Source organism: Cupressus sempervirens, chromosome 11 (assembly GCF_028749045.1).
Source record: "Cupressus sempervirens isolate cs-2001-9-10 chromosome 11, ASM2874904v1, whole genome shotgun sequence".
NCBI lineage: Eukaryota > Viridiplantae > Streptophyta > Pinopsida > Cupressales > Cupressaceae > Cupressus > Cupressus sempervirens.
In genome coordinates, this window is record NC_143128.1 from 231,075,731 (window position 1) to 231,219,909 (window position 144,179).

A 144,179-nucleotide genomic window follows, 5' to 3' on the forward strand; every position below is an offset into this window, starting at 1 on the left:
GAAGCACTAAGACTTCCCGAGAGGTCACCCATCCTAATACTACTTCAACTTAAGTGCACTTAACTACAAAGTTTCCTCCATGGTTAAACCCAAAGCTTCCAACCCCATTTGAAAAACCTTCACCAAGTGTTGTGCCTTATGAATCATTCATTAGAAAGCCCCTTAAGCTCATCAATTGATAAGTAGGAGATAATTTCCATAGTAAGTCAAATTGTGACATTGCTATTAGGATTTAACTGTGTGATTTTTAGTCAAACTCATTGACCCATGTTTCGTGAGCAGTGATTAAACATGAATCCATCTCTCATGAGAATAAATGGAACACCTAGCACTCATTGGATCTAAGTGATTCTCATAGGGGTGAAGCATCGGGACTTCTCAGGAGGTCAACCTTCACCAAGTGGGGTTGCAAGGTTTTGCAAATGAGGTTGCAAGGTTGACCTCCCAGGAAGTCTCAGTGCTATTAGAGTATTTTTCGTTTATGCTTACTAATTAAATCATATTGGTTTAATTATATAAGTTTCTATTACTCTAGTTACTTAAGCTTCATTTAGGTATATTATTAATTAATAATGTGCAACCTAGTTTTTTAGTTTAGGGTTTCTATCTCACCTTTATAAGGTTGAGCCTTGTACTTTTTTCATTATCTCTTATGCATTTTTCATTTAAGAGCAACTTTTATTCTATCTCCTTTTTTTAGCAAAACCCTTGCCTCTTCTCGTCTTTTTCTTCTGTGACAGGTTTTTGCATGTAGGGATTCAAAGGCTTTGTGGATTTGATTGGCTTATTTTCTCAAATCCTACATGGTATCAAAGCCAGATCTGTTGTAGCTTGTTCGTTATTTGGAGAAAAAGGAGAACGAGGGTTTGGCAGAACAGATCTAGAATTTTTTGGGTTTTTTTAAAGAAAACTAGGGGGTCACTATTTTTTAGAGCATTTTGAGGTCAAATGGACATCACAGATGGATCCAGAAGGCATCAAAACCCCTGTTTCCATATAAAATTTGTCCGATTTGGACAACATTGCTCTAGGAGGCAAAAGCAAATTGCCCAGCAGGGCCATACAGCATCTTGCATGTAGACCGAGGCATTTTTTTATTTAAAAAATCAAAAAATAGGGCGACCACCGGCACTCCGCCCAGCGACCACCCCACTCAGCCAAGCAAGCTCTGCAGCTGCCACGCAGTCGCGGCACTGCTCTTCCATAGCCACCACCAACACGTCGCCCTATGGCTACTAGAGCTTAGCTCCGCCAATCGAGCCACTGACAACGCCACCTCCTAAGCACCACCTCAGTAGCGGCACCACTGCCTAAAAACCCTGCAGCCTAACATCAGCATTCTGATAGCTAATATTAGCAAATTGACTGCTGACATCACCTTTAAGGGACACATCACCATTTTTTCTCAGATGATGTCATCCACTTTAGGGTTGTGCTGACATCATTTCACAACCCATGACATCATTTCCAAAGAGCTCCTTTTTTGGACTTGCAGTTAGTCTTTTGGCCATAACTTGGGCATATGGAGGTCTTTTTTCGATCCGAAACAAGTGTCGAAAAGTTGTTTAAAGACGAAGACAATGATTCTAGTTTTGTTTGATTTTGAATTTGTTTGAGTTTCCAATTTTGGTATTGAATTAGAGGCTTCTAATTCTCTCCTCTCTACATCCGAAATCTATGTTCCTTTCTCAGTTTTTATGCTTTCTATAGTTGTTCACTTTGGTATTTGAGGGATATAATTATCTGTTGTGGGGGGGGAGCATTTTCATTTTTGTACTTTAAATTCAGAATAAGACCCTTATACTTCCATCTTCTTCTCTCAATGGCAAACTCTTATGTCGCCTACCTTACACCACACAACTACCATACTTGGAAAGGACAGATGACCACATTGCTTATGGCAAAGGGTTTATGGTCATGTCTCGATGTGGCTCAGCCAGTTCTACAGAGGCCTTATGAGCTTCTTATGCAGCACAATAAAATGGATGAGGCAATGGGCCTCATTGCAATGAATATTTCAGATGGGCTACTATTTCATCTAGATGGTTTGAATACACCTAGGGCTATGTGGGACAAGTTCTCAACCTTATTTAACACAATGAATCAATTCAAGGTTCTATAGATTGATGTAGAGTTTACCTCCTTGATTCCTGAATCCTTCACCAGCATTAAGGATTTCTTGATGAAATTCAAGTCTCTTCGATCTATGTTACAGGTTGTTGGAAAGAAAAAATTTGATAATGAGTGTATCTTCCTAATACTATCCAAGCTTCGAGAACCTTATGAGATTTTCACTTCTACCTTCTACTCCACTATGGATGCTCTAGGTGCATGACATGTTATGCCCTCTTCGGATACCTTTTATGACTGGTTGACTTGTGAGCAATCAAAGCTCACTTGAATGGAATCTCTTACAAGTTCACAGTCATAGGCATTGATTTCCAAGCCACCTCAGAATACACAGAAGTCAAAGAAAATATCAGATTCCTCTTCTCAGCACTCTATTGGTCCACCATCTTCTTCTAAGAAGGAGAAACAAAAGACTGAGAGACCTACATGTTCCTATTGTCAGAAGGGAACACATGATGAGTCACTTTGCTATCAGAAGAAGTTTTATGGTTATGAGAAATAGATAGAAAATTTGCAAGCTCTTCTTTAGAAGAGAAATCTTTCCTCTCCATCCTCTTCTGGCTCACAGGGGTCTGCTTATCAGTCTTCTTCTATCAATCCTATTGCTGGACAAGATCTTGGAAAGGGTCATGCATTACGGGCTTCTTTCACATCCCCTTCACAAGTCCCTTGGATACTAGATTCAGGTGCTTCTAACCATATGGCATCTTCTTGAGAGATCTTCTCTTCTTTTTAGGCTTCTCCTATTCGCCATATTATCATTGGGAATAACACTGTTATGACAATTTAAGGGAAAGGCACTGTATGCATTCAGGATGGCACATTCAATGATGTGTTGTATGTTCCATCTCTATCTGCAAACCTTCTCTCAGTTTATCAAATTTCTCACAATGGGTCTAGGAAGACAGTTGAGTTCACTCCAGATTCAGTTTTCATCTGGGATAGTATGACAAGAGGTATTGTTGCTATAGGGACAGTTGATCTTTCCACCTGTCTCTACTCCTTTTCACACTTTGGTTCACCTTTGCTAGAGCACGACTCTCCTCCTTTGAGAGAGCATCATGTGGTACAATCAGGTTTCTTAAACCTCTATGTGCTTCCTGAGACTACTGTTGTGATTGCCTTGCCACCTCCTCTTGAGCTCTTTTCTATTCAGCATAATTCTTCTTCAACACTACTTGATCCTCTAGCTCCATTCATTGAGCCACCAAGTGCAGTTGTTGAGGATTCTATAGAGGACACTCATATCCTCTTTGATGACAATGTCAGCACACCTGTCATACCACTTACATTGGGGATTCCCTTTCAGGATCCTTGTGTCTACTCCTTTGAGCATCAGCTCGGCCTTCTAGTGACACTTTAACTTTTGAGGTTCCCTCTACAGTGTCCACTGAATTTCACTCCTCTCCATTGGAGTCACAATGGTTTGTTCATTGATCTAGGGGTTCTTCCATTTTAGGGGAGCTTTAGAGCCTCAACCCTCTCTCATGGGGGGGGGGGTTTGGGGTTTGAAGTCACGCTTTGTACTTATGGCTTTAAGAGAGTCTCTTGAAGTCATTACATCTCTTTTTGGAGAGGGGTTTTTCCCACTAGGTTTTCTCCTTTACTCCAGTTTATAGAGATTTCCTTGTATTGGGTACCTGATCAAGCCTTGTTGTCGGGACCCATTTGTTTTTTTTTTCTTTCATAGCTTTGCTAGGTAAGCTTACTCCTTGCTTTTAGCTTAAGGGGGGAGTATTAGAGCATTTTTCATTTATGCTTATTAATTAAATCATATTGATTTAATTATATAAGTTTCTATTACTCTAGTTACTTAAGCTTCATTTAGGTACATTATTAATTAATAATGTGCAACCTAGTTTTTTAGTTTAGGGTTTCTATCTCACCTTTATAAGGTTGAGCCTTATACTTTTTTCATTATCTCTTATGAATTTTTCATTTGAGAGTAACTTTTCTTCTATCTCCATTTTTTAGCAAAACCCTTGCCTTTTCTCATCTTTTTCTTTTGTGATAGGTTTTTGCATGCAGGGATTCGAAGGCTTTATGGATTTGGTTGGCTTATTTGCTCAAATCCTACAAGTGCTTCACCCATGTGAGCATCACCTAGATCCAATGAGTGTTAAGTGTTCCATTGATTCTAATGAGAGATGGATTCATGTTGAATCACTACTCATGAAACATGAGTCAATGAGTTTGACTCAAAATTACATAGTTAAATCCTGATAGCAATATCACAATTTGACTTGCTGTGGAAATTATCTCCTACTTATCAATTGATGAGCTTAAGGCGATTTCTAATTAATGGTTCATAAGGAACAACACTTGGTGAAGGTTTTACAAATGGAGTTGCAAGCTTTAGGTTTAGTCATGGAGGAAACTCCATAGTTAAGCATGCTTAGGCTGGAATAGTACTGGGATGGGTGACCTCCCAGGAAGTCTTGATGCTTCACCCCTATGAGCATCACCTAGATCTAATGAGTGCTAAGTGTTTCATTTATTCTCATGAGAGATGGATTCATGTTGAATCACTACTCATGAAACATGGGTCAATGAGTTTGACTCAAAATCACACAGTTAAATCTTGATAGCAATATCACAATAAAGTGTTATATTAAATATTAATATCATTATCATTCTTAGAGTATTACTTTAACTTCTACATAAGTCCAATTTTAATATTCAATGTCCATTAAACTCATAGTTCTATTCTAAATGGCTCAACTTGAATTATAATTATAATTAAATTATAGTTACAATTAAATTAAATTATAATTGCAATTAAATTAAATATAATTCTACCCATTATATCTACTCACCATAAATAAATTATTATCTAGTTAACTTCACTTAAAATATAACTAAACATTAATTAAATATTTACTAACTTATAACCACATATTCATTTATAAACATCTAATAAGATTATATTCCACCAAGAGTTAACTAAACTTAGTTGTATAAATAAAAACATTATTATTATTTATTTATTTTTACAACTCCCATTTAAAAATAATAATCTAATACAAAAAATTACTTTTATAAGAAAAAATGGCAAACCATGCAAAAAAGAAGTTTATCTGTGAAAAGAAAATTCAAACCCTAACTCTTGCTTGTGAATGAATATTCCAGATCATGGAATGTGCCCTAAATGAATTCAGAAGCCTGGAGTGGGAAGACCAGGGATTATCAACAATGTGAAACTACATAATCGATACAATGTGTTAGATCCTAAACTAGAAGCACACAAATTCTTAGCAAAAATGAGCAGTTTTGAAGCTCTGGTTCATCTTCATAATAGCCAAAATGCAACCATTGTCATCAAGAAAACAAAAAAAGAAATGCAAAGTGGAGGTAAATGATAGCAAGTCACGAATCAAAGAAACAAAAGATTAGGCCCTGCAACACTCACTTCATCTCCAAGTAACAATAAAGAAGTAGAAGATGAGTGGTTGAAAAGATAGGAAGTCTTCTTCAAAAGGACCAAGTATAAAAAATCAAAATAAATCAAGGAAATAAAAAGACAATAGAGAGGGTAATTTCAAATCCTTATTTACACAGATCATCTCTAGACCTACAAAGGTTTTGGTTACTAATAGTATTGAACTTGGCAGTAAGAAACCATTGTCTCCTCTGCTCAAAAAGCCAACTAATAGATCGATTAAGACTGCAACAATGGCCTCCAAGCCATTCCCTTGCATAAGAAGAAACAACTTGTCATAAACAATCAAATCAAATATATTAATCCTCATCCTAGAGAAACAAACTATGTTGAAAATAGTGAAATGATCATAATTAGCAATAGATACAGCAAAGAAAAATGGCAAGAAATGCTCTAATCTAGGAGTATATGCGATCTAGAATGGCCCGAAAAGATACAAAGCTAAACTGAAAAAGAACCTAAGAAAGATCTGTAGTGCAAAGGTAAGTAACATCACCCATTTTGACAATCACTCTTGGTATTTGCAATTTCTAGATTATAGAACTAGGAATGAACTAGTAGAAATATCAAATTGTTACTATAAAGGGCATCCAATCAAATTTATAACATGGCAACCTAATTTTAATGAAAATAGTAATCAAAAGTTACAAATAATAAAATGTATGGAATGTGCAAATATTCCTCTAGAACTAAATGGCATTAACATTATAAAAGGAATAGGGCAATCTTTAGGAGATCTTATAGGTTTTGAAGTAAACCATTATAAATCAAGTAAGATAAGATTCTTAGTTTTGATGAAAGCAAAACAAAGTGAGCCTATAATGAAAAAAAATCATAATGAAAAGATCAATATATAAATTAATCTTCACTAAATATGAAGGAGAAATCAATGAAATAATTGGAGCAAATTTTAGAAAGAAAAAAATAAAGAATAATTCAAAAGAAGCCTTAAGGAATATTAGAAAAAGGGAGAAGAAGGTAGAAGACAACAAGGAAAAAAGAAAATCAGTTGACAAAGAGAGTACAAACAGTCAAGTCTTGGGGGGAAAAAAGGCAAAGCGAGAAGAACAGAGGGAAAACATAAGGATGATAGAAGACCCAGAGATAGAAAGGAAGAAAAACATGGATTATTAACTCATAATGGATAAATACAAAAACTGTAAACAATATAGACAAGATAAGGAAACCCTAGAAGAAATAGAGCTTAATATGAAAAAATTGAACATGCTTTCTCATGAGGTTTGCTCCTACAAAATGATTTGGAAGATCATTTAATCTAGTAGACTGTAATGATAAGGAGCATAAAGGCAAGTCAATCATGAGTTCAGAATTAGAAAAGAGCACATAAAGAGTATGCCATGTAGTGACGAAAGAATAAGAAGAGGAGATAGACATAGAATAGGGTGCATTGGAAAGCAAGATAGAGTCAGCAATAGACAAGAGCAAAATTAAGGGAATAGATAAACATATAAATCAAGAACAAAGCCTACCAGACAAGGAAGAAGTAATAATTGAAAAACAAGAATAGAGTCCTAGCATACCGGTTGCAAATTCAACTCAATGGAGTAATGTGACCATCAAGGAAAATCAAAGAAAAAAAGTTATAAGTTATGGCAGACACCCATCAGTGGGATGGATATGTTTGATCTGGATAAGGAAGAGGAAGTCAGGGTAGAGGACAAGACTTCTACAGAGCCCCTAATACTAGTGGAGATAGAAACTCTAATTAGAGAAGCAAAACATATAACAATTAATCAAGTAAACAAAAAGAAGATTAGGAAAATCAGCAAGGAGGAAATATGAGTTGGGAAGAATTTGAAATTCTAGGGGAAAAAACATCCAGGGAAGAAGGAGTAAAAAAATTTAGAATTAAGGGGGAAGGAAAGAATGTAGAAGAAGAAGAAACTCCAATAAATGATCAAATGATTAAAGAGCTTTTAACAAAGGGAGAACATGAAGTAGAAGAGTTAGAAGTCTCAGTGGTCAGACCTCATTCAAATTCAAAATTTTTGGGAATATCCATTAACCAAGAAGGTCTGAAAACACCTAATTGTGGAAAAAAAAAACTAAAAAGAGGATGGAAATTATTGAAAGAGCTAAGGGAGGTAGCAGGACAAACAAAGGAACAAACTAAGATTAGTGAATTACTACAAGTTGGGAAGGGGAAGAGCCTTTCCAAGGACCAATGAGAATAACAACATGGAATGCTAGGGGCCTAAATGCCCCTAGAAAGAAATGTTTGCTTAAGCATAACCTCACATTATTTGAAACAAAAAAATTTATTAGTTCAAGAAACAAAATTAAATAAAGAACAAAGAACAAAGTTAGGACTATGGAAAACTAAATTTAAAGAATCAAATGGAGCTTTAGGTGGATTGGGAATACCATGGAACAATCATAAGATTGATCTAAAAATAATAGCTACTAATCCTAATAGGATGGGATGTAGAGTTTCAATTCTTAAAAATAATCTCCAGATCATAGTGATAAATGTTTATGGGCCTACGCAAACAACAGATAAATTAGCAGTATGGAATGAGATAAGTACCTTTTTAATTAATCAACAGAATGAGAACTTTATCATTGGAGGAGATTTTAATGCAATACTAATAAGGGAAGAAAAATATGGGGGTATCTAGACAATTCCATGAGCAACAGTAGACTTCAGAGAATGGGCAGAGAATAACTCACTTATAGATATTCCAACCATGAATGGAACATATACATGGAATAACAGAAGAAAAGAATTCATCTATATAGCAGAAAGGTTGAACATATTCCTTTTTAAAGGAGACTTAAGCAACTTAGATAGAAAAATCAAGGCAGAAATATTACCACTGGCATTTTCAAATCACTTTCCTATAAAAGTAGATATCATAGAACCATCTAAACCTACTAGAAATTTGTTTAAATGTGAGAAAATGTGGTTCCTAGACAAAAAATTCATGGATAACATTAAAAAATGGTGGCAAGAAGGACAAGTCCAAGGATAAAAATGTTTTGCTTTGTATCTAAACTAAATATGGTAAAGGAAATTTTTTTAATGGAATAAATTACAATTCAACAACATATTTAAAGAAAAATGGGATATAGAAGATAAGTTGGAAAAATTAAACAAAGAAATTATCAAAAAGGGAATGAATGATGAAACATGTCGCAAGAAAAAGAACTCCTATCAAAACAAGAAGAAATATTAGCTAAAGAAGAGGTGTTATGGAAAAAAAATCTAGGGAGAAATGGTTGGTAGAAGGAGATCGTAATACAAAATACTTTCATGCTAGCACCTTACAACATAGAGCTACTAATAATATATCAAAAAAAAAGCATATAGAAGCAAATTTAGTAAACAATCTGGCTAAAATCGTAGAGATTTTTGTAGATTGCTATAAAGATATCCTTAATAATTATGAATCCTCTAATCGAGTAGCACAAGAGGAAATGGTGAAAGCAATTCCTAAGGTCATCACAAAAGAAGATGATAAAGCTCTCAATAAACCTTTCTCTCTGCAAGAGATTAAAACAACTCTCTTTAATATTAATATGAATAAATCGCTAGGACCAGATGGGTTTCAAACTTTCTTCTTCCTAAAATGTTGGGAAATCATAGGAGTAGATTTGTGGAAAGCAATTGAAGCATCAAGAAATAGGGAGAAACTATTAGCAAAAATTAATCACAACTCTAATTCCAAAAAAGAGTAAGGCTGAAGAACCAGGAGACTTCAGACCTATTTCTCTCCGTGACATGATTTATAAATTTTTATCTAAAGCTTTAGCAAATTGACTAAAAGAATATCTCACTAAATCAATATTAGAAGAATAGACTAGTTTTGTACCTGGGAGATTTATTCTAGATGGCATCTCAATCATACAAGAAACCATCCATTCAGTATCAAAGAATAAAGAGACATGCATGTTACTAAAACTAGATATTCAAAAAGCATATGATAAAGTGGACTAGAGATTCCTTTGTAAAACATTAGAAGTATTTAGATTCTCACATGAATGGATTAACATCATTTTTCAATGTATATCTACCCCAAAAATATTGCTCCTTATAAGCAGAACCCCAAAAGGTTTCTTCAGTATTTCTAGGGGGATTCATCAAGGTGTCCCTATTTCTCCCTTCCTCTTCATCATTATGGATGAAACCTTTAGGAGAACAATTAAGATAACACAAATTTAAAAGAAAATTAAAGGAATTAAGGTTATAAAGAATGTTGCTAATACCACACATTAGTAATTCACAGATTACACAATGCCAGCTAGAGTAAGTACTAAAAGAGAAACAAAAAACTTTAAAAGAATCCTAAACAACTACAAAAAAACATCAAGGCCAAAAATTAATGCAGAAAAAATAGATTTTTTCCCTTAATACACCACTAGAAAGAGAAGGATATATTTTCAATGAATTAGGATACAAGAAAGGAACCTTCCCTTGCAAGTATCTAGGAATATACCTGGATAAAAGGGGTTTAAAAGTATCAAGGATGGGAGAAAATATTGGAAAGAATAGATAATCATACGAAAGCATGGAAAGGAAAATGGTTAACTAAAGTTAAGAAAGCAACAAAAATCAAATCAATTCTATCAACAATACCCATATATCAACTATCATGTCTACAATTACCAAAGAATATCAATCAAAGAATAGAAACGAAACTGAGAGATTTCTTTTGGAAAGGCATAAAGGATAAAAAGAAAGCAGTTGTAATAAGATGGGAAAAATTTTGCAGGCCTAAAGAAGCAAAGGGGTTAGGAATTAAAAATCTAGAATGGAAGAATGAAGTATTAGGTGCAAAACAAGTATGGAGAATGTATCAAGAAAGAGATAGAAAATGGGCAATAACTTTGTATAATAATATTTGAATGCAACATACAACACATCATTATTAAGAACTAGGAATCCCTCTAAAGGTTTTGCAGCATGGAATTTTATGCTAAAATGTCACCCCTTGATTTTGAAATATGTAACATGGGATATAGGTAGAGGTGAAAAAGCCCTATTCTAGGAAGATTATTGGAATGGGCGCCCCCCACTAGATAAATCTGATATAACTAACAATGAAAAAATTTTATTAATATTAGTATGGGGAACCAAGGTTGCACATTATATCCAACATGATCTCTCAAATGAAGAAGTCCCATGGATATGGAAATCCTTAGAAAATAGAGGTCTTAACCCTACAGACTAGGAGAAATTAGAATCTATTCTTAGAAAGTGTCCAATCAACTATTACAATAGGGAGGACAAGCTCATCTGGGTAGTTGCCAAAGACAGATTTTACAAGGTAAAGGAAGGTTATAATCAAATAATTAATTGACAAAGGTGGGAAGCAATTAATATTCCTGTAAATCTATATTGGGACCCCCATAGGACTACCTGTTGTTCAAATAAATAGTATTGACAAATGAGTGTCAACATACTTAACCATTTTCACTATGTATGTTGAGTACACAATAGATGCCGAGCCAGAATTTTAATAGGTGCCAAGTCACAGTTAGTGCCAAGCCTATTATAGTATAGTATGTGTCGAGTGATCCAAGAATTATTCATGTGCCGAGTAACAAAATCATTCAGATGTTGAGTGATATGGGTTAAAACAGGTGCCGAGCAAACCAGGAAACATAGTTGATGTCGAGCAATCTAGAAACAGTATGTGTCGAGCATTAGTAATATTTCATGTGCCGAGCAACACAGGATCATCATAAGAGTTTGTACTTGCACAAACTAAGATGTAAACCATTTTTGGAGCTGACTTAGAGAAATGTTGAAGGAGAAAAAGGATAAGGACGATTCATTTGTATTCCCTATGAAATCTGCATGCAACCAATCAGAAAAATGGTGAAGGCACGCAACCAATGAGAAAAATGCAAAATATGAGTAGGAATTTGAGATTCAATTTGGATCGTAGATCCATACCTAGCCCTAAGTCTCCACATTCTTTATAAGGACGAATGCATCATTGTATTAGAGGGAAGAAAAAAATAGAAAAAGGGGAGATTAAAGTGAAACTTCAGTGTGAATAGGAAAAGACTTAGTGGAAGGGATATCATTTATCTAGTTGATCAGAACAAAATAGAAGACATATTCAAAAAGATCAGATCAAGCAACGATTAGAAGAGAAAGAGTAGATCAAGTGCCTGAATCCAACAATTTAAGATTGCATCAAATCAGGTCCAATTTTCTAATACTCTTTCACAATTGTATTAGAAGTTGAAATCCTATGGTGATAGGTTAGCTTAACAACTAGGTAGGAGAGCCTTTGGAGAAGGACAAGAAAATCCTATGTATTAGGTAGGTTTAACAACCTTCATGTAAATCCTTTAATAGGGTGACGCTTCATGTAAAGTGTTTGTAAATCCTTTCAATAGGTCACATTTAACAGTGTGTTATAGCCTTTAATAGGGCAAACCATTAGAAGTAGTTGAATTCTTTGCTGCAATAATTTTTGTGGGTGTCATCCCCACCCCAGTTTTACCTTCTTATTCTTGGAGGGTTTATGGGTGACCAAAATCTCTTGTGTTATGTGTTGATGCATGCTCTCATTTTATGCTTATTTACTTTGATACATGTTAATTTCAGTTATATGTTATTAAGGGTTTGAAAGTATAACAATTAGTACTTCTGATTCACCCACCCCCCCCCCCCCCCACCTCTTAGAAGTACTCTTCCCATTTGAATATTCCAATAATTGGTATCAGAACTCTAGTTATCATAAGGAGAAGCTTAACAAATTGGAGAAAAAAAAGGTTAGAAGATGGAAGTCTTCAAACTTGAAAAGATCATTGACAATTAGGTGATTGATGTGCAACTAGCTCTACACAAAGTAGAGGAAGCCAGGGAGGAACTGAGGAAATCTTTGAAAAGAAGAAAGGAGATAGCCATAGCTGAAAATGACATACATTACAAAGAGATTGACACCACACATGTATTTGCCAATGAAGACTCTAAGGAATTTGATGTAGCAATAGCAGAATTAATGGAGAAAAACATAGCACAAGCTAAAGAAATAAGATTACTCAAGCTTGAACAAGAAACACAAGCTATATTGCTTTGTGAAGTAACTGAACAAAAGAAAAGAGTTATTGAAGACAAGGCAATGATAGAAGATGACAAGAGAAATCTCACCAATAGACTGGAAGAGAAGACAATTGAATTTGAAAAGATTTCAAACATGCAGTTAGACACCTTGAGCCAAATGATGAATGCTCATCATGAGCTAAATATGAAGGATATTGAGATCTCCACCTTGAAGATACAGAATGAGCAATTGTAGAATGAATTGAAGAGAGAAAATGAAATAGCAAAAAATTAAAATAAACCCAATGAGGCCATCAAGTATTTTGAGCAATTGCTAAAATCACCAAGGGTAAGTAATGACACTATAGGACTTGGATATATCAGCACTGAACAAGGAGAATTTTCAAAAACTATAGAACAAAGAAGCAACAAAGGTAAGAACATTAAACCTACTTGTCATTTTTGTGGTAAAAAGGAACATACCTCTAATGTATGCATAAGCAAGAATAGTCATCAGCATGATAAGCCTAAAAATGCAAACTTCTATCATAAATGCAAAAAACAAGGACATTTAGCACAAGACTGCAAAACCAAGACCGACAACTACAAAAAATATGGACATAGAGCATTTGAATGTAGATCAAAGCCTATGTGGACACCTAATCAACCTTTAAGAGGAATTAATCATGTACATCACTACAATTGGGATTACAACATTAGGTATAGCTGTCACTATTGCCAAGAGTATGGACACACTCTTGAAAAGTGCATAAGGACACATTTTAAGAGAAATTACAATAGATGGTTAAATCAAACTACTTGTTTTAGTTGCTTGAAGATTGGTCATATTAGCAAGAACTGTGCAACAAAGGCCAAGGCACCCAAGATTGAAGTTAATAAGGGCAAAGAAAAAGTTAATGTGGAACACATCAGGGAAGATATGAAGAAGACATGGCAGAAGAAAGGTGAATGCAGCACATTGAGTGGAGAGATCACTTCACTCAAGAGGTCAAGTGATCACACCTCATCAAATTAAGCATTGGAAAGGCACATGTGGCTGACACATATAAAGATATATCATACATCAGCCCAAAAGAACATAGGAACACTACAAAGAAGAAATCAGCATAAGTTAAGATGCTAGAATAAAAATTAGAAGATGATGTCAAGCTACTTTTGGTTGCCGAGTAAAACTCCAGCACATGTTGAGTTGAAAATTCGAGTGGATGCCGAGTAAAGAGATGATAGTAGTTGCTGAGTGAGTGAAATGCAGTTGATGCCAAGCTAGAAAATCCTTTGGAAGTCGAGTGTACAGCTATAAAGCATGAATGCAATAAATGCTAGGTTTAAAGCCTAATAAAAGTGAAAGTTGTTTATTTTTCATTCATTTGAACAAAGAGCAAAGACAAGCAGAACAATTAAGCAATTTCCCAGCGATCAAAAGGTGATTTACAGCAATTCAACAGCTACCTAACTTCATTTCATCGATTTATCAAGTATTTTATTCAAGTGTCGAGTTACGCAGTTTGAAAAATTTGTAAACAATAAACCCTAGTTAGGTTAAAGATGGCATTTGGTTCTAAATCTGTAAAAGAAAAGGAAGGGTTGGAAATTCAATTGGTTAGCAATGAAGTTAGACAACCAAAGTTTAGACCCATCCTTGAAGTTGCTTACAAAAATGATCCCGTTGGTGCCCTATCCATAATTCTTGATAAAGTAGTTATGGTTTAGGATGTACGCAAATGCTACAACTACAAGATAGGAGCCATAGGAGATTTGGAGATTTTCAATGTATTTGATAAGCTCTATGAAAATGGAAAACTTAAGGATGAATTCTCCATAGTCGAAAAGAAGGGACTGGCTAAAACCCTAGTTTTTCCTATTGTTTTAAAAATAGAATGGATACGCATTGTGCTGAGCAGAATCCATGATGGAGCTTTTTGGCTAGAAAATAGGCCAGTAAAGTTCACAAAGAAAATTGTACATAGGGTTACTAGTATCCCAACCTATTTTGATGCCTATTTTGATTCATATGACATTGTCATATTTTGATTCATATCCAAACTACAAAGCACTTTGGAACATATGACATTGTCAAATCAAGAGTGGTTATAGACCTCAAGAAAGCAACATCAGTCAAGAAAAAGGATAAGCTTGTAAAGAAGATTAAAAGGAAATTAGGTGTTGAAGAGACAAGTACTGTAGAAGAAGCAGAAGAAATAAGTGATGATAAAGAAGAAGATGACAATGAGGACGAGCTAGAGCAAGGGCCACTTCAATTAACACAAGGACTAGGTGAAGATGAGGATGAAAGTGACAAGGAAGGTCAAGCCAAGGAATCATCCACTCAAACCATGATCACCAAGAGAAAGACAAAAGCACCACTTGCTCCTCAGTCCAAGACAAAGAAAGTGGCAAAGCCTACATCTAAGAAGCCTACTACTAGAGCTACTACAAGGGCTACTACACAAAAGGAAAAGGAAGAGGTAGCTAAGAGGAAGGAACTCACTAAGAAGATTGAAGAAGAGCCAAAGAAAAGAAGAAAATTTGTGGCTCAACCTGATTCAGATGAAGAAAGGACAGAATTAGAAGACCACAGTCAGTTTAAAGTGGTAAGTCATTCACCAAAGTTTTCTATTGATAAATTATGTGCTAAGATTAGGGATGGAGACTTAAATGATTTGAAGAATGTAAATTTTAATAAGCTCACAAAAGATGAGAAAAATAAAATACAGATATCTGTCTATAATATGATGGCAGAATATAAACATACACCTCTTGAACTGGATAGTGATTGTAGAGGAGAAATGGCATTTTTGTCTGCAAACTGAGAAAGAAATAAGGGAATCTACCTTAGCAAGGATGTTGCCTGATTTGACTAAAAGTCAAATAACAAATGCAGTGAAAAGGCACAATAGTAGATTTACTCCCAAATACAGGGCATTTAATATTATACAAAATAAAATTGAAGAGGTTGTGGGCAAAACCACAAAAGTATGGAAAAATATTTACAAGAAAATTGATGATGTATTTGATGAAGAATACAAGGTAGAAGCAAGTGCCAAAGCAAAGGAAATAAAAGAAGCAAGAAGAAAGAAGGTAGAAGAGAAGAAAGTGGAGGAAGAAAAGAAGGATGAAGAAGAAAAGAAGAATGAAATTAGTAAAGAAGAAGAAAAGGGGATAGGTGAGCAACAAGAACAGAGTGTACGAGACACATAACTGCCACCTCTGAGCCCTCCTCATTCTACCATCACACTTGCAGAGACAATCAAGATAAATGATGTCATTGACACTTCTGGTCAAAACATCAATCCATCAACTACAGAGGATCTAGAAAAAATCCTTGACCAATCAACATAAGTAACTAGGCTATGTTCAAGCCCAATATTGGTCAGTGTTGACGAACTCCAGAAGGCAGTAGCAAAATTAAAGGAAATCAAGGTGCAAACACAAGAACCATCTATGATCACACAATCTACTGGACTTCTACTTCTTCCACCACCATCTCTACCAAAAGTAGTCACAGTTGCACTTCAGGAGCTGAGTGCCATAGGAGGGAGTGATAAAGTCAAATCAGTACAGTCATCAAGTACACCCCCAACCAGAATGACAGAAAAAGAGAAACAAACTAAAGAGAAAGAAGAGACAAAAGATAAGGAGGAATCTGCAATACAAACTTTGGTTGAACTACCCAAAAAAGGTACTCCTACAAAAACTCTTCAGAAGACGAGCACTGGAATATTAGAATTGCAAATTAGAACACCAGGCTCGAGCTCCACTAGGGTAGCCAGGACAATTCATTATGGAATTCCTGAGCTTGATGAAGAAATAAAGATACCCTATTATGAATCCAGTACTCTCACTGAGGAGAAGATGAATGAAATTTAGAGTGCATTGGATAGAAGAAGGAGACAAGAGGCACTTAGAAAGGACTACAAATATAGGCAAGCATTGAATGAAATCAAGGACATATTCATGGATGCCTTCAGCCCACAATCTCCAGATGAATCAAGACCAATAATAGAACAACTGTCAGATATAATTGACCAAGTAAAAAATGAGGACCATGACACCAATGCCAAACTAATGGAATGGTTAGAGAAGAAATTCCAAGATAAGGTCAATGAGAAGATAGCAAATACTATCATTTTGGGACAAGTTGACCTAGCTACAAAAATAGAGAGTCAAAATTGTACTAGGGAATATATTCTCCCTTTACAATAAACTATGTGATTTTCCAAACTTCACACATGAGACTAGCCATAAAATAATGAGCTTGGAGAGAAATCTAAAGATTTATAGTACGCAACTCCCAACCAATCCAGCTCAAAGTGAGAAGCATTTTGCTTAGATGCTTCATTCTCAAAGAGAACTAGCTATATTATCAACAGAGGAGGCTAATATAAAAGCTAAGTTAATGCAAATTCAATCCTCCATCACCCCTCACTTGGAGATACTTCACAAGGAGAAAATGTATGCAGAGACAATCCTGAAGAAAGATCCCAATCTTTCTACACATGAAGGACTTGTAGACCTAGCAGTAGAGCTTGCAATCCAACACAATTCATTGGATACTGCATTAAACAATTGGGATGTAGCTCTGAAGATACTCCTCGAGGTTAATAGCTTATTTTTGGCTAAACATGGAATTACTCCATAGAACCCTTTGACATCAGTGTCAAAAAGGGGGAGATAATATATATTATAGAGGGAGACATGGGTGATCACCAAAATTTTGACAAATTTTGATCATTCATTCATTTTGAAAATAAAGTGGAATGATTGTATATAGCCAAAAAAAAGGGAGAGACAAAGAATAAAGAAGTAAAATTTTAAACAGGTCAAAGGACATAAAGGATCAAGCATATTGGCACAAAATTTCAAATTCAAAGGCACAATCAACTCAGGGGGAGTCATAAATATTGCTACTCACAAATTTTTGAAATTTTGCATGCAAGTTGAGTGAGTAAAGACTGTACTCAATAAGGTTAAGATCATCAATGCTTAGTTAAGTGTTTTTGACACTCATGTCAAAGGGGGAGATTGTTGGTCAAATAAATAGTATTGACAAATGAGTGTCAACACACTTAACCATTTTTACTATGTATGTCGAGTACACAATAGATGTCAAGCCAAAATTTTAATAGGTGCCAAGTCATAGTTAGTGCCAAGTAGATTACAATATAGAATGTGCTGAGTGATCCAGGAATTATTCATGTGCTGAGTAACAGAATCATTCAAATGCTGAGTGATATAGGTTACAACAGCTATCGAGCAAACTAGGAAATGTAGTTGATGTCGAGCAATCTAGAAATAGTATGTGCCGAGCATCAGTAATACTTCATGTGTCGAGCAACGCAGGATCAACATAAGAGTTTGTACTTGCACAAACTAAGATGTAAACCATTTTTGGAGCCGACTTAGAGAAATTTTGAAGGAGAAAAAGGATAAGGACGAGTCATTTGTATTCCCTATGAAATCTTCATGCAACCAATCAAAAAAATGGTGAAGGCATGCAACCAATGAGAAAAATGCAAAATATGAGTGGAAATTTGAGATTCAATTTGGATAATAGATCCATACCTATCCCTAAGTCTCCGCATTCTTTATAAGGAAGAATGCACCATTGTATTAGAGGGAAGAAAAAAATGGAAAAAGGGGAGATTATAGTGAAACTTTAGTCTGAACAGGAAAAGACTTAGTGGAAGGGATAGCATTTATCCAATTAATCAGAATAGAACAGAAGACATATTCAGAAGATCATATCAAGCAAGGATTAGAAGAGAAAGAGTAGATCAAGTGCCTGAATCCAGCAATTCAAGATTGCATTAAATCAGGTCAAATGTTATAATACTCTCTCACAATTGTATTAGAAGTTGAAATCCTATGGTGATAGGTTAGCTTAACAGCTAGGTAGGAGAGCCTTTGGAGAAGGACAAGAAAATCCTATGTATTAAGTAGGTTTAACAACCTTCATGTAAATCTTTTAACAGGGTGACGCTTCATGTAAAGTGTTTGTAAATCCTTTCAACAGGTCACATTTAATAGTGTATTGTAGCCTTTAACAGGGTAGGCCTTTAACAGGGCAAACCATTAGAAGTGGTTGAATTCATTGCTATAGCAATTTTTGTGGGTGTCATCCCCACCCCATTTTTACCTTCTTATTCCTGGAGGGTTTCTGGGTGACCAAAATCTCTTGTGTTATGTGTTGATGCATGCTCTCATTTTATGCTTATTTACTTTGATACATGTTAATTTCAGTTATATGTTATTAAGGGTTTGAAAGGATAACAATTGGTACTTCTGATTCACCCCCCGCCCCCCCCCCCCCCCCCCCTCAGAAGTACTCTTCCCATTTGAATATTCCAACACTACCCAAAGTAGGTATCTTTCTTTGGGTAGACTCTCAAAACTAAATTCTAGGAGCAGATAGAATCAAGAAAATGAGATTTAAAGGCCCTTCGAGATGCACCCTCTGCAAAGAAAAGTTATAAAATATTGAGCATCTTTTGTACCAATGTAAATATGTTAAGGAATGTTGGGATTGGTTAAAACTTAGACTGAACTGGTTAGCCCCACTCCTGGGAAAGTGGCAAGACCACCTAGTAGGGTGGCCTAAAAAATAAATAAGAAAGTATATGGAAAACTATGGAATATCACCCCGACTATCCTAGCATGGGAGTTATGGAAGGAAAGAAAAAAACAAATTTTCAATGACAAAGAACTCAAAACTACATCTCTCCTTAACAAGATTGAAGTAAACATTATAGAAGTTATAAATTGCAATCTTAGAAAAACTACAAAAGAAGAAGGTTCCTTCTCAGATTGGGATGCAGAAATGAAAAATAATTGGCAACATCTAATTAATCCACCTCTCATTTATAAAAATAAGAATAATATAGCTAGAAAAAATGCAAATGGGAACCCCCACCTAAAGAATGGAAGAAACTTAATTTTGATGGAGTCTTAAGAGGTAACTCGGGGGAAGCAAGAATAGGGTGTATAATTAGGGAGGAATCTAGAATTGGATCATGAAACAAGCTAAGCCCTTGGGAATAGTCATAAATAATATTGTAAAATTAGAAGCAGTACATGAAGGGCTAAAATAGAGTATAAAACTAAAAATCAAGAAGATTATAATCGAAGGAGACTCTCAGATCATCCTTAATGTGCTTAGAAAAGGGAAAACCCCTAATTGGATATTAAATTCAAGACTAGAAAAATCTATCAACCTTTTGGATAAAATTAAAGAAGTAAGGTTTATACATATATACAGAGAAGGTGATATAGAGGCAAACCTATTGGATAACAAAGGAACAGATGGAGAGAATGTTCATTTGGTTAATCAAATTTAGTTCTCTGAGGTAATCGTGAATCTTAAACCTTCCAAGCATTCTCCTTTGACATTAGGTTATATGATTATCTCATTACGTGCAAATTTTGCTCCCTAATTTTATCTCTTGCAGTTTTCATCACTTAGATAACTTGTGACCTCAAGCACTCTTTTTAATCAATCTATTGTGTAGCTTGAATCATTACCCGTATGTATTTTGATTATGTCATTGATTGATTCTTTCTAGATCTTTCCCAACTTTGTAGAAAGCTTCAATAAATCAGTGTTGGGTCATTTTCTATGTGTTTTATCTAAGGAGTCTAGTTATTAGCTCGGGTAGGTGTTAGCATGGATACTAATATTAGTTTGTGCCATGCTATAGAAGTCTGTACTATAGCTTTTTGAGGTAATGTGAAGCTTGAGAGATGGACTTGTTTGCTCAGTCCCATAGACGATATGAGCAGGGTAGCCATTGCAGGGTTTTAGGTGAAGGTGTCTTTATTATGATTTTTCATGGCAAACTAACAACGACATTATAGGTGCTTGGATTGGATGCCTAGTTAGGGCCAAAGTCAGGAAATGGGATATTACCTAGCTCTGCTATAACATCTTTGATCCTGTCTAGATGGTAGGTCTAGAACAAGTGGTCTTCAACATTGATGAAAAGCTCAAAATCCCTTTACTGAAAGCTTACATGGCACAGTAGTTGGGGAGTTTTGAGCTTGCAATTGTACCTAGATGCCCCTCATTGGTCATCTGGGATAATATACTCTTTTTTTGTGAATGGCCTATAATGGAATCCAATGCTCAATTCCTTCTATTGTGGAGAGGTATTGTGGAGGATTCTGCTAAGGATTGGCTCTTGAGTTACCTACATGCCTTTGATGCTTACATTCATCCTACAATGGATTTTTTAGACTTGGAAGTCATGGAGTTCTACCTTCCAAATTTAGACAAGTCGACCAGAGCCAGAAATACCTTTGAATTTCCTCCTAGATCTTGGGCCAAAGATATTAGGGAAGCTTCTGAAATTGTCATGGTTTTTTGGAAGAAGGATTTTGGTGCGTAGATAGGGTCGTTGGTTTGGTTTTGACAATTTTTTGGTGTTCCTGATGCTCTTGTGGTCATCGTGGCTCTTTCTCCTTGATTATGGTCTGGCTTTAGGTTTGTGTTTTCTATTAGCTTTTCAGCTTATATCCTACTAGGGTTCTTTAGTTAGGGCAATAGTGCTCTTATATTCTATATATTTTTAGATTCTAGGTTTTGTGTATTTTGTCTTGGATTGTTTTTTTGGTTGCTCTTTAGTAGTGGGTAGCTCTTTTGCTCATCTAGTTATTGTATGTTTCTTTGGGTTTGATGTATAACTATCATATCATGAATATAAATCTTATATTATCTCTATCTTTATCTTTTCATGGGGTTATCTATGTTTTCTTGGTGTACTCAAGCTTGACCCCTTTTGGTGGCTTGTCTTTTCGCTTTAATCCTATAATTCTTAGCTCTTCAAATTCATCTATGATCATTCATATTTGAACTGATATGGTCCTATTTTTTTTTTCTCAATGATGGTTTGTTTATCAGTGATCTCAAGTTGATACTCCTTTGTTTTAGCAACATCACTTACTGGAAACTATTTAATTATCGAATTCACTCACCAAGTGTTTAGAAATTTGTTCGGCATTAATATTAATCTACTCTTAACTCTGGCTTTATGTTGTCCTAATCAATCTAAAGATACCTTTATTATTTTAACTAATCATATATGGTATTCAAGGTTACTTTCTTGACTTCTTTACTAATTGCACTTATATCACTCTTTAGTTGATTTTCTTAGTAGTAGGAGATCATGGTATTATTTTTAGTACTAGAAAGATTATAGAGTCTTTGCAAGTTATCATGGTCTTGGACGTTTCTCTTTTCCCCTATCTCTGCACTTTTGATGTTTTCACAGTTCAGTCTTGTGCCCATTTTTTTGATCCTTTATCTTTGTGGATCATGTTTTTATTCTACATTGAAAATTTTGGCACTCTCATTTTGAAATTGTATGCAAAAAATCAAAAGGATAGTTGTAAACTAGGGTATGCCCCTTTCAAACATGTAATATCGTAGGACTCTGGTCCTAGGCTAGACTAGAGGTTTTCTTCTCCATTCTTCCTTACTAGTGCTCGTTTGAACGAAGTTACTTAGATTTTTTTAATTATTTAATTAATATAATCAAAAGGCTTTGAATGTTTATCGATCAATATTTTTTAAAATAATAATTTAATTACTTTTTTAATTTTCCAAAATAAATAAATTATATATATATATATATATATATTAAAATAGGAAATTAATTTTCTATTTGAAACATTAGATCGCTTTGCAACTCATTCTACTCTGGCGTATGACCTCTTCAATTCTCTCAAGGAGGTCATCCAAAAGGTAGAGGGTCAGACTCCTTGCTACCCTAGTCATTTAATGTTGTCTTCCTCCACTCATGCCTATGAGTTTGTCTTCACCAGGTGGTATTTTGCAAGAAATACCCAAAGTTTATCTACATAATTCAATTGTGTAGGATCCAAACAACTCAAAGACCTTTGCCGAGGCATTGAGGAATGAAAGAATTGTGCCAGAAGGAGCAAAGTTTGAATGCACGGGGCAAAGAAATGTCTTTGATGAGAAACAAGGAGGAGATTGAGGTAAGAATCCTTCCTCCTCTTCATATGCCCTCATTCCTAATGTGCAAATGAACAAAGTGATTGTGCATGAAATTGATAGGCTCAGAGACACATCCATATTCCTTGTCATCCAAGACCTTAAGAAAGTTCCAACAAGATCTTACCTTAATGATTGGCTTCATAACAAGTGGTCCAAAAAAGTTAGGGTTTCTGTTTTCCTTCCTCTGGATGATCCAACATGGCCTTTTCCTAGTTTTTTTAGGACCCTAAATCCCAAACATGTTATTGACCATACTTAGAAAATTTTTGTAAAGGAAAGATATATCCTAGAAAACCTCATGATCTGCTAGGAGGCAATTGACTTGGCAAAGAGTTCAAGGCATTAATCAACTATGTTTCTCATAGATTATGAAAAAGCATATGATGCTAGAGTGTTTGGGATTCTTGGAAGGTTTCATAAAAATGATACTTGTTCTTATGGAAAATGTTTTTGCAATAGTGGAGGTAAATAGTTCCAGATTAGTCCATCAAGCAATGGTGCCCTTTGGCCCCTTTCCATTTCGTTATTCATGCAGATAGCTTGTATTATATATTGAGAGATGAATCCCTAACTCCTAGAGTTAGAGATATCATCTTGCCTAACTCAAAAGAAATATGTAATGCTCAATTTGCTAATGACACTTCCCTTCTCATTGAACTATCAGAAGAAAACATCTCCACACTTAACACTAAACTTGATATCTTCTGCAAAGCATCAAGAAGAAAAATCTCAATTACTAAATCTATTATGTTAGACTGGGATGAAAACCCCTCAAATTGGTATAGTAATTTTGGTTTTTCTTGGGGAGGCCCCACTCACCTAGTCAAGGATTTGGGCATACCCTTCTATATTGTGCCCAATCTGAATGCCATGTGGGATTGGATCAAAGAAAAAATTAAAATCAAGCTAGGAAAGTGGAATAAAAATTATCTTTCCCTAGTTGGTAGAGTCCAAGAGTGTCAAAAAATATTATTGGCCTATACTATGTATTACTCCTTAGCTTGGATTTTCACCTAGACTCAGATAGGCTATGTTCAAAAGATCATTAGAGACTTCTTATGGTCAGATGGTAGAGGGATTAGAAGGAAACATGTAGTCAAGTAGAACTAGTGTGCAATGAGGAAGGAATTAGGTGGACTTGGACTTAAGGATCTAAGATGGCAAGGTATAGCCCCTGCTACCAAATGGATTGTTAGATCCACCAATGGTAACAAACCTTGGGAGATTCTTATAAGGAACAATATTGCTCATGGAGTCTCATCTAAGGCAAAGTATTGGAAAAACTTACACATTCATGACCTCCTTTCAAGAAGGTTGAAAATCAAGGTAGAATGATTAGTAATACCTAAAGCCATTTGGAAAGCTTGGGAGAACCCAAGGCACTAGGTGTTAGGGGCTAGAACCTTGGATAATCAATCCATAATTTATGGAGAGAAGTCCCCTTGGTGGAGCCTAGAAAGAAATAGAAAACCCCTTGCACTCCTACAAGGATTCTCGACCAAGAATTGGAACAAGTTGGGCATTAGTAAGTTCAGTGACCTTGTTGGTGGAGGGGAACTTTGTAAATGAGAAGATATTGCTTCTAGATTCAGCCTCCCCCCTTTTCACAAAAGGACCTATTCAATGCTTAAGCATGTCTAGCAGAATGCCAACATCCCAAGGGTTTGTGTAGATGAAGTCGATAGGCTTCCTCTCTTGTGTTGGCCTGATGGATCTCCTCTTTTTGCAACTAAAGCCAAATACATGTACAACAAGCTGATAGATAGTAATGAAGTTTCTTATTCTCTTAATTGCAAATGGTCCTGCCACCTTAATCCGAAATGCTAGTCTATGCCTTTCTCTTCCATTTGGCATCGCAATGTTGAGCATAAGATTTAGTGTTTCCTTTGGCAAGCCCTCCTACATCAGCTACCTTTAGTCAAACTAGATGGTGATCCATACCTATGCACCTTTTTCTCCCAACTTGAGTCTATTGTCCCCCTGTTCTATGAATATAGCTTTTCCAAAGAGGTCTGGGACTGGTTTGGTATCATTTTTAACCATGACTTCCACACTCTCGAAGCATTCTCTTGTAGCATTCATGGCCTTTTTAAAGAGCTTAACTTTTTCTGGGCCATTTTTTCATCTTACTTGCTTTGGTTTTTTTTATTAGCTAGGAATGATGATCTATTTAAAGGTAGGACTAAGATCCTTATTGAGTCTCTATGGAGACTCACTATGCAAATAAATTCCATGTAGGTTACAATTAGCTACAAAGTCAAGGAAAATTAGATGATGAGGATCACCGCACCTGTACCAGTATTCTCAAGGAAGAGAATGTCTAGTACGAGGTCATAACTAGCGATAAAAAACCTTTAACTTTGACATAACATTCAAAGATATGTTCGATCAGATCAAATTGAGGAAAGAACTTGATGAACTAAATAACCAACAAGAGATACCTCAACCAAGAAGCAACACAAGCAAACTGGTTATTAGTAGGTCAAGGATGAACCACTTTATACATAAATTGGTAAACAACATTGAAACGCTAAACTTAGCAATGGTGACTAAGAATGTTGCTGATCTCAATGTTGGTAGACCCCCGCAGCTGATGGTCAGTGCCATCCCTACTGCTCCAGTCTTGCCATGGAAAGAGTTGATCAGAGATCCTACTATTGTTGTCAAAGATGGAGCCATAAGGCTTAGATGGGTGGATGGTCCCTTACCATGAGTTGCATGGATGATAGAATAAACTACTAGTTAGTGTCTTCATTTTGTTTGTCAGTTTTTAATCATAAGTTATTTCTTGTGAATGGTCTGATGTTATAATGGATGATCTGAACAAACCATAGGTCAAGTATTACTGATGCTACCTATTTACTCTTCTTGATATTTATCATTGTTATCTCATTTCAAACTTTATTATATTTATTAGGAAAAATCCTAAAATTAATGATTAAAATAATTATATATATATAAAAGCATGCATGCATAATTTTCACAAGCTTATTTTTACTTTTAAGCAAGCATGATTATTATATCAAATTTTCTAATGTGCATTTATTCAATTTCACGTGCATAAATATATCCATTTGTATATATTCCTTTACATGCATAACTACATTAATTTGCATGTATATCTTTATTCATATATTTTTAAACATAACTCTTTTCACAATAAATATATTCTATTTTATTTATAAAACATGTAAATATATTTTGACATATAACTTTCTCAATCTTATTTTATTTCAGTATTATATTTAACTTTTAATTTGAATGACAATGTCTAGTTTATCTTTGACTTTCAATTTCTTTTAATTTTATAAATTATCTACAAAGACTCTTAATCAAACTCTAAAGTGGATGAATATTCATATTTTCTAATTATTTTGCATGTAATTTTTCTCAAGAAGAACCTACGGTTTTGATAGGTTTCATGCAACTTGGTTTTGCTAAATTTAAAACAAAGGTTTCTAGATTTAGGTTTTATGAGAATTTTCAACACAAGAATATTAAATTTTCTTCTTTCTAATTTCTCACAAATAATGTAACCCAAAATTCATTTCTCTTTTAAATTTCACAAATAAAAACTATTAATAAATTTTAAAAATCACTACAACACAACTTGGTAGGCACAAAGAAGACAATCTTTGTAAAGGAAAGATTTGAAAGGTTCTCAAACCCTAGCTCAAATCTGCCAACATAATTTCCAAGATAGTACAAGCTCAAAGCACATGATCCAAAATACTCCTAAACTTTGAATTTACTCTTCAACTTCAATGTCAAAAGCATCATAAACATTTGCTTAAACCTATTAATTATATTTCTTTGTCTAATTGCTCTCCCAAGACCTATCTATCTCTAAAATGACCAAAAAGCCTCTAAAAGAGTCTTAACCCTAACTAAGGTTTCCTAATTTTTTATTTAATAAAATCCCACTTACTTTTAATTAAATATTAAATAATTTAATTTAATAAATCTTTTCATGCACATTCTAAGCACTTTAAATTTAAAAATATAAAATTTTATTCTCTTTCTTTTCTTCACTTTATTTATTTTAAATTTAACTAATAATAATATTTAAAGCCCATTATTTAAATGCAACTCTAATTTAGTTATTAGTAATTAAATAATTATAATAAATTAATATTAAATCTTTAATATATAAATCCTCTTTTTTCATTAATATTCCAAGTTAGACTCTTAAATTAAGTTAAAGCATATATTTAAATATTTTTTAATTAATTAAATGTCATAATATTTTAATAATTTGAATATCATAAGATTAATCCAAATATCACAATTAAACCATTTATCAAGCAAATCACATAGTCAAACCCACATAAAAGCAACAATTTCTTTTACCATAGTCAAAGTCAAACAACACATAAAGAATAAATCGAGGGTTATAAAAGGGTAGGCAGTTAGATAAATGTCCTCCTTCTCAAGACAAGTAATTAGGCTTTCAATGGGATTGGACCTGAACATTATCTCCTCATTCTTACCATTGAGTTATTGCAATAAAGCATCCTCATCCTGGCAGTTTAGGGAAGTCGATGCCCAGTACCTGCAACCTACATAAAAGACAAGCATGTACACGTGCATATATATATAAGCTAAACATGTAATGATGAGGAGTGATACATCATGTAGATCCTGACTCGCATGTGACTACGACTCCCTTCCTTAACCACATCAAATAGAAATGTAAAGCATATAGATACACCATACACATAAGTATGAGGTAAGTACAATTAATAAAGCATGACTATAAATATAATCATATTCTAACATAAGAAACTCATCATCATGAAGATATGATAAACATCATTCGAAGGCACATCATATGACATTATTATGAAGGTAGTTACATTCACTAATTAAGAGCAATTAGAGCATCATCATTGCAAGTAAGTAACCATTGTTATGTGATATAATCAATTACCTTACATAAAAAAGTATTGTATTTCAAATATCAGTTAAGGGCTAACATGTCCATAGAAGAGTCACATAGAACTTTAACAATGGAGTCTAGAATGAAAGTAGGGGTATTACGTAATGCACTAGCATGAGGCTTATTGCACTTCTTTGGAAAATTGAGTAAAATGGTTTCCACCTCTTCCAAGTGTGGCAAAATAGGAAGAGTTGGGGTTTTGTCATAGATTTTATGGTTGGGGATCCTTTTTTGATCTTATTAAGGACAACTTGTTCAACATTTATTGTCTTATGCTTGAGATTTGTCGAAGGCCTCCTTAGGCTAGGAGAGTCCATGTTGGGCTTTAGGATTTCCCATGGAAGCTTCTAGAAATATGAAGGAGAGGGAGCATGAACAAGAGCTTTAAAATCTGATTGAGGGGTATCAAGGGAAGGAGACAACTTCTTTGAGATGGGTTCATGAACTATGTTGAGAGAAGGAATAAAAGAGCGTTTGGTGGGGGGTGGTGGTTCCTTGACGACTTCATTCTGTTGAATATGACTAGAAGAGCCTTTGGGGGGAACATGATTCTTATTATATAGAGTTGGTATTTGCTTCTTGACATAATGCAAGAGCATATTGGCTTTGCTCGACAACTACTTTGGAGGAGTGCTCAGTAGTTACTTTAGAGGCAATTTGTGTGTTTATTGAGTTTGCTTGGTTAAGCTTTGGTTCATGCTCAATCAGTGAAGAGACGGTACTCGACCATTATTGGGTGGTTTGTGGTTGTTGTGTTAATTGAGTGACTTGGTTAATGAAGGTGTTTGACGATGCTTGGGGCACTCGACAAACATTGTGGCTCGATTTACACTAGGAACTCGACAATAGTGTTGTCTGAGTTAGCTCGGTCAATGAAGGGAGCTCAATTATGCTTGGTGAGTTGCTAATACTTGGTGGAGGTTTCTGACACTCAGTCATGTCTTGGTTTTTGTGTTTCCCTAGTTATATGTGAGCTGACCTTTTAGCATTTAATTTGGGTTATAGATATTTAATGAGTGTTGCAACCGACTTGTGGCTTATGTATATATTTAATGTAAGGATTTATTTTAATTTGTATTGGGCTAGGCTGTCTTGCAGCTTATTTGGGTAGGTAAGGGGGTCATATGGAGTCTTTATTCATTTATTCAGAGGAGTGAGTCAGATTTCATTCAGGGAGAGTGGCTTCTGAGTTTAGCATGGAGCAGCTAAAGAGCGAAGTTTTGCTAAGTGTTTGGACAAAGCATCGAATGTGAGGCAGTTTACAATTGGATCTTAGGTGAAGTTTGAGAAGGTCTAGTAGCTAAGGCTTGGGAAACAAGGAGATTACTTGGTGGGCTTGCAAGTACATGTTTAGATTTTCCTTGAAGGTTTCTACCAATGTGGATCTAGACTAGCTAGTGTTGGGATTGGATCTTGAGGGATCTTGCAGAACTATTTTTGTAATTGCTATTGTATTTGGCCAAAACTTGTAGAGCTAATTTTGTAATTGCTATTTTATTTGGCCAAAACCTGGAAGGCCTTATAGCTGGGCACATTGCATATAAATAATTATTTTATGATTAAAGAGTTGCAGTTGTATCAGATTGTGTATCTTGTGTTGTGTTTCCAATGTATGGTTATTTGTAGGGATCTAGATGACCTCCAATAGGGGTGCCCTTAGAATATCTCTATGCCATGACAAGAGTGAAATCTTTTCTCAAGTGTCATTCCTTCTACAAAGGAAACATGTGTTTATTCCTCCCAAGAAGGAGAGTTGACACATATAGTTCTAACCTTTAATATCAAAGTCAATATCTTTAGGGATGCCCTTGTTGGGATTGCTGATAATAAGGACTCTAATATTAGTGTGAGGAAGTAGAGTTGAATTTTTGTCAACTTGAATGACCTTACCAAGGAGTTCAAGGGCTTGCAGTATAAGGCTCTAGAGAAATGAAGGTAGGTTGTTAATAATTATCCATTGCAGGGAAGAGAGGGGAAGAATCTTTGCATTATTAGCATCTGGCAACCACGAGATGTCTTGAAGTTTGCAAAACCAATTCTCCAATATTGTTTCTCAAGGACATATTTCTCTAAGAATTAGGGTCTTCAGGAAAACAAGGAAGAGACCCTTCTTAACCATCTTAAGGAAAGAGAAATGAAGTCCTAATTTCTTGCTCCAATAATTGTAGAGCCATTCATTAAATAGGTTATGGATGGAATTTTGTTGATGTCTTGTGTGGCAAGAAACAAAACAATGCTTCTAAGTCTATTAATCTCACCTTCAATGGATTTGGCCATCTATATGTTAGGAGCAAGATCTCAAGCAGGGTTATAGGGATTCTTACCCGAATGTCACTCACTGCAACTACCTCGTACATTTCCCCTTGCACAAAATTTGAATTTGGCTCCATTTGGTAAAGTTGTCTTGTTTCTAAGTGTATGGATGAAAGACTTGGGGTTTTTTGTTATCTCCATGGGTTTGGTTGGTTTATTTACCAGTATTTTGTGAGCAATATCGATTAAGTGTTCATCTCATAAAAATATAGGGCTTTACGACTCTTGCATTAAATGTGTCAGGGCAAGTGGAGGATGGCCCTCCATCTTAGGAAGGCATCCTGGAGTTACTTCAAAAATATGTACTAGTTATCAGATGAATGAAGTTGCAAACATTTTCCCAATAAATCAATTTTGACATTGTACATACATTTTTTATATCACATCCCCGAGAATTCATATTTGACTATATGTCATATTGCCAAGTATATTTGCCTTCATTCATATTTGGATTTCCATATTCTTAAACATATGATTATTAGTCCCTACCTTGCATAAGACATGGAACTAATGTTTTCAGTGGCGGCACTTAATTATTAATTTTCATTAGCTCAAATGATCATTTTCTAAGGTTTAGACATGTATTATTTAAAAAACCAATTTTTGTGACCTAATTCTCAATTTTCTATTGGTGGATGGGCATTTTGCCAAAGGTAATTTTTTTTTTTAAATTGTGAAAAATGGAAAAGGGAACAATAGATTGGTAAGCTTGTTATAATTATTATGACATAAACTATCCCCCAATTTTTTTTAATTGTTGTAGTCAAAGGCATTAAATTTTATTTAAAAAATAAAACTGTCAAATCTTCCTCTATGTTCTAGTATTCTCCATTGCAAGCAATGTCTAGAACCTTCTGCAATACTCAGGAATTTTCTTCACCATAAATTTTCTGCAACTCTCAGTAATGTTTTTTAAAAAAAAAGGCTTAACAAAATGGAAAGATTGTGCCACACTTTCATTGCCATCAACGACGACAATGGCATCTGGATCCACACTTATTTTCCTCATGCGACATTGGATAAGCAAGTGCATGATAAATTGGATTGTTCCATTACTGGTGTATATGCTTGTAGACGTAGATAAATAATAATGTCAACTACTTGTAACTATTTTTCTCTTGACATGGAAACCTATTCATCAAGCTCCTCTATGTTGTAGACAAGGCATTCCAGATCAATGTCATTCTGGAGCTCAAGTTTCTTTGATCGCTCTTCATTTTGGTGCTAAGATTTTGAGCTCTTTGACATAGTCCCAAGGGTCATTTCCTTTATCATAATGCTTACAGGGGAAACATGTCCTTGCAGCCCACCAATTTATGGAAAGTGACAAACAGATACACCGCCTTTCTCCAATGTTTTTGTTTCCATGGTGTAAATATCTCTACCAAGTGTACACCATGTGGTAAGGGCCAGTTTGGTTGCAGGTATAGGAATTGAAGATTAGAATTGAAAATAGGAATGGGTATGGGAATGAAGAATGGGAATCGAAAATATGTATCCTAATTTTGTTTGGTTCACTTGGAATTTGTTTGAGAATATGTTAATCTCTTGTTTGGTTGTTCAAAATTAGAATCCATATTGCAAGAGTTAAAAAACCCCAGAAAAAAATATTTTGTTACATTTTATCATTTCATAAATTAGAGGAATCGAGAATGGCATTTCAAACACTGCATATTTATCCACATCAATATCATGAATATCCAACTTCTCTCTTTTACTAATCTTTGAACTTTCTCCAAATCTCTTTGTCATTTTCCTATTTATTTTAGATGGAGAAGTAGCAAGGGTTTGAGCCTCTAGATCTGTAAATCCTGTCAAAATGTTGTAATAAATGACTTCACATCTCTGTCAATTCCATCTTTATCATAAATTTCACTTGTAATCACGATTATATGGTTACAATTATCTTGCAAATATTACCAATTACAAACAAAAATTGAAGAATTGCTTAAATCTGGGTGGGAAAGAATGTTGGAATGGAAGAAATTGTGAGAATTTTATAGGAAGGAAAATGGACGTGAATGCCAAATACATGCAAAACCCCCACTCTGTAATTGTTCGCTGCTCGCTGCTCACACGGATCTCGTGAAATGGTGGAGTATTAGCGAGAGTTTTTTTTTATTAGGTAAAAGGCTCCCACGGACTCGACGATTTATACATTTTGCCAAATATTGGGAAAGTGAGATTGGGAATGGGATTGGCCCATTTTAATTACAATTTTTTTTTGGGAACGGATAAAATCCCATTTTGGGCTAAAATAGGAATTTGTAATCCTATTCTCCATTGCCATTTCGTAAACCAAACAAAGAATTAAAAATGTATTCTAAATTTCTAATCCTATTCACATTGTATTCCAGCAACCAAACGGGCCTTAGAGAACTCATCAACCCTATGATTTTGTTTGCCCTTTTTTTTTCATTCCAAGCAGATCATTAAGTAGTTTCATTCATACAATTTCTTTTATTTATTCTTTAAAAAAGAGAGAGTAATACAAATGTCAATGTTTTAATATAGCCTATTCAAAATGATATTCATGAATCTAAGAATATTTTTGTTTGTTCAATTTGTTAAGATTTAGTTGTTTACATTTTATTTTGTATCTAGTACATATAATTTTTATAGTTTACTCTTAAAATTTTCACTAAGATAAGTGATCTTATGTCTAACTGATTTAAGTTTGTATTCATATGTACAATGCACAAAACAAGTATACAACCTAGGGTATGGAGGTAGTCTCATTACAATATTTTTATATTTGTTCTACATTTATTTCAATTTTACTATTCTTGAACCATTTAATGTCTAATTCAACTGAGTTATATATATTTTTCTTATTTTAAGATCGATAGTTCACATCATTCTTGTTTCAATATTAACTGCTGTTCTTTTATAAACATTTTCAAAATATTTTCTGAAATCTATTTTATCTATGTATGTCTTTCCTTAACAATAGAGAGGGACTCTAGCTCCACTAGAGCTCTTGTGCATTTTCTTTTGGTGCAAACCCTAATTTTTAATTTCATTCCTTCCTCCCTATATCAAACAACTTGTTTAAAATAATTTTATTTGGAGCATAAGAATGTTCTATATATATCTTCCAACGTGACCATTGAACCTAAGACTCGTAGACCAGTTATTTTTTATTAAATATATATAATCCCAAAATAAATTTTAATTTCTCGATGACTATATTTATCCCTGTAACCTCGTCCTTAATTTGCTGATCTTGTCACTCATGGGGTGATTTTTAATATTAGTTATCTACCTAGTTTTGCAGATTTTCTCTTAATTCACTCTGGAAAGCAGAAAGCAGTAACATTGACCCCACCCCTGAAGTCCACATCGTACGATTCTGTCCGCATAATCAATATTTTCTTTTAAAAACAAATCAATCTCCGTGATCGGGATGAAAAAAGCTTCTGGAATGCCCCCTCTCCTATGAACTATAATTGCACAAACACATTTTTCAATCAGACTAGTCTCCAAATGATTTACTATAATTACCAATAGTAGACTGAAATTATGTGTCAGGTCATGTTGCCAGCACAAAATCTGTTGGGTACAAGAGAAACCAGTTTGTTTTCCATTATATGTCAGTACAAAGCTTAAGTGTGACATTCATGGTGAGGTTGGCCAAAAATGGCCCACCTTATTAAATTTAGTGGTCTTACTTTGCTGTTTGTAGTAATGGCTGAATAGTAAGACCTCTAGCTTGCAGTAGTAAATTTTCATCTATGGTGGTTTGTTTCGTTTGAAGTGGGTCTAAAAATGAGGATTCTGCACATTAGTTGTTGTAGTCATTTAATCCAATGCTCTGAAAAAATGAGCCTGCCTTGTTGAACTTATTGAACTTAGAGCCTAGCTGTATAAAATAATATCTGATTTTGTGTTCAGTAAAGTACTAATCTGTATAGGTATCCAGCTAATTTGTTCGTTCATGTATAGTGGTGGAAGAAACTTTTTGCATAGAAATAGGAAACAACTGAACCATGCTTTTATTTGGAAATTCAAGTAGTGACAATCAGAATAGTAGATTAGCTGGTGGAATTTCAGATGTTTGATTGTTCTGAGCTAGAGCTTGCGCAGTTTTATATCTAGCGGTGTATAAGGGGAAATATGCTCTGGTTTTTCTGTGCACATGGATGAACTTGCCGAGGGAAGTTTTTTTCAATGAGATTAAGATTGTGAGAAAATTTCAATTATGATACGTGTCACAAAATTTCTTGTAGCGGGGTGAGAAACCCAAATCTGGTTTTCGAACTTATGAAAAATTGAGGATGAATTTGGTGGGGAACCGACCCTTGGTTTAGGTTATCCAAGGAGAAGGTATTAAGTTGAGGAATAAGTTTGTCTATATGTGTTTCAGAGTCCCCTGTTGTTTGGAAAACCCATGCTGAATACACTGAAAAAGCATAAAACTGGGTTAACAATCTGAAAAGGAAATTTGCTGTTTTGGTCGTTTCGACAACCCTGATCCTAAATGTTTTTGTAATCTTTGATGGGTTTCATGTATTCCCAATTCTGCTACCATCGGAATGGAAGCCTATTATTCTAATATAAGGCTGTATTCCGATTTAAGGCTGAGCTTGTTAATCTAATTTGGTTCTTGGACATCCAGTAAAAGTACCGTTTCATCTTTCATCCGGATTCTTACACGACCATACTACTAAGGTTTCCTCTATTGCTATGTCTTTCTTCTTTCTAGTTTTCCATTGTGCAAACTATCATAGGCATATTATTTCTTCCAATGTACTGTCAAAATACATCTATTTTGGCCTTTTGACTTCTTCCAATTGAAATTAATGACAATAATCTGCAAGTTATCAAGACACAAGAATTTGATTTATCCTCTGAAACAGCCGCCTACTGTAATGTCAATGAATCATTTTCAGCTTCCCCGAATTATCATTCATCCAGTTTTTGTTTTAGCTGTTGCATCCCTTGTGTGCTGCTTTGCTCCAGCATACAGTTATTTTTCTGCCCCTCTTGATTGCTCTGATACTACTAGTGTGTGCGAGTCCCTTATTGCTTACAAGTTGCAGTCCGCCGATACATTGTCAAAAGTTCAGTCCCTTTTTGATGTTACTTTGGCAGAACTTACATTTGATCAAAACTCGGCTGTTAAAGCTCAGTATGTGTTTGTAAACAAGAGTTGTAGCTGCTTACAAACTAAGAAACAATATCTGACTACAACTACATATACTGTCACAAATAATGATGGGTATTTGGCACCAATGGTGGAGAGGGCTTATGAAGGTCTTGCAGAGTTGCCTAATGCTTCAAGAATTGCACATATGGGAGCTGTGGTGACAGTGTATCTCCTTTGTGGCTGTTCGAGGGATGCCTCAAACTATCTCATGAGTTATGTGCTACAAGATATGGATACCCTTTCATCAATTGCCAGTAGATTTGGAGTCAGCATGCAAGATATCGAAACGGTGAACAATATCACAGACCCAAATGTCCTTTCAACTGGGAAGGTTTATTACATACCGCTGAATTCAGGTAAGGAAGTATGCTATTTAAAATCCTTCATTTTTTTGTGAGTTTTTTTGTGGGTTTTCTAAACTTTTTTTCAGATGCCTTTGCACGTTCCTTAATTAATCATTTTCTCAACTGTTTTTTTGAAGAATTTCATCATCTTATTCACTGAATGTCTGTAGTGACACCTGAAACTGTTCCGATTTTGTGAGATTGTAACCATTAGATCACCTTTCTCTGGATAATTTAAAGTTAAAAGCAATGTTTTTTTTTTAAAATAACGAAATTACATTCAGGATCAAGCATGTATAGGAGTTTTCGCAACATATTCAACTAAAATAAAACGATCTTAAAATTATTTCTTTTAGACTCGATCAATTACGTTAGAAAATTTTATAATTTGGAGAACGAAGACCATGTCTCTTTTTGGAGAATTCTCTGACAATGCTTCATCTCCGAGCCATGAAAATTATTCCGATGCACATATATTGTTCCTTATATAAGTCATTCTATATAGACCCTGTTGCCCTAAAATGTGATCAATTTGATGCCCACAAGTTGACTTCAACTCTGATATAGGTGACAAATCAGCTGTGCAACTAAGGCTTATGTAAGTAGTTTTCAGTTAGTCATAAGAAGCTTCTTCTGTAAAGTTTCCAGAAAATATGCAACAAATTTCAGCAGCCAAAGAATACTAAGGTGAAGACTAATATAGAGAATGAAAAGGGTTTCCTTATTCTTTCTAAACGAGATTTAGGCATTTTTAAGAATTCTATTTTGGATGCTGTTGGTATAGTTATGCATTTGCTACACCATAGGTTAAGCCTAATTATTCCATTTGCTTGAGTTTAGTTGTGCTTGTCCTTTTTTGAGTGTGAGGTGTCATCCTCTTCCTTTTCCGAAGAGTGAGGTGTTATTTCATTCCTTGGGAGTTACAATTCTTGGAGGGTGAGTTGTCATCCTCTTCTACTTAACTTTTTTATAAATGCAACTCAATTTCATTTATTCTACACGCGTTTATGTATGAAATAGCTGGATTTTGTTCATCGCATTGTGCAATTATTTCTTTTGCATACATGTCATTTCTTTGACAAAATAGGTTACTGTAAATAGCTTTAGGCATTTGTTCCTCAGGCAGAAATTTCATGCTATTATCTGAAATCTTACAGAGACCGTTGGGCCCCATTAATGACATGTAGATTAATTTTGAGACAAAGATGGCTCTAAGTGGGGCATGATTATTCTTGTGATGCCTAAGGAGAGTTTTTACGGCTGAGATTATCATTTAATTTTTTATTCCAAAATAAAATTTCCAATAATGGTCTGAGAAATTTGTGCTATCTGTAATGCAGCACCCATGCCAAAATTATAACAGTTTGGGAGAAAATTTTGTACTACTTTAATCCAGTAATACATTGTTAACTTAGTTTTCTGGATGCGATTGGAATATATATCCAAGTTATGTTATAAAATAATTTATAGTAGTTGTGTTCTGTAGATACTATTGCTTTTTTGAAAATACAAAAAATCCATAGTCTACCTCTGGCAATATTGAAAGACTCCCTCAAATTCATATAGGCTAGCATTTACTAAGCTCAAATGTAGAAGATTGACATTTAGTTCATTGTTCTTAATGATTCCAAATGAGACTAAGCTTTGTAGGATTTACTAAGCCCAAATATACGACATTTAGTTGACAGTTTCTGTTAAATCCAAATGGTAACTATGACTTCATAAACAAAGAGATGTCTTAGTCTTTGATATTTCTCTTGTGTTGATTTAATAGTAGAGCTTGGGTGATGATTCACCGACTGCGAGACTGTGTAAATTCATTTATAGCAGTACAAACAGAATTCTGATCCTTTGCCATCTGATACCTCAATAGATTCTTTTCATCTTGAAAATGTAAATATTAAATTGTTCTAGGTTCCATGTCAGCTATCGGCAATTATGCTTTCTTTTATATCTCTTTTATTTCTTTTGTTTGCAATTGACCTGATGTCATCACACATATGTGATTTTCTTAAATCTAGTCAATCTTTTAACCTCTTTGAACACAATGAAGATTATTAGCTCTATAGCTTATGTTATCTCTACCAGAGATTGGAGGTCAATCTAAGTGCTCAATTCTACTATTGTGCTATGAGCTGAAAATTTTCAGCCTTTAGACATGGTGTTTATTGGCTATTGCATATTGCTGATTCTCTGTTGATTATGCTAACGGTGAGATGACAGTCCTTGCAAGCATTTTGTCCTTCAAATTTGCCAACTTCACATCTTAGTAGTTATTATCATAATTCTAATGTAGTGCATTTCCTTCTCTCTGGGAAAAGAAGACTTGCAGTGGTCTAAGTAGATTCTCCAAAGGCGATTTTCCAGTGACTCTACTAAACCCATTTCCATGGTCTGTAGTGATTACAAACACTTACTTGAGGCTTGCAGCATCTCCAAGGTCATCAATTTATACCCATTGGTTGCTGCACACTCTTTTTTATATGCATTAGACAATCTGGGTAGATTGCATGCTGCACCATCAAAGCACACACTGAACATTATGCAGTCTTCATCAATACTTTGTTAAGATTTAAACACATACAATGGAAACCAATACGGTCCACTTTCAATCTGTGGTACCTTTGAGTGCTGAATGTGTTGCAGCCTTCATCTTTAAAACGGCAGCTTCATTTGTTAAATCCGACATGGTTTGTCTCAATCTTTAGAAGGTGAAGAGTTTTGTGGAAGAAATTGTTTAAAGTAATGTGTCTTTATCATTCCTAGTTTTCGCAATATTGTGTATATGCTTGTATTATCAGATTTCATAGCTCAGTCATAGCATAGGTGAATCTTGGAGGAAGTAGACAGCCATATACCTCTTCAGAGGATGTACCATGTACATAACACTTCATTCTGTTGCAGTTCTATTGTCTTTCCTGCAAGTCATTCTTTGATTGGTATTCAACATCTCTGAACCATCGTTAGTGTTTCTTCTACACATATGACAAATCTAGGTCCACATAGTTTTAGAGTGTTGTGAGTAGTCACCTTGGATACTACGTGGGATCCAGATCATATGGTGTTTGAGACCGGCTAATTAGGTTTATTACCATGTTCCCTTGCTAGATTTTTCAGTCTAAATCAGAGATGCCTCTACCATCGGGTAGTACTGACTAACCATGAAATGCCTTCAACATCCGTGAGTTTCTGGATGTATTTATAAATGTAATTAGGCATCTGTCATACCTCAATATTTGTTGTGCTTGCATCCATAATTCTTAAATTGCAAGTCTGATAATAATTGTCGTTATTCCTCAATGGATATGCATGCTTCCAAGACATAAGTATATTAATAAAAAATATCGTTGTCAAGTATTTGTGGCATATTCCCTATTACCTCGTTCTTCTGCAAATTATTTCATTACATAATTGGTGTTTCTGTAGGATGATCAGGAGATCATATTATGTCTCATGTTTTCTCAAACTTGAATTTGATTTATCTTGAAGGGAAACATGAACTAAGTACACGATGTTCCCCTAAAGTTTCTCTATGCAATTGATATTTGTGCTCCCCAAGGTCATATAGCCAAAGCCTCTTAGGTTAGGATACTATACAAGAGCATCGTTATATCTTGTACTAGTATCTTCATAGTGATCAGGAAGGGTGTTGCCTCCTCATATAATGCTATAGATTAGACCTAGCTCTTACGTTCTAGCTGTTAGAATCCTTGAACCTATACTATTTGGGGAGGAGTCTTCTCTCTTAGATAGATTTCTTGCTTATAGAATTATTTATTGTCATCTTGTTGGTCTCGTGAGGTTCCTCTTTGAACAAACTAGGATTTCTGTACTCTATGTTAATCTCTCTTTTTTGTTAAGAAGAATGGTTTTTTGTATTTGTTTTACTTATACTTATCTTCAAGATTGTAGCTCCTTTGGAGCCTTTTTTGAATCCCCTCTTTCTATTATCTCTATTGGTATCTTCGAATCCCATTTACTTATCTTGGACACTAGTGGACATTAATTGATTTTCTTTCCTTCCTTCCTTACAAGAACTTACCTCAAGGCTTCTTCAATCAAATTCTAACGTCTTTAGGGATTTTACCTTCCTTGTCTAAGCTTCAGTTCTCTTCAGAACTCCACCATAAACCCTTGGAATGATTCTTTAACAAATCTACGAGAAGTGTGAAACTGAAGATTCTTAGTTAACCTACTCAATCACTTGTAATTCTTTGGGACGAATGTTCAAAACCTAATTATTGTTGGTTGTGAAAATCTATTTAGCTTGGGGGACAGGATTAGCTTTGTTAACCTTCGTATAGACTCTTCTGCATGCACACAATAAAGAATGTCCCCCCATTAGAATAGTAGGGCGGATGGAATAGTAGGGCACTCACTCTATTGTAGGGGGGGTGGGGATATGCTCATCCCTTAAAATAGTGATAGATTTTTCCTTCTATTAGAAAGAACAGAACATGGAACTCATTACTCCATCAGAAAAAAAAATGACTGACAATAATCTGTTTGGGGGTAGCATCGATCCATATATGTAGATAATAATGTTCTCTTTGGAACATTACATATGTTCCAATTTCTTCTGGCAAGAGATTTACAAAATCATGGAAGAAGATAATAAAATCGTACCAATAGAGCGAATTTTGATGGTAATTCTCTTCTAAATTGAACATGGTATATCCATGGCCGTAAGTATATTCCCATAAAATGCAGTCTCCATGAAGAATCTCCTCTCTTAATTGTAAATTTTTTGAAGGTTGTGTGAAAAGTGCCTTTTCCTTCATAGAAGATCTCTAGCCTTGGACATGTATTTTACATTAAACTCTTTCTTGAAGTCTTGCACACCTTTCCACGCTCCTAGACATTTACCTATATGTGTATGGCAAATAGATCTTGAGTGTGCTTTCCAACAACAGGGACCTCTTTGAATGTTTTTATTATAAATCTCCAATCAAAATCTGATGTCCTATTTTTATCATAACATCCCCATCTTATGTGTAATGTACACAAAAATATAAAGTAACAAAATAAACAAATTTAGTATTAAAATTCTAAAAGGCAAGGTACCTGCATTTTCATTAAGGAGTGACTAAGCTCTAATAAACTAAAATTAAATTAAAGTTTAATATTATCAAAAGTCAAGGGCCATTATGAAGAGTTGTGTCTACGAGGAAAATAAGGAATATAAGAGAAATCAGAAGGGAGAAGGATTGCCTTTGTGAATACAATTTTTATATTTGAATTATTACTTCTTGTGGAGTGTGGACATGGTTCAATAACCTGAGGATGAAACCTACAAGGTCCTAAATCCGAGGACGAAACCCCGCTGATTTCTAATCCTGACTTAGTGGACAGAAATCCCTGATTCAGGCGGATTTGGAGACAATTCAAAGACATTTTAGTGAAGATAGGTCACTGCAGAATTCGGATAATTCAGAGCAGTCACAACGGATAAGTACTGTTTTTTTGTAACATATTCTAGATATATGTAAATTAATACAAACTGCGAAAACCACAGTTTCTGAAGCTGATATCATATTTATAATTATTGGGCTGTTATAATTGTGAGTTGGATTTTATTATTTAAAGAAAATAGCTAAGGTTTAAAAGGGGATATCATATTGTGGAGATGTGTCTTTCTTGATCTCATTCCTTTCCTTGTGTGCTACTTCCCCTTGATCTTCTTGCTGTTAGGGTTTCAATCCTTGACTTCTTTCCCCAAGTCTTCCACAAATATGTTGAAATTAATTTTGGCTAGATTAACTGTTTTCTCTAGATCATCCACTTTCTTCCACCATAATCTATTTCCATGTCGTCTTTGTTTGACAATATTAAAGTGCCTGGTAAACTTTTTAACATAACCGGTGACACTAGCACGACATGCCCTCCGACTCCACGTGAAACTCGTTTGACTTGGAGCTATGAACTAGTGAGGCCACAACTGGGGGACCTCATCCCCTTGTTACAAAGTTTGGGCCACAAATATGTTGAAATTATTTTTGGCTGGATTAACTGTTTTCTCTAGATCATCCACTTTCTTCCACCATAATCTATTGACATATCATCATTGTTTCACAATGGTCCAACGGGGATTTGAACCTGGGTGGGGATAACACCACCTCCACCACTTAACCAACGTACTAAGTGGTGAACCCCATTTCCATATCATCTTTGATCATGTATGTTGTCTTGAATTTTATCTCTTTCTTGAGTCTATTCTCCAATCACGTTCCTTCTCTGCTCTACCCTCCTTGCATATTCACTGAATTAGTTATTTTACAATATTAATCTCTCTCAAAAAAATTAAGCTAAGTCAATTATTTATATAATATAATTTATAAATCTTGTATATTGATAAGTATCATTAGTATTTGAGTATGCTAGTAAGGAATTACTTATGCTTTTGAAAAATTCTGCCAATATGCACATTGAGTTCTCACAAAATTGCTTAGCTATGCAGAACGTGGAATTTGCTTGGCCTTGTTGCAAAAGGTGTGAACTAAGCTGATTATTGTATTTTCTTCTTGCTAGATGGTTTATTTGCCTGTATGCATTTGTAGTCTATTTACTAGCCTTGTTTTCTTATGATGTAGATTTGTTACTATTTGAAACAATTCGTTTTCTATTTTGTGGTTTTATTTTGTTAATCCTTTCCAAGAGGCAATCAGCACATCACCAGCGAGCATTTTTCTTGGGTTTACTCATCCTAAAAGTCTAACTCAATCTTAATAGCAGTAGTTGTATTCAAATGGTTGCAATCCCATGTTGTGGGCTTCGGGATTTAAAATCATGGAAAGACGAGTCTAATGAAATGAAACATATGCTATAGGATCAATGGGAATCTTATCCTAGAAAACTGGAGCCCCTACATTTCTTCCCTAGACTTTCATGGCTGCATGTGGGGTGGGGCTAGAAATTTTACCCTCTAGCTTAGGGGTTTTGTGATCCACATGACATAATTAGAAGGCATCTGAATTTTTTAGACTCTAGGCAGTGGATTTTAGGGCAAAGCTTTTCTTTCCGGTATTGCAACCTTTAACCAAATTATGTGACCACTTGTTTCCTAAATATTCTCAGCAGAAATTTTAAACATTAGCTGTTTCTATTAAAACCACGAAACTCTGACTGTTTAAAGGATTCAAATTTTCACAGCAGCACTTGCTAAAAGGTTTTTTGGTAGTCCCTCTCCATGTAACCATGGCATAATTGGACTATCTTGAGTATTGGAGATACCATTTTTTGAGATAATGTCAACTAAATTTGTATACTCTTTGGGTGGTTGCAAAATTAGGAGGTATTTATAGGTTGTTGTGATTAAAGTTGTCATCGGATCGCTAATGTTTAATTTGCTCTTTATCCGCAGTTCCTGGAGTACCATATCATAAAGAAGAAGAAATTTCTCCGTCACCTTCTCCAGTTGCATCTCCATTGAAAGGTTTGGTTTATTATTTCTGAATTCTATTATTTCAAAAGTACAATTTAGAAATTTACTTTTTTTTAAATAGAAAGACTTTGGAGTGAAAATGTTACTGAATCGATTAATACCATATTGCTCCCTATGGGCTATGCCTAGAAGAATCATCTTTGCCTAGGTGAGAGAAAGCCTTAGTTGTCGACTATTTCTAGAGTTTATGTTTCTAGTTATAGGTTCATTCAATGTGGAAATATCTAATAGCTTGGAGGAAACCAAACTATAAGTAAGCTGAAAGGATGCAAATCTCATAGTTGTGTAGAGAGTATTTTGTAGCTGTATATTTGATATCTAAATATATATTTGAGTTACAATAATAAAATTTAATGTAATAAGGTAAAGGAGAAATCAAGTACCCACTTAAGTCAAATTTAGTAACAAGACCCAAATAGTCACTTGGAAAACACAAGGGAAGCGAAGGCTTATACATATGCAAGACACAATGTAAACACATTAATAGTGGTCATTGACACTAAGGAGAACCAATGCATTACTATCTCAATGAGTCACTCCTCAAAACTATACAAGGTGTTAGATTCTAGAGTGCAAGCAAGAGAGTGTCATTGTATGTGGTTGAGAAGAAGCACCATACGAGATCGATCATTCTCTCATAGGATTGAGAATGGTAATTGTGCAAGAACCGATGTCACATGAGTGGGCATGTCTCTTTGGACAAGTTTCTACATGCTCCATGTGCAGACATGCCTTCCTAGGACACCCATAGCCTCATACTAGTGCTCATGGCATGCTTCTGGAACCAGTTGTCTTATTAGTGACTGCCCCATTAATTTTGTTATGTTCTCACTTGTTGAGGAGACAGCCCACATCATGATCATACCTACAAGCCACTTGGGGCTGGGGATACTTTGGAGGCCACTCCCTAATCTGGTAGGGCCTAAACCTAGGCTCATGCCAAAATCAAATACAACATCTCATAAACATCAACTATCCCATTTCACAATGCCATTTCCAACATACACATGGCACACTCAGCTGGTCGCAAAACCAAGAGAATGGATCCAAAATAATTGTATAATGAAATTACTATTTATAATCTCAATATTCTACATCATAATATCATGTTCAAAACACCATATTGCACTATTTTATGAAATACCAAATTTGGGCCAAAACCAGTCATGGAGGCCATCCACCATTGGTAGACTTCCAAAGAGTTTAAAAATTCGAACTTAACAAATAAAAAATTCCAGGAAAAAGCCATAGGTTCCCTATTACATGACCCAAGAAAGTATTCAAATCCACAATTCACCCACACATAAAAATTTGGGCAGCATATAAATGCACATTTTTCAGATTACAAACATAGAAAACCAAATCTTCTTCAAATTAAATTCCACAAATGGAAAATATGTTTTAAATCATGCTGCAGAATCATTTGCAACAAACAAAATCTATTTCAAACAAGAAACAATTGAGAATTCAAGATTTTCTTCCTCAAACTTGGAGTAAACCTATGTTTCTCCAAGTTTCTGGGACGACAGAATGGGGGGATGGGGAAACGGGTTTCCGGGACTTTTTTTGGCCGGAGCAGGGGACGGTTATATATATGTGTGTGTATGTATGTATCTAAATTTTCAAATATATTCATGAATTTCACATTGATCATAGCAGCATAATTCAATATTGTCAATTCCATTCATCAAATACTCATAGAACATAGCAATTAGCATCAAATCAAATCATCATAGACATAGCACAATTGAATTACCTAAGACTATAAAAGTCTAAGAATAGGAAGATAGAATGAAATCAAATGAGAGAATGGGAAGCATCATAAATTCATATCATAAGGCTGCAACTTTGAAATTTTCAAGTTTCAAGTTTCAAACTTTCAACAAAATGAAAACATTGAAAAAGTTAAGACTTAAACTTTTAAAGTATCAATTATAGTCTATCAACTAATAGTATGACTGTATAATTATTAAGTAAACTGTGAAAAAAACAGTCTTAAAAACATTTATAATAATTTATAAATAGGGGTGAAATAAGCCTAACACTGCTCCTGCAGTTTAAATAACGCCGTCCTTGCTGTTGAAAAAACCCTGCTACTTGCAAAATAACACTGCCTACAACCTAAGAAATAACCCTCGCATTGTCCGTCCGCATGTGATAGGAAAAAGAGGAAGTTTCTAGCATATGTTAAACCCAAAGTAACATATGTCATTTTATTGTTAATATTTTCATGTCTTCCAACGTGTGGGTGTTAGGATAAACCACGGACAGAAATAAAAACTAGATGCAAATATAACCAATAACAAAAATAATAGAACACACAGAAATGAACACAAGGCACCAAGATTTAACGTGGTTCACCCAATCCCTGGGCTACGTCCACCAAACAGCAAGTCCGATCTTTATTACAATCCAGTGATTACAACCTGATTACAATCCGTAATCCCTTACAGCTCAATACCGCCGCAAGAACCAATTTCGTATCACCACATCTCAAAAATACCCAACCCTAAGCCCTTTTTATACAAGTATTAAACCGCTTTAGGGTTATAACATGTCGGCCATATGTCGGCCATAATATGTCGGCTACCATGTCGATGTCGGCTACTTCCAAAAAATTTTTTTTTCGGGGCGATGCCCCGAACCCCACTATTTATGAAGTATGTACAGTACTTTCCTAATCAGTCACCACAATCTAACAATCTCCCACTTGGGGACTGATCAGGCTCCACACTAAACAACAATCTCCCACTTGGAGACTGATCCTGTAGCAATACAACTACCGCATGGGGCTCCCACTGGATCAAACCACCCTGAACTCTGCTGTTCTTTTATTCACATTTAGTCTAAAAGACCAACTGAAGCTGAAGAGGAGTTCAGCTTCTCCCTTGTGACAACCTTTGTCAACATATCTGCTGGATTTTCATTGGTATGTATCTTCTCCAGCTTTAACTGTCCATCCTCCAAAACTGACCGAATGAAATGGTACCGCAACTGTATGTGTTTGGTCTTAGAATGCAGAGCTGAATTCTTAGCAAGATGAATGGCACTCTGACTATCTGTGAACAAAAAATTATCCTTCTGAGGATGTCCCAATTCTTCCAAGAAGAACTGAAGCCATATCATCTCTTTGGCGGCCTCTGTAGCAGCAACATACTCTGCCTCTGTAGTGGAGAGAGCATTAATCTTCTGTAGCCTAGAAACCCAGCTCACGGCTGCCCCACCAACAGTAAAGACATAACCTGTAGTACTCCGCCTGGTATCAATATCCCCAGCCAAATCTGAGTCAACATAGCCCTGTAAATCAGTAGTAGAGCCCCCAAAGTGTAAACACTTATTGGATGTTCCTCTCAAATATCTGAGAATCCACTTGACAGCATTCCAATGCTCAAAACCTGGATGACTCATATACCCGCTAACGACTCCCACTGCATGTGCAATATCTGGCCTAGTGCATACCATAGCATACATCAAACTTCCTACAGCTGAAGCATAGGGTACCTTGGACATCTTATCCTCCTCTTCCTGTGTCTTGGGACACATCTCCTTAGTCAATTTCAAATGACCAGGTAAAGGTGTGCTGACAGCTTTAGCATTCTCCATAGAGAAACGTTGCAACACCTTCTCAACATAATCAGCTTGAGATAGCGTCAATGTTCTGTTCTTCCTATCTCTGCAAATCTTCATACCAAGGATTTGTTTTGCTGCCCCCAAATCCTTCATAGCAAACGCATGTGCTAATTGGCGTTTCAGCCCCTTAATATGATCCATGTTAGACCCAGCTATAAGCATATCATCAACATATAAACATAAAATAATGTAGCTATCATCATCCAACCTCTTAAAATAAACACAGTAATCTGAATGACACCTATTATATCCATGCTCATGCATAAAACTGTCAAATTTCAGATACCATTGCCGAGGTGCTTGCTTCAGGCCATATAAACTTTTCTTCAATTTGCACACTAAGTTCTCCTTACCTTTGACCTCAAAACCCTGTGGCTGAGCCATATATATTTCTTCATCCAAATCACCATGAAGAAAGGCTGTTTTAACATCCATCTGCTCTAAATGCAAATCTTCAGTAGCCACAAGACTTAAAACAGTACGAATAGAAGTCATTTTAACAACAGGAGAAAATATTTCATCAAAATCAATTCCTTTTTTCTGTGCAAATCCTTTTACAACTAACCTGGCCTTAAATCTTTTTTTACCTCCTTCCTCTTCTTTCAACCTGTAAACCCATTTATTCTGTAAAACCTTTTTACCTGCAGGCAACTTGCACAAATCCCATGTCTTATTTTTCAGCAAAGAGTCCATTTCATCTTTCATTGCAGACTCCCACTGAATCTTAGTATCCACCTGCACAGCTTCATCATAACTTTCAGGTTCACCAGCATCAGTAAGTAAAATAGAATACAAAGAGGGAGAAAACCTTTGTGGAGGTCTAATTGGCCTTGTTGACCGTCTAACATTCACTGGTGTATGTGGTATTTGTTGTTGCGGTTGTTGCACATCATGAGGAATGGCTGGAACATCAGCTTTTGGAGTATCATCCAGCACTACATAATCATCTTTTTTCTTCTCATGTTGCTGCAACAGATCTTTGTACAACACTTTTTCATTGAATATGACATCCCGGCTTCTTATAATTTTATGATTTTCAAAATCCCAAAGCCTATAACCAAATTCATTAATGCCATATCCAACAAAAACACATTTTTTTGATTTAGCTTCTAGCTTGGTTCTATTTTCAGAGTCTATATGAGCAAAAGCTTCACAACCGAAGGTCTTGAGAAAAGAATAACTCACCTTCTTACCAGTCCATGCTTCCTCTGGAATACCACAGCCCAAAGGAGTAGAGGGACCTCTATTAATCAATTATACTGCAGTATTGACAGCCTCCGCCCACATGTGTAAGGGCAACCCAGCATGCAACCTCATGCTCCTTGCGCGCTCCATTATAGTCCTGTTCATGCGTTCAGCCACTCCATTTTCCTGTGGAGTCCTTGGAACAGTTTTTTGTCTACGAATACCATTAGTGGAGCAATAATCTTCAAATTCATGACTGCAATACTCACCACCATTATCAGATCTGAGACATTTTAATTTCTTACCAGTCTCATTTTCAACCAAGCATTTCCATTTCTTAAAAGTTTGAAATACATCAGATTTCTGTTTAAGGAAATAAACCCATACTTTTCTTGTTGCGTCATCAATAAATGTAACATAATAATGAGAGCCACCAAGGGAAGATACCTGAGCCGGTCCCCATACATCTGTATGCACAAGTTCTAATTTCTCCTTTTTGTTTTCCTTCCCTGTCTTTACAAAACTCACTCTCTTTTGTTTTCCATACACACAACTTTCACAGAAATCCATATTCACACATTTTAGACCTGGTAAAACTTTCCTTGAATGAAGTACTTTCATACCTTTCTCACTCATGTGCCCAAGTCTATTGTGCCACAGCGCTGTATCAGAATCCACAGCAGCTATTTGTTCTCTCTGCTCATCTGCAGTAATTGTTCCTGAATATTCATTTTTCTCTGAAACAATCAAAGTAGAAGGAACAATATGACTTGTACAAAGATATAAGGTGCCTACTTTCACACCTTTTGCTACTACAAGGGAACCTTTTGAAACCTTCCAATTTTTATCATTAAAAGTAACTACACAACCCTCATCACCGAGTTGCCCTACTGAAATTAAATTTCTACTTAGTTTTGGAACATGTCTTACCTCATGTAGTAGCCAATGATTCCCATTTTGCAACTTAATCTTAATTTTTCCCTTTCCAACAATCTGACAGGGTTCATTATCCCCCAAATAAACAAGCCCAAAATCCCCTTGGACATAATCAATGAAATAACCTCTATGAGGTGTAGCATGAAAAGAAGCACCAGAATCTAAAACCCATGAATCATCAACACTCTCTAAAGACAGAAGCAAAGCATCCTCTTCGGATTTGTTACTTACCACATTTGCCTCTTTGTCTCCATCTGATTTATCTCCTTCATTTTTCTTTCGAGTCCAGCAATCTTTCTTTTTGTGCCCTGGTTTCCCACAGTACCAGCAATCATTTGGTCCTCTCGATTGAGACCTCCTCCCCTTTGACTTTCCTCTTGATTTCCCATGATTTCCAGAGTTACTTCCTCTTTCAGTCGTTCTGCCCCTGCTTTGTGCATTTAAAGCACTTCCTGATGTAGATCCACCTGAGGATTTTCTACGAGTTTCCTCACTTAAAATAACACCGATCACATCATCATATTTTAGGGTACTAGATCCAGGAACAGAATTACTCACCGCCATTACCAAGCCATTCCAGCTTTCAGGCAAAGAACACAAAATCAAGAGAGCCCTAATTTCTTCATCAAAATTGATACCCACAGAAGATAATTGACTAGTAATAGTATTAAACTCATTTAAATGATCTGCAACAGATCCACCTTCTGCCATTTTCATATTAAATAAACGCTTCATGAGAAATACCTTATTTGAAGCGGAGGGCTTTTCATACAGTGTCGCTAGGGTTTTCATCAAATCTTCTGTCGTCTTTGCTTTTGTAATATTAAATGCCACCGATGGTGCCAAGCATAACCGAATGCTTCCAAGTGCCTTTCTGTCCAAAAGATCCCATTCAGCCTCTGACATAGTTCCCTGATTCTTGGCTTTTCCTTCCAACGGCTTCCACAAATCCTTCTGATATAAATAGTCTTCCATTTGCATCTTCCATAACTGGAAGTTCTGCCCATTAAACCTATCAACCCTCAGCTTACCATTATCTGCCATTGCTCCCACTCAACCGTGAGACTCCCACTTAACCGTGAGACTTTCCTGCAGAGGATAACTGAGAAACAACTAGGCTCTGATACCACTTGTTAGGATAAACCACAGACAGAAATAAAAACTAGATGCAAATATAACCAATAACAAAAATAATAGAACACACAGAAATGAACACAAGGCACCAAGATTTAACGTGGTTCACCCAATCCCTGGGCTACGTCCACCAAACAACAAGTCCGATCTTTATTACAATCCAGTGATTACAACCTGATTACAATCCGTAATCCCTTACAGCTCAATACCGCCACAAGAACCAATTTCGTATCACCACATCTCAAAAATACCCAACCCTAAGCCCTTTTTATACAAGTATTAAACCGCTTTAGGGTTATAACATGTCGGCCATATGTTGGCCATAATATGTCGGCTACCATGTCGATGTCGGCTACTTCCAAAATTTTTTTTTTCCGCGAACCCCACTATTTATGAAGTATGTACAGTACTTTCCTAATCAGTCACCACAATCTAACAATCTCCCACTTGGGGACTGATCAGGCTCCACACTAAACAACAGTGGGGGCCTGCATGGGAAAAAAAACAGTTTTTAAATGTTTTCTTTTGTTTAATTTTTTATTTTAAAATCGGAAACTTTTTGCAGTCCCTAGGACAGACGGGAAACGTTAATGCAGTCCCCAAGACAGTCGACACAAGCTGGAAACATGTTGACTGAATGTGTTGACCATTTCCAAATTTTCAGGGACGTGTTTCCATTTTTTTGCCTAGGTGGGGATGGCTTGGAAACATTTCCGGCCGTCCTCAAGTCCCTGATATGGGTACAGTTTCGGAAACTTGGGGCTTCGCCCGGGGAACACGTCCTCAGGTAACATAGGAGAAAGCTTCAAATTAAAAGAGAAACCCGCACACACAAGAGAAGATGCCAAATCCAAACACTCAATGGAAACTCCCAAAAAAATTCTTTCTAAACAATACCCACAAAATTCTTTCCATTGAATCTCCCAATCTTACCAAATAAAACTTTAAACATGGAGGGTTTTTGGAACAAAAATGAGAAGAGAAAACATGTCTAATAGACGAGTCCTTATTTTAGATTAAAAGGGCACTTTTTGAAAGCCAAAAAAATAGTATTAGAAAGCCACTAAAGATCGATTTATAAAATATAATTCCAAAAATCCCCAAATAATAAGTCATCCAATTCTCATTAAATCAAATACACACAAGGCATATTTGCCAAATAAATATTAAATCGCCATTATAATAATTAAATATAATTATCTTAATGATGACAATTCATGAGCTACCAACTACGCACGAACACTTGTTACTGTTCTTTCACAATTATGTACGAGGGTGATTGGGCATTATACCTTAATGGTATCTAAATGTATAATATGTATGAAAAATGGGAATATTATCCAAACTAGAAATGATGACTAGTTTGGGTGATATGAATGGCCAATGTGTTAACACCTGTAACCATTGTTAAGGATAAGGTTATGCTTAGACTTGTGGAGCTAGGTAGAGTTGATGCCCAATACCTACATCATTGAACAAACATTACGAGTCCCATGTACGTATAAAATAACCATAGCTCATAAATATAAATATTCCCTCAATTGGGGTCACAAAACATGGTTAACAACATAATCTCTCATTGAATCAATATAACATCATTAGGTAGCTGTTGTCACAGAAGTTTTCACCCTTGCCTGAAGTTTGACCTAAAGGCAACCTTGTGAAACATGGAAACAATCTCCAAGTTGTCGGACTCGAACAATGAGATTAAGTCTTCGGAGAAGGCCAACTTCCTTACTATTAGGATGCACCTAACTACTTTCTTTGAAGGAAAAGGGAGAAGGAAATGCACGAAATCAAACTTCCTATTCTAATCTAGAGGGGTGATACACCAAATAGTATGTTCATTCTTATCGCTGCCTAGAACTGTATAGTTCATCAATATAATCTCGAAGTACACAGGTTCAATCTTTGCTTTAGCTCAACAATCACATGTAGATCAGAGACCAATGGAATGTTATAAGGAAGGAACTTCACTCTATATCATTCAAAGGCAAAATGGATACAACATACAACTTGAAGAACGAAAGCAATACATTAATAGAAGGCAAGAAGGTTTTGCACATGTATTAATGGAAGAAAGAGGTACAACAAAGAAATATATTCACTCAGAGGCAAAGGAAATTATAGTATAGTATGTAATATAGCTAATACAGAATCAGAGAAGAGACCGATTGTTGAAAAGGTTACAAAATTCGCCTTTATAGCTTAGGCATAACTGAGAAGATTTCAACTGAAACCCTAAAACTCAACCATTGTCTTCAAGTTGCAGAGAACAATAACTACGAACTTGAGGAAGATTTGATCGGATGTACGTCCATATGTAGAAAATCTGATTTTTACGTGCAACTCAAGCCTTGAAGAGACAGAAACAACGGCCATAATTGCTTTGACCAGTAGATGGATTACCATGGTGGTGGAGGAATGTCTTTTGCATTTATCAGGCCTTGAGAACATCGAAGGGTGGCTGCAGGTGATCAAAAGATTTGTTCGCCATCAATGAGCCACTTTGATGGTGTTCTACAACAGCGCCAGGTTGGCTATGTCATTGAGTCAATTGAATTCAATAGTCAACCTCGCCACGTGGCCTTATATCTTTGAAGCGTTGTAACATACACTTTTTTTGGGTCTTAACTAACAACTAACATATCAAACAAATACAGTTATTACTTCATTTTCATAGGAAGACAATTATATCAGTTACCTTCATGTGAATGAAATTAACAGTTACATCAGTTAAACGAAATTCCATACTAACAATTGAAAAACACCATCAATGAATTTACTACAGAATTTAAAATCTACATACCATGGAATTCGAAACTGAAATCAATCTAGGGATGCTTTTGCAAACACCCAGGTTAGTCCATAAATACCACTTAGGATCAAATGACAATTAACATCCAATACCACTATATCAAAATCAAATGACGATTACCATTAAATACCACTATATCAATTAGGACATCTATTATCATTGGATCATTTAGGGCATCACATACCATTGTGTTCATTAGGGCATCAATTACCATTGAATCATTTAGGGCGTCAGATACTACTGTATCATTTGGGGCGTCAGATACCACTATATCATTTAGGGCATCAGATACCATTATATCATTTGGGACATCAGATACCATTGTATCATTTGGGGCGTCAGATACCTTTGTTTCATTCCTTTTCTTCTTATTGCTAACTGTGCCAATAACATAAGATTAGAAGATATGCTCATAATCATTATTCATATAAATGAAAGATTGAAATAATAATCCTATAGATATATTCCATATTCAATTGGAGGGTCAACCGATCTAACTGGTTACCAATTACATTGATGAGAAAGGTTGCTAACATCAAAGGAGATAACTGAATTCAATGATATAAATTAATCCATCATATCTTCTACTTGTATAAATATCATAAAAGTAAAAATACCTGTTACCAATAAAATGTTTGAATGCTCAACTTATCTTTATCTGATGCATGTCCTGTCATCTTTTGGAGAGGGGAAACATTATTAGGGGCTTAACCTCCCAACCACGGACCTTAAACTTATCCCCACACTTTCATTAACTAGAAAGATCCTCTCTACTCGGAATATAAATGGAACACCTTGTCAGCCACTGAGCATCCTGGTATCTAATCACACCACTCGACTCGATAGCAAGAGAATACAATAAACATGATTATGCATGAGCTATTAAATGGTTTTTTTTAAAAATGATAAACATTGTTATGTCACATCTGATTCTATTTCATGTTATTGCAGATTCCTTTCTCTCACCTCTTCACCCTTTTCCTTGGCTATACAGTCGGGTGAGTCCTAGGTGTTTGAATCTTAGAGCAAACAACTCTTTTTGTTGATCCTCAACTGATATAAGAATATTATATGTTTCTAGCTTATTACATTTCTGTGATCTGTTTAAGACTTGTAGAATAAATACCATTTGATTCTGACATTCATTGGCATAATAAAGATATGCTATCATGTCATGCATACTTGGTTTTGACTCATCATAAGAAGTTCTGTTTTAAAGAGGAACTAACCGATGATATTTGAACAAAGATGACTTACAACGTATTTTGGAACTGTATCTTACTGCTGTAATTTCAGTATGTAGTAGTATCTGAAAATAAAAACATATTACAATCACTGGGATATGGGGGCAACCACATAATGTTGTGAGGTTTTCACACATCGCCCCAAATCTTGGGGACCCCCCTCTTTTTAATCGCCTCGGCAAATTTTTGGATTGCCCAATATTTTTGAGTTTTGAAAATTTCACGCCTTGGCACCTTTAGGACAAATATGGGGAGGCTTAGCTTATTTTCAACCCGTTTCAACTTGATTTTCCAGAGCTATCAATTTTATCCCCAGGCCCAATAATTTTCTAAGTTAATTTCAACTTGGTAGGATAAAATTGTGAATTTTGTACTTAGACGTTTTCTTTTAAAAATTTGGTTTTAATTTTGTAAATTTGGATGATTTTCAAAAGGGAAATTTTAATTAGACTTGAGTCTTTGGAAAATCTCAAATTTTTCTCTGGTGAAAATTTTAATATTGTCGAAATGAGGAAAATTGCAAAAAATCGATTTTTGGCTCTAGATGCAATTTTATTTTATTTTATTTATTTAGCTTGGCAAAATTGATTTGGTAGAAAATTGCAAAAAATTGACTTTAATTGGATTAATTTGCCTTGAAAACTTTTAGTTTTTAATAAATTTAGTAATTTAATATTGAAAAAATGGCTTTTGGTTAGCCAAAATCCAAATTTAATGACGTATTAATTACTAAACCCTCATTAAATGGAAATATTTAACACCTTCAAGGCTATTTAATTTCATTTTGCAATTTGGAGCTAATTGGCAAATTTAAAAGTGCAATTTTCTTTTGGCAAAATTAATTTTTTTGAGCTAAGTATTTAATTGAGGGCCTTAACTTGGATTTAATTTTTGTTTTTTGTTTTCTCCTAGACCAGGTCAGCCAGCTTTGAGGAGAAGGGAATTGGCTATAAAGGGAGTCTACTCCCCATTTCATTTTCACAAATCATTTTTCTCCTCTCCATGTTGGGCGAATTTCCTTGAAGGCAGATTTTTCCAGACTTAGGTGAATTTCCTAGAAGGCAGTTTGTTTGCATGCTTGGGCGATCTTTGCTTACATTTCTCCATTTTCATGCTTGGCGATTTCTCAAGGGGCAGACCTTTTGCAGATTTTGGTGGTTTTCTCCTCCATTTGTGGGCTGTGATTTGTGCTTTTGGTGGCATTTTGGGCAGATTTCAGACTTCATGCTTGGGCGAATTTGAGACGGGCAAAATTTTCCATTCTTGGCATTTTATTGAGGCAGATCTGATTCTGATTTTTGGATAATTCATGGTGAAGGTCTGATTTTTTCCTATTTAGGACTACATTTTTTTACCTGAATTTGGCAATTTTGTTGGGAGAAGAGATACATATGAAAGTTTGATTTTTGCATAGAAGACAACTGTTGGATAGTTTTAGAAGTGTAAATTTCTAATTTGCGAAGGGATTTGAACTTCTTGAAAGTCATATCCTAGGTTCAGAAAAGTCGCTGTAAGATTATTAGTTAAGGTGAATTTTCATCATCTAGAGTTGCAAGGAGTGCTTAAGCTGACATCCATCTTTTGTTCTAGTCTAAGGATTGCTCCGCTTGGTTCTTCTTGCCTTTTGGTCCACCACTCTACCATCCTGTAATAGGGCGACGAGCATGGAGGATGATAGTGCAAGTAAGAATCCCAAGCGGGCGAACACTAAGAAAGACAAAGAGGATATGATGCCCAAAACTTCCTTCTTCTCGAAAATGAAGAGAATAACCGACACCAATATTGGTACAGTGGACATGATACAAATGAGGGACAGACTGAAGGAAGGACAATCCCCCTTAGCGAAAAGGATTTACAAGAGCGGAATTGTACATGCAGCGACTTTTCCTCCCATATTGCCCTCTCTAGAATTGATTATGGAATGTGCATCCAGATTTGATCTAAACAGTAATTTCATCATTTTTGATGAAGGGAAGAGAGTGTTGGCCAGCATTGGCGAACAAGCAATCGAAGAAATATTCAACATTCCCCAGTACAAGGGCATGACGATTGTGATGGTGGATCAAGCAACTAAGTCATTTCAAGATAACCAAGAGGCCTATTACACGCATCTAAAGCAGAATTGGATATGCGAGGGAAGGAAAGGAGTTAACAGATCATCGAGGCTCATAATGGCAGATTTCAAACCAGAATATGGTGATCTCGTTGTTCTACTCCGTCGAATCATGGGCCTAGCTCGAGGGATGAGATTTGAAAACTGGATGTACTTCTTCATTGATGAGATTGAGAGAGGGAAAAGAAGGTTTGATTGGGCCAAGATCATAAGCGAGAACTCCTATCTGTTCTACCTAATTGCTAGATTGTACAAGATTCCGGGACTTAAGGCCTTAGGAGAAGTTGGTAGCGGACCGAGACAATATTTGGTACATGAATGCTATCCGCAACTCCATTTGCACAATAACAAAGATTACAAGATATTTTGCGATGCCTCTGCCATGAAGACAGTAAGGGTATTACAAGGGACACTTGCTAAGAGACTTTCATTGGAAGCAGAAGCAAGAATTAAGAAGTTTGGGAGTTGGTTCATCCAATTTCCACAGTTTACATACATTAGAGTGGTAGGAAGTACAGTTTGTCCCAAGAGGCTTCCAAGGTACCCACCCGACAAGGTAGTTTTGTTAGAATTGGCTAGGCAACTTGAGCACTATGATAGAATAATGAGAAACGAAGAGAAAACATGCATTTCATTCTCAATCATAATTGGCAATGATAGTTGCCCAAATCAGGCCTCCTTTGAAGCCGCAGAAAAGGAATTAGAATGGTATCATCTAGGATGGTACAGAGCAAGGCAAGGGTTTGACCCTAATGGTCTTATTAGAATTGGCTAGGCAACTTGAGCACTATGATAGAATAATGAGAAATGAAGAGAAAACATGCATTTCATTCTCAATCATAATTGGCAATGATAGTTGCCCAAATCGGGCCTCCTTTGAAGCCGCAGAAAAGGAATTGGAATGGTATCATCTAGGATGGTACAGAGCAAGGCAAGGGTTTGACCCTAATGGTCTTATCAAGGCATCTCATGGAAACGAATTTGGGCATGTTCCCAACATAGAAGACTTTTGGGCCAATGCCAAAGATGACTTTCATGTGAGAAAGCTAGCTTTCTCAAGGTTGACAGTGAACATGATGAGGGCTATTAGATGGAGATGCCACGATATTCCGGATCAACTGGAGGATGATGGAAATGTGTTGAGAGAAGACTATGATACAGTAGAAGGAACAAAATTGAATCCAGTGGATTGGGATGACCATCAGGATCCTTCCTTGGAAGCGATCACAAGGGTAGTGAATTTACATACCGAGTCGTGGTATAATGAAGCACTAAGGAAGCTACAAAGACAAAGGATTCCCCTTACCTATGAGATGATGAAACCAAAAGAGAGACGAGCAGAATCAGATGGACAAAGGAATGAAGGAAATAGCCGGCAACAAGAAATAATTAGAAATAGCAAGAAGAAAGTTTTGGAGGTAGAGAAGCGCAAAGAACATTCAGAGCCTCCAGCCAAGAGACAGCATGCAATGCCATCAAGAGAGTATAGTTGAGGCTAGAAGCCAAGAGGTCAATTCAAATGATGAAGGGGCTGCGGTGGAGGTGAGCTTTGATATGGAATCAAGAGGCTATAGTGAAAGCACCGAATACTCCCCTCTCTCGGAGAACCAGCAAGGAAATGATATGGAAGAAACTAGTAGAGAAGAAGATGGACCAATCGACATCGAGGCAATAAGTCAGGAACACAAGGCCGTTGGTGATGCTTTGTTAGTCAAACTAAATCCAGATTTGGGGAGATGCACTGCACCACTATGGTTAAGACAAATGCTTATGCCAAGAGACGTGGTGGTAACGACCCATACAGCTGAGGACATCCAAGGGTTAATGGAAAAGGGTGATAGCGAGAACCAAAAACAAATGGCAAAAACGGTGGCAAGGGTAATCAGGAGCGACAATGATGATCACCGAAAGGTTCAGATTGCTATTCCAACAGTCAACAAGGCAGTGAATGAGATTGTGGCCCAAGAATACGAGATAGTAGAACATAACTTGGGAAGGAATACAGATGATATGGAGTGTGAGGAGGTCCAGGAAGGTATAGCATCGATCAGAGAAAGGTTAAGGAAGGCAAACGAAAGGATAGTAAAGTTGGAGGCCGAGAACAAATATTGGAGAGATAGCCAGCCCATCCAACAGCTGCACCAGGCAACCCTTCCTCAAGACAGCGGGAGCAATTCAGGAGAGATATCAACTTAGCTACATGAAGTCAGGGATTAGATGCATGATACAATCGAAGATGGGCGAAATTTCTTGCCTTCCTTCATCTCGACATTCCAGTCATTAATGGCCATTAGAGACAAGTTCAGGTTATTCGAAGAAGAGTGGAAAGGTTTCCTTCCCATCAGAGATTTGGCTATTCCTAGGATACGAGCGTTCATTGGGCTACCAGAGGCATATTTGCAAAGGGCCAAATTGGTTGATGAGAGAGGATTGAGTATAGTTGAATCTTGGTTTGTTGCATTGACTACCAGATTTAGAACACTTGAAGAGATACATAATGAGATTGCACGACACAGTCCAAGCGTTGACACTTCTATTTCAACCATGATGAGCGACGTTGGAGTGGCACTTGATTTTGAGGATATTAGAGAAGAAGATATCAATGAGACAGATTTTGGATCAAGACTAGATGAGTTAGGAAAGGTTGCCATTAAGAAAAAACATTTGGGCACTCTTTCCTCTCTTAACACTTTTATTGGATTTGCAAAGGAATATGAGAAGGATCGCGAAAAGATACTACAAGTAGCAAACAGCGTGGCGAAGTCAGCGAAACTCAAGGCAAAGCACACACCTTGTCCTTCTATGGAAGAAGTTAACGAAAGGCTAGCTAAGTTCATTGCCTTAGCTAAGAAAATGAAAGAAAAGGGAAGATTTATAGTAGAAGATCATTTCATGTAAGCCCAAGTGACAAATTTCCCCTTTCTTCTAGAATAGGACAAGTGTCTATTTCTGATTGGCCACCATTTTGGTGCCTTCTCATTGGTTGCCACTTTTTGTGCTTTTTCCATCGGTCCATTGATGAGGTGGTAGCTTCTCATTGGCCGATGGGGTGGCAACCCTAATTAGGGTTTTGAGGATCCAATTTGGATCGTTGATCTTGTTTTTATCTCCACCGTCTGTTGTATTTCTGGCCCCAATAAAAGGCCATTTGCTCTCATTTGTAAAGGGTTGGAGAAATTGTTGCGAAGATAATACCAAAATTGCTCTCTTCTTCATTGTTGCGAGTGGCATGTTGATTAAGAACATTGGGTGTTATTGCATGTTTTCTACTTCCACCTAGTTAGATTTTATTTCAAGTTGTTGAAGCTAATTGCATTTGAAGTTGTTTAAGTGAAGTTAAAGTAGATAGATAGTTGTATGGTAGCATTGGTAAATGTTTGATAGGGATCAATACTAGGCCACTAGCATCCTAGCGGTTGGTTGGGAAGCTTTGTGTGGTAAACTAGTTTATTATTCCTTCGAATCATTGCACCTGTGGAAGTGAGGCCGCTGGTCAGCTCTCATTAGGTTCGATCCCCGTCCATTTGCTAACCTTCCATTCATAGGAGTAGGAGTAGAATAGTGAATAGCTGGGTAGTTGAAGTTTAGAGAGGAGAAAGTTAGAGTAGATCAAGGATCAGAACGCATCCACTCACCTTCCACCACCATCGCCACCATCAACATTTTTTGCTTCTACACATTTCAAAAACCGAGCCACCATCCCCTTCATCCCATCAAAGTCCAAGTCATCCTCAACAATTTATGTAAGGCCGCCTACGTGATTATCAGCGAATCACATCGATAATACTGAGCGAGTATCTAACGGTGTAAGGAACATTGGAGTTATACTCATGTCTCATGAGCATTAACTTTTCAAGAGAGGAGTTGCATGTTTGATATCTCGTATCGAATATTCAAATCCTAATATGTTATGTAAGTGGTACAAAACTTGCATCAACATTATCTGGCGCTAGGAGGGCGAGAAATTTTTTATTTTGAGGATTTGTTGGCATTTAATCATGAAGAAGAATGGTGCTCCCTAGATCAAATCAGCCTAGAGCAACTTGGAGAACGCTTCAAGATCACATTGTAGCAAGTTTGTGCTCAATTGCTTGGGAGGAAAGTGAGAACACTAGAGAGTACCTGGACACCGTTGACGTGTTAAATCAAGAGGAAAGAAAAGCAAGAGCTATTGAAAGGAGAATTCAAAGGAGGTTAGAACGTCAAAGAGAATTGGAAAGGAAGCTTGAGAGAGAAAGGAAAGCACAAAGACAAGCTCAAGCTATTGTTGAAAAGAACTCGAATTAGAAACAATTAGGTTGGGAGCATTTTCAAGCTGGATAGAAAGATTGGGTCTTTTTCCCCTGAAAGATTTGAGAGACTGATATCTAATAAGAGGCAGAGGATATTGAGAAATACAACACACCAAGAGGAAGACAGACTTGTGTTAGAATCTCCCAAGGAATCGTCGGGTGGCTGATACTTCAAACCTAGCTAGCCCCTCAAGTAGTCTACCAGTCCAAGCTCCAAGCAGTCCACCAGTTCAAGCTCCAAGCAGTCCACCGGTTTAAGCTCAAGTTAACCCACCAATTCAAACCCTAGTCAATCAGCCAGTTCAAGCTCAGATCAATCAACCAACAATGGCTCAACCACCATGGATCCAAAACAATGCCTCACCACTCTTATTCCAACAATACCATGATCTACCAAAGAATCTGGCGGTATTCTACACCAAGTTTTTTGTCAATGATCCTAATCGTACAGCGGACGAGCATATCAAGGTATTCCAAGAGGCATTGTGCAATAGAAGAATTCAAGAGGAAGATGTTGCGTGTAGGCTTTTTCCTTATTCACTAAGTGAAGAACCTTATTATTGGTTCAACTTACTAGCATCATCAATAACAGGATGGGTTCAACTCAAGGAAGCCTTTCTTGCAAAGTTTGGTATGCCCATCACACCAGTGGAGTTACATAGAAGGTTTGTGGACATAAGGAGACATGATAGGGAGATGATAAGTTCCTTCAATGATCGCTTCCACGAGGCTTACACGAGATTGCAAGCCCCTTACACAATGACAGAGGCTGGTGCATTGGAAGCATACTACAGTGCCTTAGACAAGCAGACGACTATGTTCACGAGAATGGCGAATCTTGCTCCCACAACATTAACTGAGGCCTACACTAAAGGAATTGAGATAGGAAGGCAATTAGGTCAACAAGGAATGGAACCCCAAGGTGCAAGATACCCAAACAATCCTGTTCCACATCTTGCATACCAGGCGCTTGCAAATCAGTTAGTAGTACACCCGGGGCCTCCATTACCTCAAGCACCGCCATCAGTACCAGTTTATCTACAAGGAGCAAGTTCCTCCACGAGGACGCAAGAAGAAAAGGATGAGATGAAAGAATTGATTGACCAAGTCAAGAAGCTGTCTACGGAAGTCACCCATTTGAGAAACCAAAACAACCAACTCCAAAGTTCCCAAAGAAATAATCAAGGGAATAATTACCCGAATCAAGGTGGAGGTTATCAAGGAGGCTATCAAAGAAATTATCAAGACAGAGATTACCAAAGGAATAACCAAGGTGGTAGCTATCAAAGGAACTACCAAAACAATAACTATCAAGGTAATAACCAGTCACAAGACCAAGGGTACAACAATCAGTCCAACCAGAGAAGAACTTGGAATACGGGTCCAAACAATGGAAATGTGGTGTCGCCACTTGATAATCAAGCTTCGACAGATAATAGACCAATGGACCGAATATTCTTGGCTGAGTCTGACATGTCCTAGTATTGCAGATTCCATGAGACGGATCAACATTCAGAGTTAGGGTGTGCAAAATTCAAGAGAGCATCTAACCTGTTCCAAAACATAATAGATGAATCAAGTAACCAGCAAGATGTTAATGTTATAGGGTATGAGATTGTCCCTTCCCCGGGATATGATCAATTTCTGACTTTCGAGGAGTTTTCATTCCCACCAGAATTTGAGGCTTACGAAGAACCCCAAGGGAGATTTCCTCTTGAGTCAGCAAACAGACCAATTAATGAGGTAGTAGATCAGAAAGGATATGACAATGGGTCGGATTTTTCTTTCCCACCTTTGGAAGATACTATTTTAGTTCAAGGAACAGGATGGAACCAAACATTTCAACAACCGATTAGCAATGCTAGGTTTTATCAGAGGAACAACAGGAGAAATGATGGATCTTTCACATCCTCCATACCCCCAAACAATTTCAATACGTCTCCACACCCAGATGCGAGTAATATACCGAATCCTTCGAGGGATGCACTTGAATATAGACAAGGCAACCTTGGCAGTGGGAATGGACAACCAAACTTTCAACAAAACACACAGAACAATGAAGGTACTCAAAGAATGCAAAATGTCCAGTCGACACAAGAAGCAAGTAAAGGAAGGACGAGAAGCAATGCCATGAACAATGAAGAGTTGAAGAGATTAGGACAAAGTCTGACAGAAGAGATGAAGAAGATTAAAATCAATCTCCCTTTGTTTGAATTATTGAAGGTAGCGGAGATTAGAGACACGTTCCTTGATAGTTTGAAAGATAATAAATCACAAGGATTCCGCACTCAAGGTGCAACAACACAGACTCAAGGAAGGTCTCCTCCTAATCCAGTGCATGTAATCCAGGACGCTCCAGGGGAGAATATGACAAATTCGTCTCAAGACATTCCATCTGGAGAAATAGGAAGTTCTACACAGGAAATTGCATATGGTGACATCAATGAATTCAACAGACAGTCGGGACCTCAACCAGTTTACGTGGCTCAAGGATCAACACATATAGAACAACAAACTCAAAGGTATCAAGACTCGATAAACAATAAAGGAAAAGTGAAGAAAGAAGAGGCTGCTCAACCAACAGATTTCGGAGTGAAGCCAAAGCAAGTACATAAGACACCCGTAGTGTATTACCAAGGAAAAGATGAGCCAACCCCATTTTTGCTATTAGTAAGGATGTTCGGGAAATTGCTTCACAATTGCTTAATAGATTCAAGAGCATCAAGTAACGTTATGCCTTTAAACATTTGCAGAAGATTAGGAGTTACGCCTTTGGGCTCCAACAGAAGAGTTACTCAATTGGATAAAACAGAAGTACCAGTAGTGGGTGAGCTACACAACATACATATGCAGTTGGCATCTGATCCAAGAATGGAACACATGGTAGACATTTCCGTGGTAGATGTGGCCGATACCTATGGATTGATCCTAGGTAGAGATTGGGCTAGAAGATTGAATAGATATATGGCAATGGACTTCTCTCACATGTGGCTCCCATGGAAGGGACCGGCCAATCAAATTAGAATTGACAGCACCCCGAGGTTGAGATTGACGATCACAGAAAAGGACGAACCAAATGAAATATTGTTCGTGGAAACAAATATGAGCACCTACAGACCAAAGAAAGTAGAAGTATTGACTCTGAACATCATGAGCGAAGGAAAGGATTCCACCGAGATCCTGATTGAGTCAGATCCAGATGCTTCGTCTGATGAGGATGAAGGCATGTTTGAAAACTTCAAGAATTTCGTGACTAGAACTGTGCAACAAGGAATGGAGTTGGGTAACTGAATATCAGTAGAGAACTTATTATTACCCAATTGGTGCAGAATTCACAACGCATTTCACTCGGAATTATCTTGCTCTTTGTGTATAGTGGCCTTAGAACAAGTGGAAAAGAGGATCCCAGGGGCCCTAAAACATGAGAATCAACACGGCAAACAGAAAGTTGAGATTCAACAAGTTGAGGAAGCTGAAAGTAACGTGATGGGAGAAACGAAGAACCAAATTACACCACCAGATGAAGAAATGAAAGAAGATGATGAATCAGATAAGTCGAAGAATTTACAAGAGGAAATGGAGTATTTAGAAAGAAATGGAGTATGGACTCTAAGGTTCGATGGCTCCAAAACCAAGCAAGGAGCCGGAGCCGGGTTCAAGCTAGTCAGCCCAACAGGGGCAACATATTTGGAGGCACACAGATTGCAATTCCCATGCACCAACAACATGGCAGAATATGAAGCATTGATTCTAGGCTTGTTGTGTGCTATTAAGAAAGGTGCCAAAATACTTCATGTATTAGGGGACTCATATCTAATAATTGAACAGATAAAGCAAAAATTCGCTTGCCATGACAGAAGGTTGAAAAATTATAGAAACCGAGTTTGGGATTTGATAGAAAGCTTTGATGCCTTCAACATCAAGTTCAGCTATAGAGCATACAATCAGGTGGCAAATGCCCTCGTACAAACCGCAAGCTCGCTAGCACCAATAAAGTTGGATGGCTTGAAGAAGTTTAGAGTGGAATTGGCATCGGTCCCATCAGTACTAGACAACGTCAAGAATTTCCAAGTGTTCGAAGATGATAGGCATATTCTTAAATTCTTGACCAATTCAGATATCTTCACAACACAAATCATAGATGGGGAAGTGGATGAAGAAGCGGAGATTGACACAGAAGGAATTATGAGCCTAAAGACCAACACTATTCCAAAAGGAATGATTGAACTAGAAAGAATATTTGACATGGACCAATTCCACAAAAAGCAGTATCAACCTATAGGAGGTGATGAGTGTGAAAAGGTTAATTTGGGAATAGAGGATTGTCCCAAGATTGTCCATGTTGGAAAAGTTTGTACACCCAAGGAGAAGATGGACGTATTGAATTTGATGAGGGAATTCCCTAACGTGATTGCTTGGGGATATGAGGATTTGAAGACATATGACACCACCATCGCCACCATCAACATTTTCTGCTTCCGCACATTTCACAAACCGAGCCACCATCACCTTCATACCATCAAAGTCCAAGTCATCCTCAACAATTTACGTAAGGCCGCCTACGTGATTATCAGCAAATCACATCGATAAAACTAAGCGAGTATCCAACGGTGTAAGGAACATTGGAGCTATTGCCTATGTCTTCATGAGTAATGGCTGGATGCTATCAATTAGTCCCCGTCATAGAAGAACTTTGGTTGCACACTTAGTGTGGTTTTAACCACTTGCTTCAACAAGGAGAATATAAATGAAATGGTAAATCGTTGCAAGGAGAAACATAGAGAATTATCAGGTGTTGTATTGCAGAGATATCGGGTGTTGTATTGCAGCGATATTGGGTAGAAATATGCAGAGATATCGGATAGAAAAATATATATTGTCCATGGTCTCTCACGGCTTCATATTATAAAGAAGGTATCGAAGTCTCTTTGGCTTCCAAGAAGCCGTAACTCATAAAGAAGAGACTTGACTCTTGATCACCAATAAAATATGCTAAATGTTCATTTCGGTTTTTAGCAAGAATAAATAAGGAAAAAAATTTGAAAGGTTACAAATCAAAAGAATAATATAAACATAATATGCATGTAAATATAGTTTATTAAGATGGCACATATTAAATGTTTTTCCAAGGTCAAACCTTTTAATTATGTATATCTAATTACATGTTTCATCTTGGAAGATTTATTTTATCTTCTTGTACATGCATTTAAATGTATGTATTAAATAGATAAAAATCTTGTATAAAAATAATACTATGATGTCACCTTTAATAAATAATGATGTGGTGGAAAAGTCAACCAAAAGCCATTTGAGGTACTCATTAATTAAGTTAAAAAGATTACTATTTATTTAATAGCTCATGCGTGCCCATTAATTGTATCTTGTTATGCTGTCACTAGGTCCTCAACTATGGTGATTCACGATTCATACCCATTTCCCCAATGATGGTGATGCTCTTGTGCCCAATTCTTTTCTGACAATGCTTCCACCCCTTTGATGTGCTCGCTACAAGAAAATTCTCTGCAGTTAAATCATATTATCATAACAAGTGATTTAATTATAAATAATTATAACAGCTAACCACCTTTTCAATTCTATGAATTCGTGATAAATAATTAACTAGCATGTTATCTTCACATGAAATTATAACGACTAACCATCTTACCATTTTGCAGGATTATAACAAATTTAACTGTCAACTAATTTCATGTGAACCTCAATGGCTATATGAACATTTTAAATTAGGTCAAAAATTGGGATGTAACAAGCATTTTGCCAAATCATCTTGTTTTCAGCTCAGAAAAAGGGAAAAAGTGTTTTCATGTCTTAACTTTAGGGCTTGCGAACTTACGATCGAATTTAGATTTCAAACCCTTTGTATCATCTCAGGGAAGGAAAATGCTCCCTATGATCTTATGATCACTTATCACATGATCAAGGGTTCCCTTCAAATCTTCTCCAATCTCACGACAACAATTTGTCGTAAGATCAGGGCATCAGTTAGAATCACGATCTCAAGCTTAGCATTTTATTACCTTTTCGTAGCATCGGGCTTTACCTTTTCTTTCCTTATGATCTCTCGATCGCAGCCAACTAATCTTGTCATGACCTTGGAAGCTTTCCCTTTACCACTGTCTCTGACTCTCAATCGTAGGTTGGTTGTTTTCTCTCCTTTGTCGTAACTTCGGAAACTCTTGGATTTACTTTATGTTACCCCTAACGAACATACGCTCGCTTGTATTTTGTGGCATCGGAAACCTTCATTGCTTGCTCCTGCGATCTTACGATCTATAGTTTGTCGTATCTTCGGAAGGTTCAATTGCCTTGTGGAATCATTCTTTACGTTAATGCGCCTGGCCCCACCATTCCACGTGTCGCTATGTCACTTTCTCGCTTTAGCTAAAATTCATGCATCTCTATAAAGCGAGAAAGCGATAACCATTGATCTAATAAGATTGGATGGTAGAGATTCCATTTCGGGGCCTCACTGTACCTTTTCTTTCGATGCTTCAAAAACTCCTGAAATGTCAACGCGTGGTCACTGCTACATCGCCACCACCCGGACTTAACTATTGCCGTTGTCTTTGACTCTTACGACCATATGTTGGCTGTTATCTTCCCTTTGTCGTGGCTTCAGAAGCTATCCTTAGGAACATTGTGCTTACACGACCTTCCCCGTATTGTAAGATGGTAACCCTTCATAACCTCAACAACTTTCTATCTTACGATCTCTTTGCTCTAGTATGGTCGAGAGTCCCCCCTTGAGCCTTTACGATCACACAATCCTTAGCTTGCCGTAACATCATATCACTTGCCATCTACACTTACGATGACACAATATGGGATGATCGTAAGATCGCAGTCTTCAAAACACACAACCGCGATGCTTCGATAAATGGGATATTGTGAGACCGGGAGAATCAACATTGACTATTTACGATCCCCTACTAGCGTTCACTTTGTAACATCGGAAGAGACAACATTCAAGGCTTACGACTAGAAGTTAAAAACCTCGATCGTAACTCTTGATTGAAAATATGAAAATGGCATACGATCTCCTACTTAAATAGCACGATCATAACATTGAAGGGGATAACTAGAGTTTTAGTTAGGTTTTAGCCACATGCTTGGCACACTATGCAATCTTGACACCATGAACATATATCTCTGATTGGATTTCAATGATGGCGACAAGGAAATAAAGGTGGGGGGCTAAAATGGCTAACGATAACCACATCAAAATTCAATAGAACCAAAGTATCCTCAAAATATAATCTAGACATTATCATAGAGCATTCTGTGACATCATTGTAGAGTTATCATGCACATATGATCATCATTGAACTAAAAGTATAACCTATTATCCACATCACTGTGGATATCAACACGAATACGAAAGAATAATATACAAATGGTCACAAATATTGCATATACAGAGTCTAGATTGGATCAAAATTACCAATGACAAAATACAAACACGAGAGGCATTCTAAGTTTTTGTTTGCTTTATACTAGTAGTGTTATTTTCTTAGTTCATCTAATTTTCCTCGTCTTTCCATCCAAGATAATTTGTCAAGTTTCAAAATTCTTCTCCATACATTTGCATCAATACCTTCTAGTCTAATTCAATTGTGCACTTATCCATGTTATCCCAAGTTTTTGTTATGGAGACCATAGGGGATGAGGGAATGTGATTCAGAGTCCATGATGTTTTGAGCTATTTTTGGACATGACAAAGGGCATAGCTATATAAAAAATAGGAAAACTTAAAACATATAGGGAAATTTTAAATATTTGTATGATATTTTTGATAAATAAGTCGTATATACATTATAGAAACTTAATACATAACATTTGTGTTAATTGAGAGTTCACATGAGACTCATAGTTGAATAAATTAGCAAAACTCAAACCTTAATTCAAATATTTAGAATTCGTCATCAATATGCATGTAATATTGAAAAAAAGCGTAAAAGTTATAACAAAAAGCCCGAAGGCTACAATTTTCACTTTCAATTACATTATGAAAATACAAAAAAGAAAGTACACTACTACCCCTAATTTGCATCTTTCAAAATTCTATCAAAACAAGAGTCCTTTGAGTCATTGCCACTATGAGGGTTCACTTTATCCAATGGAATTCCGATTGATCCCTTTGGTGCCGCCTCCTCATCAACCTAGGCAGTACCTTTGAGATCAACATCCCATCATAAATCTTGAGTTTGCCAATAGGTTGGAGTTTGACAATCCATAAGTCAAATAGAACTATGCACAACCACTAGCTTCTTTTCTTGTCTAGAGGTAAGTTTTTCCCTATTGATGGAGTGGATAAATGCATATGTGGATTAATTCCTCTTTGTAGCGCAAAAGCTGGCACCTTGCAAAAAGAGGCAAATGGAAAACATCTTTTAAGTGTGGTTTATCCTTCTTGCGTCATGTTCATCATTTTGTAGGGTCAATTTGAGGTAATGTAGCTGTCTCTATCTTCACCCCTGGTTTATTGACTGTTGGACCATGAATATTTGTGATGGCAAGTCGTTGTGTGCAAACTTGCAAAGTATTGAAGACTCCTTTTTTGAATAAATCTTTTGAAAGCTCTTCAATAGCCCTTCTTGTACCTCCTCATCACAACATGGAGGCAACCTTCCAGCCTTTGGTGCATACCTTTTGTGGTTTAGAGGAAAGGCTTCCATATGAATTGAGGTGTTCGTTATTTTCCACCTGCTTATCACAATGGGCTTATAATTTCAAAGTAGGATCCTTGGCCAAAAATGTTTTTTTATGATTTTTATCTTTTCAATTTGTCTCATATATACTTCAAAGACTAAGAGAGTCCATTATTAGTATATCTAATGACATCTACAATAGGTGAGATGAAAGAGAAATCATATTTGCGACATGTAAACAAAATTTCCAAAAAAAATAATTGACAAGTTAGACACTTCGAAAGTTGAAATATTGAAGAAGACAATTAAAATATTAAAATGAGAAAATATGAAATTCAGCTATTTATTAGTTTTATAATTAATTATAAAAGCAGCAATGTCTTACCTCACAAAAGGTCACCAATTGTCATCAAGGATCCTTTGTTTGATGACTCTTTCATTAGTAGAGTTCGAAGTAGGCTTTCTACTCCACTTTGAATACATCTCATAAACTGTAGAGGTGTATTCCCCTCAAGCATCCTCTCTAATAAATTAAATTAATTAGCGTATCTTGTCTCAACAGTTTTGAGGAACTCCTTTGAAAACATCTTGAAGAGAGCAAGTGATGTGTGGTGGTTGCCATTTGAAGATCTCTAGCATTTCTTGCAACTTCCTTCACCCAATCTAATCCTATCTTTCAGTGCATGAACACATTATGGAGTCCATAAGATGTTCTTGTAAGCACCCGCCACCATCATTCCAGCTAGGTTGCATGCACATGTTGAAACAGTGACTACCTATAAAACATTTGAGGCCCCAACCTCCTCTATGGCCTCTTTCAAGATGCTAAAATGGAAGTTTGTATCCTTCCTTGAACAATCCTCAACTCTCTTAAAATAAGAACCAGTTGGGCATGTGACTATAATAAGATGAGTGGCTGATGTGTAATATAGGTCCACCCATCCATTACAATAGAATAATTTGTTCCCTCGTATCCTCCATTAGGAAATTAGCCTTAGAATGTTTAATAGTTAGGAGAGTAATGCATAGTTTATGTTCACTAGGGAGTACAAAAGAGGGACTGATAGAGGCTGCATTTTTTTGATCAATTGACGAAATAAGAGGAACGAACCACATTAAATGGGACAACATGGGTATAAATGAAAAAGTCTGTTGCATCCCATTTCTGCACATTGAACATACTTGCAACTGTCTCTTGCTTCTCACCATTACTAATCTTACTCTTTCCCCTTGTGGCATTAGGCATAGATGATTCTCCACTTGCTAAAAGGTGTGTTAGCATTGTCATACCTTGAGATCTCATTTCCACCGCCAAGTGCAATTTATGAGCCTCTATAGTCTTTTCATTCTTCAATATCTGGGCAAACTAAAACTCCACAATATGTAGCACCCATGAAATGAGATTGTACCCTTGTGTAGCTCCCTCAGCTAGTTGTCTTTCAAAGGTGACAACCACACTCTACTCCCCTCTGATTTTTTTACTTTCGGTATCTACAGCTGTCACAAGTTGGAGAAGAGGTTTCTAATTTGTTAAAGGGTCCTCTGAATATTTTTTCAAGAATTTTGATGGGTTACTCAAATAAATTTGGTGGCTGTCCACCCCTGGCCCCAACACTTCAACACTCCGATGAGGCTGAAACTCTTGCATTTGTTTGAGTTTGTTCTTCTTCATTATCACTTCTATCATTTTCACTGCTGCTCATGTTGGTTTGTGACATATAGTGAAACTTCAAACTAAAAAATTAGAGAGGGAAAATAAAACATTTCTTATTTCAAACTTCGAAAAAAACTTGAAAAACCAAATAAAAGGATAGAATGACTTATTTTTGTCAAGGAATTGTTTCTGGTGTAATATAGTTTGAACAATAGATCAACATAAAATGAACTCAAACGCATTGAAAAGGGGCTGTTTTACCCACTTAGGGTGACCTAAGGTAGGCCCACTATTTTTTTATTTTCTAAGCATTTCAGGGTTTTGTTTTTATTTGGAAAAGGTGACCAGAAAAGGGGGTTGGAAGGCCATTCCCCGGACAGTTGGGGAACATCCCAGACATCCCCAGCTATTCCCTCTGCAAATTGCCACTGACCTCGCATCTCTGGGGTCTTTCCTAGTGTTTGGGCGAATTCAGAGGTGGCTAGGGGATATCACGGAAATGGGAACCTGCCCCCCAGTAACACTAGTACCTATCCATAGATCATCCGTGATTTTTTATTGTGGAACATTTAATTCATGTCATTATCACTCACTTCAATATAGGCCATTTTGTGCACAGCATCAATTATATTATTTTTGGGTTGGGCTGAACTAGATTCTTTGCTTTTCTTCAACTAGAAAATTCTTTTCCATATTGTCTTTGTCTCACCACAACCTTATGATCCAAACAAATGCTAAACTGCCTAAGCTGGAAGATATATGTCTTAAATACACCCTAAATATTTCTTTTCCTATTTAGATTCTTAGATGTTGTTTAAGCCACATCTGGAACCTGTATGGATGCAGCATGGTGATGGGTGGCATATCTGAAGCAACATTATAATCTGTTCTGTATGCTTGTGAAAGCTCTGCAGAATTTTCCAATTGAAATGATACATTCTCATTGAATTGTTCTCTTGTATTTGTGCATGCATTATCTGCAAGTCTAAACTAAGCACCCTTGCTTTTATGGTGCATCTCTTGGTTTCATAGCCACCTTATTTTTGATAGTCTCTTCTCTGTTTGTCTGTTTCATTTCTACTATGTGTACTTCATCTGAACAACTCGCAGGTATTTACAAATGGAAGTAATGGTTTCTGATAATCCAGTTCAAACTTCAAATCAATGTGCCATTGTTGTACAAGAATATGCTATAATTGAAAACAAATTTAAGTCATGAAAAACAATTAGAACTGAGCATGGCATCAAAATAAGCATTTTCTCAATGATTGGTAATAATTGAGAAAATCATTTAAAGAAATGAGCTTTAAACTATGCAAATGTGTTTGGCTTGGACTAATTTAATCTTAATTTATATTATATTTTACGTCAGAAGTAATATCAATTTTATTGTTTGTTTATAGAATTTCATGTATGACATGATTTCCATGCAATATTATAAGATCATTCATTTGATCAAGACTATGCAATATAGTAGCCATCTTGCTGCAGTTTAAGATAACTCATTTGATTCGGACTGCAATGTAATAGACTAATAGTTACCTTGGAATAGTGAAAGATGACTCTTTTGATTAGGACTCTGCAAATTTAAATTTTCATTGCTTTCTATGTATATATTTGCAGAATTTTCAAAAAAACACAAGAGCCGGCTTTTTTGGGGATGCCTATTGGGGTTGATAGGAATTGCACTAGTTTTGATTCTCACAGCATCAATGGTCTATGCCTTAAGGCACAAGTTTGTCTGCTTTCAACAAGAAAAGACCAGTACAATTAACAGTGCAGAACATGATGTTGAAAAAGCTCACTTCCTCTGTACTATCAAACCTCAGTTGTTTATTAGAAGTTGTATTTGTTGCCACGGAGTGAAGAATGGTCCCACCAACTTGAATGATGAAGAACCCACTGTGACAAAAGGTATTGCATTTCTTATAGATTAAAGTTTGAGAATTTAGCCAATTTTTAATGTTTCTTGTTCAATTATATTCTGCTAGTTAACCTAATATAATTCATGTACACCCTTTGTGTTTCAAACAAATACTATTTCTTTTTAACGATGTTATTTTTATTCATGTTTAATATACATTGACAACTTTGTAAACTGAAATCTTGTTTTGCAAATTCTTATTTTTCGTTTTTCCATGAGTATTAAAACAATCAATAATACAGCCCAGGCCATCAGGCCATCAGTCTAAAACATAGAACTTAATAATAGTTCTTTAGACAATTAACCTAGGTGAATTCTGAGATAAGTACTTTGGAATTGTTAAGACTCAATATCTATATGGTGTATACTTCATTTCATACTGTGTCGTTTGGCAGATCTAATGACTAGGAACTTCAATGCGGACAAACCAATAATGTTTACCTATAAAGAAGTTCTGGCTGCAACTAGTCATTTCAAGGATTCAGAACTTCTTGGAAAAGGTGCATTTGGTTCAGTTTATTATGGAATGTTACGAGATCAGGTGATTGAAGTTATCCATTTACCTATCATTTTGAAGAAGTTTTGACTTAACTTTCTAAGAAGAATGGAATGAATTTAATGTTTTTGTATGAAAATAGTACATCTGTCATCATGTGGGACCTTTTCCTCTTTATAAATGCAGGAAGTTGCTATTAAGAGGATGAAGGCTACTAAAACTAAAGAATTTCAAGTCGAAATGAAAATTCTTTGCAAAGTTCATCACACCAACTTGGTAAGATTGCAGATCTTTCTGTTGGTGATTTTATATTGCGTTATTCAGTATCATAGAATTATAGATTCTCTTTGATGCAAATAGCTTTCATATTCATGTCGAGTCTAAGATATTTTTTCTATTACAAGGTAGAGCTGATTGGCTTTGCAGCAAGCGATGATGAGCTCTTTCTTGTCTATGAATATGCACATAACAGCTCAGTCTGTACTCGGCTTCATGATCCTCTTAGCAAGGGTAGGGCTTGCCTTTATCTTTAATGACTACAATATAAATTGGAAATAAATTTTCAATACTGGAAATAGTTAGGGGAAAAAATTCTTTCCAAAACAAGTTAATGGTTGTATGAACTAAATAAGATACATTGTTATGCTTTTCAAAGTACATATAAGTCAATCTACTGTGAGTCCTTTTGGTTGAATATTATGCATTATTTTAGACTTGAAAATAATGTGTTGCTACCACTATTTTGTATCAATCTTTACATTCTAGAGTAGTACAAGTTATTCCAAAACTTGAGAAAATATTTTTTACTCTCTGTGGTAGTCCCATGCATTTGGTCTCAAAACACTGCTCCACTTCATAGAACCAAATCTCATTCATGAAGCTAAGGTTACCGTCATGCAAGTGAGATCAGCTCATCAATAGAATGTGGAGGTCTAATGGACAATGCTTTGAGAATGGATTAGATCTCCTATACTTCAAGCTCGGCTTAGACTCAAGAGGGTATCCCCAAGGGTATGCCTTAACAGGCATTAAACTCATTCCAAATATACAATCAATAAACATTTATAACCAAACAAAACTTGATGTCTTGGCCACAAAGAATGTCAGTGAACAACAAAGAACTGGTTGCACATAACTTCTATATGGCTGATATGAATGGACACATACAATCCACATGACTGAATCAATTAAGACCTCGCTGAAGATTTTTTCCCTTGATCATATCAGTGGGTTACAAATTCTCAAAAAGGCACTCCCACTACTGATTTATGTTCTGATTTGAAGCTGAGATTGGTGGGGGTTCCAAACCAGTACCCATTCATGGGTGACAGAGTCACAACAATTAGAAGAGGAAAAAAAGGAAAAGAAAAGCATGTCTCTATGCATTTACATATACCGTCCAATGTGAAACCTTGCCACATAACATACTAAGTAACCTAAACACAATTTCATGTATTCGTACATAGAATAAGAAAGATCATTACAAGCTTTGAAATGCTTTTGAAATGTTGCCACATTCATCTAACTCAACATTTCACTCATACCAGAAAAGGTGGTGAAGGAAAATCCCTATCAACTGACTAGAAGTCTTCTTGGATACATACAAAATACTATAGAGATATTCTACAACAGAAGGTCATTACAATACAACTCTTATCCTTTCCCACATGTCTGCAACCTTCATTGAATTGGACTATGGCATTAACAAAATGATACCAAAAATGCATTACATGTACCACAGAGGTAAAACCCTAAATCCTGGCATTGTAGCTCGGTCAAAATTTACAGCCAAGGTTGAATCCACCCAAAAATGGTTGTCCCAGATAGAAGGAGAGAATCTGCAAGTAATTTCTGATGGTTGAGAGGAGGGTTGTCATTATTATGAGTGGGTGGAACGAGTAGAGGGAAGAACACAACAAGAGTTGAATAGGTACATTATTGGGCTTAAAAGAACATTAAAATGTCATGCCAATATCACCTCAGAGTGGAAGAAGGGAAGGCATTAAATTCACAGTTGCCCAACAAGAGAAATTTTCAGGCTCAGGCCATTGGCCTACATCGTGCCTTTGTCACTTGTTGACCTCTTGTCCAGGGTTCCATGGGAACTGAGAACCAATGGCTCTTGGTTCCTAAAGAACCTCTGATGTCCTCTTTAGGAAATTTTTGAATTTTGATTGATGAGTTGATTGAAGATACAAAGAGAGGAAAATGCAACCAAGGGAAAACGTTGACACGATGGCCCCTATTAAAAATTTCTCATATCAATTATTTACAAGGCATCATGTTTCATAGGCACACATAAAGAAGGAACTGTAGTTAAAAGAGGAGACAAATTTGAGCTTTTACACCACGAACTATTTGTTATGGTTGTCTTTGTTGAGAATCAAGCTAAGGCACCTGTAGGATGGTACAAGAAGTCATCTCTCTTTTTGTGGGGTTACAAGCTTACTATATTGCCCTTCAAACTAATTTGATAAATTTACACGGATATCTTCACTGGATAAATCACTGGATGCATTCACTTCACCGAATAATTTCTTTTATTTTTAGTGCAAAATGATGTATATTTTTTAATGTGATAAATCACTGGATGCAACATTTGATATTGCCCTAAAATCCTTTTAATGATACAGTCTAATGTCAAACTTTAAAGGTTTTTTTTGAATTTTTCTTTTAGCATATTTTAGTCATCTAGTTTTTTTTCTGGTTGCCTTTGTTAATTATCAAACGGATGAACTTGAAGGCTAGTTCTTTATGAAATCAATGCCATTTGCTTAGTTTGTTTACTAGTATGGATTTTGCTAGTTAACGATTTTATCTCTATGAAAACAAGTCCATCCATAGTTTGATCCAATACATGAGATTATTTTCAGTAAAACAGGTTATGAACTTTACTTTCTATACATTTCTTAAGCTTTGTAATCAATCCTAATTCATCTTTTATCCTTGAAAACTTTTCATCTTTTACCATGTTTTACTCATCTAGTGGATCTTGCACAAACGTGTGAATCTAAATTTGTCATTTTTGTGTTTTTTTAGGGTATGCACCTTTGTCTTGGAACACCCGGGTTCAAATAGCTTTGGATGCAGCAAAAGGTCTTGAATATTTACACGAGCATACAAATCCACATTATGTTCATCGAGATATTAAAACTGGCAATATTTTGCTAGATAACAACTTCAGGGCAAAGGTGGGGTTTCTCGTGATTAATTTCCTATCTTGATGTCTTTGCTTTGGTATGGTCCATTGAGTCAAGTGAATGGAAACAGGATTCTGTGTACAGAGTATGTTCCTTGTTTTTTCTAAAGCATGCATGCTGTTTCTTCTAGATTTCAGATTTTGGATTAGCAAAACTCGTAGGCAAAACTGGTGAAGGTGAATCATCAGTTACAAAAGTTGTTGGAACATATGGCTATTTGGCTCCAGAGTAAGTTATTATACAACATCAGACTTCCATAATACATTAGAACAAATTGAGAATATTTTTTGATATTCTGAATGAAATCTATTTCATACTATTGATCATGTTTGGTAGGTATTTACGAGATGGACAGGCAACAAGTAAAAGTGATGTCTATGCCTTTGGAGTTGTGTTGTTTGAGCTTATATCAGGAAAAGAGCCAATTGCAAAAAATAAGGGGCTGTTGCCAACAGCACCAGAAAGGCGGTCCCTCATTTCTATAGTAAGTGTCAACAATAAAAATAAAAGCTTCTATCTATTTTAAAAAAAATGTTTTGAACCACTAATGTACAATTTTTCTTTGAACAGGAAGGAAGTTTCTTTTTAGTTTTCTGGACACATGGAATGATACCTATTATTGCTATATTGTTTGTTTCTCATAAATGGATTTTAAAGCTTTGGAAAGCTAATGCATGTCTTTTTCATTTATATTTTACATGTAGTTTTTATAGTTCCACAAATTCAAAAATATACAACACGTTCACCATGACAACAGTATGGAACAAGTAAAATATTTACAAGTCTGAACACAAATTTCAGATGCATTTACAACAGAGCTATATCAGATTGACTGTTTTATCTATTCCTATTAACAGTAACATCAACTGTATGGAGGATCAGGAAACTTCATGCAAACTTTTTCAGCATGGAAAAAGCTATCACAGTGAGAATCGAACCACAAACGTATGTATGCTTCAGATAGAAAACTCAACAGGAGAGTTCCACATAGTAGTGTAAAAATTAATGTAAGACATTTCATATTAAACATGCACTCCATCTGCATCAGTTCAATCCTTCAAAAATCAAGATCAATGATTGTGATTGTGCTACAGTCACAATGCCCTTTTGCCTTGCATAAATTCTTTGAGAATCTCCTGAGTTTTCAGGTATGGCTGACAAGCCTATCCTCCCAAATACCTATTTTTGTAATTAAGATTTTGCTTCCTACTTGGTTCAAGTAAATTGAGAACCTGTTTTGAATTGGGGTTCAAACTAACAATAGCTGCAATATACTTAACAAACCTGACGGATCAATTCGGCACTTTTTCCATGTGGACTAATGGCATCTATCCTTTCCTAAAACCTCTGTTCAATTACAATAACTGTATACAATCACAGCTATATCCATGACCTTTTTCCTCATCATTAACTTTACCTATATAAATGATATAGTCTCCATTCACGAAGTCATTAACCTAATTGACATCTAGAATAGCATGCCTTCTCAAACCACCTTGTTGATGCAAGTTTTGTGTCACTTACATAACATATTAGGATTTGAATATTCAATATGGGATATCAAACATGCAACTCCTCTTTTGAAAGGTTATTACTCATGAAGACATAAGCAATAGCTTCAATGTTCCTTACATCGTTGGATACTCGCTCAGTTTTATCGATGTGATTTAATGGTAATCACGTAGGTGGCCTTACGCTATTCATTCGAGGATGACTTGGACTTTGGTGGAATGATGGAGATGATGATCGGTTTGTGAAATATGCGAGTGGCAGATAATGTTGATGGTGGTGGTGATGAAGGATGTGTTTGCCAGGGATGATGTTGATGGAAAAGCGATGTTGATGGGAAAGCGATGGTTATGGGAGGTGAATGGATGTGCTCTAATGCTTAACTTACTCCTCTAACTTGCTTCTCTAAGCTTCGACTACCCAGCTACTTACTATCCTACTCCTACTCCTATGAATGGAAGGTTAGCAAATGGACGGGGATCGAACCTAATGAGAGTTGACCAGCGGCCTCACTTCCACAGGTGCAATGATTCAAAGGAATAATAGACTAGTTTACCACACAAAGCTTCCCAACCAGCCGCAAGGATGCTAGTGGCCTAGTATTGATCCCTACAATTTCTCCGACCCCTTTACAAATGAGAGCAAATGGCCTTTTATAGGGGCCAGAAATACAACGAACGGTGGAGATCAAAACAAGATCAACGATCCAGATTGGATCCTCAAAACCCTAATTAGGGTTGCCACCCCATCGGCCAATGAGAAGCCGCCACCTCATCAATGGACCAATGAAAAAAGTGCAAAAAGTGGCAACCAATGAGAAGGCACCAAAATGGTGGCCAATCAGAAATAGACACTTGTCCTATTCTAGAAGAAAGGGGAAATTGCCACTTGGGCTTACATCAAATGATCTTCTAATATAAATCTTCCTTTTTCTTTCATCTTCTTAGCTAAGGCAATAAACTTAGCTAGCCTTTTGTTAACTTCTTCCATAGGAGGACAAGGTGTGTGCTTTGCCCTGAGTTCTGTTGACTTTGCCACACCACTTGCTGCTTGTAGTATCCTTTTGTGATCCTTCGCATATTCTTTCTCAAATCCAATAAAAACACTGAGAGAGGAAAGGGTGCCCAAATGCTTTCTCTTGATAGCAACCTTTCCCAACTCATCCAACCTCGATCCAAAATCTATTTCATTGACATCCTCTTCTCTGATACCCTCAAAATCAAGTGCCACCTCAACGTTGCTCATCATGGTTGAAATGGAAGTGTCGATGCTTGGGTTGTGATGTGCAACTGCCTTTTGTATATCCTTTTATTGCACCAGCATTGGTATCGGTTATTCGCCTCATTTTCAAGAAGGGTGTTTTGGGCTTCATTTTCCCTTTGTCTTTCTCAGTGTTTGCCCGCTTGGGATTCTTACTTGCACTACCATCCTCCATGCTCGTCGCCCTATTACGGGATGGTAGAGTGGTGGACTAGAAGGCAAGAAGAACAATAGGAGCAATCCTTAGACTAGAACGAAAGATGGATGTCAGCTTAAGGACCCCTTGCAACTCTAGATGATAAAAATTACCTCTTTTATAGCCAAGGGCGATTGTCCTTCCTTTAGTTTGTCCTTCATCTGTATCATGTCCACTGTACCGATATTGGTGTCAGTTATTCTCTTCATTTTTGAGAAGAAGGAAGTTTTGGGCATCATATCCTCTTTGTCTTTCTTAGTGTTCGCCTGCTTGGGATTCTTACTTGCACTAGCATCCTCCATGCTCGTCGCCTTATTACGGGATGGTAGAGTGGTGGACCAGAAGGCAAGAAGAACCAAGCGGAGCAATCCTTACACTAGAACGAAAGATGGATGTTAGCTTAAGCACCCCTTGCAACTCTAGATGATGAAAATTCACCTTAACCAATAATCTTACAGCGACTTTTGGGAACCTAGGATATGACTTTCAAGAATTTCAAATCCCTTGCAAATCAGAAATTTACCATGCAATTCACCTCCAAATAAAATTACCCAACCTAGGGCAAAAATCGCAGCCTCTTGCAAAAATCAGAATTTTGTCTTCCACAAATTTCGGCTCCCACAAATTTCGCCCTCCACAAATTTCGGCTCCCACAAATTTTGCCTTCCACAAATTGCGCCAAGCAAGAAGAGTGCAGATCTGCTCTTGCAAAATCACCAACACCTTGACAAGGAGAAGTGAGAAGTGAGGAAGAAATGGGAGAGAGGCCTCCTCTTATACCCAACTTTCTTCTTGGACCCTGGGAGAAAGAAAAACAAGTAATTAATGCAAAATTATGGCCCACAATTAAATACTTAACCAAAATTAATTTTGCCATGATGAAAATTAACTTTCTAAATTGCCAATTAGCTCTAAATTGCAAAAAGAAATTAACCAAAATTAATTTTGCCATGATGAAAATTAACTTTCTAAATTGCCAATTAGCTCTAAATTGCAAAAAGAAATTAAATAATGCCTTGGAGATGTTAAATATTTCTATTTAATGAGGATTTAGCAATTAATACGTCATTAAAATTGTATTTTGGCTAACCAAAAGCCATTTTTCAATATTAAATTACTAGTTTCATTAAAGGCAAAAAGTTTTCAAGGCAACTTTACTCTATTAAAGCCATTTTTTTGCAATTTTTACCCAAATCGATTTTGCTATGCCAATAATTTTTTTTTTGACAAAAATAAAATAAAATTTCTTCTAGAGCCAAAAATCGATTTTGCAATTTTATTTCACCATCACAGAAATTAATTTTCTTCACCCAAAAAAATAAAATTAAGATTTTCCAAAAGACCAAATTTAACAAAAATTTTCATTTTTTGAAAATTATCCAAATTTATACAATTATATCCAAATTTTCAAAAGAAAATGCCTAAGTAAAAAATGTACAATTTTATCCTGCCAAGTGTTGCTCTTTTAAAATTTGTTCGGCCTAAGGATGAAACTGATGGCTCTGGAAAATCAAGTTGAAATTGGGTGAAAATAAATCTAACCCTCTCCCCACTGGCCTGAAAGTGCCAAGGCGTGAAATTTTCAAATTTGAAACTTTTGGACCAGAAAAATTGCTAAGGCAATCGAAAAAAAAGGGGGTCCCCAAAATTTTGGGGCGATGGTGTGAAAACCTCACAACACACCTGCAGTGCTTATTTGCATGGTTGAAGTGAGTTCATCTACAGTCAATGATATAACGTGGCAAAAATAGATGACAGCCCTTCCATTCTTCAAAATTCGTGTATATTTTGCTATGTTACCAATTTCTTCCCTGGCAACTCCAAGGTCTGGTCTGGTTCTTGCAAAAACCTGGTCCTTGTCGCATTCTTCCAGAGGTCTGCTGCAGACCTTAGAAGTCTTCCCAAGTTCTGTCAGATTTACATGGCACGAAATTTACCATTTTTATCGCAAATATGTAAAAATGCAGCAGGACTGAGGCCAAATTTGGCAAAAAAATGGATTGTTTTTGGTCTATTGTAGTCAATCCAACCCTCCAACCCTAAAATAAACCACTAAAATGGCCAAAAAGGCAAAACATATTTCATTTGGACTAATTCATTAAATTATATATGGTGGTGTATTTTGCTATGTTGTTTTACAACTAGCATATTGGTGTATGTACTTACTAGTTATTTTCCTAGTTACCAGATTCGTGCCTTAACCCTCGGATCCGGATCTGCGTATGGATCCTTGAGGATCCGGGCAGGATCCTTAATCCTGCCTGTGGATCCGTCAGGATCCCTGGATTAAGGATCCTGCCCGGATCCTCAAGGATCCACGCGCGGATCCGCGTGAATCCACGGCAAGGTCAAAAAAAATTTGCAAAAAAGTGGGAATTGTAGTTTCATATTTTAGCCTGCCAACATTTTCAACCACCAACACCTCTTTTAGCAGTCAATTTTGTGTCGACTCCAAACACTGACACAAAGCACTTTCAATATGGTATCAATGTGACTTTCATTCTGGAAAGAGAAGGCAGGACCGTTGACATAGACTGACAGCAGCTGCTGGTGTTACTGGTACATAGACTGACAGCAGCTGCTGGTGTTACTGGTACTGTTGACTGTAATGGCTGGAACGATTGTCAAAGGCTTTGTCCAGTCGTTTCTGGAAGAATTTTTTTAGCAGGTATGTTAACCTTATTGATCTTCATCTTCCCATTGGTGCTGAGTCAGACAGCACTTGCTGTCTTCAACATTTGGAAACCACTGCAAATGAATTTGTATTTGAACAAGCGTCCTAATGCAAGATCATTATAATGCATATATATATATATATGCACGAATCCTCCACAAATCATAATTGGAAAAAAAAAAAAATCCCCGAATCCACGGATCGGATCCCGTGCCCGAATCGGATTCTTGGCACGAATCGGTAACTAAGGTTATTTTCTGCTGCATATATTCATATACATCATATATATACACATATATTCTAAGGAAAAACATGTTTTTGTACAGATGAACCCAAAACGAATTTAAACACACCCCCCAAATTTTTGAACAAATTTCAAACCCTCATCTGAACCTGAATCCGAACTGGCAATTTAGATATTTATGGTTTATCATTATTCTTGTCAAGTATTTTCCATGTTAACATACCTACCTTAGTGGCAATGGTGGCATATCCTCACTTTATGTAGTTTGTTACTAAGAGCATTTGCATATGTGAGTTTATTATTATACATGTAATCTGAAGCTAACAATCAGCAAGTTACTTTTCGTTGGTTTATATCTTGCGTCATATATTTCAAACTTCCAAATAAAATCAGGGTGGTTATTACACATGCACAGATTTTTAACACTGTACACACGGTAGGACAGTTTCTTGGGAGAATAATTCAGTGTCCACATTCATGGAAATTGGCTAGTTGCACGAGTATTTCTCAACTTGATGAAACTATAAATATTTATGCTAGGTAGGATGCTCAGATTAGGCAATGTAAATCTCCAAAAATAGGGGCCAAAAAGACGTTAATTGTCCCTGGATGTCAGAAGAAACAAGAGCTCTTGATGAGCTAGAGTCCCTGCCTTATGTGGATTGCATTTGTATGTCGTAGAAAATAAAAACTGTTATACAAATGTTTATCTTCCTTCAATTGAGAACAGGTGGCAAGATTACAATGTGATATGCAAAGATTCACTTTTGGTTTCAATTATATTATTGGCTAATAAATTAATTTATAAGTAAAAATCAAATAATTATTATAAAATATACAAAAGCAAAAAGAACGTAAATCAAGGAAGCGTCCTGACAAACCAGTCTAGTTTATCGGACAATTTTTTTCTCACATTAAATTGGATTTTAATGCGCAAAAAGCAATTTCTCTTAATCGCTTTGTTTTCTACATCATTGCAGAACTAAGAATTTTTCACATAAAATGTTGAGAAGGTGAACCCCAGCATGGAAAGATATGAATATATGTGGAATTTATGGATGTATGTGAACTCCAGGTGAGACAGGAAACTGCTGGGTAGACCACTGAATCGATAACGTCATTGTAAATTGTCTCAAAAATTTATGTTGTTTTGAGGCTGCCAAAATTAGTGAAAAAACCATGCCAGTAAAAAGTGTAGCGCAATCCAGCCTTATGAATGCATCTAATGCTATGCATGTCAACCAAAAATAAAAGATACTGTACAATGCGCTGGTTCTACTTGAGGTTGAAGTATTAACTGCGGTGCCATTTTAAAAAAGAAGACAGACAATTTGAAGAATTTTTTATTTCAAACTTCTTTGCAATATGATGCAGCGCTTGTCTGTTTATTTCGAAGTCAAATTACAATCAGACTGAAGAATGAGCAGCGCTTGTTTGTTCATTTCAAAGTCCAGGCTTCCAAGTCCTTGGGTATTAGATGACAACGGTCCAGATACTGAAAATGTCTGAAAACATGACAATCATGGGCTTTCCTCAGCTGAAAGATGTCTTGTGAGTGATTTGGAATATCGTGTATATATGATCTACAACCTGACACTATCAATTCCCTAACATCAAACTCCCTTCTTTTTTTCCCAATCTGCCTTTTCATTCCATGGCTTTCTTGCTGGACCCTAATTCAGAGGACAGACAAGTGAGTGCATACGCCGACTAATTCAAAGTCTGAGTGCTATTTGGAAGACGGGCGAAAATGAGGGAAGATGGAGTCATGAGAAGCGAAAAGACAGAGAGATGTATCAGAGCGGCAATGGATAACTACCCTGGCCAAAAGCACCTCTCCTCCCTTCTTATCAAAGTAAAGAATGTACAGACATAAACGACCAGGCAGCAGAGAAACTTCAGAATCCAGAAGTCGGGGGATCTTTCTAGAGACTGACAGATTTTCAGAAGTTGGGGGATCTTTCTAGAGACTAACAGATTTTCCGGGGATCTTTCTAGAGACTGCCAGTTTTTTGTGACTTTTTGAATTCAAAAAATATATAAAACCCCAGCAAAATTAAGATGAACCAATGTAAAAAAATAAATTGTTGATCAAAAATTAATTTAAATATAAATCTGCTTTTAAACTTTAGAAATGAAATACTTTTCATTATAAAAATTAATTGAGAGGAGGCAGTGAAAACATTAGTTTCCTGCCTATGACTAATAAGCAAAAGTCTGCACTTGAAATCTTCCTTACTTGATTAATGAAATGTTAATGCCACTTAATTTTTTTGAATTTTAGTTCATCCATATTAGCAAGAAGAGGATCATCCAACTTGTGGTCTTTTTCAGATGTTATCTGCACTCCGAAGCTCTCCCAATTCGTCACATATGAACAGTTTAAAGGAATGCATAGACCGCAATCTAATGGATTTATATCCGCACGATTGTGTATTTAAGGTTGGTGATTGTACATATCCTGGTTCACATTTGAGTGTTTCTTTCAAATTAAATTTTAATGAAATTAAGACTTGTTTCTAAGGATATTGTGTTTATTCATGTAACTTACACGTTGTTGCAAATGAAGATGGCCATATTGGCAAAGCAGTGTGTTGAAGAGGACCCTATCTTGCGCCCAGATATGAAGCAAGTCGTAGTCACTCTCTCCCAGATTATGCTTTCTTCAATGGAATGGGAATCTTCACTGGCAGGTAACAGTCAAGTCTTCAGTGGGCTTAAGCATGGCAGATGACTCAGCACATGGCCAGCATCATTCATATTTGACTACTTCCAGTTATTCACCGTAAGTCTTATTGTCTATATTATGTATAAAAAGGGTTTTGAAGATCCAAGTCCTGTATTATAGATATTTGACAATAAATTTTCAGTGGGGATTAAACAAGATAATTCAGCACTTAGCTAGCATCATTCAGACTAGATGATTTCTAGTTCTTCACTGAAAGCCAAAGAGTTTGTACTTACATATTAGGACATTCAAATTTCAAAGATCGAGTGTTCAATTCGGGAAACTTGACTTTGTAGAATATAGCATAGAAAATCCATGAATTATTATCAATTCAAATTTCAATGCTGCCTATTATTAGTATCAATGAGCTTACAGATGATAAGACTAAGATTTGATAGAATCAACCTAACATTGTATTTCTTAGAAGGATCGATTCGTTGTGATCATTGGGACTTAATTGAAGCTAAACCTAAGAAGCTTACAACAACTTCAGTGCAAAGATGATGTCCCAATCGCCGTGCCCATTTTCATTTACTGCTGACTATGCATTTCGATAGTCATAAAGCTCCATGAACGTTTCCGTCCTTTTAAAAGTTATAATTCCTTATATCTCTGTTCCGCTGTCACTTTCAATATCTATTATATACAATGTACAAGAAAAAGTTCTACATGGTATGGCAATCAGATAACCTAATTTTAAGATTATATCTTATTGCTCATAGCATTGTATCAAAAATCTAACTTGGGATTGACTGGGCAAACCAGACGATATCTTCATTTCAATTAACTAGGAAATAATTAGGGAATGAAACAACAATATAAAATTTCATGACAATTTGGGATTAATTTGCCATGATTCTTTTTTGCATTGCCTTAGTCTGCAACAGGAATCAGCTATCCGATTCAAGTAGGGTTCCTGAGCAATCCGAGTCGTGATTACTTAAGATAAATCATAACTTTTTCAAGATATTGCTACACTGGTCCACGGTGCACCTCTTGTAATGAAGAATAAAATCTCAGGAATGTCAAATCTCTAAATGATTTCGGATGCTACCTATTACTAAGTCAGGCCACTTATTAAATGTCTCTGTGCCTATGTGTAATGATGGGAAATTCGTCCCTATCCTCAAATGCCTTAAACTAGGGTCTTCTCGGCGGTCTGCAGGTGCTACGCTGGCTTCGTATCTTGGGTTTGATAGTGGAACAGCGTGAGAAACCATGAAAACTGATATTTGAAAGAATACACGTAAATATAATAATTAGAATTCTAAACTACCATGCTTCCAATGAATGAAGTTCCACTCTTGCATTGGCATTCTTGATAAGTACTGAATATTTATCCATACCGAGTAGAATTGTGATATTACTATCTGGATTCAACTTACCAAGTCGAATTGTGATATTATTATCTGGATTCAACTGTGTAGTTTGTGAGTCAAATTTACAGACATGTTTTATAAGTAGTAGTTTAGAAGAATCCATCTCTCATAAGAATGAATGAAACACTGAGCATCTATGCCACTAAAACAAAGCCAAACATAGCAACAATAGCAACAGATGAGAAATGAGATTTTCAGATATTGTATGTGAGAAATGTTTATATATATAATTGTATTTTGCAAAATTGAAAAATATATTGATAAAATCGAATTTGATATAAGTAAATATAAATAATGTTACATAAATAAATAAAATTATGTATGTGTGTTATATTTTAAGAATATATATATAATTGTATTTTAAAATTTTATTTCACAAAATTTAAAAATGTATCTGCAATTTAGTTTTATTTAAATAAAAATATAAATGTAGGCATGTTATATACTTCAAATATTCTTTGAAATATTGTCATGGAATTATAACATTATGCCTAAAATTACATGTATGATATACTTAAAAATATATACAAATTAAAAAATTATATAAAAATATAAAATAAAAAATTATATAAAAATACAAAATAAAAAATAATATAAAAATTTAAAATCATTGAATATGTGTCTAATGTTGATGCAAATAAAATCTATACAAGAATTCAGAAACTTACATTTATAATATAAAAAATAAAAGTACATACTAAATTTCTGTCATATATTTTTATAAATAATAATATATTTTCAAAACTACTATAGAAAACTATTTAACTAATGATCTAGAATCTTAAATGACCCAAAAACTCAACATGATGAATAGGAGATATTGATGATGAATGGGAGATATACATGTTTTGTGATTGAATGGAGAAGCTTACTCTTAAATTAAAAATATTATGTGCAAATTATATTCTACGAGGGATTTCATTGAGATTTTTTTGTATGATAATCAAAGAGAAAGATTACTTGTTCTTGTAAAATGTTTTAATAGGCAATGTAGAGGAAACATCCACTTTTGAGTGCTGGAAAATAGTGTTTGTAATAGAAATCTTTTTTTAGTCATTGAAGTCTTAAATGGCATCCCATTGTGTTACTAGCAATATAGCTTAGGACTCATTGCATTTAGGTGATGTTGACATAGATAATCTATTCTAACACTATTCCAGTTCAAGTGTACTAAATCATAATGTTCTTCAAAGATTAAGTCCACTTTGTTTGCAATCCCATTTGAAAACTTTTAATGAGTGTTCTAGCATACAGACCATTCATTATAAAGCCTCTTAAGCTCACTAATTGGAAAAAAAGAGAGATTTTCAACAAGAGGTCATTTTGTAATATTGATATTAGGATTCCACTATGTAGTTTGAGTCAAACTCATTAACCTATCTTTATGAGTATAGATGGAATATTTAGCATTCATTGCATTGAGGTGACACTTACAGATGTGAAGCATTGATACTTCTTCAGAGTCACCCACGCTAGTACTATTCCATTTCAAGCACACTTACCACAAAGTTTCCTCCAAGGTTAAGTCTCCACTTTTCTTTCAACCCCATTTTCAAAACCTATAACAAGTTTTGTACCCTATGAACCATTCATTATGAAGCCCCTTAAGCTCATCAATTGATAAGCAAGATATATTTTCCACAAGAAGTCAAATTGTGAAACTGCTATCAAAATTCAATTGTGATTTAGGTAGACTCATTGTCTCATGTTTCATGAGTAGTGCTTCACAAGAACCCATCTCGTACGAGAATGAATGGAACACTTAGCCCTCATTGCATCTTTATAGGAAGAAAACACTAGGACTCCCATGAGGTCACTTACCTAGTAGTACTCCATTTCAAGCACTTAACCACAAAGTTTCCTCTGACATTAACCTCACTTTTTTTGCAACCTTGTTTAGAAAACCTAGGTGTTGTTCCTTGCACATAATTCATTATAAATTCCCTTAAGCTCATCAATAGTTAGAAAAAATATATTTTTTACAAGAACTTAAATTATGATATTGTTATCAAGATTCAACAGTGTAATATTTGAGTCAAACTCATTGATCCAGGGTTCATGAGATTTGGTTCACAAGAACCAATCTCTCATGAGAATGAATGTAACACTTATCACTCATTTCAACTATGTAATGCTCACAAAGGTGAAGCATTTGAATTCCCTAAGAGGTCACCTGTCCCAATACTACTCCAACATGAGTACTCTTAATCAAATAACTCCCTCCAAGGACATCCTACTTTGCTTGTAACCACATTTCCAAAATCTTTAGGAAGTATTGTGCCTTATGGACCATTCATTATAAAGGCCTCTAAGCTCATCCTATGATAAGGATATATTTTCAACTATAGGTCTAATTGTGATATTTATATTAGGATTTAACTGTGTATTTTTTGAGTCAAATGCATGGACTCGTGTTTCATGAATACTGGTTCATAAAATTCCATCCAATGAAATGAATGGAATGCTTAGCATTCATTGCATCTAGCTAGTTCTCATAAAGTGAATCATTTAGACTCTTTGGGTGGTCACTCATCTCGGTAGTTCTTTAGCTCAAGAATGCTAAACAAAAAAGTTTCTTCCAAGGTTAATCCCATTTCACTTGCTACCCCATCAATAAAATCTTCAACATTGTTGTGTACTATTAACCTTCATTATAAAGCCTCTTAAGCTCATCAATTGATATGCAGGATGCATTTTTCACAAGCCAAATTATGATATATTGTTATCAGGATTCAACTAGATGTAGTTTTTGGGTCAAATGAGTTGACCCATGTTTGATGAGTAGTGATTCACAAGAACCTCCTCTCTCATTAGATTGAATGAAAAACTTTAACAAATGATGGATTTAGACGATTCTCACAAACATGAAGCACTGAGGCCCCCAACATGCCACCTACCGTAGTACTCCAGCTCAAGTGTACACAACCACAAAGTTTCCTCCAAGGTTAAGTGCAATTGACTTACAAACCCATTTGCAAAATCTTCAACAAGTTGTGTTTAGTGGTCATTCATTATAAAGTTTATTAGTTGATAAGTATGATATATTTTCTACAAGAAGTAGAGTTGTGATATTGCTATTAGGATTCAACTGTGTACTTTTTGAGTCACACTCATTGACTTGTGTTTCATGAGTACTAGTAGTTCACAAGAACCCATCTCTCATGAGAATGAACATAACACTTAGCACTCGTTACAACTAGGCGATGCTCATAAAATGAAACACTATGACTTCACGAGAGACCACCCATCTCGGTACAACTCCATCTCAAGCACACTTAATCACAAAGTTTTCTTTAAGGTTAAACCCACTTTGCTTGCAACTCCTTTTACAAAGCCTTCGGGAAGTCTTATGCCTAATGACCTATTCATTGTAAAACCCCTTAAGCTCATCAATTGATAAGTCGAGAATATTTTCTATGAGTAAAATTGTGAAATTTCTATCATGATTCAACTTTGTGGTCTTTGAGTCAAATTTATTGGCCCATGTTTCATGGGTAGTGGTTCACAAGAACCCATCTTTTGAGAAAGATTGGAACATTTGGTACTCATTACATCTAGGTGATGCTCATAAAGGTGAAGCACTAAGACTTCCTAAGAGGTATATCATTATAGAACTACTCCAACTTAGTTAAGCCCACTTTGGTTGCAACATGATTGCAAAACCTTCAACAAGTATTTTGCCTTATGAATGATTCATTACATAGCCCCTTTATCACCTCTCTATCTTCATATGGATACATTTTCTTAGTTAGTTTTGTATTATACCACTAAAGATTTGTAGAAACAAACAACATGATAGGGTTGCATTAAGTTTGCATTATCTTCCATGCCCTTTCTTTTATCAAAGGGTATAGAGAAAGGCCTAACACCCAATTTTCCTTAATTCTTTCATACACTGATGGTTCTTCCCAAGGGAATCCAGGTCTTGCTGGTATTGGGGGAGTGGCTCGTTGTAGCTCTAGTGAAGTTAAATTCTTTTTCTCAGTGATAAGGGTTTCCATACTAACAATCTCATGGAGGCTCTAGCCATTTTATATGCTGTGGAACAATGTTGTTTGAGGGGATGGCACAAGATTATTTGTGAGTTTGACTCCGAAGTGGTGGTGAACTTGCTTACTTCGTAGGAGCTTGAGGATGTTAGTTGGCAACTAGCTACTGTTGTTAATCAGATTCTTCTCTTTTGTACCTCTCTAGAGTTCATTAGGTTACTTACATTCCTCACTAATAAAACATAGTTGCTGATTGTTTGGCCAAATGGGCTTCTATTCATGCACTAGGATGGAATATTATGGATAGGGGGGAACTACCCCTTGGTCTGTTACGAGAATTTGACGAACTTGTTGATCAGGATAGAGTTCCTTGTTGAGCTCTCCTTATTGTAATCCTTTCCATCTTAATAAAACTTTACCCCTCTTTTCCAAAAAAAGAAAATAAAAGAAAAACTATGTATCAATAGGTTAGAGAAGTATACATGGCTTGTGGGTGGTTATGATTGCCCATAAACATCTAGATTTTATCTCCCTTCTCAATAATATTTTTGTTTCTTTTTGTAGTCCTTAAGAAAAATAGAGGTCGACTAAAACTTGCCAATATCTAAGTATGTTATAACGCAAATGTGCACAACATGATGACCAAATTTCAAAATACAACGTTGAAACTTTTTGTACTAACAAATTTGCTTCTTCACAATTTTTTTATAACATATGTAACAATTGGAGTAGACAATACCCCCAACTCTTTCTGGTGTCACATAGCAAGTCGTGATCTATATCTGTATTCTTTTGTCTAATAATCTATTTCCTTAAAAATGTTAAGACATTTGTTTCACATTACCATGATATTAAGAAGTGGACAATTTTTAACATCTATATTCTTATCCATACTGATACATTACATCTTTGTAAATGAATCTTTTTTTGGTGTAGTTTGTTGTCCTATTCAAACATTCTTATTTAACAATTAGAGCAGTGGAAAGTTTTTCATGCCTATGTGGTTTATACCTAATTGGTACACCATTGATATCTTTGACTATCGCTTCATAAAAAATTGAGTGATCACTTAATGTTAAATGATACTTCATTTTGCGACATTGATGTTAGGATTCAACTATGTGGTTTTCATGTCAAACTCATTGACCCATGTTTCATGAGCAATAACTCAAAATAATCCATATCTCTGAGAATGAATGAAACACTTAGCACTCATTTCATCTATGTGATGCTCATAGAGGTGAAGCACTGGGACTTCCCAAGAGGTCGCCTATCCTAGTACTACAACTCAAGCATGCTTAAGCATAAAGTCCACTTTGTTTTCAACCCTATTGGAAAAACCTTCAACAAGTGTTGTGCTTTATGAATCATTCATTATAAAGCTCCTTAAGGTCATCAATTGATAAGTGGAAGATATTTTCCACAAGAAGGAAAATTATGTTATTTCTAGACTAGGATTCAACTGTGTAATGTTTGAGTCAAATTCATTGACCCATGGTTCATGAGTAGTGGTTCACAAGAACTTATCTCTCATAAGAATGCATGAAATACTTAGCACTAATTGCAACTACATGATGCTCACACAGGTGAAGTATCTAGACTTCATGAGAGGTCACCTATATCAACAGTACTTTGGCTCAAGCACTCTTAACGATAGATTTCCCTCCAATATTGTTAAGCCCACTTTGCTCGCAATCTTATTTCTGAAATCTCCAAAACTTGTTGCGTCTTATGAACCATTTATTACAAAGGCCCTTAAGCTCATCAATTGATGAGTAGCAGATATTTTTACACTAAGTCAAATTGTGATATTTCTATTATGATTCACCTATGAATTTTTAAGTAAAACTCATCGACACATGCAATATAAATAGTGTCTCACAAAAAAGTCATCTTTCATAAGAATGGATAGAACTTCTAACATTGATTGCATATAGGTAATTCTCATAAAGGTGAAGCATCAGACTCCTTGGGAGTTTACCCATCCTAGTACCTCCAACTGAAGTACACTTAAACACAAAGTTTCCTCTAAGGTTAATCACAATTCTTTAGCAAATCCATTAACAAAACCTTCACAAGGTGTTGTTCCTTATTGACCATTAATTATAAACCCTTAAGCCCACCAATTAATAGGTAGGAGATATTTTTCACAGGAAGTCAAATTGTGATATTGCACCAAGATTCAATTGGGTAATTTTTAAGTCAAACTCATTGAATCATATTTAACGAGCAGTAGTTCACAAGAACCCATCTCCCATGAGAATGAATGGAAGATTTTGTTAGGATTAGAGGGACATAAAATAACAATTACATGCAAATATAAGCAATATAAAAAGGGATAAAATACACATAAGAGAATAGAAGACACAAAGATTCAACGTGGTTCACCTAATTTGTGGACTATGTCCACCAAACATCGAGTCCAGTATTCTTATCATCTAGTGATTTCAATCTGATTACAATCTACTATCCCTTGCAACTCAATATCGATTGTGTAAAAGGAATGATATTGGTTAAGAACACACATATTCGCATCTCTACCTCTTCCACAAACAATATAGCTTGGTGCCTAAAAGAAATCTCAAAGCATGAACAACATATTCTTTATTTCTGTCAGAATCCTTTTCATCAATGCATTTTTGAGGTGTTATCTATACCAAACACAAGCAAAGCATCTATGGCGTATATAAAGTAAATTTTTAAAAATAAATATCTGTGCTTATATATGCCAAGGATGAAAGTAGATGACGTCGGCGATGAGATTTTTTAATTTTTGCCATGGCTACGGCGATATAAAGCTTCCAAATGCGAAGTTGGAGAGAGATATGGCTACAAGAGGTGAGCGATGAAATAAGGGTGAGTAAAGGTAAGGTAAACGTAAGTATTTTTAAAATTTTAATCATTATTCTTTTATTTTATTAAATATTTTCAAGATTGTAAATATGGAAATATTAGGCTTTTGATTGTTTTTATTTTAAAATTATTTGCATGAATGAATTTTTTAAAAATAATTTATTGATGTGAAAAATTTAGAAATTTTATAAGTATTTATTATTATGTTCTAATTTTTTTGCAATAAGAAGCCCTAACCTAAGTTCAAGTGGGACCTAAGTTTTTAATCTTTGCATCAAGACCTTAAATATTTTAAAGGAGAATAGAGATTATTTCAGGGAAGTTCATTTTTCTTCCCATATAGTGGTTTGGATATTCTTAAAAGTTTTTAATGCTTTTGTGGTCTTCTTCCCTAGAGATGCTAGATTCTCACTGACCAAAAATTGGGCTACCAATCTTGAAACGGAAGTCCTTTAATTATTTCCCTTTTAAAAATAAATTGGTTTTTGCCTCTTTCCTATTCTAACTACCCCCTACCCCTATCAATTTCTTTATTGTATTCTTCAAGGATGGTAGTTAGGTAGGAAAGTTATAAATGTAATATTTGATTTTCAAATATTTGAAAGGAATATTTAATCTTTCCTATGAGTTATTTGCATAATGGAATTCATTTTATAGGGTAATGTTTGTTCTTGAAAATTAGGTTTACCCTAAAAATGAGAACATTTTCATTTTATGAAAGGATATTATTGTTTTTACCTTTTGACGATTATTAAATATATTTCTTGAGGTGAGTTTTTTAATGTCGGGTTACCTTTTTATATAAACTTTTAATTTATAAAGGTAAAATTTTAAAAGTATATGATTAAAATAAAGAGTTATTTTATTAATGCATTATATTTTTTCATCTCTTTATAAGAAGGTAGGTATTATTATCCTAAAATTTGTAAAATATGAAAATCATATAGAATGATGTCTCTCGTGATTTTAGTAAAGTGCTTTAAAATGCATTTTAGGGTAATATTTTCAAAAATATGTATTTTACCCTAAAGTCATATAATGATAATATTAAGATCTTGTTATATTTTCCATAGCAATATTAGAAGGTTAAATGTTCTCAATATGAATACTTTGACCTAATGCTTATATATGGAAGATAGATCTTTGGAAAATATAAATTAAATGTGAAAACCGTAATTTAATTTGTTTTATTAAAGTCTCTCATTAAGTTAATGTGTGTGCACATATATTAAAGATTATTTAAGCACTCGTAGAGAGATTTGAAAGGGAAATCAATGAGGCTCTAAAGACTAATTAAATATTTCCTTGACATTGTAATTAAGGTTTTCAGTTGTATTTTAGGAAGATTCGTGATGATCTGAAGCTTGTCTGCATCCTTTGGATTTCTATAAAGGATACCAGGATCATCACATTAGAGGATACATTCATGATTATATTTCATATTTTTGTCAATTGAAAGGGGATTCTTTTGATCATAAATCCTCTTGTTAATTGTATGCACTAGCAACACAAACTTTTGTGGTGAACAATTTCGAAAGCAATATAGAGATTTGACATTCTCGTTTTGATTTTTTGGTGATATCATTCTTCTTTCATTTATCTTGTTCCTTTGATTAAACTTAAATGTTTACTTTGATTGATAGTCCCATTTATTGAATCTTAGTGAGTTATTCTTCAATACTTGTTAAATAGTAAAATAGTAATCCTGTATTGATTGTTCAATCTGAAATGCTATCTTGTTGGTCTCTTGAGGGGAGTTAAACTCAATAGGACTAGTATTGAAAGTAACCTAATTTTTAGTGATGCATACTTCATTAAAGTGTTAACGGTTCATCTTAGAGGGATTTGTTGATTGTCTTTTAGGGTTACATTTACACTGTAAGTGATTGATAGAACTACGATAAATACTCCATTGGTTAAGGCACTGGTCTCTTGCTTATTGTTTTATGAGTGTTCATGCTGATTGCAGAAAGGACACAGATCTAGGTGATGAAGATCCCCGATCATTGCATATCATATACATTTATATTCAATTATTTTAGTTCCACAAAACTTTTACCAACTACTTAATCTTTTATCAACACCTGTGATCCCACAAGTTATCTTCTCAAAGCCTCTACGGTGTGAGGTATAAGCCTACCATCCTCAGTCTTGCAGAGTCAGAATTGCAGAGGTTCGCATCTTATTTGGGTGGGACCTGTTAGTTAGCAAATTGCTACCAAATACAACAGTTTCCTAGAACAAATGACATATAATGGGAATAAAAAATAATTTCACTTTCTGCAGATGATAGGGCAAGACATCTAGATGCAACAAGAATGTTAATCTCCATTCAAAAATATTGATGTAATCAGAGTGATACAAGGACTTATAGTAATGTATTAAAAAATGAATAGAACTTTTAACAATATGTTAGTAAATAAACTAAACCAATCAAACATAAATCACATCAAATGGCTCAAAATAGGACATGTTAAGTAGTTTAGATCTGTATCAAACCCTAGACTTCTAATAAATGAAAGTTATTATCTAGCAAGATTAAAAATACTCATTGAATAACTACAATAAGTAAATTCATTAATAAAGACTCAATTAAAATCAATCACAATCCAAAAAGAGAATCCTGACATCACTGCTACTTTATAATTACACTTTAGATTCTAACTAGTCTGACTATTCTGTTGAGATGAAGCTGTCATGTAGAAAATTGAAAGAAAGCAAGAATCAATAGAAGAAAGATCAAGGTAGAATCTTGGATCTTCAAAGAAGCAAGGAATTTTAATTAAGGAACCACAAGTATGAATAAGAAGGAATGCCTTTGTATACCTTGTATTTGCAAAAACTATTATAAAGTTAATGCAATGTAATACTAGGGCATGCCCCTTTCATATTTTGTAAAGTATAGGACCAAAGTCCCTGATAAGATTGGAGGTTTTCTTCTATGTTCTTTCCTACTAGTGTCCATTTGAATGGAAAATGATGTAAGATTTTTTAGTAAATTTAATAAAATTCGGCTTTGACCTCTTACTGATAAAAAAAAACTATAAGGAAAATTTATATTTTAAAATGATATAAATAATTTGATACTTACTATTTTACATGATTAATTTATTATAATCAAACATATTATTCTTTCAAATTATATTTTAAAGATTGTTATAGTAGATTATCATTAAATTTCTCAATTTATTTTCTTTATTCTTATTTTTATACGTTTACCAAAATTTCTTGTATCTACAACACTGTTCTTAAAAAAAATAGTTTTAACAATTACTTAATGATTTATTACTTTAGATAAATTTATTTTCTTTGGTTAAAGTGATTGAACACTATACAATTTTATTATTAACATTACTTAAATTTATTACTATATAATCTTAAAAATTTGTAATATTAAAAAAACAACATAGAACTATAATTTAAATATTTATTAAAAATAAACTTAATTATACATAAATTTTTAGAAAGTGAATTAAAAAATAATAAGAAATAACACATTAGAAACATTATTAAATTATAAAAAAATAAAATTTATTTTTAAAATTTACTCAAATTAATATATAAATTCAAATTTTAATATATTAAAAAAATGCTAATAAAACTTTAACTTCTTCAAAAATTACATAAATTACTAATATGACTTCAAATTGAAATAAAAATTGTTAGTAATACATTTTTTCAAAAAGTTAAAAGTCAACACAATAGTGTTGTATGAAATGTTTGCCTCAACAAGCATGGGAAATAATACTGACAAGCAATGGCTGGGAAATAGTATTGACGTGCATGAAAAAACATTGATGGATGATAAGGGATGATAACATGCCATGGCATAGCATGGCATGCAACATCCAACCAACAAATTTCATGGATGGATAGTCGTTGCCATATTGTAATAAGTTTTGGGTGGTGAATGTTATCGCACATCTATCACAATTTTCTTGCATGTTGTGCCTGATTTAAGTCCGATCTGGATTGTAATAGTTATGTAGTTTCAAAAATTTTCCTCTTTTTGTTTGACGTCCTCACAACTTATATACTCTAGGCCCAATTTATCGAGGGTCATGACCTTTGGTGATGCCCTCTACACATAAAAAATTAAATATTTTCTTATAGTAGATAGTTAGGCATTATAATGAATCTTTATTTAGTTTATATATATTCATTTAATGAGTAAATATTTAATTTAACAATCAATTACTATTTTGTTACTAAACATATTCTAAATGAAGTAATTACTAATTATAGATGGGAAATGTTCTAATTGATATTTAATCAAGATATTAATAATCATTTTATTCTTTAATTGATCATTTAATTATTTTGAACAAATGATTTAATGACACATCTTGATACTAGAGGGGGATATTATGTAGCCATATCCAACAAATACATATTTCATAAAGTTAGCTTTGAGCTTGGTTCTATTTTTAGAATCTATATGTGCAAATACTTCACAACCAAAGGTTCTAAGAAATAAATAACTTACCTTCTTAAGTGTCCATACTTCCTATGGAGTACCACAACCCAAAGGAGTAGAGGGACCTCTATTGATTAAATATATAATAATATTAATAGTCTATGCCCACATCTTTAAGGGTAGCCCAACATGTAACCTCATACTCCTTGCACAATCCATTATTGTTATGTTTATGCATTCGACCACTCCATTTCCTTGTGGCGTCCTTGGAACATTTTCTGCCAATGAATACTATTAGTGAAATAATAATCTTCAAACTCTTCGATGCAATTCTCACCACCATTATAAAATCTGAGATATTTTAGATTTTACCAATCTCATTTTGAACTAAGCTTTTCCATTTCTTAGAAGTTTGAAATACATCAATTTTTTGTCTAAGGAAATAAAATCATACTTTTATAGTTGCATCATCAATGAATGTAAAACAATATAGAGAACCACCAGGGCAGTATACTTGAGCTGGTCTCCATACATCTATATGGACACAAACTCTGATTTCTCATTTTTCTTTTCCTTCCCACTCTTCACAAAACTAACTCTATTTTATTTTTCATAAATGCAACTTTCACATAAATCCATATTGACACTTTTTTCATTCATGTGCCCAAGTCTATTGTGTCATAGTACTATTTTAGAACCTACAACAGCTATTTGATGTTCTTCCTACTCAACTGCATCAACTCTTCTTGAAAATTAATTTTCTCTGAAATAATTAAAGTAGAAGGAACAATATGACCTGTACAAAGATATAAGGTGCCTACTTTCACACATTTTGCTACTGCTAAATAACCTTTTGAAACCTTTCAATTTTTATCATTAAAAGTAATTGTGCAACCCTCATCACCCAGTTGCCTTGCTAAAATTAAATACCTACTCATGTCTTACCTCTTGTAGTAGTCAATGATTTCTATATTGTAACCTAATCCTAATTCTTCCCTTTCCAACAATCTGACAGGGTTCATTATGTCTCAAATAAACTAGCCCAAAATCCCCTTGGACATAATCAATAAAAGTTAAAGGTGAAGAAGAAAAATTCTATAAATCCAAGGTCCCCTCTCAAAACTAAAAGATTGCATGGGGATGTGCAATATGTTAAGTTGGGGGAAATGATGATTGCCATTTATGACCCATTTGAAACCATATTTTCATCATTTTATATACCATTATATTCACTTCCATATCATGTTTCTATTCCATTTCATCCTAATTTACCATCTTATGCTGCATATGTTTAAATATGAATAAGTAATATTTAATATACTTTTCGGATAAATTAATGGAGTTTATTATTGATTGTTTTTACTATTGAATATTATTATTTTATGCCTTGGATTATTATTTTAGTTTATGATCAAATGTTTCTAGCCAAAAATTGCCAAACAAAAACATGAATAGTCAATTTTGTGCTGTCATTTATGAGAAAATGAGGCTGAATCTGAAAAAATCTAAGACATGGGTATGGTCTAAAATATGCTCAATTATGTTTCCTCATGGACCAAAATCTCTATAAAATGAACCATTTAAGAGCTGTCAATGATTTTCTAGGTATAATAATTTCATATCTATTATTATGGCCAACCACAGGTCCACGTTTTTCTACAATAAGTGATGGCTCTAATCACATGGAAACTGATTTGTGGAGGATCTAATTTGCTGCAAAATATATGGTTGATTTGTTAGTTATTTTCTAGAGGAAAACCACTAATTTCTAATATGGAAATAGTTTTGTAGCTACATTTGACTATTCTATTTGCATGCATCTCATCATTGGTTCCTACATATTTGTAATTAAAAGCCAACTCAAACATGGAGAAGAATCCTTGGTCTAGGTGGCTGCATAGTTGGAGAAGAAGATAGTAATTTCATACTTTATTTGGGCTTCTTGTCTCAACAGATTTATTACTGATTTGTGGCTATTTTCAAAGAACTTATGTGAGCCTCCTACTCACTCATTTGATGCAACAAATCATTTGATTCTCCTTACATTCCTGCTCACTCATCTGTTGCAAAATATTATATAATTCTTCTTTCATTATTATGTAGAGAATACTTATATATATGTGTATGTTGTAAACAAAAAGATAGCATATTTATATATCAGACATATACTCTATATTGTTGGATGAATAAAGAAATATCATTTTGATCGAAGGAATGTAAAAGAGTGTTTAAGTTTCATCACCAAACATATTGAGGAGGCATGATCCACTTCTCAAAATGACCCGTGATCTATTTTAGATTGTTTGTGAGTTTTTATTTTATGTGTGTTATTATTTTCATTTGATTTCATACATAGAAATAATGTTTACTTTATATATCTTAATTTATGTAATCATATTAATGATTTATTTTAGATTAGAGTGTGTTTTATTTTCTGTATGTTTTGATTTAATTTCTTATATAAAATTATTATATTATCTTACTTGTTTTAATTCATGTCATTGTAAATAATTATTGATTCATGTATTGTTTAAGATTTCAGTGTGAATTTAGATTTGTGTTGTTTCTTATTTATTTTCTACAATCTTAAATTCTAGATTAGATTCTACATTTTATAATGCTTTCTAGTTTTTAGAATATTTTTCTTTTAGATTTAAACATTTAATTCCTAGCGTAGGAAGTGATAATTCTTGTACTGATATGTTTCTGGATTCGATTGTGTTAAGATTTTTACCGTTAACGTTTCGAATCACACTACGTGATCCATCATCAGGATGAAGAGCAAGAGATGCAAAAAACAATATATTGCAGATAATGGATGACCCAAAAAGATAAAGGGAATAGGCAAGAAGGAAAGCACACACCTCGAGGTTGAAGGATGAAAAAAAAATAAAAAAAATAAGAAACATTAAAAAGGGGGGTAGACAGAAGAACAAGGGGCCAAAAAGGGAACCCTCCCAAGGACAGACTAGAAAATAAATAAAGGTGTCAAAAGAAGAATTTATGAGAATAGACAAGTGAAGAAATAAAAATATAGAAGAAACCAATGAATAAGATATAACTAAGAGCGCGCCTAAAATTTTTGCATAGACGAAATATAACAAGAATATAAAAGAAAACAGTCAAATACACATAAGCAAGAGACATGCAATGGTCAAAGATGATAAATGCATACTTGCTAATATATATGCAACTATATATATATATATATATATATATATATATATATATATATATATATATACTTGCTAATATATATATATATATATATATATATATATATATATTTGTCTCTCTAATATATATATTTAGTCGCATATATATTAGCAAGTATGCATTTATCATCTTTGACCATTGCATGTCTCCTGCTTATGTGTATTTGACTGTTTTCTTTTATATTCTTGTTATATTTCGTCTATGCAAAAATTTTAGGCGCGCTCTTAGTTATATCTTATTCATTGGTTTCTTCTATATTTTTATTTCTTAACTTGTCTATTCTCATAAATTCTTCTTTTGACACCTTTATTTATTTTCTAGTATGTCCTTGGGAGTGTTCCCTTTTTGACCCCTTGTCCTTCTGTCTATCCCCCTTTTTAATGCTTCTTATTTTTATTTATTTTATTTTCATCCTTCAACCTCGAGGTGTGTGCTTTCCTTCTTGCCTATTCCCTTTATCTTTTTGGGTCATCCATTATCTACAATATATTGTTTTTTGCATCTCTTGCTCTTCATCCTGATGATGGATCACGTAGTGTGATTCGAAACGTTGATGATAAAAATCTTAACAGAATCGAATCCAGAAACATATCAGTACAATATAATGGATTGTGGAAATTTGTTCTCTTTAAGTGATAATTCTTGTCGCTAGTTGTGTTTAGATTTATTGTAGGTTTTAGCTTAGCTTATTTTTTTAGGAAGTGATAGTTCATGTCACCAATTTTGTTTTGGTTTGTTGTAGATTTCCTTCCATGTGTCCTAGTTGCATCCATCCCCACTTGGCATGCTATCTTCATCCCTTGAGAAAATAGCCACTATACCTTACATGAGTTTACAACCTTAGATTGACATTTAAATGTGAGATGAACTGACTCTTAATTTTATCATTTATTATCAATATTAGAACCATATTTTGTCACTACATATTCCACCATGAGTTTGACAAGGAAGGTTAGGCTGGAATCATTTTGAGAAAAACACATGACAACAAATTTTGGATAGGTGAACAAGTAGTTGAAATTAGAAGTGACATAATACATGAGGTGACTTAGACTCAGTACTAAGGGAAGGATTCCAATCAATGAGAATAATGTGAAGAAAATAATGTAAGCAAACACTAACACAAAGTGGAATGGTAGAGATATGACATTAAGTCTAATAAAAGAAGATTATGTAAAATTTTTAAGTAAGATCTTAGCTTATAAGATGAGTTCACATTCAAGAGAGGATTGTATACACTTAAAAATTGTCAAAACAATTAATTAAATATTTTAATATTTTTCCCCTATTAACTTTGATAAATTATTTAATTTATTTAAGTCAAGTCACTTTCTATTAATTAATTAAATATTTTAATATTTAATTAATATTATTCTTCTATTTGTATTAATAGATTATTTAATTTGTAAAGCTAATACATTGAAGTTAGTTATATCCTAAGTCTTCTAAATAATCCTATTAATTGATTTATTTAAATTGTTTAATTATCCACTCAATTATATGATAGCCTATTAGACACCTAGCTAGTCCATGTCATGTCCCACCTCGTGGTTGCACCAATAATTAATTTAAGTTAATTATTAATAATCTTATTTATCCTCACCCATGTGTCTTATTTTATGGCAGTAGAAAAGGGTATGTGGCCTTGATCAACTTAGCCTTTGGTTTAACACATGTCTTTGGGTGGAAAAGTATTCTTCCACTTCTTTCATTAACTAGGAATTAGTCATTCCACCTTATGTGGTCAAGGATGACTCATGAGACAATTGTCCATGGAGTTCTCCTTGAAAGGAAAAGTCCACTCAATAGGTCTTGATGAGATGTCTACCATGTATCTTTCCTCTTCCTAACTTTTCTCTCACAACTCAACTAAATCCTAATTTCTCTCAACTCCTCTAATTATCTCAAGCTCATCCGTACATGTGTCCTAAATTATCTCCCCATTATTGGACATTTCCACTCAAGCTAGGGTCTTCCCGGAGTCTGTAAAAGAAACTCCAATTTCCTCACAAAACACTTAGAGTTGTGATTAGAATTAAAAGAAAATTAGCAATTAGAGAATTAGCAATCAACATGTGTTCAACACATTCATAGCATGTTCATCATCATTTCATGGTTCCACTGGCATCTTAGTCTTTCATCCATTCATCTTCATCATTTGCATTTACAATTCTAGGATTATTTGGATAGAATCTTGCATTGAAGTTCATAATCTCAAAAACCTTGAAGCATCTTAAAGTAGGAGCATATCATGATCTGAGGGCTCATGAATCAAGGAAATCAAGCTTAGGAGGACAAATGGATGCACATTATAGCTAGTAAGGAAAGGTAAAGATTCTATTTAAATCTATAATCCTTCATTGTGTATGCATATGTTAGCTTAGATTGATTGTTTAGGCATTGTCACTAAAATTTGCATACATTTTTGGCACCCATCGTGGGGCCTAGCCCCCAAAATTTGATCTTTGTTTGTAGTTTTCACGTGTGCAGGTGACTTATAGCTTTTTTTAGTACATCCATTCTGTAGACCTGTGCATTCACTTATTGCAGTTGCACTTTCATACATTTCCCTGCATTTGGGACGCCTTCCTACGCTTTGATTATTTCTTGGCACACATTTTCATTTTTTGTGCATATATTCACCAAAATCTTGCATCTTTTCACCATAATCATGCATCCATTTATTTTGTGCTTCTATTTAATTTTTATGCACTTTTATTCCTTTCTCCCATGCTTGTCTCATATTTTTGCTTTTGTTCATTTCTCTTGTGCCCCTATATTACAGAGATGCACATTCATTTCAGTAATTAGATTTTGATAAATTTTCTAGTTTCATATTAGATTTCAGGTATTCTGATGTAGGATCATCCTGGGTTTAAGAGCAATCTTGCATCACCCAAAAATATTTTTATTTTAGTCTTTTCTATTTTAATAAGGACTAGTATACAGGGTGGTTACTATTTATGGGAATTTGCTATTTTTAGTAAGTTTGTCATATGAGCTCGGAATGTTCTCATATTCTATAGGAAGGTTCATTTTAGAGTTGTAAGCCTACCATAAAAATATCATTGCTCAAGCATAAGTATCAGAGAAGTTATTACAGATTTTTGGTGGAAAAATTTGGAGAAAAATCTTTAGGCTCACCATTGGAGGCCTTAGAGTGCCCATATGAGGTCCAAATACTCAATAGAAGGGCACTAGTGTGGTTTTGAGCATGAAGATCAGGAGCTAGCATTTCTGAAAAGTGGTTATAATATCCATTCAGAGCAACGGTTCATGAGTTATGGTCTTCCAAAGTTGGACTGCTCAAAATATCTAAAATAATTGTCAAAGATGTATTTGGCAGACTCTATATGTATTGGTAGGGTCTGTCAGCCCTAGGTATTAAGTTTCATTGTCTAGAATCATCCTGGGAAACATAAAAAATTTCCTATTTAAGAAAGGCCCAAACATTGTCTAGGACAGCTCTGGGTGATAGTTCATAGCTTGTCTTGCAATCTATTGTAATGAAGGCACCCATGTGGGTTAGCACATTGTACTTGTGAATTCTACAATTTTGCGATTGTAGTGCAAATAAGAAGTCCACATTTTGTTCTCGGATTTGCTGTTGTTTCTTTATTTTTGTTATGATTTTATGTTATGAATGGAAGCAACCTTCATCAAGTGGTATCAAAGCCAAGTTCTTAAGTGTGTGGATAGATCGTTGATTGTGAGGCAGTTCACACCAAGACCATGGTTTGGGCTAAGTGTGTAGATAGATCATCGATTGTGAGGCAATTTGCACTAGGGTTTTAACGAAAGTGCAAAAATGCCTCCATGAAGAGAGCGTGATAGAAGAGTTGTTGGCATTACACCTAAGGGTTTTTGAGCCCTCCAAAGACAAATGCAAGCATTAGAAGAACAAATGAGTAGAGGAATAAATCTTCTCATAAGAGATGAAAGTGAGGATGAGGAAAAAGTAGAAGAAAATGTCAAAGTAGAGGTAGTTCTAAACTCAGAGGAAGAAAGGCTTTTTAGGGCCATCTCCAAGATTGGAGAAAGACCTAAGTTTGAGGTTCCCACATTTTTCGAAAATCTTAACCCAGAGGAGCTTATTGATTGGATCAATAAACTGGAGGAGTACTTTGAGTATGAAGATATTGATGATCCTGATAGGGTCAAGTTTGTAAAGGTGAAGCTGAATGGGCATGCAAAGATCTAGTGGTAGAAGGTTCAATTGGAGCAAAATAGAAAGGGAAAGGATAAAATAACTAGATGGGATCAGATGATAACTAAATTGAAATGACAGTTCATTCCTGTGGATTATGAGCTTGATTTGTTGAAGAAAATGCAAGGGATGAAGCAACCAAGAAAATCTGTTCAAGAGTATACCGAAGAGTTCTACTCAGTTCTCATTAGAACTAGACATGCAGAAGTTAAGAAGGAGAAATTCGCCCGTTATCTTGATGGGTTAAGGCCAAGTATTCAAGAGGAGTTGAGTCTAGTTTGAATGAACAATATTGAGGAGTCATACTAGTTTTCCCTAAGAGTTGAGGAGAAACTAAGCAAGAAGTTGACAACAAGAATAGTGGAAGAGGTCGTGACGAAAGATCTGGTGGATGATCTTGTGGAGGTTGTAATGATGATAAGAAGAACAAGGATGAGGTTGGAAGTAGCAGTTAGAACTAGAGGGGAAATAATTCCAATCATTTCTATGATCATAACAATAGAGAATAGAGAGGAAGAGGAAAAGGACAAGGATCTGGAAGAGAAGGCTTTTGTGGGAAATGTTTTCACTATGAAGAAGAAGGGCATAGAGTGTTTGAATGTTCCCAACGCCAAGAAAGGATAGATTGAAGAATAGAAGGCCAGGCCAAAGTTGCACATATTGATGAAGATGCTAGATCCTCACATTCTGAACATGCTAATAAAGAAGTCCTAGTTAACAAAAGAGTCCTATTGAGTGGGAGAATGAACCTGATCAAAGAAGGAGCTTGTTTCGTACAAGGTGCAGATGTGAAGATAAGTGTTGTGATGTGATCATTAATGGTTGAAGTGCTGACAATCTAGTGTCAAAAATGATGTTCACAAAATTGAAGATGAAGAGGCAAAAACACCCACATCCATACCATATTGCTTGGGTGTAAGATGACCACAAGTTCATGGTCAATGAGCAGTGCTTTGTCAAGTTTAAGATTGGAAGCTACCATGATGACATACTTTGTGATATCATACCTATGGACATATGTCATATGTTGTTGGGTAGGCTATGACAGTTTGATAGACATGTTGTGCATGATGGTTGAGCAAATACCTACACTCTAACCAAGGATGGAGTGAAACATAAGTTGAAGTCATTGACGGAAAAAGAAGAAAAGGTATGTAGTACTGCTAGAATATGTTTTGTTGATAGAAAAGAGTTTCTCAAAGGTATGAAGCATGAGCATATGTGTTTTTCTATAATTAAAAAAGATAGTAAAGGAGAAATAGAGGAGGTACCTGCAAAAGTTGCAAGTGTGTCAGGAGATTTTTCTAATATTGTATCAGATAATGTACTTGATGGATTGCCCCCAATGAGGAAGATCAGTCACCAAATGGATTTGGTTCTAGGAGCCAATTTTCCAAACAAGGCAATGCATAGATGACACCAACAAAAAGTGAAGAGTTGAACATACAGGTTCATGAGTTGATGCAAAAGGGATTGATTTGAGAGAGTCTAAGTCCACGTTCTATACCAGCCATATTAGCACCAAAGAAGAATGGAGAATGGAGGATGTGCAAAGATTCTTGCACTATCAACAAGATCACAATCAATTATAGATTTCCTTTTCTGAGGATGGATGATATTATGGATTGTATGAGTGGAGCTGAGTATTTCACAAAGATAGATTTGAAGAGTGGGTACCATCAGATTCATATCAAAGAAGGAGATGAATGGAAGATTGCTTTCAAGACAAAAGAAGGACTGTATGAGTGGTTAGTCATGCTTTTTGGGCTAACCAATGCACCAAATACTTTTATGAGGCTCATGAATGAGGTACTAAAGGAGTTTTTGTATAAGTTTGTCATTGTTTACCTAGATGATATATTGATTTTTAGTAAGAAATTGGAGGATCATTTGATCCATATTTGCAAGGTGTTTGATAAGTTGAGGAAAGAAAAGTTGTTGATAAACCTGAAGAAGTGCAATTTTGTAAAGAAGGAGTTGGTGTACCTGCGATTTGTAGTCTTAGCACAAGGTCTAAAAATGGACCTAGAGAAAGTAAAGGCTATCCTTGAATGGCCTACTCCAAGGAGTGTGACAGAGGTAAGATCTTTTCATGGACTAGCTAGTTTTTACAAAAAGTTCATAAGAGGTTTAGCAATATTTGTGGATCCTTGACTGAAACAATGAGAGGGAATAGGAAATAGTTTAAGTGGACTATAGGAGTAGATAAGATTTTTAATATGTTGAAATAGAAAGTTACTGAGTAGCCTATTTTAGCACTTCCTAATTTTAACAAGGTGTTTCAAGTAGACTATGATGCTAGTGGTACTGTAACAGGAGCTGTTGTAAGCCAAGAAGGTAGACCTGTTGCTTATTTTAGTGAGAAATTGAATGATGCAAAAAGAAAATATTCTGTTTATGATAAAAAAATTTATGCTATAGTTCAAGCATTGAAGAAGTGGAGACATTATTTTCTTCCAAAGGAGTTTTTTTTGTATACCGATCATCAAGCTTTGCAATATTTGAATAGTCAAGGAAAATTGAACCAAAGGCATTTGAAGCGGGTTAAGTTTTTGCAAAGTTATACATTTGTTTTGAAACACAAGAGTGAGAAGTCTAATAGAGTTGTAGATGCTCTTAGTAGAAGACAAATTTTGCTGATAGAAATGTAGATAGAGGTGGTTGTGATCAAGGAACTCAGTACTTTGTATCCATATGATACCGATTTTAGAGAAGCATGGAAGGCTTATACAAAACCTATTACACTTGATAGGACAAAGTAGTCAGATTTCATGATTTAGGATAGTATGGTGTTTAAAGGAAGCCAGTTGTGCATTCCTAGAAGTTCAATGAGAGAGAATCTCATCAAGGAGAAGCATAGTGGAGGATTGGTTGGACATTTTGGCAGAGATTATACCATTGCTTTCATTGCTGAGAATTATTACTGGCCACAGTGGCAACAAGATGTGAAGAATTTTGTACAGAGTTGCAGAGTATGTCAGATGGAAAAAGGAGTGAAGTAGAATATAGGGTTGTATCAACCATTACCTGTACTAGCATGGATTTTGTTCTTGGATTATTGAGGACACAATGCGGGCATGATTCTATTTTTGTGGTGGTTGAGAGGTTTTCAAAGATGGCACATTTTATTTGTTGCAAGAAGACTAGTGATGTTGTTCATGTGGCAGAGTTGTTTTTCAAAGAAGTGGTGAGACTACATGGTTTGCCAAAGAGTATAGTTTTAGATCGAGATACCAAATTTGTTGGGTATTTTTGGCCTACATTGTGGAAGAAGTTAAAGACAAATTTGAAGTTCAATTCATCACATCATCCACAAACTAATGTACAGACAGAAGCTATGAATCATAGTTTGGGAAACTTGTTGAGATGTTTGGTTGGAGATAAACCAAAAGGATGGGATATGATTTTACCATAGGTAGAATTTGCATATAATAAATTTTTCAACATGAGTATTGGTAAATCACCATTCTAGATTGTGTATGGTAGTAGTCCTAGAAATGTTTCTGAATTGAGGCAGTTGGATAAATGAGAGATAAGTAGTGCGGAGGCAAAAGATTTTGTTGAATATTTGAAGAACATCCATAAGGAGGTAAGGAAGCACATCATAAAGATGAATATACTATATAAGGCTAAGGTAGATGTGAAAATGTGGTATAAGGAATTTCAAATTGGAGTTGAATTTATGGTTCATTTAAGGAGGGAGCATTTTCTAGTGGGTACATATAATAAGCTGAAGATAAAGAAGTTTGGACCGTGCAAGATAGTGAAAAGGCATGATTCTGGAAATGCTTATGAAGTGGAGTTGCTTGCTAAATTGAATATTTCACTAGTATTTAACATTTTAGATTTGACAGAGTATTATGAAGGAGGTGATGGAGATGAAGTTGCAGAAGTGCAATGGAATATTCTAGCAGATAGTTTGGCTACAAAAGAGATTGAGGAGATATTGGATAGTGATGTTGTCAAAAGTACAAGGAATAGAACTTATGAGGAATACTTGGTCAAATGGAAAGGGAGGTCACTAGAGGATTCATCATGGGTATCAAGGGAGGAGGTTAACCATCTTGATTTTCCTTTGAACACCTGAGACGTGATGAGGTCACTTCTCAAATCATCCTAGGTGTCTGATGCAGGAGCATCCTAGGTGTAAGAGCAATCTTGCATCACCCAAAAATATTTTTATTTCAGTCTTTTCTATTTTAATAAGGACTAGTAGACAAGGTGGTTACTATTTATGGGAACTTTCTATTTTTAGTAAGTTTTTCATATGAGCATAGAATTTTCTCTTTGACTACAAGAAGGTTCATTTTAAAATTGTAAGCCTACCATAAAAATCTCATTTTTCAAGAATAAGTAACAAAGAAGTGATTGTGAATTTTTGGTGGAAAAATTTGTAGAAAAGCATGGTTTCGAGCTTGTAGATCAAGAGTTGGCATTTCTGAAAAGTGGTTATAATAGCCATTTGGAGCAATAGTTCATGAGTTATGGTCTTCCAAAGTTGGGCTACTTGAAGTATCTAAAATAATTTTCAAAGATGTATTTGGTAGACTCTATGTATTGTTAGGGTTTGTCGACCCTAGATATTAAGTTTCATTGTCTAGAACCTTCCCAGGTGGCATAAAAAATTACCTATTTAAGAAAAGCCCAAACATTGTCTAGGATAGCTCTGGGCGATAGTTCATAGCTTGTCTTGGAATTTATTGTAATGAAGGTGCCCATGTGGGTTAGCATATTGTACTTGTGAATTCTATAATTTTTCATTTGCGGTGCAAATAAGAAGTCCATATTTTGTTCTTGCATTTACTGTTGTTTCTTTATTTTTGTTATGAGTTTATGGTATTATGGGGGGCACCCTTCATCACATTCTAATGAGGTGTTTATTCTGATAGTTTTCTTGAATTCTTTTGTAGGACATTTTGTAGAAGGCCCCTCAAAAACATATTTGATTGCCCCTTATTTTGTAGGTTTGTAAAAGAGGTTGTTAAATTAAAACCATAACTTGATTTTGACTTAAAATACAACATGCTTTTCAATTTTGTGCATTTTCTTTAAAGTAGATCATTGTGCCAATTGTGTCTTTTGGAATAGCCACGTTCTATGTTTTTTTTCAATTTAAGTACAAAATATGTATCCTCTCCCCTTGTCATTCGTCAATCTTGGGTGTAACAGAAACTTTGTACTAATCTTTAGAGGGCATGTCTCCCAATATTTTCTTTAGAAAATCTGGTGAGAGGGAATGACCCAAGTGGTAACAAGATAACACCAAGCTCTTCAGATCCACTATAAATAAAAATCCATTGGGACAAAATTTTTATGGAGTGGTTGTAATGTTGTTATGTTAGGATGTGATTCTCTCTTAGTACTTGTGTGGTGCATTAAAATCTGCAAAGTATAACCTCTATAGACTAAGGGATCCCCATAACGAATACAAGCTACCAAAGGCATAACCTTCCAAATAGATGCACTTATTAAATACATTGTTGTAGATTTCTAAAAACCTTCTATCTACTGGCACTAAGAGTCCCTAAAGGCATCCCACACCTTTCATAGATTTGTGTGGGGTAGTGGTTCCTTGGGATTCCATCACCCTTGGAATTTGTAGCTTGGCTTATTTGAGAAGTGAGTGTACTGTAAGGGAGAGCCTATGTCTCCAAGCTACCATTCTATCCACACTGAGTTAGCATGGCTAGACCTAGCCCAAGCAAGAACTCAGTAGATACTGTCTTGTCCAACCTACTACCATGTTGTGTCTGTGCATTGCATTTTAGAAACACTGTAGTAGAATCATTCATACCATTTTATGTGTGTGCATATTTTCTTTCCAAAAATAAGAGAAAGCAACAAAAATATTAGAAAAACCTCAAAATCAAAACAAAAATTTCCAAATTCCATCAAAGTTACACATTTTTCGTAAACAGTGATGCTTCTATTTATACCTATGCATTTATCAATTATTGTTGCACTTTCATTTTGTATATCTGTGCTTTTGACTATTTTTGTGCACTTCTATGTATTATTTATGTGCATTTTATCAATATATCTGTGCATTTATAATACTCAATATTTTGCATTTGTCACTTTTATATGCGCATTTGTTTAGTTTGTATGCACATTTATTCCTACACATTTGTGATAGAGAGTATTTGAAACCTTTATAGGAAAAATAGGAAACACTCTTGGATGCCCATTTGGTTTGTTAGTCCAACTCTATCAATAATCAAAACTTTTAGATAGAAACAATACCAATTTGAACATCATTTCCATTTTACATTCTTCTAATCTACCATATCACATTCCTAAAAATGTCCACCATCAAATCTCTAGTGTTGAATAATTCCATCTTAATGAGTTTCCTTATCATCCTTTATCATCCTTTATCTAGAAACTTTCTTAGATTGACATTTTGATTTCTCTTTGTCAAGATTATAGTGAGTATCTATCTCCTATTGACTTAGAGATTCATTTCATACATCTAAATCTTCAACACTTTAGAAAATCCTTCAACCAAAATCTACACTTTGACATTTCATGGTAGTTCAAACTAGAGCTCAAAAGCTCAAATCCCAACAACAAGACAACACAGAAGAAACAAATACATATGAGAATCCTTGGCCCAAATAATTTGTTAGGTCCTCTAGATCCTCAATGGATGATGTTCCAACTTAAGAAGAGATTAAGGAAGCCATGAAAGATCCTTGGTTTCAAAAGACAATGGAAAATATATTAGACATAAATAAAAAATGATATTTCATGATACTTGCACAACAAGGTGTCAAGATTCCTATTGATTTTAATCTTAATCAACTTAGGAACATTTTTAGTGATAAATGACCTCCTCAAAAAAGGTTAACCCCATAAGATATTTTTCAATAAGGTTCAACCTCATAAGGTCCTTTACCATCAAGTGATCCTATATAACAAAATGCTATGCCTTCACAAGCACCCATTCAGAAAAATCCATCTTCTCAAGGTCCTTTATTAGGTTCAGCATTCCAAAGGTTAACCCAACAAGATACTACTCAACAAGATTTTCTCTTGCGTCGATGACCTCCTCAACAAGATTATACCCAACAAGTCTCTCTTCAACAAGGTTTAACCCAAAAAGATCCTAGTTCACCAATTGTAACCTTACAAGGACCTCCTCAGGGTATGTGTAGGATCACGGTGTGCCAAAAAGTGACGATGTGAAAAAAATAGAGTTTGAAAACATTTTAAAGCATTTCAATATTCACTCTAACTTTTTTCCACCCATCTTGATACCAAAGCTAAAAAGTTAGGACCAAGTCTTATTGGGTATTCGATTTCATATCGGATACCCAATACCTATAACATTGATTTAAAAAAAAACTCGAGCACTATTTTCACATTGCATTTTTTGTGTGTGTGAGCTCCCTCTTTCCGATATCCAATCTTAGAATGGGTATACGATATTAGTAAGTATTTTTTGTTTTTAAAATTTTTTTTTGAATGAATCTTATTATAAATTAGTTTTTTTTAATTGAATTTGTTAGAATTTAGGTTTTTTTAAATAGAAATTGTCGATATTTAGGTTGTTTTTAATAGAAATTATGTTTTAAAAATTAATAGGTATAGCTAACCGAAATGATGCTACTGAGGCAAGAAATAATGTTCCTCGTAACCATCCACCAAACAATCTGGTGTCCCCTCAAAACCATCCACCAAATGATCCCCTACACCCTCAAAACCCTCCTTGAATCAAAGATTTGATATTTGAAAATCTTTCTGAATTGAGGGTTTTGCAAACTACATATAATACTATACTCGCATTGGCTCTTATATTATCCATGTTAAACACCATAGTGGATAATATTGAAACACTTACCAATGAACAAAATGTTGCTCTTCGCTAGCATGATGAAATGCATGCCATGTTTGATGATGGGTTGGACTATGATGAGGTTGCAGCCCTAAATATAAGTAAAGGTGATTTGGTTGCCCTTTTTGCAGACCCAAAAACTAGTAAACAAGTTGACTACACAAAGCCCAAACTATCAATTAAATGGTGCACAAATGAGGCTATGCATGTGAACTTTTGGGATCATTGGTGGATGGTTTTTAACATCCCTCCACACAACAATTTAGAGGTGCCATTTTATTTCCTTAGAAAATTTTATGCAGAATTTATGTTGGGCCTCAAGGTGAACTATTGGAGCATGAAGTTCAATATGTGTGTAGGAGGAGGAGCTCCTTAGGATAGACCCTTTTCCTTGCAAAAGAAAGCTGGCACTTTTTCCCCCCCTACTGATGTCTCCCCCCTCCTTGAGTGTAGCATCCTGATATCATTTAAGAGGCTAGCTCTCAAACTATTATAGCTATCCATAGATTGAGTAGCCTATTGATATCCGAGGCTAGGCCAGTGTTGCCTACCTATGTTGATGATGCTAGTGCGAGTTCATCATCAATGAGCTCATCACATGTTTGTGTGCCCCATTCTTGCATAATGTGCAAGAATATTTGTCTCAGTCCCATAGGTGATCTTTCTGAGTATCAATTTGTATTTGACAAGGATACACCAAATGCACATACAGAGGCTACACATGTTGATGCAAGAGAGGAGGGCCTTGCAGGAGCATGGACTCCTTCTATGTCGGTGCGTGTATACATTTTTTTGTTATGACATACATGATTCAAAGTTAATCTTTATAATATAATAATTTTAATTTTTAACCCATATTGACTTATACATGTATGTGATCTTTATTCTTGTTTAGTTGATGATTGAGAAGGAGCTCATATAGGTTGATAATGTAACACTCTCGACTATTTCATTTGGCCTTGAGACATCTACGATACATTATGTTATGTTCTCATTATTTTTTCTATTTGATATTGTAGCATATATGATTTCTAATCTTTCTTTTTCCTTGTAGGTATCACCCGTTAGTGGGGGACAGAGTGTGGGGGATGAGGCAAGACCCATTGACAATGGAAAGGTAATTAGATGCTTTCTATTTGATTAAATATCGATGCATTCTTATAAAATTTTTGTGGTAATGAAATTTAATTACATTATTTATTATATAGGGCGTGACTACTAGTGATGAGTCCATGCAGATTCCACGTTGTAGATGCTCTGGCATTTCCATTCACACTAAGAGCCCCATCGTATATATAAGTATCATTAATTTTTTATTTTCCTTATTTTAATAAATAAATTTAAAACTAATTTCCATGATATTAACAACTAGTATTTTGTATCTCATAGGAAACACCTAGTACACAAGAGGTTGGATGACATAGTTTTGTATCTTTGCTGACGCATCCATTATATCCTGAGGAGGAGTCAAAACAGGTAAGTTGTAGTTTGAATTATTGATTATATGTTATAAATTTAGCATGTTATGAATTATAATGTTATAGTTTAAGTTGTAGATTCATTTGACAAACATACTTGAACATACACAAGCCACAATCAATGAGGTTCAAGCATTGCTGAGGACATATGAGAGGACTCTTGACCGGCGTAGGAGGTCAATGAGAGAGGTAATTTATGATGAAAATTTAATACTATAAATCTTCATTAGAAAAAAGATCATTATGAATTTGAGTAATTCAATGTTAGATACATAGAATCATATAAATTTAGTAGTCTAACTTTGGGTTTTTCTTTTTTCTTTATGTAGGAGGCACCTGATGTACCTAGTGCAATGAAGAGGCTGTATTTTGATCATCCACAATATCCTAGGATGTATAGTTGTCATAGGATGCATCATGAGACATTTTGAGATGGCATATGTCACATTGTTTACAGAAACATTGATATTATACACATTTCAATGGCATGATTAGCCACATTTTGTATATGGATCTATGTATTTTGATATATATTTTTGTAATTTTTTTATGGATACATGTATTTTGATATATATTTTTGTCATTTATGTGCACAATGATATACATATTCATTTATTATAGTATTGTTCAATTTATCGTGGATCATGTGTATTGTTCATGTTTATGGAATATCATTCATTTTGATCATGTTTGTTATATTCGATTCAAATGAAATAATTTGTGAATAAAATTTTAACAACCTTTATTATCAAATTTTGATCCAATGTTTGATTTGAGATACTATCATATATGTTTAATTTGAAATAATCTCTGCAATCCACCTCTTTCACCTTGGTACATCAACTTTACAAAGAAAAATGAGAACAAGTGCTATTATGAGACTTTACTACACATTCGGCTTACTAAGCCCACATGAAATTTTGGCAATGCAAGAGAGATTCAAGGCTTCCATCAGCATCATGACATTGATATGTATGAACTTGGATCAACCAATAACTCTACAATAACTAAAAATCAATATCTCAAACAAATTTCAACTAGATGTTGTTGTTAGCACATTAAAATAACAGTCATAGCAAGGTTATTTCACACCTTATATAGGTGTTTCCAACCTTGTATGGTCATGCTCAAACCTTAACTAACTCTTTGCACTCAATTTGAACTTTGCAAGAAAAAGTTGCAATTTTGCAACTTTTGCAATTTTTAGCAATTTTTGCAACAACTTAAAATTCTTAACTAGATGAGTTCAACAAACTTGGTAAGGGGTCCTATTAGGTTTATTTAGACATTCTAAGATGGTTTTTGACCCTTGCTCAACTTTTCTACCAAATTGGTCAACTTAATCCCTATTGAGCAACTTATAGATATAATAATAACCTAGGAGCAAAAACCCACTTAGCAACTAAGTTAACCTTACCTAAGGACCTAATAGGTCTTATTAAACCACTAGTGATGTGGCTAGCATAACTACAAGCCAAAATGACAAGAAAGAAGCACTAGGTACAAACTAGACTACCTAGGTGCTCTTGCACTAGGGTGGTCACAGATGATGGAGGCTCTTCGTGGCTGAAACAAGGGTGTCAATAGGGTTCACCTACCCATCCAAAGCTAATGGAACTTATGATTCAATTCCAAGATCAGCGGTTTCAAATTTATGCTGTGATGCACCTAGGAACTAAGGCACACTACGAGTTTTGGCATCGAGTGAGATCACTATGCTGAATCCAAATGAAATGTGATCTCTCAAAAATGAGATAGGTTATTTTAGGAGTTGGAATGAATGTCATGTAGTATTTGACATTTCATCAATAGCCATCACGAGCTCTAAGTTATGACCCTCAGAAGATCAACCTTGACACACACTTAGAGCACCTTGGAGACTCTTTGGTACAGGGTGGCCACGGACAATGGAGGCTCTCCACGGCTAGAAAAAGGGTGTCACTAGGGTTCAACCACCCATCTAGAGGTAATGGAACTAAAAATTCGATGCCAAGATCAACTATTTCAGAGTTACGCAGTGATGCACCTATGAACTAAGGCACACTGCGGGTTTTGGCATTGAGTGAGATTGCTGTACTGAATCCAAACAGAATGTGATCTCTTGAAAATGAGATAGGTTATTTTAGGCCTCAACATGATCATCATGTAGCATTTGACATTTCATCAATAAGCCTCACTAGCTCTGAGTTATGACCCTCAGAAGACCAACCTCTAGACACACTTAGAGCACCTTAAAGACTCTTTGGTATGGGGTGGCTGCAGATGATGGAGCTTCTTTGCGGCCAGAAAAAGGGTGTCACTAAGATTCACCCATCCATCTAGAGCTAATGGCATTGATGATTCAATGCCAAGATCAATAGTTTCAGAGTTACGCTTTGATGCACTTATGAACTAAGGCACACTATGAGTTTTGGCATTGAGTGAGATCACTGTGCTGAATCCAAATAGAATCTGATCTCTCAAAAATGAGATAGGTTATTTTAGGCCTCAGCATGACCATCATGTAGCATTCAAAATTTCATCAATAGCCCTCATGAGCTTCGAGTTATGACCCTTGGAAGATCGACCTCAACATACACATAGAGCACCTTGGAGACTCTTTGGTATGGGGTGGCTATGAATGATGGAGGCTCTTTGTGGTTAGAAAAAGGGTGTCACCAGGGTTCACCCACCCATCCAAAGCTAATGGCATTGATGATTTGATGCCAAGATTAGCAGTTTGAAAGTTATGCTGTGATGCACCTATGAACTGAGGCACACTACGAGTTTTTGCATCGAGCGAGCTCGCTGTGCCAAATCCAAACATAATGTGATCTCTCAAAAATGAGATAGTTATTTTAGGCCTCAACATAATCATCATGTGGCATTTGATGTTTCATCGATAGCCCTCACGAGCTCTGAGTTATGACCCTCGGAAGATTGGCCTCGACACACACTTAGAGCACCTTGGAGACTCTTTGGTACAGGGTGACCACGGATGATAGAGGCTCTTTGTGGTTAGAACTAGGGTGTCACTAGGGTTCACCTACCTATCTAGAGCTAATGGAATTGATGATTCAATGCCAAGATCAATGATTTCAAAGTTACACTGTGATGCACCTATGAACTAAGACACACTATGAGTTTTGGCATTGAGCGAGATTGTTGTACCAAACCCAAATGGAATGTGATATCTAAAAAATGAGATAGGTTATTTTAGGCCTTGGCATGACCGTCATGTAGCATTTGACATTTCATCAATAGCCATCATGAGCTTTGAGTTACGACCCTTGAATGATCAACCTCAACATGCATTTAGAGCACGTTGGAGAATCTTTGGTACGAGGTGGCCATGGATGATGGAGGCTCTCCACAAATAGAACAAGGGTGTCACTAGGGTTCACCCATCCATCTAGAGCTAATGGAATTGATGATTCAATGCCAAGATCAATGATTTCAAAGTTATGCTATGATGCACCTATGAACTGAGGCACATTGTGAGTTTTGGCATCGAGCGAGATCGCTATGTCGAATCCAAACATAATGTGATCTCTCAAAAATGAGATAATTTTTTTTAGGCCTCGACATAACTGTCATGTAGCATTCAATATTTTATCAATAACCCTCATGAGCTCTGAGTTACGACCCTTGGAAGATCAACCTCGACATGCACTTAGAGAACCTTGGAGACTTTTTGGTACGGGGTAGCTGCAGATGATGGAGGCTCTTCACAGCTAGAAAAAGTGTGTCACTAGGGTTCCCCCTCCCATCCAAAGCTAATAGCATTGATGATTCAATGCCAAGGTCAACAGTTTCAAAGTTACGCTATGATGCACCTATGAATTGAGGCACACTACAAGTTTTGGCATCGAGTGAGATCGCTATGCCGAATCCAAACAGAATGTGATCTCTCAAAAATGAGATCATGATCGTCCTGTAGCATTTGATGTTTCATCAATAGCCCCCATGAGCTCTGAGTTAAGACCCTTGAAAGATCAACCTCGACATACACTTAGAGTGCCTTGGAGACTCTTCAGTACAAGGTGGCTACAGATGATGGAGGTTCTCCGTGGTCAGAACAAGGGTGTTACTAGGGTTAGTATTAAGTAAAAACATTATTTTTTACCTCTCTCAAGTTTTTGGCATTGAGTATAGTGCAAGTTTGGTGTTAGTATGTATTAAAATCATCATTTTTTAGGCCCCTCCACATAAATTGCATTGAGTAAAATCATCTTTTTTTCTTACATTAAATCAACAAGTTTATATTTACAATATCTCAATTGTTTCATCATTATTATATCAAGACACAACTACCAAAAATTATAGTGTCAAAAATAGTAGTGTCAAAAATTGTAGTGTCAATAAAAGTATTGTCAAAAATCATAGTGTCAAAAATAGAATAGATTTTTCTTCATTTTGTTCCTTATTTAGTTTTTTATCTTCATGCATGGCTACTTTTCATGATGTGCCTACATTTCAATATCATAAAAAATATTAGTAACTTATTGTATTAAACAAGATAATCATCAGTTCACTGAATCATAATGAACAAAATAACATAAGAAGTAAAAATACCTAGTCGAGTGTTCCAGTAGGGTCCTCTCTTTGTTTTAGGGTCTCCAATAGGGCTTCATGATCAGAATTTGTAATATTTAAAAATTCTTTTAGTTTTGGTCTTCTTTGATGCTTCAAAAACTTTACATTTGTTTCTATAATAAGATGCGAATATATGAGAATTGTTTTGTGCTTCTGACAGTCTTCGAATGCAGGAATTCCATTCCTTCTAAGCATGTAAGTCCGTAGCCATGTTCCAGTGACAACCACTGAACTAGTAGCATATGTGAATCCATCATCATTTGTGATTGGTTGTGCAAGCTTTTGTTTACCTCTTACACAATGCGCTAACCAATAATCTAATTTCTCATCATTCCATTGTTCTGCAACACTTGCAAAGACATGTCCTGGCTAAAGAAGATTTGATAGATGGTTATGCTCAAGTGAACTTTCCATGTCATCATTTTTGATAGAGGGTATGATAGAAAATGGAGTAAGATAATGTGGAGCCCATATGTCCACCCACTCACTCAACTCACAGTAATCCCAATCATACTGAAAATAACTAGGACAAAAGCAAGCTAGGTGTCATGTCCAAATGGTCCATGTACTAGAATCAGAGCTTCGAAATGAATGCACTTTTGATGAGTCTCTCATTGTAGCACAATTTGATCTATCACCTACGGAGCCTTCCTTAACCAACTAAAATAACTTGCATACTACTAAATCAAGAGTCCCCCTCTATGATAATGCTCAACTACACTAATCAACAATGCTACGAGAATCAAGAAGCTATAACGCCCCGCCAAGGGATCTAAAAGAATTAACCTAAAGTTTCACTAAGTTTGCTAAACATTTTTTTTTAAAGTAAGAAAGTATGAAAAACACATCAAACACATAGTAGCGGAAGCAATAACATGTAATCATCGACAAACATACATTGCAAGTTACATTTCTTAAAGATCCTAAGACGTTGAGTTACGTTTAAATTTAATTAAATTTAAGTCTAACAACTATCACATACATATGAAAGAATAATCAAAAACTCCAATGTCCATAATATACATTTGTTCCGAATGCCTCTCGGCAAATTAATTCGAAATGCTCAATCATCCACTGTACAAGTCACAGGGTATGAAAGGCTTAAAAGAATATACATATGTAAAGATCAATATACAACATCCTTAAATCCATGATACAAAGTACAGTAAAAATATATAAAACTATTCACCATACATGATACATCCATACATCCATAATGATAAAACATCTATCATAAAATCTAACCATCCATCATAATAATCCAAGAACATAGTGAAGGTAAATGCCAATCACGAAAACTCCAGCCACGGTGACCACGGAACGGATCTCAATGGTAAGAGTAAAAGCACTACCACCCGACCGCGTGGAACCTAAATGGTCCACTCCCACCGCGCTGAGGAGATAGTCTCAAGTCCCAAATAGGATAACAAAACCTATAATCATAAATACTCTCTAAGTCCAGGAAATCCTATAAGTATGCTAACTCAAGGGTTCCTAAAAAGATCGACATCTAAATCCCAGAGGTACCACAAGACACGTAGGAAATCTAATATGCAAGCGGGAAAGTGTCATCGCAAAAGTCACGTAGAAGTTACCCGAGCAATCCCTTAGGAATCCCGGGTCCCTACTGATCCTGCGGCCACTAGTATCCTCTCGTACTGACGAGGCATACTATGGAATGCAAGGTCGTAACCAAGCATTCTCTCTACCCCATCCTAGTCTGTACTAGCACTCATGGCATGGGAGAGAACATACAATTATCTTGTTAGGTTCATTTTCTCTCATTTAGTGTAAATGTTTTCACTTATTAAAAATGACTTACAATGGGTTTCTCAAGGCAACCTCTTAGGGCTCCGACCCCCATTGCAAGCCACTTCCCGACTCTACACATAGATAACCTACCCTAGCTCATGAACTCGTAAAATAAAGAATCATAATAAAACCATCTCAGTCCTATACGAGCAACTGAAAAACATCATAAAAAGATAATCCACAAATTATATCAGTTCTTCATGAGCAATAGATAACATCAAATAGTAATCATGTAATCACGACAGTTCTCTATCAGCAACTGAAGGCATCAATGATAAGTCACAAAATCCAATGGTTCTCTAATGAGCAACCAGAAAGTAATACAAGTATAACTGATCGAGACTCAGAAATGGTTATCACATATAACTGATCGAGACTCAAAAATGGTTAAGTTAGGTATTCTCAAATATATACACCTCAGCTTCACACAAGGAAACTGGAAAACAACAAAAAACAGTAACAAAATCATGTCATAGAGCACTTCATCACATTACCATGGTCAGGTTAAGAAAGATCGAGACCAAATCATCATGACATCACATTCACAACCCCGAGCCTCTGGTAACAACCTAAACTGGTCAACGCTAAACCAACCCCATAACACTCAAAGCATGGACAATATATAGAAAACATCATAGTCACACAATTGGTTTTGATTTGAAAACATACAGTTGAGTTAAACAATAAGATTTCAGTTTTCAGTGTTTATATTCAAGTAAAAAGTTTTATAGTTCAACTTGGTTGATAATATACTATTGAGTTAATGTGAGGTTTCCATTTCCAGTTGAACGTATGTTTTAAACAGATAGACCCATAGTTCAACTTTACCAATTATCCCGTTCCTATATCCAAATGAAACACCTAATTACCCCTAATTGTTCTTAAGTCAAAGTCCTAAAACAATCTAAGGGTAATATTTAAATTAATAAGAATACTTGTTGATCTTTGATTATAATAATCTATACTTTTATTGAAAACAGTATTCTAATATTAAACTTGCTTAAACAAGTTTTCGATTTTAATTAATCTTTATTTAAATCAAACTTTAAATAAAATTAATTAGTGATACATAAAAAAAATCATATTATATTTATTAATAATTTATTTATTTATAAAATTATTAATAAATAATAATAAAATTCCAATATAATTTAAAATTTAATAAATTTTAAATTAAAATATAATAATATTAATTAAAACATTTAAAAAAAAAAAAAAAATCAATTTACAAAATGTAAGTCGAAATTTTTTTTTTTATTTAAAAAAAAACAGTGTGTTTAAAGGCCCGCCGGCCTGCCATTCCCTGCGGCCGCAAGTGTTACTGCTGCTGTGCAGCAGTACCACTTGCCGTGGCAGCGTGGCTGTGGGGCGTGAGAAGTGGTGGCCCCGCCCCACTTCAAAATATTATATATATATATATATATTTTTTTTTAACAATTTTTTTTAAAAAAAAAAAACAATTTAAGTTTTATTTTAATTAGTTTTAGTTTAATTATATTAAAACAGTTTCCTCCAAAGGGAATATATATATATATATATATATATATTTTTTTTTTTTTAAATTTTAAAACTTTCAATTTTACACTCAAACCCTTACCTAATCAAATCTCAATTTCTAAATCAAGAAAACAAGGGCTCTAATAATTCATCCAGTCTTCATGGATACAGAAATTATTGACGAACAATTAATAAATTCACAATATTGAATAGTTAAAACTTTCATCACAGAGAATTCAGATCTACAAACCCCAGACACGAAGAAGACAGGAAGGGATAATTGCATATTTAATGGATAGTCAAAACACAAGACCCTACCTGATCCTGATGCTATTATGCAATCTCCAGGAACTGTATGCGAATTCGCTCCTATCAATAACCTTCCCCTCGAAGACTTTCTTCGTATCAGCCTTCTAAAATTTTCTTCCAAAAATTGTCTCCCAAAAATTCCCGTCCAGATTCCTATCTCTCAAAAATGAACCCCCAAAGTTGTGATAAGCAAATTCTCCTCAATTCGGGGCACTAATTGTGCGTTTACCCGAGAAGACTCTTTGCCCAACTCAGTTAACTCCAATTTAACTTTTATTATCTTTTCTTATTCTTTTGCATTCAACTTTCATGCACATTAAGTTGAATTATTAAATAACTTTATTTAAAATTTCACTTGACTTCAATTCTTAATTAATTTATTACTTTAAATCTTATGTGCACTTTTAAGAAATTAAAATAACATTATTAATTTTTATAATTTAATCTTTTAATTTAATTCTTATATTTAACTCATGTTTAGATCATGCGATCTAGAATTCCTAATAAATTAATATCTTTCAACTTTTAATTTATTTTAGAACTTAATTGATAACATATTTAATTAATTTAAATAACAATAATATTTAGCATTTATTTAAAAATGAACTCCAAATATATTAGTATTAAATTAAATAAATATTATCCTGTTCTAAATATATCTTTGAACTTTTAATCTCCAACTTTAATTCTTTTAATAAATAAATTAATTAATTAAATATAAAGATATCATTATAATTCTTTATTAAATTAAATCATTAATTAATCTTTTTAATTAGACTTAATTAATAGAAAAATACACCAAGGACTCATAAAGCAATATACAAAAACCCATCATAGAAAAATACATACCAAATCAAACAAAAGGGTTATAATCACGAAATTACATCATTTGATGCATTCGGAGGGTACTTAACTCAGATACTTGTCCTAATTATCAATTAGGACAATTGGCTAAAGGGTTTAGGATTTGGACTTAAGAGTTTATCTTCCCTCCCTTACCATTGAGACAGTGCGATAGGGTACGCTCATCCTGACAATTCAGGGAAGTCGATACCCGGTACCTGCAACCTGCATAAAATCCACGCATGTACAAACACAATATTCTAAGCTAAACAGACAATGGCAGGAAGTGGTGCATCGTGTAGATCCCGACTAGCAGGTGACTACGACTCCCTTCCTTAACCATATCAGAAACACCATACATAAATAAAACAGCACGCACACCATACACATGCAATATGGGGTAAGTATCCATAAGAAGCACATGGAATATTAAGCCATCTAACTAATCATCATCAATAACTGAAACCATTGAATAATCATCATACATGCATGAAATATAGAGTACCAAGTAATCTCATCATATAATAAACTGAGTGTAAACATCATCTGATAATCTCTAAAATAATAATACTACTCATCAAACATAAATTGGCCTAAAAGAGTTTGGCAATCATATCATAAATGTAGCTCGAAAATGTAAACTAGGGGCAGGCACTACAGAAGCTCTGCTCTTAAAATTTTCAATTACTCCTTAACTAGAGCTCTTTTCATACATGCCTCTGCTCCATCATGTTCTGCTTTCCCATGGTTGAAATAAAAAAAATTTCAAATATGAGGCACCCCCCTCTCTACGTGCATCCTACACAACCAATAAAATATGTGAGCATTCTTGAATTGACCTATACAATTATCTAACCAAATGACATGTCTATCCATAGCAATTGCATGCTCCTATAAGAAATCAAAATAATTCTTGAAACAATGTTGCAAAAACTCGTGAGAGTGAGATCTATCATCACTCATATAAAAATGGTACTCTCTAATTATCTTTCAATTATCTTCCACACTATCAGGGGCATGTCTATATGTTATGTGGACAAAAATAACAATTTGAATGGAGTTGTAATATTGAGATTATGTCTCATTTTGAAGCTATAATGTGTATTTCTCAGCAAAGTCAACAACTGATATAATAGTGCCAATGGAAAAAGTCTCCTTACATAGTTTAAATTGTTGATCCAACCACTGAGACCTATGACTATGTCTTGCATACTTGTAGAAAATATTTGTCTTGAAATCTAAAATAAAACTAGCCACACTGATTTCTTTTGCAACCAATTCACATCTAGAGCACTCACCCCCACTCTTCAATGTGTATTTCATTGTTTTATATACCATTTTTAAAACTATTATCTTCCCAAGATCTTGTTTGCACCCCTCATGGAAACATGTGTTAAACTTGGATAAGCCACCACATTTTGAACACTTCTCATTTAAGAAAGCATTTCTATAAAAGAAATAATCATCAAATCTATGCCATAAAAATTGATCTAGCAAGTCTCTTGATGATTTTGGAAGACCACTAGCACCACAATTCTCCAATATTTCTTTACTATGCAAAGTAGAATGGATGGAGCGTAATACTTCATGTTGCATAAAAAAACTTGACATGATATTTGCAACAACATGTATTTCAAATTTTAAGTGGCACACAATAAAATGGCTTCAAAGATTCAAAAGCCCTTTGTGATATATGAAATCTTGGATGACTCTCTCTAAATTGTTTGAACACCATAGTTTGACTTACCTTCAAATAATGTTTAAGATGTGGCATGCGGTCTCTAATTCCAATTCTCAACTTTAACACGTCTTTACCATTGGGTGATACTCTTGAGCTAGAGTGCCAAAATTGTGTAATTTCTTCTTCCAAATCATCGGATAACTTCTTATCAAAATGTGAAAGTCTCCTTCCAAAAGCCCATGTTTTATTTTGAAGGGGATCATCAATTCTCTCTCATCTACTAAGTGCTTTTCTCAAAGTAGTACAATTAAGGTTCAAGTCAATACAAGTTTGTCTCATATATATACCCTTTCTCAAATGATGACTTACCAAAGAGGTTGTAATAACCCTTCGAGCAGCTCTCTTATCCTTCTCCCTGCTACTTTTCCCAATGCTTTTGAGAGTATTGAAAATATTCTTCACAATAATGACATTTATTTCCAATTTTTATTGACATGAATCTTCAATTTGGAAAGCATAGGTCTCATCTTTTGCATTTTTAATGATTGCATAAAAAGTTGACATTGCTCCACCACTGTCTTGTTGTCGAAAAACATCTTATATAGTCTTGATGCCCATAATTGAATGGTTCTTTCTGATTTTTTCCATTCCAAATTGGTAATAATCATTTGAATTATCCATTTTGGTGTTCTAGAACCTTCATGTCGATTATAATTAGGAGATATGTAACATTCCTATGCATTATCATTTTTGACATGTTCAATCATGCAATTTACATTATGACCTAGTAGCATTTCATTCTCCAAATTTTCATTCTCTAAATTTTCAATCCTGACATTATCATTATCAATTGGTACATTATCATTCCCCAATTGCACATATTCATTATCTAAATTTATGATTTCACCTTTGATCAATACATCATCAACATGACTCACATTTAACATACCTTGTCTCTTCCTTTGGTGATTTAGCTTATCCCTTTCCCTATATGCTGCAATGTCTTCATTCGATAACTTTCTTTTGCATTTATCCTTTTGACGACTACTACTCCCCATTCATAAAACAATATTAGACACCTAATTATACTTTATTGAACCTTTTTTCGACTGTACAGGCCCCAAAAAGTTAGTTTTCTTCAAATATGTGAAAATGGCCTGCAAAAAATGTTATTGTTGGGTCTATATTGTTGGGTCTATAGTGATAGGGAATATGTTAGGAAAAGCATGCTATTATTTCAAGTACCCAATCTCATATCGGGTATCCAATATCAAATTGGATACTCGATATGAGATCAGGTACCCAAAATCAATTCCTAAGTTTTGGAGGGAAGTGAACAAATTTTGTGGGCAATGTGAACAAATTTGATTATTATATATGTTTAATATAATATATGATTATTATATTATATTATTATTAAATATAATATAGTAATAAATATTATTATTATTATGACCTATAAATATTATATATATATGATTACTATATTATATTATTATGATTTTTACTATTATTATTAAATATAATATAGTAATATATGCTATTATTATTCTTATTATTATTATGACCTATAAATATAATATATTAATATATATATATATATGTGATTATTATATTATATTATTATGATTTTTAATATAATTATTAAATATAGTATAGTAATATATATTATTATTGTTATTATTATTATTATTATTATGACCTATGATCCATTTGGTTGGTTCGAATGTGTCAAAAGGGGTCATAGCTTAACCTATGACCCCTCTCAATCCTTTTAATGACAACATATGTCCCTAGGGGCCCTAGGACCCCTAAGAACCCATTTGGTTGGTTCTAATACATTAAAAGGGATCATAGGTTAACCTATGACCTCTCTCAATGCATTTCATGACAACATATGTCTCTAGGTCCCCCCTTAGGGACTGATTTGGTTGGTTCAAATATGTCGACAAGGGTCATAGGTTAATCTATGACCCCTCTCAACGCATTTCATGACAACATATGTTTATAGGGGCCCTAGGGCCCCTAGGGACCCATTTGGTTGGGTCCAATGCATCGAAAGGGGTCATAGGTTAACCTATGATCCCTCTTGTCTCGACGCATTTCATGAAAACATATGTCTCTAGGGGCCCTAGGGCCCCTAGAGACCCATTTGGTTGGTTCAAATGCGCCAAAAGGGGTCACAGGTTAACCTATCATCCTCTTGACACATTTCATGACAACATATGTCCCTAGGAGCCCTAGGACCCCAAGGGACCCATTTGGTTGTTTGAATGCATCGAAAGGGGTCATAGGTTAACCTATGACCCCTCTCGATGCATTTCATGATAACATATGTCCCTAGTGGCCCTAGGACCCCTAAGGGCCGATTTGGTTAGTTTCAATGTGTCAAAAAGGGTCGTAGGTTAACCTATGACCCTTCTTGATGCATTTCATGACAACATATGTCCCCAAGGGCCCTAGGACCCCTAGGGACCCATTTGGTTGGTTCCAATGCATCGAAAGAACCTATGACCCCTCTCAATACATTTTATGAAAACATATGTTCCTAGTGGCCCTAGGACCCCTAAGGACTAATTTGGTTGGTTCCAATGCATCAAAAGGGGTTATAGACTAACCTATGACCCCTCTCAATACATTTCATGACAACATATGTTCCTAGGGGCCCTAGGACACCTAGGGACCCATTTGGTTGGTTCAAATGTGTCAAAAGGGGTAATAGGTTAACCTATGACACCTCTCGACTCATTTCATAACAACCTATGTCCCTAGGGGCCCTAAAACTCATAGGGACCCATTTGGTTGGTTCCAATGCGTCAAAAACCTATGACCCCTCTCAATGCATTTCATGACAACATATGCCCCTAGGGGCCCTAGGACCCCTAGGGACACATTCAGCTAGTTCCAATGCATTCAAAAAGGTCATAGGTTAACCTATGACCCCTCTCCATGCATTTCATGATAATATATGTCCCTAGGACCCGAGGGCCCCTAGGGACCCATTTGGTTGGTTCTAATGCATCGAAAAAGGTCATAGGTTAACCTATGATCCCTCTCAGTGCATTTCATGACAACATATGTCCCTAGAGGCCCTAAGGCCCCTAGGGACCCATTCTGTTGGTTCTAATGCATCGAAAGGGGTCATACTTTAACCTATGATCCCTCTCAATGCATTTCATGACAACATATGTCCCTAAGGGCCCTAGGGCACCTAGGGACCCTTTCAGTTGGTTACAATGTGTTGAAAGGGGTCATACATAAACCTATGACCCCTCTCAACACATTTCATGACAACATATGTCCCTAGGGGCCGTAGGACCCCTAGGGACCCATTCGGTTGGTTCCAATGCATTGAAAGGGGTCATAGGTTAACTTATGACCCCTCTTCATGCATTTCATGACAACATATGTCCGTAGGGGCCGTAGGGCCCCTAGGGACCTATTTGATTGGTTCCAATGCATCAAAAAGGGTCATAAGTTAACCTACGATCTCTCTCAATGCATTTCATGACAACATATGTCCCTAGGGGCCCTAGGGCCCCTAAGGACCCATTCAGTTGGTTCTAATGCATCAAAAGGGGTCATATACTAACCTATGACCCCTCTCAACACATTTCATGTCAACATATGTTCTAGAGCCCATAGGGACCCATTTGGTTGGTTCCAATGTGTCGAAAGGGGTCATACATTAACCTATGACCCCTCTTGATGCATTTCATGACAACATATGTCCTTAGGCCTAGGGACCCATTTGCTTGGTTCCAATGCATCAAAAGGGGTCATAGGTTAACCTATGGCCACTATCAATGCATTTCATGAAAACATATGTCCCTAGGGTCCCTAGGATCCCTAGTGACCCATTTAATGCATCGAAAGAGGTCATAGGTTAACCTATGACCCCTCTTAATGCATTTCATGACAACATATGTCCTTAGGGGCCGTAAGACCTTTACGGACCCATTCAGTTGGTTTCAATACATTGAAAGGGCTTATAGGTTAACCTATGATGCCTCTCGATGCATTTCATGACAACATATGTCCCTAGGGGCCCTAGGACCCCTAGGGACCCATTCGATTAGTTCCAATGCATTGAAAGGGATCATAGGTTAACCTGTGACCCCTCTTGATGCATTTCATGACAACAAATGTCCCTAGGGGCCCTGAGACCCCTAGGGACCCATTTGGTTGGTTCCAATGTGTTGAAATGGCTCATAGGTTATCCTATGACCCCTCTCGATGCATTTCATGACAACATATGTCCCATTCAGTTAGTTCTAATGTGTCAAAAGGGGTCATAGGTTAACCTATGACCCCTCTCAATGCATTTCATGAAAACATAGGTCCCTAGGGGCCCTAGGGCCCCTAGGAACCCATTCAGTTGGTTCCAATGTGTCAAAAGGGGTCATTGGTTAACCTATGACCCCTCTCAATGCATTTCATGAAAACATATGTCCCTAGGGATCCCTCTCGATGCATTTCATGACAAAATATGTCCCTAGGGGCCCTAGGGTCCCTAAGGACCCATTCTGTCAATTCCAATGTGTTGAAAGGGGTTATAGGTTAACCTATGACCCCTCTCAATGCATTTCATGATGACATATGTCCCTAGGGGCCCTATGACCCATAGGGACCCGTTCGATTATTTTTGATGCGTTGAAAGGGGTCATAGGTTAACCTATGAACCTTCTCGATGCATTTCATGACAACATATGTCCCTAGGGGATGCAGGGCACCTAGGGACCCATTTGGTTGTTTCTATTTTGACACATTTCATAACAACATATGTCCCTAGGGGCCCTAGACTAGTTAGTTGTTTCCAATGCATTGAAAGGGGTCATAGGTTAACCTATCACCCCTCTCAATGCATTTCATGACAACATATGTCCCTAAGGGCCTTAGGGCCCCTCGGGAACCATTCAGTTGGTTCCAATGCATTGAAAGGGGTCATAGGTTAACCTATGACCCTTATCAACACATTTCATCAAAGCATACCTATTTGGTTGGTTCCATTGTGTCAAAAGGGGTCATAGGTTAACTTATGACCCCTCTCAATGCATTTTATGACAACATATGTCCCTAGGGGCTCTACGACCCCTAGAGACACATTCGGTTGGTTCCAATGTGTCGAAAGGGGTCATAGGTTAACGTATGACCCCTCTCAATGCATTTCATGACAACATATGTCCCTAGGGGCCCTATGACCCCTAGGGACTGATTCAGTTAGTTCCAATGTGCCAACACATTTCATGACAACATATGTCCCCAGGGGCCTTATGACCCCTAGGGATCCATTTGGTTGGTTCCAATACAGTGAAAGGGGTCATAAGTTAACCTATGACCCCTCTCGATGCATTTCATGACAACATATGTCTCCAGGGGCCCTACGAGCTCTAGGGACCCATTCAGTTGGTTCCAATGCATCTAAAGGGAAACATATGTCCCTAGAGGCCCTAGGACATTGGTTCAATTACATCGAAAGGGGTCACAATTCATGACAACATATGTTCCCAAGGGCCCTAGGACCCCTAGGGACTCATTTGATTGGTTTCAATGTGTTGAAAGGGGTCATAGGTTAACCTATGACCCATCTTAATGCATTTCATGACAACATATGTCCCTAGGGCCCATAGGGACCCATTCAGTTGGTTCCAATGTGTCAAAAGGGGTCATAGGTTAACTTATGACCCCTCTTGATGCATTTCATGACAACACATGTCCCTAATGCCCCTAGGTTCCCTAGGGAACCATTTAGTTGGTTCTAATGCATCGAAAGGGGTCATAGGTATGACCCCTCTCGACACGTTTCATGACAAAATATGTACCTAGGGACCCTATGGCCCCTAGGGACCCATTCAGTTGGTTCCAAAGTGTTGAAAGGGGTCATAGGCTAACCTGTGACCCCTCTCGACACATTTCATGATAACATATGTCCCTAGGGTCCCTACGACCCCTAGGGATCCATTCAGTTAGTTCTAATGTGTTGAAAGGGGTCATAGGTTAACCTATGACCCCTCTCGATGCATTTCATGACAACATATGTCCCTAGGGGCCTTACAACCCCTAGGGACCCATTCGGTTGGTTCCAATGTGTTGAAAGGGGTCATAGGTTAACTTATGACCTCTCTCGATGCATTTCATGACAACATATATCCATAGGGGCCATTCCATTGGTTCCAATGTGGCACATTTCATGACAACATATGTCCTTAGGGGCCCTATGACACCTAAGGACCCATTCGATTGGTTCCAATGCATCAAAAGGGGTCATAGGTTAATCTATGACCCCTCTCAACACATTTCATGATATCATATGTCCCTAGGGGCTGTAGGACCCCTAGGGACCCACTGGGTTGGTTCCAATGCATCGAGAGGGGTCATAGGTTAACCTATGACCCTTCTCGACACATTTCATGACAATATATGTCCCTAGGCCCTAAGACCCCTAGGGACCCATTTGGTTGGTTTAAATGCATCGAATGCATTTCATTACAATATTATATCTAATAATAAAATAATACTGTATATTTTAATATAATAATAATATAATATTGTATATTTTAATATAATAATAATATATTACTAGATTACATAACAATAATAATCATATATATTAGTATATATAATTTAATAATAATAACCATTTATATTTCTATATATAATAATAATAATCATATAATATTACTATATATATTTAATAATAATATTTATCATAGATATTGCTATATTATATTTAGTTATAATAATAATTATATATATAACTATATTATATTTAATAATAATAATCATACATATTACTATATATAATAAAAATGTAATATTACTATATATAATGATAATAATTATAATCATATATAATAATAATAGTTAATAATAATAATCATAATCGTATGTAATAATAATAATGCCCACACTTCCCAAATTTTCGTTTCCCTCTAATATGGGTCATTTCCCTCCAAAATTTTCAATGTGGGTGGTTTACCTCCAAAGTTTTGAAAATTGAAAATTGAGACTTTTCGGGTACCCAATTTCATATCGGGTATTTGATCTATAATTGGATACCCAATTTGAAATCGAGTACTTGATTAGGCTTGGTATTTACCAAACTTGTTTGGTCAACTCAAAAGACGTGTTTGAGAAGGGTTTCATTGACATTCAGACATTGAGTAGCCATTTGACAATATTATTTTCATCAAAATTCAATGAAACAAAAAGCATTTTTTTATAACACTATCAAGATTCCATCAATATAATTGTTGTTGAATTCTGAGTTCGATAACTATTTATTAGTTAATTTTTAATGAAGATGATTGTAAAGTGTTGATTGACATACTGATTGAAAAATAGCTATAACTTTCAAACTGTATAACATTTTTGAAATTCAAAATTTGTATCACATTCTATGCTTCGTCTAGTATAAGGAAAAACATTTAATTTGGTAAAGTTTTCAATTAGTTAAGGTGGCCAAACATGAGAGTTTTTTTATTCTAGAAAAGTTATAGTAGAAAATTCATATTTAATTATTTATTTGGAATAAAAATATCCAAAAATATGCGTCACATCTGGGCATGAGTCTAATTTTTATATCTATAATTATATTAAAAAATATTATCATTTGATTTTGATTAAGGTGGTCAGACATACACCTACTTTTTATTTTCACCCTAAAATTTTTGTAGTACTGCATTAAAATCTAAAATTTTGACCAATCAAATATTTTTTTCTCTAGATAAGGCCTAGTAGTTTAGAAACTAAATTCAATTTCCTATAGATTATTTTCTTACAACTTTTTGATATAAAGTCTAGAACCACTTTAAAATTATGTGTCAAGTTGACATAACCTTGATTTGCTAGTTTTTCACTGCCACTTAAGGCCATAGCTTGGTTGACAATGATCCTACACATACCCCTCAACAAGATTATACCCAACAATTGTCTACTAAACAAGTTGTTAGCCAACAAGGTCCTAGTTCACCAATTGTAACCTTACAAAGAATTCCTCAACAAGGTTGTACCCAACAAGTATCTCATCAACAAGGTGTGACCCAACAAGGTCCTAATTCACTAGTTATAACCTTACAAGGATCTCCTCAACTAGGGATGACCCAAAAAGGTTATCCCCCAACATGTTTCTCCTCAAGGTTATGTCTAGCAAATATTGGCACAATATGTTTAATTGGGTCCTTTCCAACAAAAAAATTCAATATTCCAAGGACATCAACAACAAAGTTACAACCTTCATTGTATGAAGACCTATAGTCCAAATCCCCAAGGAATCAATACTCAAGGAAATTATTCATATGGACATACATTATCATTACAAACTCTAGTACAACAAACCCAAATTCTTCAACAACAAATCCAAGAGATTCAAACTAGATCTTCAACCAAGAGGTGCACTTTAGAAGACATATGTCTATATCCTTTTGACAAGAGTTTGGTTATGATTCCATTTCCTCCTCATTGTAAGGTTCCCAAATTAGACAAATACAAAGGAAATATTGATCTATAAGAGCATGTTAGGGAATTATGTGTTGTGTGCATTGAAGTAGCTTATAACAAGACTTATTTTATGAGAATGTTTCCATGAAGTTTGGGAGGCCAAGCTATGGAATGGTTTTCTAAGTTACCTCCCTAGTATTAAGTCCTTTAATGAGCTAGTCGATATGTTTATAACACATTATTCCTACAACATTAGACATAAGGTGAAAATGTTGGAAATTTACAAAACAAAACAAAATAATGGGGAAACATTTCTCACGTTCCTACAAAGATGATGTCACCTTTTCTCAAAATACATGAGAATCATTCCCGAACATGAAAAAATGGAAATCCTTATACACAATATTACAAAAAACTTGAGCTATAAAGTATAATTACAATATCCACCAAACTTCAAAAAGCTCATTGAAAATGATGTAAAAACTAAAGAAGCTATGGTCCGAAATGGTGAACTAAAAATTTAGATAAAAGAAAATGCTATCTCTTCAAATATTAGTAATAATAATTCCAATATCAACAATGACAAATCTAACTATTAGAATAAAAACAAGAACATTGTGAGTGATGAACTAATAGATAATCAAAATGTCAAGACATCACAACCAATATTGAACCTTGGAATTAAATCTACTATTCCTCAAACAAATCAAAATACCAAAGATGTCCCAAAAAATTAACAAAATAACTAGTCTTTCACAAGAAAATCTTTCATACCTAAGATAATAACATTCACTCCTATAGGCAAATCCCTTGAATCAGCTTTAGGAAAGTTCATCACTCAGAAAATCATAACTCTGCACGAAGTGAAAGATTCTGAACCAAAAGCAAAACCATCATGGTGGAATGATGATGACTATTGTGAATTCCATAAAGGAAAGGGACATAAAATCAATTACTGTCAAAGGTTAATTAAAGAACGTGATATAAGATTTGGTTGAGAGTGGTGAAGTAAATATTGATGGACATACCTCAAATGAGAAACATACTACATTTAAAGATCCACTTCTAGATCATGATAAAGGAAATACCTCCAACAATAAAAATGAGAGTCAAGTTAGTTATAATACCACATCCTACATGTACATTAACAACATATCCGAATGTGATCCTTCTCAATATTATGCTAATGTGATCACCTTTCATGAGAAGGATGAATACAACCAAGTTAATGATACCACTGGAAATCAAGATAAGGTTACACTCCAAGGTGTCTTATCCAAACCATCCACATGTCAAAAAAAAGTTGTCTATGTACCAAAGTCTACACTTGTAACATCAAAACAATAAAACCTTTTGGGTCAATTGAACAAAACACCAGTCCAAATATGCATATTAGAACTTCTGCAGTTGTCAACAACACACAGAGAAATTCTTGAAAAAGATCTTTTAGAGACCACAATACCCACAAATATAGCTCATGATAAATTCCAAGCTATGGTGGGACATTTCTCCATGCCACATTTCATATCCTTTACTAAATATGGTGATCCTTCCATTCACCAACCCCATAATGCTCCACTCCACATTGAAGTCCTTGTAAAAAATCACAAGATCAAAAGATTTCTCATAGATGGGGAGTTGGTTGGAATATTTGTACTCTAAAACTAGTCCTTACACTAGGATTCTTTGAAACTTTTGTAGAGAATAAAAAGAAAATCATAATAAAAGCTTACAAGGAACAAGAAAGGGCAGCTAATGGATCAATTGTGTTACCTATCAGAATTGGTCTTGTGGTCAAAGATGTACCTTGTCAAGTTTTGGATATGGAGCTAGCATAAAATATTCTCTTAGGATGTCCTCTAATTCACTCTATGCAAATAGTTCCTTTAACATTTCATTAGTGTCTAAAGTTCCCTTATAAAGGACAAGAGATAACAATAAAAGGAGATCCCAATCCTTTCCAATATTACAATACCATGAAATCATCAATAGACTATCTAATATGATATAATCAGTTTATATCCACATCTCTTAGTCATGATCCTATAAGTATAACATTTATTGCTATGCCATCTAACTTAAAAGTTGACGTGAAAGAACTGAAGATGGTAGAAAATACCTTGGGGAAAACTTTATGTATCATATAATTACCCCTATCTCCAAAATCATATGGAAGACATTTGATATCAAAATAGTAGTTGGAGCCACCTCCCACTAATATTTTTGGCACTTTTATAAGTGGGGGGAACATTAAATGATGAAGCAAATAACAAAAATGCTAAGAAATTTCTCTGTAAGGAGAATAAAAAAGAGACTATCAAGTATGAAGACACCTTCTCTTGAATATTATGGCACAGGATATGCTATCTTGGTAAAAATGGGATAAAAAGGAAGTGGAATTATTAGCTTTCAAAGAGAAGGTGTCTTACAACCCATTTTGAAGAATCCAAATTTTCAAAGAGATACCACGTGATTGGGTTATAGACCATATCAAATATGTGGAAAAAAAGGGAAACAAAAGGTCACACTAGAACTTCAAAATAAAATCAAAGATAGGCAAGAGGATATTGATTCTTATGAAGATAATCCCAATATCTATGAATGGGATGAGCTATCTATTCTCACTAAAGATAAGAAAATAGATATTGTTAAGAGTATAGTAACTCATATCATAAGGGAATGGAAAATTTTGGGAAGGGAGGATGGGAGTGACAGGAGGTGAAATTTTGAATTTGGAGTTGAGTTGAAAAACCCCTAGAAATGGTGTAGGTGCCTTGGTGTAGGATGTTTCTTGTATCAAGGGGATTCCATGCCAAGAATCTGAGAAAGAGAAGGATGGGAACCTACAGAGAGTCCAAAGGGACCCTAGAAAAGAGGGCAATCATGTTATCAATATTTTTCTAGAGATTCCTTGGTTAGTGCATGTTAATCTCAGGCAAGGGAACCATCAGATAGACCCCCTTAGATCTCAAGATGATTGAGTGTGCAATAAGCCTTGGTCAAAACTTTTTGATAGAAAACCAATTAGAAAATCAAGTTTCCAAAATATCAAGGTCATTTCAAATAAGGAGAAAGGAACCCAACTCTAGTAGATAAGTTCATTAGATATAGAAATAATATTGACATATTCAGTTCTTTTGAGAAACTTCTCTCTATTGACCCTATCTTTGCTTTGTGTAAAACACTAGCCTATGCTAGGATTTGCATAGGAGTTCAACAAGATAGAGATATTCCTAAAATTATTGAAATCCATTCTAAATTAGGAAAACACATTCAAAAGGTGGATTTTGAAAGTGTGCCTTTTGGTTGCTTACATTGCAAGAAGCTAGGTCACACAACCAAACTTTGTCGAACTTTTATTGCCAAGGAAAAGGCAAGAAATATCTAGAATAAGGAATGGATCTTGAGAAAAAGAATAAGATGAGGTTCTCAAAGACTATAAGGAGAAAAACAAGGAAATCCCTAGGATGGAGAATAAGTATGTGGTAGAAACCCAGGACAAGTAGAATAAGAATCTTGATGAAGGGGGATCTTCTAACTCTCTTCTAGTAGAATTTTAGAAATTTTAACCAATCCTAGAACCTATGAAATCCATCTCACCTATTGAAGTAGAAGATCAAGATAAGGAAGAGTCAATGTAAAGTGTAACCCTAAGGATGACCATACAAGACTCACAACTCTACACTATATTGGAAGAATCTGATAATATCTTTGTTGATGATAAAGACCAAGTGGTTAGGAACATGGAGGCTATTTTTTATTAGTGTGCATAGAGGAAAGGTATAATGAAGAAGGGTGGAAGATGGTTAGTCACAAGAAAAAGAAAAGAAATAGAGATTCTTCTCCTATCTCACTTGCAACAACTAGAAGCAAAAGTAAGCCAAATGTGGGAGAAAAACCTAAAACACCAAGAAGGAAAAAGGCTAGTACTGTTAGATAAGAAAAAGGATGTAAGAATATTGCGGATGGAACTCAATTAACCATTGAAGAAGTTTTTTCTTTCATGAAGAAATGAATATCATATCATGGAACATCCATGGCCTAAATGGATCACACAATAAGGATGTAGTTAGGAACATGATTCAAGAGACTAAAATGGCCAAGGACAGAGTGAAGTCTTTTAAAGTTGGAAAATTTAACATAGCTAGTTCTAGATCACAGGGAGATTTAGGTGCACTTATAATTCTTTGGAATAACAACAATTTCAAAGGTGACATTATTTATGCTAGTGATAATATATTGTTGAGAAAATTTTCTAGTATTAGGGATGATGATAGCTAGTTCATTTTGAATGTTTATGCTCCAAAATCTAAAAGAGTTATATCACAATATTGGGATAAAATTAAGTTTCTCCTTGGAGGGTTGCAAGGGAAAGGGATTATTATGGGGGACTTCAATATCCCACTTAAGAGCTATGAGAAAAAAAAGGTGGCATGAAGATTGATCCTAATAGGACATTGGACCTTATGAATCTTATTAATGATTTGGCCCTTATGAACCTGGACCTTCAAGGAGCAGATTTCACCTAATCTAATGCAGAGTGGGCAAGGAGTGCACATAAGTGAGATTAGATATATCTCTCATTACTATGGATTGGCTTGCCAATTTTTTTGGCACTTTGTCAACCCTAGCAAGGATTGATTTAGATCACTCTCTGATTGTTTTAATGATGGAGAAAATGGATAGAAAAAGGAACTTCCCATTTAGATTAAAAAAAACGTGCATGAGACATCCCAACATCATGGATAAGGTCAATGATTGGTAGTCTATTCACATGGAAGGCACATATATGTTCAAAGTAGCTAAGAAAATTAGGAATATTAAATATAATATCAAGGTCTGGGATAAATCTAAGTTTGAAAACATTTTTGAATCTAAGGCTACTATCATGGAAGAAATCTCCCAAATACAAGACTCTATCTAGAATAAGGGATATGATATGGAGAGTCTAGAGAAATAAAAATCATTGATTTCTTCCTACCATGATATTACTGGAATAGAAGAGACTTTCTAGAGACAAAGGTCTATATCTATCTAGCTGAGGGAGGTTGGTCGCAATACAAGGTTTTTCATATCACTACCATCAAGCACAAAATGACCAACAAAATCTTCAAAACTATTAAAAATGACATGACCTTTTCAGATGAAATCAACAACAATCAAGAAACTAAGAGATATTTTGAAGAGCTTCTTTCAACTGATCCAACTATTTCTTTTACTAACTAGAAAAGGATTGTGGGAAATATAAAGCTTATTATTGGGGAAGCTCTCAACAAGAACATCTTTTCAATTCCTTCTGAGAATGAGGTTTGAAAGGAAATATTTTATTTTGAAGGTTATTAATCTCTTGGACTTGATGGATTCCCCATGTGTTTTTTTTAATCCTTTTGGAATATTATCAAACATGATGTGATCAAGATTGTGCAAGAATTCTTTAGGTCCAAGAACTTGTTGAAAGAGCTTAATGCTACTTTCCTAATCCCGATCCCTAAAGTCTTAAGCTTGCTTCCTCTTGTGCCTCTGACCTCCCTTTATCATTCTCCCGTAGTGAGAGTTTGAGCTAATTCAGCCCCTTCTTGTTGCCAATCTGAGTCTCCTTGCTCATCCCAAATTCTTGATTTTTTTTCACGAAGTCGTCGAGCATCGCTTTCTCTTCCCGCCGCCTTCTTGAGGGGGCATCTCATAGTCCATTCTCTCCTCTTCTGCTCTATCCTTGGGCATCTTTTTTTTTTATCTTTGATGTCATCCCACTTGTGGCATCACATCAAAAAGGGGCAAAATGTAGACACCTAAAAATCCTTTAGAAAATAAAATATTTTTGTTTTCTGAAAAATCCCTGATGACATCATCATTAATTAATTAATTAATTTTTTTTTATGCCATTAAATCCCTTTATCTTAATTAAAAATATTTAATTAAGGAATCCTTGCCTAAAATGTTTAAATCTTATTTAAACATTATTTCCTTATTTATTAATTATTTAATTAATAAATTGACCAGAAATCCCAAAATAAATAAAAAATTTATTTTTTGCCCAAAACTTGGCCAATTTCCTTAAGACCACTAACCTCTTCCAAAATCTCCTAATCCTTCTTTAATTTCGATTAAAGGCTAATCCCATCATTTTCTACCCTTAATCCCAACTCAAAAAATTTAACTAAGGTTAAATATCAATCCTCATGTTTATTAAAAATGTTTTAATAAATATTTCCTCAACCCAAACCCTTGAGATAAATAAACTTTATTTATCCTTAAAACCTTATGAAGTTCTAGACTCTTCTAGAAGGACTTAATCCTCTTCCTAAGCCTATCTCTAAACCTTCATTTAGCCTAATCCACCCCATCCACCCATACTAACCAAGCTTAGCTACTAACTCACCCACCCTCATTTAATGCCATCCACTTGCACATCTCTAACAAGCTTAGTCTAATCCTAAATCACCTCTAATCCCCCTCCTAACCTTGTCACATTCCCTAAGCAAGCTTAAGACTTTCCTAAGCCAAGCAAAGTCGATAATCTTAACTCCCTCCAAAATATCTCAACCACCCAACCATGAATGCTCTTACAAGGCCATAAAGACTCTTGCAAGCCCATTCATTGCTCTTACAAGCCATTTATGAAGGGTCTTTATGAAGATATTATCCCTTGAGCCTCCTTTGTTGACTCATCCTTGCCCTTCCCTCCATCCACTCACCTTGTGACATGTGTCACTCCCTGATTGGTGCTAAACAAGCATAATCCATGTGCTCCCCTTTGAGTGCATCCTAGCCCTCCTTAACCTTTCATCTCTCCTTGCATCCTAGCCCTCCATCCCTCAAGCCCTTTGCCTATAAATTGAATCCCCTCCCAAGCCATTTCATCACAACTTTTAAGCCAAAGTTATAATGCTAGTTTGAGAAACAAAGCCTTTTACCATACCCTTATAATGCCAAATTGAGAGCTCACAAAGCTACCAATTTGCCATTTTTCATCTCCATTGAAGCATAGTTTGAGAAGTCTTGAGCATACACACCAATCATTTACATAGACTCATCTACCAAGCAAAGAGCTAATTCCTATTGGGAGAGTCCATTCATTTGGCTCACATTCCTAATTAGGGATTTCTCTTTAGTCTCTCTTATATGTTATATTAGTTTTGTTAGTTAATGCTTTGTTCTCTTAATAGATTAGTATTTCTTACTAACATATTAGTGTATACATTTTGGCACAAAAATAAATAAATAAATAAATAAATAAATAAATAAATAAATAAATAAATAAATAAATTAATAAATTAATAAATGATGATGTCATCAGGGATTTTTCAGAAAACAAAAATATTTTATTTTCTAAAGGATTTTTAGGTGTCTACATCTCCAAGTTTTCTTCTTGAAATGATGAATCTTATGAGAAAATCAACAAATATTTTTAATTGTATAAAGGTAAAGTCAATTTCTAAGATTCTTTTATTATTATTTGTTTGATTTTGCATTTCCTAAATAAAATGATTTATATTTAACTTATATATAGGATTGTAAGTGGCATAATATGTAAAACTTATATTACATTTGTTTTTAGTACTTTTCTTAAATTCCAAGACATTATCCTACTAAAGGAGGATATAAAGGACATGAAAAATTCATTTTCAACTATTGAAGAAGGAGGAGGGGGGACACCAAGAAGAAAATAGTGAGGAGAATGAGAAGAAGGGTAACAAGGAGGAGGAGAAGGAGAAGAATTTGAAGTAGAATGCAAAGAATAAGAAGAAGCATGAAGGAGAAGAAGAAAGAAGAAAGATGCAAAAGGAGAGGGGAAAGGGAGGAAGGAGGGGATGAAGAATAGGAAGAACTCAAAGAAGGAGAATAAGAAGGACAAGGATGAAAAAAGAAAAAGAAAAAGGAGAGGAACAAAAAGGCGAAGGAGGAAAAGAAGTGAAGGAGAAGGAGAAGGAAGAGAAAAAAATGAAAGGGAAGGAGGAGGAGGAGTAGGAGAATAAGAACATGAAGAATAAGTAAAAGGAGGGAGAGAGGGAGGGAGGGAGTGTTTGAGAGAGAGGGTGAGAGGAAAAAAGATATAAAGTTCCATAGAGGGTAATAGCTAGAGATGATGAGATAGAACTGATTTTTAATTAGGGAGGTGTATAAGGAGAATGTGTGCACGCACGCACACACGCGCGCACGCACACACAAACACACACACACAAAGTAAGATGAGATAGAGACAAATTGTAATTACTTATTTCAAATAGCTAGCTTTTTCATTTCATATAGGAATTAATAATTAGAGGGATAGATAATTATAATGATAGACAAACCATGTAGACCTTAACAATACACCTTTCAAGAAGATGGCTAACTAATTGAGGGTCATTATGATGAATAAAGGGGGTCTTCAAAGGGGATTATGAGGTCTGACTCGAAAGCAGTTTCAAGGAAGAGGACCGAATAATCAAGGATCATTCCTTAGGACACATGGGATCCTCCCAGAGGATCAGAAAGCTAGATTGAAGAAATCTGTAAGGATGTGCACAAATAATGGAATTCCTAGATATAAATCATTAGAATGAAACTTAATAGTCTATGTTGCTATGGGTAAAGACATCCTAAGAAGTGGGGAAATAACAAGGACAATTTAATTTTGCACTAAGGGTTACTATTTTGGCTATATAATTTTCATTGTGCACTATGCCCATCAATCAATGAGCCATTTTTATTATGCATGCTACCACTCCCTCTAGGTGCCTTGCCATTGACATTTCCCAACCTGACAAGAAAAGGCCCAAAATGGAATTATCCCCACTTGATCCTGGTGAAAAATCTAGTGAGCTCACTAAGTCCCCTAAAAAGTGCAAGAGAGAGGTTTATACTGTTGAGTTGGGTGACATTATTGAAACCCCTAGGGCCCATAGGTCTAACTGACTTGCTAAGGAGAAATGTAAGCAAGCCTTGAAAAAAATTGAAGGGTTGAATTCTGATAATTTAGTTGTTAATTTTGTTGAGGAAGTTTCTAGTCATTCCTCAAGTAAGTCTTTGGACTCTTCCCCTCCCTTTGATGTCAAGAATACCCCCTTTCCCTCCCCCTTTGAGACTTGGATTAAAAACCCTATCCCAAATCTCGAACCTAACCCCTATTTTGTGTAGGTTTCTTTTATGGAGGTGGCTAAAGATACCAGTGGCTTGGTCCTTGGTGGGTTGTTGGGAAAGTTGAAGGATAAGATTGAAAAGTAGGAAGCAATGCTTTAGGAGTTCAAAAGAGAGGTTGGCAACTTCAACAAGAAAATTGAAGATTCTAATAAGTTTGTTATCAAAGTGATGCATGCATGTTCGGTGATGCTCTGTGTTCTACATGAAAAGATCTCTAGGACTAAGCCGAAGACAAATGAAGACTACAAAGATGTCTTCTAGTTCCTTAAGGAATTGTGGACTTCGACACTATTGTCGAAGTGGCTGGGAAGAGATTAGTTCTTTTGTTTTATGGTCTTTTTCAATTTTTTGACAAACCTGATTGACCTTAGAACTCTTACCCACCTTGTGTGGTGTAGATGCTATGTTTAAATTATTACTATGCTGCAAGACTTTACTTTTACCATTGATACTCTAAACTTTATATCTTTTATTTTTTATAGAAGCAAAATGTGTGTTGTTGTTTATGTACTTAAAGTTTCTAGTGCTATTAATGTGTTATTACTATACTAGTTTTGTTACATGGACCAACGCCCTCTTGCTGTTTTTAATGATAAAAAAAAAAACTTTGAAAAGCAAAACTCAACTAATTATAACTATTATATTAAAATCTATTTTTTAATTTTCTCCATTGGCCTAACCTACAATGAGAGAAGATAAGATATATATATTAAAAAACATAATAAACACAACAAATAATATTAGAATATTTCTATTTAAAAATTTAATTTCATATTAAATGTGATTTTATAAAGTTTTATAAAATATGATATTTTCATTTACTTTTTTGTATTTATGCCTAAATCTTTCTATATTTAAGATACGGGTAAAAAATTTGTAGTCAAACTATTACATTATTAGTCCTTGCCTTATAAGGCAGGGAACTAATGTTTTCGTTAGCCCCTGTCAACTTATTATATTCAAAACAAATACACTAACCTAAATTTTATAAAAGTTAGATTTTTAAAATTAATTATGCTATGCAAATTCCTATTTTCTCATTCGTTGATAGCTATTTTGCTGGGGTTTATTTCTTTTTTCAGCCCTAAAAAGTAGGGAAAAAACAAGGCGGTGTTCTAACGATAATTAATTGTCACTTTAAAGGATCATTACCATGCAATAGGCATCATTTAAAAAGTAAAATCACATGCAAGGCCAACTGTCAAACTTAACGTAATGTTGAGCACTTCACATGATAAAATTGGCACTGGCTAAATAGCCACAAAAGTGCACCCGGTTATTAGCCAGTGCTGTGACTTACCTCGTCTTCGTCTACGTCTGTCAGCCCCTCTCTATCTCTGTGCATGGATATGAGGTCGCGGGTATGTACAGGTAGTTGCACGAAGCGATGGGGACAAATTTGTTTTGGGTTGTGTCACAACTCAAATTTTGACATGCTTCTTATACAGACTTAATTGTGTGATTGACCTTTTGACTAAGACTATGTATGACTCGACTTGAGTCAAATACTTCATAGACTTTGATTAGAATTTTATCACATATGTTATTAGATGGCAATGTTAATTATTTTGTGATTTTGATAAGTCATTATATGTTAAGCTTATGAGATATTGACATTACAGTTAAAATTGTGATTTCATGTATCTATTTATATCTGATGATAAATGTTGAATTTTTAGAAATTTGTATTTAAGATGTTATTTATTTGTCATGATGATGATGTTATTGACTCAATGGATGATGTCGAGTTTGTGAGTGTGCAGGTACTGAAGGCATAAGGGTGCTTGAGGTAGAGGAGTTTAGCTCCTTGGC

General features: G+C 35.2%; 1 protein-coding gene across 1 annotated transcript; it reads left to right on the plus strand.

Annotated features, from left to right (window-relative positions):
* Positions 1-33,283: 33,283 nt before the first annotated feature.
* Positions 33,284-85,076, plus strand: LOC149529003 (lysM domain receptor-like kinase 3). Its single transcript, XM_089810888.1, has 11 exons — positions 33,284-35,380; positions 42,729-42,800; positions 72,105-72,395; positions 72,801-72,946; positions 73,088-73,177; positions 73,306-73,411; positions 75,941-76,092; positions 76,232-76,329; positions 76,438-76,585; positions 84,319-84,426; positions 84,554-85,076. Exons 1-11 carry the CDS (start codon positions 34,678-34,680, stop codon positions 84,716-84,718), a joined length of 2,079 nt encoding a protein of 692 aa, XP_089667014.1. The 5' UTR covers positions 33,284-34,677; the 3' UTR covers positions 84,719-85,076.
* Positions 85,077-144,179: the final 59,103 nt, after the last annotated feature.

Bases quoted from the DNA above. Each gene is read 5' to 3' on its own strand.
- LOC149529003 (XM_089810888.1), top strand. From the start codon at position 34,678: ATGACAATAATCTGCAAGTTATCAAGACACAAGAATTTGATTTATCCT. The intron at 72,947-73,087 runs GTGATTGAAGTT...TTATAAATGCAG, and splicing joins ATGGAATGTTACGAGATCAG to GAAGTTGCTATTAAGAGGAT. The intron at 76,330-76,437 runs GTAAGTTATTAT...CATGTTTGGTAG, and splicing joins TATGGCTATTTGGCTCCAGA to GTATTTACGAGATGGACAGG.